The 144,179-nt window shown below is 43.1% G+C and overlaps 1 protein-coding gene and 1 pseudogene across 1 annotated transcript; one reads left to right on the top strand and one right to left on the bottom strand.

The window, feature by feature from the left end:
- The first annotated feature begins 28,711 nt into the window (after positions 1 to 28,711).
- Positions 28,712 to 138,533, top strand: CCDC6 (coiled-coil domain containing 6). The gene is made up of 9 exons (XM_069571710.1): positions 28,712 to 29,119; positions 81,803 to 81,952; positions 96,907 to 97,035; positions 110,096 to 110,199; positions 114,608 to 114,768; positions 120,457 to 120,613; positions 124,040 to 124,140; positions 133,051 to 133,175; positions 134,216 to 138,533. Exons 1-9 carry the CDS (start codon positions 28,811 to 28,813, stop codon positions 134,408 to 134,410), a joined length of 1,431 nt encoding a protein of 476 aa, XP_069427811.1. The 5' UTR covers positions 28,712 to 28,810; the 3' UTR covers positions 134,411 to 138,533.
- LOC138430446 (large ribosomal subunit protein eL39-like) lies at positions 116,288 to 116,518 on the bottom strand (annotated as a pseudogene).
- Positions 138,534 to 144,179: the final 5,646 nt, after the last annotated feature.

Raw genomic sequence — 144,179 nt, 5'->3', positions numbered from 1 at the left:
TCAGAGTACAGTCATTTTTGAGACAGTCTATTGTTTCTGTACTCAGAGAACCAACTTTAGTGTGTGTGAGCTTTGTAGGAGAAAGATCTGTTTTTCAAAAGAATCATAGAACATTAGAGAATTAGATTTGGTGATCTCATGCAGCCTCAAGGCTTTAAACCCTATATATATACTGCTAGCTCCAAATTCTATCTCGAGCCCTGACCTCTCCCTGAACCTCAGATTATTATATCCAACTGTTTACATGACATCCACAGTTTAATAAGCATTTAAAACTTTACAAACTGAAAGTGAACTTTCAATCTTCCCCACATCCCTCATACTTTTCCACCTCAGTTAATAACATTTTCTCCAGTTACACAATCACCTTTAATTCTTCTTTCTCTCTCACTCCACATCCAAATCCAAAGAAATCCTTTCTAATTTCCCTTTATAATATATAAATAACCCACCACTTCTCAATACCTTTCCTGTAACCACTCCAAGCCACCATGAGCACTCTCCTGGGTAAGTATAAGAGGCTTTTAACTGACCCGCTTTGCTTCTACATTTGCCCCCTTCCAACTACTTATAAAACAGCAGCTGAGGGGTTCTTATTTAAGTTTTTACTTATTATGGAAGTTTTCAACAAATACAAAAGAAGGGAGAACACCATAATGAAACCCCACACTTACTCATCATCCAGCTTTGACAGCTTTCAGTGCATGGCCATTCTTGCTTCAGCTTTATCACCACCTATTCTCTGTCTGCCACAATAGAACCCTTGTTCAAACCTTCCAATCACTCAAAATAAAATTCAAGGACTTCCCTCGCGGCCCAGTGGTTAAAGTCTGTGCTCCCAATACAGGGGGCCTGGGTTTGATCCCTGGACAGGGAACTAGTTTCCACATGCTGCAACTAAGAGTTCGCATGCCCCAACTAAGATCAAAGACACTGTGAGCTGCAACTAAGACTCGGCAGAGCCAAAAGAAAAAAAATCATAAAAATATATATTTTTAAAAATTCAGAATCCTCTAGCAGCGCTCAAGTGTTCTCAGTCTCCCTCACCTGTCTACCCTCACCTGTCACATGAGCTCCCAGCTATCTCTCAATCACATCAGGATGTTCCCGTCTTGGAGGCTTTGTATTTGCTTCCTCTGCCTGGAAGGCACACTCCCCTGCTTGCTACCTCCCAAAATATTCCCCTGGCAAGCCTGTTCCCAGCCTCCCTCAGGTCTTTAGTTTCCTACAGCCTGGTTTCGCTGATTGCCTACACATGGCAAGAATCAAATCAGCCTTTTTGAGTTTTCTACAGATTGACTACTCAGCCTTGAGTTTGAAAGTCCACACTATTCTCCCCTCAGCTACTCATCCATCCATAACTATGTAGATGGGAAGGTCCATCCAGTGACCTCTACCCGATGAGACGCAACTATCCTTTGTTCTCTAGCTGATCTTCCCTACCCAGGGATCGAACGGAAGTCTCCTGCATTGCAGGCAGATTCTTTACCAACTGAGCTATCAGGGAAGCCCTTGTAAAAAGGCACTCTCATCCTTTCCCTGGGTGACGGCTCCCCATCACACTTAGACCAACTGGTGATCAATATACATACTGATTTAAAGAACCACTACATCCAATTCTTCCTGAAGGTTAAAGCAACTCACTTGTCAGCCACAATAAGAACTCTGAATTTTATTCTTAGTGCTGCACTACAACATGGTAAGAGTTCAAGAAATGCTCTTTATTATTAAAGCTGACTTTAACAAATAAAAATCGGTGGTCAATATACTTCATGACACTGAACTATACACTTTCAAAGTGATTTGAAAATTAAGTTTCACGTCACGCGTATTGTCTGACAACAAAAACACAAAATCCACATTGGACTCTTCAAGGGACTAGAAGCAGGCACTTAAGCTTCACTAGGCTTGGAGGCTCCCACCGCTCCGCCCCTAACTCCCACCTGCACCTCAGAGATCCAGGTGAGCAGAGCTAGAGGCCTGAGGCCAACTACCTCCCTCTCTACACTGCCTCAGGGGATGAACCCGGGCTTTGAGTGTGGGCCCTGTGTGTTTATTTACTCGTACATGCATTCGTTCATGTATTAACTCACCACTTGTGACTCAGTACCCAGGGGAAAGCCGTCGCAGGTCAGCTATGAAGCAGTCGCGTCTACAGGAGCAAAGCCATCCTTCCCGACATCCTCTGGGTGGGCGTGGTGCCTTCTGGGAGAGGTCTTCCCGCCTGGCACCGCACCTGCGTGGCGCTCTGCCTTGCCTCACTAGTATCCCTGCCCGTGGGCGGGGTCTGGAGGACACCTCCCCTAATCTTGCTCTTGCACGAAGCTGTAATTCCTTTCTTATATTGCCCAGGCCTCCTAATTTAGGTCCCAAGGCACGACGGCCAGCCCCAGCATTCTACAACATACAAGCCCCATTCCTTAATAATGGCCCTTCCCTACGTCATTTTAGTCTCTCATTGGACTCCCTGGCTTTCTTAAAGCATTCTTAACATTTTTTTTAGAGATTTGGATGTAGCAAGCCTGGTGGTAAGTGATTTACATCCATTGTCTGATTAAATTTGTAATAGAATTTTAACTGGTAAGTTAGGAAGCATCTACAGTAATTTCACAGGAAGAGTTGATGGTAATCATTGTTCAGGTTTCTGCAATACTGACAGTAGTCTTAGAAAAATGAGAAATGGAGAGGGAGGGAAGGAAGGAAGAAAAGAAGGAAGGTCATTAGAGCTAAAATTTTTCATAAAATGTGTATGATGAGAGGATTTCAACAAATTCTATGACAAGTATTTGCATAATGTTATTTTGACAAAATGTTGAAATGTGGTGTGGACTGCAGTACAGAGCAAGGAATGTGTAACTTCTTGAACAAGTATATCTGAAGAATACTCAATGAGTAGACAGTGATTGGTTAATACTGAATAGTACCTATGGGCTAGTCACCAGACTAAATGCTTTATCTGCTTTAATCCCATTTAATCCTCCCTGAGACTCTATAGGTTTATTATAATTCCTGTCTCCTTTACAAATTAGGAAGCTGAGGCATTTATTAGTTAAATAACTTATGCAGTCCACAACTAGTAATCAATAGAAATGGAACTTAGACCCTAACAGATTCCTATCAGTGCACTTAATTGCCTGGCCTACTATCTCAACAGTAACTTGACTGGAGCACTCCGTGCTTGTACACTATCAATTATTTATAATTTGGATTAATATATACATGGTGTGCTGATCAAATTTAAGCCTGATCTATAGCAGGGAGGAGAGCTAAAATTTTAGAAAGGTCAGTCTAGGATTCAAAATTATATCAATAGGTTTTTTGTGATGCTAGAACAGATAACAGCTGACATTTGCAATTTATTTATGCAGGATTTCTCACCCTCAAGGCAGTTAACATTTGGGGCTGGATAATCGTTTGCTGTAAGGACCTGTCCTGTGCGCTGCAAGATATTTAGCAGCATTCTTGGCCTGGAACGCCTGAAGTCAAGTGGACCTTAGGAAGCATCACTACAAACAAAGCTAGTGGAGGTGTTGGAATTCCAGCTGAGCTATTTCAAATCCTAAAAGATGATGCTGTGAAAGTGCTGCACTCAATATGCCAGCAAATTTGGAAAATTTGGCAGTGGCCACAGGACTGGAAAAGGTGAGTTTTCATTCCAGTCCCAAAGAAAGGCAATGCCAAAGAATGCTCAAACTACCGCAAAATTGCATTCATCTTCAGTTCAGTTCAGTTCAGTCGCTCAGTCATGTCCGACTCTTTGTGACCCCATGAACAGCAGCACGCCAGGCCTCCCTGTCCATCACCAACTCCCGGAGTTCACTCAAACTCATGTCCATCAAGTCGGTGATGCCATCCAGCCATCTCATCCTCTGTCGTCCCCTTCTCCTCCTGCCCCCAATCCCTCCCAGCATCAGAGTCTTTTCCAATGAGTCAACTCTTTGCATGAGGTGGCCAAAGTACTGGAGTTTCAGCTTTAGCATCATTCCTTCCAAAGAACACCCAGGACTGATCTCCTTTAGAATGGACTGGTTGGATCTCCTTGCAGTCCAAGGGACTCTCAAGAGTCTTCTCCAACACCACAGTTCAAAAGCATCAATTCTTCGGCACTCAGCTTTCTTCACAGTCCAACTCTCACATCCATACATGACCACTGGAAAAACCATAGCTTGACTAGACAGACCTTTGTTGGCAAAGTAATGTCTCTGCCTTTCAATATGCTATCGAAGTTGGTCAAAACTTTCCTTACATGCTAGCAAAGTAATGCTCAAAATTCTCCAAGTTAGGCTTCAACAGTATGTGAACCATGAACTTCCAGATATTCAAGCTGGATTTAGAAAAGGCAGAGGAACCAGAGATCAAATGGCCAACATCTGCTGGATCATCAAAAAAGCAAGAAAGTAGAAAAACATCTACTTTTACCTTATTGACTATGCCAAAGCCTTTGACTGTGTGGATCACAACAAACTGTGGAAAATTCTTAAAGACATGGAAATACCAGACCCCCTGACCTGCCTCCTGAGAAATCTATGTGCAGGTCAAGAAGCAACAGTTAGAACTGGACATGGAACAATGCACTGGTTCCAAATAGGGAAAGGAGTATGTCAAAGCTGTATCTTGTCACCCTGTTTATTTAACTTATATGCAGAATGCAAAATGCATCATGCAAAATGCCAGGCTGGATGAAGCACAAGCTGGAATCAAGAATGCTGGGAGAAATATCAATAACCACAGATATGCAGATGACACCACCCTTATGGCAGAAAGCAAAGAGGAACTAAAGAGCTTCTTGATGAAAGTGAAAGAGGAGAGTGAAAAAGTAGGCTTAAAACTCAACATTCAAAAAACTGAGATCATGGCATCCAGTCCCATCACTTCATGGCAAATAGATGGTGAAACAATGGAAATAGTGACAGACTCTATTTTGGGGGGCTCCAAAATCACTGCAGATGGTGACTGCAGCCATGAAATTAAAAGATGCTTGCTCCTTGGAAGAAAAGCTATGACCAACCTAGACGGCTTATTAAAAACCAGAGACATTACTTTACCAACAAATGTCCATCTAGTCAAAGCTATAGTTTTTCCAATAGTCGTGTTTGGATGTGAGAGTTGGACCATAAAGAAAGCTGAATGCCAAAGAAGTGATACTTTTGAACTTTGGTGTTGGAGAAGACTCTTGGCAGTCCCTTGGACTGTAAGGAGATCCAACCAGTCAATCCTAAAGGAGATCAGTCCTGGGTATTCATTGGAAGGACTGATGCTGAAGCTGAAACTCCCATATTTTGGCCACCTAAGGCCAAGAACTGACTCATTTGAAAAGACCCTGATGCTGGGAAAGATTGAAGGCAGGAGAAGGGGATGACAGAGGATGAGATGGTTGGATGGTGTCACTGACACCAAGGACATGAGTTTGAATCAGCTCTGGGAGTTGGTGATGGACAGGGAAGCCTGGCATTCTGCAGTCCATTGTATCACAAAGAGTTGGACATGACTGAGTGACTGAACTGAACTTGGCCTCTATATGCTAGTAATGGCCTCCAGTAGTGACAACCAAAATTGTCTCCAAACACTGCCAGTGTAACTGAGTAGGACCTAATGAGGGCTTCCCAGAATAGACCCCCACCCATGTCCTCTTATTGCTTTTTGTCTGTAGAAAAACTTCAAAGAATAAATTTAATCAGAGAAGTGAGAAAATGCAGAAAAGAAAACAGGCAAGCAAGACAAAATAATAATACTTTAGCCATTGAACAAAGTCAAAGATCTTTAGTTCTTCCTCAAGAACTATAGATAATATTCTGAGCTGTCCTCTGAATTGCAGATACTGAAACTCCTACTAGGTGAAAGAAGTTAATGGTATGCCACCCAGAAGCATGTAGATCCCAGACCTGTTGGAACCAGAAGGTTAATGACCCTGACTCCCAATTACCTCACCACCAATCAATCAGAGGAAAGTCCACAAGCTGATCATGCCTTGCTATTTGAACACTGTAAAACTCTTCGCTATCATTTCCAGGGGCAGGACACAGTTTTCAGGGGATTAGCCCACTGTGACCCTCTTTGCCTGGCAAAGCAATAAAGCTATTCTTTCCTACTTCACCCCAAAATTCAGTCTTTTAGATTTAATCTGGCACCTTCCAGTGTACAGAGGTCAAATTTCAGCAACACTGAGTGTCACCTGGGAATAAATCACCCCTGGTTAAGAACCACTGATTTAGTCTTTTGCCACATATTGTTTTTATTTAATTCTTGTAATTCAGGTAAGAGGTAGGTAAAGTTGAAATTGAAACCAAAGCTATCTGATTCTGAGTGCCAAGCTCTCATCAAAATGAAACTAAGAGATAAATGTAAATTCCTGCACTTTGAGCCAAACAACAAAAGTGTAAGCCCAAGGTGAGAGAATTAGGAGTTAGCACTGGTGGAAGAAAACGTATTTAGATGAGTAAGGACTAAATAATCCTAGCCAACATTTGTCGAGGCCTTACACCTTTTCAGATGTACTAGGTACTCAAATGCATTTAATCCTCACAAGTAGCTCCACAAGATAGATATTATAACCCCTGTTTTGGAGTGCAATAACATTGATGTTTAAGGACATAGCGTAACAGTGACAGAGGTAAAGTGGTAGTGCCATGTTTTTGAATTCAAGAAGTCTGACTCCAGAGTCAATGCTCTGAGCTACTAAATAATATTTCTCACACACGCGCATAAAGGAACCATCGCAATAATGTGTCTGGGAGAAGAATACTAGAGTATATATGTTACCCAACAAAACTAGGTCAACTCACCTGTGCACAGTAAAGCCAATCTACTGACCTCGGGTTGTGATGAATAAAAGTGGTGATAATGCTCAAAAATCCTCAACTCCTGCATAGGTTTGGGTAAAGAGTTTTTATAGATAAAATCTGGGGTTGGCAGAGTGGGGCACGGTCTGCAGGGTATGTGACATTCCTCTGATTGGTTGATAGGGAAGTTACAGGATGGTGTTCCAGGAATATCAATCATTAGTCTTCTGCTTCCAGCCAGTCTGAAGGCCATGGGTTTATGCACAATCTGAAGTTACCACCCTCTATTTGGGGTGTGGGTGTGTGTGTGTGGGGGGGAGGGTTCACCTAGTTCCTGTAGAATAACTCAGAAATGTATCTGATTGTTATGTATATCTCTTGAGGGGGAACCAGGAAGCTGCTCCATTGCTACACTATTATTTCCTTTCCTTTGTTTCTGAATTCCTTCACTCTGATTAGTAATTATTTGCATCTGTCCTTTGGAATTCAGGGAAGATCTAGGAGGCTGAAAACTTTTTCCTGTAAACAAGATATGGGGGACACAGAAGTGCTTTTGTGCCCTTGTGTCCCACCAGATCCTGCTCAGTTTCATCCCCCTTTCTTTGATACTCCTCAATCTTGAGGGAACAGGGGCTGGACCAGAAAGGGAATAACATTTTGGATAGAGAGATCGATTAATTATTAACTTGGCAAAGGAACTCAGTTTTAGGGGGACCTGGGTTCGATCCCTGGGTTGGGAAGATCCCCTGGAGGAGGGCATGACAACCCACTCCAGTATTCATGCCTGGAGAATTCCATGGATAGTCGAGCCTGGCGGGCTACAGTCCATAGGATTGCAAAGAGTTGGACATGATTGGAGTGACTTAGCATGCACAGTTTCATATTTCATATTTTCATCTCCTGATGGTTAAGATGCACATAATATACGATTGTCAGCTGGAATTGCACGGGTCCTTAAGTACTTGAGCTGATTGGAGTCCACATCTCAAGGAATGTCAAAGGAGAGTTCTGTAGACTCCACAGTCTCCAGGCTCCAGTGTGTACAAGTTGTTTGTATTTTGCATTGTATCAACTCAGATGGTGAACTGAGTTCCTTTCTTAAGTTGGCAAATCATACAATCTGACCCAGAGCTTTCCAGGATACAGTAAACTTCATTGAGATCTGTTATACAGTAAGCATGACGGCAGATTCTATAATCACATATTAGATATTTCTGTACTGAAATCCCTTCAGATAGGAAAACAGGATTTCCTGGGGTAAGCATCTTTCCTCTCTTCATCCTGTCTTTTCTGAACTACAAATAATCCTTCTTTATTATGGAGAGCAACCTGCTCTTCCCAAAGTGCAAGGGCTTTTTGTTTCTCAAATAGAAAATTTTAAATCTTTATTACACTTGAAATTTCTTCTTTGTTCTTCTCCACTGGCTAGACCAGTATTTCTCAACCAAGGCTAATTTGTCCCTAGGAGACATTCGTAGACAATTTTGTTTGCCACAACTGCAGGAGGCAGGTGTTGTATTACCGACATCTAGTTCTTAAAGGCCAGTGATGGGGCTATACTCCCGGCAACACACAGGACAGTCTCCCACAGCAAAGAATTATCTGATCTAAAATGTTAGTAGTTCCAAAATTGAGGAACTCTGGGCCATTGAAGAACAGAAAGATTTTCCGGAAGAAATGCAAAGATGGTAATGAAAGAACTTAAGACTGTACCAAATTAGGAATGGCTAGCGGAACCGTAATGGTTTAACATGGTAAAAGGGACAACATGGGAGAATTTAAAGGTAAAATTTATTTTTGAGTAGGCTCCAGTAGCTTCCCTGGTGGCTCAGCTGGTAAAAAATCCGCCTGCAACGCGGGAGACCTGGGTTCTATCTCTGGGTTGGGAAGATCCCCTGGAGAAGGGAACAGCTACTCACTCCAGTATTCTGGTCTGGAGAATTCCATGGACTATAGTTCACGCAGTCGCAAAGAGTCGGACATGACTGAGCGACTTTCACTTCACAGGCTCCAGTAAGTAGTTATTCTGGGGAATGCTGTATGACTTGAAATTATGAATATATCACAATTTTAAAAAACCTACATAACTGAATCTCCTATGTCCATTTGGTACCTTTTCTTGTACTGTTTCATTTCTTCCCAAATTACAGAAATATGAAGAAAACTTTCTTTATACACTTCTTACTGTAAGGAAATACTGTGCTGATATTGCCAACATTAAATGTTTTATTATTATTTTGCTTGTAGGGGAATCGAGAATTCAAGGCCCTTAAAAATTTTGATTAGTACTTTCCTGCACAGAAGAAATTTATTCCTAAGTGGTGAGCCATTCCAGAGAACCTTAGAAAAAATTCTTTTAAAAATGACAACTGGGAATTCCCTGACAGTCCAGTGGTTACAACACGGATCTTTCAATGCCGAGGACCTGGGTTCAATCCCTGTATGAGGAACTAAGATCCCACAAACCGCCTTGGCATGACCAAAAAATAATAATAATATTAACCTTTTGGGCACATAATCTTTCCAGAGTAGGTGTAAGTTGGGTGACTGATCAGGCTCCCCTTGTTTTTCAATGTATGTTCTTAGTTCTACTTGAAGGGAAGGTGAAGATGCCCTTTGCCATTCTATCAGTTTTGCTGTTTAACACTTGTATTAAAAATGAGAATTTAATCCAGTGCAATTGATTTCTTAGGAAATGATTTGAGCATAATGCAGATTTGGAATTTGTGTGCAATTTTGTCCATGAAAACACTGGGTGAATATAGAAAACTGCATGCAGCTGAACTTACTCTGAAATTACCAGTTTACACCTTGGCTGTGCTTCTCATGGACTATATACCGACAATGATTGAGTGCAGCAGAGAGTAGAGATCTAAAGCAGACCAATTTCTAGGAGATGGGGACTCATCTGACATGTCACCTTGGCTCAAAAATTCCACACTAGCTTTGCTGAAAGTTTCTTAAAGTTGCACCAAGGTCTAAGACTTTTCCTACCTAACCTCTCTTCTCTTCTCTTCTCCACAGGACTTAGACCTTGCACTGCAGTCTGGCAGTTCTAGCCTCCTCTGGCTCTCTTCCACTTTTCCCTCAAGTATTTTCCCCAATAAATCCTTTGTTCATCTTATTCTGCCTTTACATTTCTTTGTCAGAGTACCAAACCTAACACAAGAATCAAAGGGGACATAGGGCGAAAAAAATGGCCACATAATGGTGTCAGTTGTTGAAGGCAGATAATGGGTCTGTCTGACCATTCACTATACTCTCGAATGAATAGAAAGTCCATTATACTTCCGTTTTGAATCTGTGTTAAAACTTCCGTAGTGAAAAATTCAAAATGGAAGGAAGGAGGCAGGGGATGGAAGAAGAGAGGAGGGAAAGAAGAGTGAGTGACAAATCCGAATGAGATGGTCACTCAGGCTTAGAAGACCTTGCTTTGTGACCACTGATTCATCACATGAGAACATGCATTTTATTCTTATCATTTTTACTATTTTTTAGGCTGAATGGCATGCGGGATTTTAGCTCCCTGACCTCAACCGCTGCAGTGGAAGGAAAGAGTCTTAACCACCGGCCTGCCAGGGAATTTCCCCCACATGAGCATTTTAAAAGCAAATGAACTGTGGGGACTCCCCTGGCGGTCCACTGGTAAGACTGCTGGCTTCCACTGCAGAGGTCATGGGTTCAATTCCTGATTGGCAAACTAATATCCCTCAGGCTGAGTGGTATGGCTTAAAAAAAAAAAAAGAACTGTGAAGTCTTGTATATGTGGCCTTGAACAATACCGTTTAGCAGGCATCCCTCATTTCTCCCTTTCCCAGGTCCTTGGAAGTCATTAATCTACTTTCTTCTCTGTAGAGCTCTCTATTCCAGACGCTTCATGGAAATGGAATCGTACAATGCATGCCTTTTATGTCTGGCTTCTTTCATGCATAATGTTTTCAAGGTTCATGCATATTGTCGCCTGTCTCATTCCTTTTAATGGCTGAATGCTATTCATTGTATGGATATACAACTTTGATACATACATGTATCAGTTCATGGACATTTGAGTTGTTGTAATTTTGGGGCCATTATGAATATTGCTGCTATGGACATTTGCATCCAAGTTTCTGTGTGAAGATATGTTTTTAGTTCTTTTCAGTGTATACCTAGGAGTGGAATTGCACAGAGATAAGACAGCCTGCACCTTTCTTGGAAATATATGTCATAATACTTAAAATTCAATAGGTTGATTCTTATTATTCATGGTAATGATGATCTGTACTGTCTCCACAAATAATTAGCTGTTGAGGCTCAGAGCAGGCCACCCCAACATGTGTATGCCTCAATGGGATATTCTCTATTTTGATTAAAGTTAGTTGAGAAACAGTTTCCTAAGTGATCAATGCACAGAGGGAAACAATAGAATGGGAAAGACTAGAGATCTCTTGAAGAAAATTAGAGATACAAAGGGAATATTTCATGCAAAGATGGACACAATGAAGGACAGAAATAGTATGGACTTAACAGAAGCAGAAGAGATTCAGAAGAGGTGACAAGAATACACAGAGAAACTATACAAAAAAGATCTTCATAACCCAGATAACCACAATGGTGTGATCATTCACCTAGAGGCGGACATCCATGTGAAGTCAATGGACCTTAGGAAGAATCACTACTTACAAAGCTAGTGGCGATGATAGGATTTCAGCTGAGCTACTTCAAGTCCTAAAGAATGATGCTGTAAAAGTGCTGCACTCAATATGCCAGCAAATTTGGAAAACTGATTGGCCACAGGACTGGAAAAGGTATTCCAATCCCAAAGAGGGGCAGTGCCAAAGAAGGCTCAAACTACTGCACAATTGCACTTATCTCACACACCAGCAAAGTAGTACTCAAAATTCTCCAAACCAGGCTTCAACAGTACATGAACCGTGGACTTCCAGATGTTCAGTGGATTTAGAAAAGACAGAGGAACCAGAGATCAAATTGCCAACATCCATTGGATGATAGAAAAAGCAAGAGAATTCCAGAATATCTACTTCTGCTTTATTGACTAGCCTTCAATAAAGTCAAAGCCTTTGACTGTGTCAGTTCAGTTCAGTTCAGTTCAGTCGCTGAGTCGTGTCCGACTCTTTGCAACCCCATGAATTGCAGCACACCAGGTCTCCCTATCCATCACCAACTCCCAGAGTTCACTCAAACTCACGTCCACCGAGTCAGTGATGCCATCCAGCCAACTCATCCTCTGTTGTCCCCTTTTCCTCCTGCCCCCAATCCCTCCCAGCATCAGAGTCTTTTCCAATGAGTCAACTCTTCACGTGACGTGGCCAGAGTACTAGAGTTTCAGCTTTAGCATCATTCCTTCCAAAGAACACCCAGGACTGATCTCCTTCAGAATGGACTGGTTGGATCTCCTTGCAGTCGAAGGGATTCTCAAGAGTCTTCTCCAACACCACAGTTCCAAAGCATCAATTCTTCAGTGCTCAGTGGATCACAACAAACTGTGGAAAATTCTTAAAGACATGGAAATACCAGAACACTTGACTGCCTCCTCAGAAATCTGTATGCAGGTCAGGAAGCAATAGTTAGAATCGACATAGAACCAGGACTGGAAAGGAGTATGTCAAGGCTGTATATTGTCACCCTGTTTATTTAACTTATATGAAGAGTACATCATGCAAAATGCCAGGCTGGATGAACCACAAGATTGCACAAGCTGGAATCAAGATTGCTGGGAGAAATATCAATAACCTCAGATATGCAGATGACACCACCTTTATGGCAGAAAGCAAAGAACAAAAGAGCCTCTTGATGAAGGTGAAAGAGGAGAGTGAAAAAGTTGGCTTAAAAGTCAGCATTCAAAAAACTAAAATCATGGCATCCGGTCCTGTCATTTCATGGCAAATAGATGGGGAAACAATGGAAAGAATGACAGACTTTATTTTCTTGGGCTCCAAAATCACTGCAGATGGTGACTGCAGCCATGAAATTAAAAGATGCTTGCTCCTTGGAAGAAAAGCTATGACCAACCTAGACAGCTTATTAAAAACCAGAGACATTACTTTGCTGACAAAAATCCATCTAGTCAAAGCTATGGTTTCTCCAATAGTCATGTTTGGATGTGAGAGTTGGACCATAAAGAAAGCTGAGCACTGAAGAATTGTTGCTTTTGAAATTTGGTTTTGGAGAAGACTCTTGAGAGTCCCTTGGGCTGCAAGGAGATCCAACCAGTCAATCCTAAAGGAAATCAGTCCTGAATATTCATTGGAAGGACTGATGCTGAAGCTAAAGCTCCAATACTTTGGCCACCTGATGCGAAGAACTAACTCATTTGAAAAGACCCAAATGCTGGGAAAGATTGAAGGCAGGAGGAGAAGGGGACGACAGAGGATGGATGGTTGGATGGCATCACTGATTCAATGGACATGAGTTTGAGCAAGCTCTGGGAGCTGGAGATGGATAGGGAAGCCTGGCATGCTGCAATCCATGGGGTCGCAAAGAGTCCGACATGACTGAGCAACTGAATTGAACTGAAGCCAGCCCATTCCTGGAGTCATCTCCCTGTCCTCTCTGTCTTGCTCCTTGAAGTCAAGTGGGCCTTAGGAAGCATCAGTATGAGCAAAGATAATGGAGGTGATGGAATTCCAGTTGGAATTCCAATTTCAAATCCTGGCAGATGATGCTGTGAGAGTGCTGCACTCAATTTGCCAGCAAATTTGGAAAAATCAGCAGTGGCCACAGGACTAGAAAAGGTCAGTTTTTGTTGTAATCCAAAAGAAAGGCAATGCCAAAGAATGCTCAAACTACCGCACAATTGCACTCATCTCACATGCTAGTAAAGTACTGCTCAAAATTCTCCAAGCCAGGCTTCAACAGTACGTGAACTTTGAACTCCCAGATAATCAATCTGGATTTAGAAAAGGCAGAGGAACTAGAGATCAAATTGCCAACATCTGCTGGATCGTGAAAAAAGCAAGAGTTCCAGAAAAACATCTACTTCTGCTTTATTGACTATGCCAAAGCCTTTGACTGTGTGGATCACAACAAACTGTGGAAAATTCTGAAAGAGATGGGAATACCAGACCCCCTGACCTGCCTCTTGAGAATCTGTATGCAGGTGAGGAAGCAATAGTTACAACTGCACATGGAAAATAAATAAAGATACTTAAAAAGAGTATATACCATATAATTAAGCATTTATCCCCCATTTCCAGTAGGAATTGTGTTATCAGGGCAACTAAATCATCTCAGGGCAACCAAATAATCTCAGCTAATGGGAAAAGTCTCATCTTTACAAAAGAATGACCCCTAATACAGATGTCGAAGACCTGACAGAGCTAGACAATAGCCATTTTGGAACCCTTAAAGAAAAGACTACTTGAAACTAGGTCATCCATGAATACTGAAACCATTAGGTCAAATAATGATAGAAAACAGGATGACGACATACCCGTTGCCAAATTACCGCCCCACCAACTGTTTGCTGGAAAAAAGAAAAAGGTAAACGGTAGCACTGCAATAATGGAACCTGGGTGTCACCACTTTAACTCAGTGATTAATCTTACCATTCTTTTTTAGTCAACAATCAGACATGATGTGTTTCCTAATATATTGGAATGTGAAGCACATAAAATTACTTATGAAGTGTTCTTGCTTAAAATATTTAACCTGAATGTAAATAAGCTATTGACCTGAATCTAAACCAGCTTTAGACCGAAATTCTGGTTTGCAGCATTCACAAAAAGTAGAGAAAAATGTTAAAACAGTATCTGAAGAAAAAATGGGCAAATCTAGAAACAGGATATTCTACAATTATCATTAATATTTTAATGACATGAAGAAGTGATGGGAGGGCTTTATTAAGATAAAAGAGACTAAAGAGATAAAAAATGCAAAGCAATGAGTGGTTTTTTAAAATTAAATCCTACTTTAAATAAGCCAGCAGTAAATGGCATGCTGAAGACAACCAGAAAATTTTTGATATCAATAGAATATTCTATGATACTAAGGGAATTGCAGTTAATTTTATTAGGATAATAATTGTATTGTGGTTATGTAGGAAAAGTATTTGTAGTGAAGCATTATGATGTCTCTATTTTATTTTATGATCAACCAATCACTTTCCTCCTTAGAAAGAAAAAAATCAACAGTACTGATTTATTTCCTGCAGGATAAAATTCAACCCCCTTCCTGTGGCACAGAAAAATGCTCAAACTCTGATCTCAGTTTACATCTCTAGTCACTTGCTCTCACATAGCTTATGTTCTGAAGTCACTAAATCTCTCAGTTTTTTTTGTCTATACCACGTCATTTTTTTTTCTGTGCAAGTTGCCCTCTTTGCCTTCTCCATGTAACTGTTAAAACTGAGGTCCATGTATATGTGTACCTTCACACATAAATACATGGTGAACAAAACCAATATTAAATATTTTAATGATGTCACATATTGGCCATTATAAATTTATAAAACACATAAAGCCAGAGGATTCATATATATCATTGGGAAGAGATTGGAAATCAAACTGTGAGTGGTTGTTAAAGAGGACTTAACTGTAAGGTTTCTGTATCTTTTTGAAAAAAAAAAAAAAAAAAGAATATACTAGAAGAAAAATGACCAAATGGTAAAACTTAGATCAATGCAGGGTGCTTAGGATGCGTACTTGCATGTATCAAATTTTCTCTTTTTTAAAAAAATATCTGCAGACTACATGAGTTTGAACCACAGTCCAATTTATCAGTTGATAAATTCAGGCAATTTTCTTGATTTCTTTTTAGCCTGAGTTTCCTCATCTTTAACATGGGGATAATAATAGTATCTACTCCAGTAGGGTTATTGTGAGGATTGAACAAGTTAATATGTGTGAAGCACCAGAGCATTTAGCCAGTGCCTGACACAGAATAAGCACCTAGTAAACATGAGCTATTATGTGTTGAGACACGCATTGTGACCTAGTTCATTGTCAGTTTTGATTAATTGTGAGCTTGAATAGGGTGCTTGTTCTTTTGTTCTAGGTGCAGGTGTATGCACACACACTTGATCAAGTTTGTCAATTTTATTCACGTCTTCCATATTCTTTTCAATTTTTCATTTGCTTAATCTTTCAACAGAGAGATGTGCTGTGATCACACATAACAAATGATTGTGGATTTGTCCATTTATACTTATATTAATAAATCTTAATTATTTATAATTCTCTTAATTTTTAGTACAAATATTTGAGGCTATGTTAGCAGGTGCAAAAACATTGTAATTGTTCAATTTTCCTTACTATTTGTTTCTTTGGTTATTAGGTGTCTGCTTCCTGTTATAGTTTATAACACTTATTGCCTTTTTGGTTTCTTTGAAGGGTTTATTTTAACATGGCTTCTTCAGGTTTTTTTCAGTCAGTTCAGTCGCTCAGTCTTGTCCAAATCTTTGCGATCCCATGGACTGCAGCACGCCAGGCTTCCCTGTTCCAGCTCCCTCAGAATCCTCAAACTCATGTCCTTTGAGTTGGTGATGTCATCCAAACACCTAATCCTCTGTCATCCTCTTCTCCTCCTGCCTTCAGTCTTTCCCAGCATCAGGGTCTTTTCCATTGAGTCGGTTCTCACATCAGGTGGCCAAAGAAAGAAAGTGAAGTCGCTCAGTCATATCCGACTCTTTGCGATCTCAAGCCTGCCAGGCTCCTCCGTCCATGGGATTTTCCAGGCAAGAATACTGGAGTAGAATGCCATTTCCTTCTCCAGGGCACCTTTCTGACTCAGGAATTGAATCCGGGTCTCTCACACTGCAGGCAGACTCTTTACCATCTGAGCCACCAGGGAAACCTCAGGTGGCCGAAGTATTGGAGCTTCAGCCTCAGCATCAGTCCTTCCAATGAATATACAGGACTGATTTCCTTTAGGATTGACTGGTTGGGTCTCCTTGCTCTCCAAGGGACTCTCAAGAGTCTTCTCCAACACCACAGTTCTAAAGCATCAATTCTTCAGTGCTCAGCTCTCCTTATAGCCAAACTTTCACATCCATACATGACTACTAGAAAAACCATAGCTTTGATTAGGCAGACCTTTGTTGGCAAAGTAATGTCTCTGTTGTTTAATATGCTCTCTAGGTTGGTCTTAACTTTTCTTCCAAGGAGCAAGCATCTTTTAATTTCATGGCTGCAGTCACCATCTGCAGTGATTTTGGAGCCCAAGAAAATAAAGTCTGTCACTGTTTCCACTGTTTCCCCATCTATTTTCCATGAAATGATGGGACTAGATGCCATGATCTTAGTTTTCTGAATGTTGAATTTTAAGCCAACTTTTTCACTCTCCTCTTTCACTTTCAACAAGAGATTCTTTTAGTCCTGGCATGTGAGGTGAGTGCAGTTGTGTGGTAGTTTGAACATTCTTTGCATTGCCTTTCTTTGGGATTGGAATGAAAACTGATTTTAACCATTCCTATGGCCACTGCTGAGTTTTCCACATTCCACCATTTCCAAATAGTGGTCACACCACTGTGGTTATCTGGGTCATGAAGATTTTTTTTGTACAGTTCTTCTGTGTATTCTTGCCAGCTCTTCTTAATATCTTCTGCTTCTGTTAGGTCCATAACATTTCTGTCCTTTATTGTGCCCATTTTTGCATGACATGTTCCCTTGTGTCTCAGGGAATTTTCTTGAGGAGATCTCTAGTCTTTCCCATTCTTTTGTTTTCCTCTATTTCTTTGCATTGATCACTGAGGAAGGTCTTCTTATCTCTCCTTGCTGTTCTTTGGAGCTCTGCATTCAGGTGGGTCTATCTTTCCTTTCCTCCTTTGCCTATCACTTATGTTCTTTTCTTAGCCATTTGTAAGGCCTCCTCAGACAACCATTTTGCCTTTTTGCATTTCTTTTCCTTGGGGATGGTCAGTTTTCTTTTAGGTTTTAATATAATATATATTTTTTCATTCTTTCAGTTTTTTTAAGTCTTTAGTTTTAATGTTTTATAGTTTTATTTTTAAGTGGCTGAGTTTTCCTTTCTTTTTTTTCCATGTGATTATCTCTGTCTTTTTATAGGTAGAATCAATTACAGCTATTATACATCTCATATTTTTGCACAAGTTTCTCTAATTTTTGTGTTTATGTGTGTGATTTCTATTCTGACTTTCTCTGTTCTCTTTTCTCCTTTTATTTTAAAAAATCTCCTCATGAATTGATCAAGCTTTTACTGTTCTCTTTTATTTCCCTTGACTGATTTGAAATTTTAAAATTCCATTTCTATTCCTTTAATAGTTTCCTTACAGTTTTAATATGGGTTACTCTAATTAACAGAAACACAAGTGAGTCATTATCTCTGCTCTCCTATTGAACATAGAGTTTTTAGATTGCCTTATTTCTAATTCCTCCTCACTAATTTGTTATTGTTTTCCAGGATTTTAGTTCTCCCTTAAATAGTAACTCTTGTTACATTGGTTTTTACTCCCATTATTCATTATCATTATTATTATACACTTATGCAGGCAGTTATTCACTTAAACTTCCCAGTTCCTTTGCTCATGGTTCATCTTATATCTTGATCATTTCAGTAGAACATCTAGAAGTTCTTCACCTGTACTTTGTTAGTAATCTGTTTTTATTTTAAAATGTCTTTAGTTGAGTCTGGTTTTTTTTTTTTTTTTGGCTGCACCAGCTCTTAGTTGTAGCATGTGGGATCTCGTTCCCTGACCAGGGATCAAAGCCAGACCTCATGTATTGTGAACATGAAGCCTTAACCACTGGACCACCAGGGAAGTCCTGAGTCTTATTCTGCTTTGCTAATTCTCTTCTCAGCTATGTCAACCTGCTCAATATTGATAATTTAATTCCTTGAAGGTTTTAAAATTTAATCACTGAAAACCTGAACAAGGGGCAGTTCAGGTATTCCTAATTGAAAGAAGATAGTGCTAACAGGGTAAAAACAAAGACCAGATAAACCCCTCCATCTAAGTGTTTGGAACAAGACTGAAAGAAGGACCCTCTGCAGCCACAGAAATAACATAGCATCCTTGAATAATATGAGTGACTAGTGCTTCTTTGCCAATGATAATTCCAGTCATGCCTTAATACTCCTGCTTTTCAGAGTAAAATTATCAAGATACTCAATTGCCAAATTTCCTCCACTTCTTGACAACATCTGATTCAGAACCAACCTCTGCTTTCTTAAACCTTACATATTTCACCTAGTTCAAGCATAAATTCTATAGTAAATCCCTCTCATGACTGCTCTGGTGTACCTTCTCCTTTGCCCCAACAAGCTAGATAAAGTGAGTGTTTTTGACTACAGGTGTGTTCCTGGTTAATATGTTTTCCCTTACTATGTTTTTAAGCTCTAAATGTTCTCGTTAATTATTTTGTGATTCTGACTGTTCTGTCTTCAATTTTGATCATGTCTTTTCTGTCTTATGCTTTCTATTCCTTCTCTTATGGGGCTAGTTATTTTAAACTTACTTAATTTCATCCAATTCAACTCTATCCAACACTTGTCTTTTTAAATACTTGTTTATTTATTTGGCAATACCAGGTCTTTGTTGTGGTGCGTGGAGTCTTTGATCTTCATTATGGCACACGAGATCCTTAGTTGCAGCACGTGGGATCTAGTTCCCTAACCAGGGACTGAACCTGGGATGAGTGCATTGGAAGTTTGGAATCTTAGCTGCTGGACCATGAGGGAAGTCCACTATCTAATACTAGTCTTAACTGAAGTTGTAGGGAAAGTAGTATCATCCTGTTGTTTATTATATGCTAATTTTTGTTCAAAATGGATTATTTCTCTATGTGTTTTCTAATTTTCACTGTAACCCCATCTTCATTTTGAAACTGCTTCCAGAGTGAGTTTTAGTTTGCTTCTACCAGGTTGCACTAGGAATATTACCATCTCTATGCCAACTATTGTTTGGCATAAAATAAAAAACATTTTATTTTTTTGGTAGGATTTTACACAGAATACAAATACCTTTTTAAAGTGTGTTTGATAAGATTTGACAAATGTATACATTTGCATAACTATCACCACAGTCAAGATATAGAACCTCTCTATCACCCAGCAAATTTCTATGCCAGCCCAACTTTTAAGATATTTGGGGAATTTCAGGACCACGTAGTAGTATGAGGTATATATGTGAAGTCCATGAGGCTTGGGTCTAGATTACAAATTTTCCAAAGAGATTTTCTTTTGAACTCTGAACTCAGTTTAAGGCAAACAGTCTTCCTTGTTATTGTCCTGTTTGCTGGTAGGAAGACTCCTCCCCACCCCCACCCCACAGCCATCCCTGCAATCCAGCCTTTCAGTGTGGTGTAGCTCTTTGACAGGCTGCCATTTTATAGGTATCTTAGTTACATCTTCCTGCCTTATAAGGCCCAAGACCTCAAAGTCCTATCCTTGATGAACAGTAAACTCAAATATCGTGGTTAGAAAGATTCACAGTGCTACTGCTCCTGTTTCAGCTACTAGGTCACTATGGCTTATAGTACTCTGCCCTTCCCCTTTTTTGATTTATACATTTTAGTGAAGTATAACATACATATAGAAAAGCATACAGATTATAAATACATAGCTCAATATCACAAGTGAATATACCTTACTCCTTCGAAAAAAAGTTATGACCAACCTAGATAGTACATTCAAATAGTATATTTGCTGACTAAGGTCTGTCTAGTCAAGGCTATGGTTTTTCCAGTAGTCATGTATGGATGTGAGAGTTGGGCTGTGAAGAAGGCTGAGCACCGAAGATGATGCTTTTGAACTGTGGTGTTGGAGAAGACTCTTGAGAGTCCCTTGGACTGCAAGGAGATCCAACCAGTCCATTCTAAAGGAGATCAGCCCTGGGATTTCTTTGGAAGGAATGATGCTAAAGCTGAAATTTCAATACTTTGGCCACCTCATGCGAAGAACTGACTCATTGGAAAAGACCCTGATGCTGGGAGGGATTGAGGGGAGGACGAAAAGGGGACAACAGAGGATGAGATGGCTGAATGGCATCACTGACTCAATGGACGTGAGTCTGAGTGAACTCTGGGAGTTGGTGATGGACAGGGAGGCCTGGCGTGCTGTGATTCATGGGGTCACAAAGAGTCAGACACGACTGAGCAACTGAACTGAACTGAACAAGTACTCAGATAAAGAAAAAGAAGGTTACTAGGAGTTTCCTAATATTCTTTCCAACCAATATCTCCTCCCAAGAAGAATCATTATTCTGACTTCTAACATCATAAATTAATTTTGCCTACTTTTGAATGTTATATACATGCAATCATATAGCATATATTCTTTTGTGTCTGGTTTCCATTGCTTATTGTTGTATTTCTGTAGTTCACTCATATTGTTTACGTACTTGTAGTTTATTTTTGTTGCTGTATGTTATTTCATTGCATGAATACAACAGGATTTATATTATAGGTGGACATTTGGTTTGTTTCCAGTTTTCCTCTTTGGTTTTGGAGGCTGGGATTTCCCTTTCTTTCTTTCAAGCTCTGCTGTGTATTTAGTAGGATTTAAAAAGCACTTCCTGCTCAGTAGTCCTGTATGATCTGTGTCAAGACATGTTTTAGGTTTTGTAGATTGCCAAATCTTCAGACATAAGTCATATATTTCATTTTTTATTGTTGAAATCCTTGATTTTCACCTGGTTTACTTAGGCTGATGACTCATTTCTTTACACTGCTGTTGGAAGAAATAGTCTTGATTCTTGTGACAAATAATGAACAGAAATAGTAGGATACAGATGAGATATGTAATTAATTTTTAGGTTTGATATCTTGCTTGGGTGGATTACTACATATGCAAGGCTAGATAAATGTTGCTGCTGCTAAGTCGCTTCAGTTGTGTCCGACTCTGTGCGACCCCATAGACAGCAGCCCACCAGGCTCCCCCATCCCTGGGATTCTCCAGGCAAGAACACTGGAGTGGGTTGCCATTTCCTTCTCCAATGCATGAAAGTGAAAAGTGAAAGTGAAGTTGCTCAGTCGTGTCTGACTCTTTGCGACCCCATGGATTGCAGCCTACCAGGCTCCTCCATCCATGGCATTTTCCAGGCAAGAGTACTGGAGTGGCGTGCCATTGCCTTTTTCGAGATAAATGTTACCAAGTATAAAATATTGAAAAGGCATGTTAAAGAAATGGGTTATTAGTGTGGATGTAGCTATTTGAGTACAGAATCTCTTGGCTAGTTGACACTGGGAATTTGAAATGAGAGGGAACCTCTCTTAGTGGCTGAGTGCTATGTTATAAATATGTTGCCAGAAGAGTCACTCCAAAGTGGGCCTGCTTTTGCCCTCCAAAAGTGATTGTTTCGCAAGATCAGTGTTTCTCAACTGTGGGCATTTTCCCCCCTCAGGGAATATTTTGAAATGTCTGGAGATGCTTGGTGGGCACAGTACTGGTATCTAGTGGGTAGAAGCTGGGAATGCTGCTAAACATCTTACGATTAACTCACAGGACAGCTCTTCTCCCCATGCCCCCAATGAAGAATTTTCCAGTGGACATAGAGATTATCATAATAAGTGAAGTAAGCTAGACAGAGAAAGACAAATAACATATGATATCGCTTATATGGAACCTGAAAAAGAAAAGATACAAATGGAGGGAGGGAGAAATTAGGAGAACAGGATTAACATATATATACTACTATATAATCAAGGACCTATTGTATAGCACAGGGAACTATACTCAATATTTTGTAATAACGGATAAGGGAAAAGAATCTGAGAAACAATACACACACATGTATAGTTATAACACATCTAATTATAACTAAATCTTTGTGTTATACATCTGAAACTAACATGATATTGTAAATCAACTATACTTCAATAAAGCAAACAAACCAAAAGAATTTTTCAGCTCAAAGAGTAAATAGTGCCAAGAGTGAGAAACTCTGTTCCAGACCTAGGAACTAGCTGTTGTTCAGTCACAAAGTCGTATCTGACTCTTTGCAATCCCACGGACTGCAGCATGCCAGGCTTCCCTGTCCTTCACCATCTCTGGGAGTTTACTCAAATCCATGTCCATTAGGTCGGTAATGCCATCCAACAGTCTCATCCTCTGTCGCTGCCTTCTCCTGCCCTCAATCTTCCCAGCATCAGGGTCTTCACAACAGGTAGCCAAAGTATTGGAGCTTCAGTTTCAGCATCAGGCCTGCCAGTGAATATTCAAGGTTGATTTCCTTTAGGATGGACTCATTTGATTTCCTTGCTATCCAAGGGACTCTCAAGAGTCTTCTCTAGCACCACAGTTCAAAAGCATCAGTTCTTCGGTGCTCAGCCTTCTTTATGGTCCAACTTTCACATCCATACATGACTACTGGAAAAACAATAGCTTTGACTCTACGGACATTTATTGGTAAAGTGATCTCTGCTTTTTAATATGCTGTCTAGGTGTATCATAGCTTTTCTTCCAAGGAGCCAGTGTCTTTTAATTCCATGGCTGCAGTCACCATTCTGCAGTGATTTTGGAGCCCAAGAAAATAAAATCTGCCACTGTTCCCATTTTCCCCCTATCTATTTGCCATGAAGTGATGGGACCAGATGCCATGATCTTCATTTTTTGAATGCTGAGCCAGCTTTTTCACTCTCCTCTCTCATCTTCATCAAGAGGCTCTTTTGTTCCTTTTTGCTTTCTGCCATTATGATGGTATCATCTGCATATCTGAGGTTGTTGATATTTCTCCCAGAAATCTTGATTCCAGCTTGTGATTCATCCAGTCCACATTTCAAATGAAGTACTCTGCATATAAGTTAAATAAGGAGGGTAACAATATACAGCCTTAAGGATTCCTTTCCCACTTTGGAACCAGTTCGTTGTTCCATGATGATTCTAACTGTTGCTTCTTGACCTGCATACAGGTTTCTCACGCGGCAGGTAAGGTGATTTGGTATTCTCATCTCTTTAAGAATTTACCACAGTTTGTTGTGGTCCACACAGTCAAAGGCTTTAGTGTAGACAATGAAGCAGAAGTAGGTGTTTTTCTAGAATTCTCTTGCTTTTTCTATGATCTAATGCATGTTGGCAATTTGATCTCTGGTTCCTCTGCCTTTTCTAAATCTGTCTTGAACATCTGGAAGTTCTTGATTCGCATACAGTTGAAGCTTAGCTTGAAGGATTTTGAGCATTATCTTGCTAGCATGTGAAATGAGTGTACCTGTACATTAGTTTGAGCATTCTTTGGCATTGCCTTTCTTTGGGATTGGGATGAAAACTGACCTTTTCCAGTCCTGTGGCCAGCTCTGAGTTTTCCAAATTTGCTGGCATATTGAGTGCAACTGTATCATCTTTTAGGATTTGAAATAGCTCAACTGGAATTCTATCACCTCCACTAGTTTTGTTGGTAGTAATGCTTCCTAAGGCCCACTTGACTTCACACTCCAGGATGTCTGGCTCTAGGTGAGTGACCACACCACTGTAATTATCTGGGTCATTAAGACACTTTTTATACAGTTCTTCTGTTTATTCTTGCCACCTCTCCTTCACCTAAGAAGGCTTTCTTAACTCTCCTTGCTATTCTCTGGAACTCTACATTCAGATGGGTATATCTTTCCCTTTCTCCTTTGCCTTTTGCTTCCCTTTTTTTCTCAGCTATTTGTAAGGCCTCCTCAGACAGCCATTTCGCCTTTTTGCATTTCTTTTTCTTTAAGATGGTCATTTCTTCTTTTCGGTCACTACATTCTATACAATGTTACGAACATCCGTCCATAGTTCTTCAGGCACTCTATCTATCAGATCTAGTCCCTTGAATCTATTTGTCACTTCCACGGTATAATTTTAAGGGATTTGATTTAGATCATACTTGAATGGCCTCATGGTTTTCCCTACTTTCTTCAATTTAAATCTGAATTTTCCAGTAAAATGGAAAATTTTACTGATCTGAGCCACAGTTAGCTCCTGGTCTTGTTTCTGCTTATTGTATAGAGCTTCTCAATGTTTGGCTGCAAAGAATATAATCAATCTGATTTCAGTATTGACCATTTGGTGATGTACATGTTAGAGTTGCTCTCGTGTGTTGTTGGAAGAGGGTCTTTGCTATGAACAGTGTGTCCTCTTGGCAAAACTTTGTTAGCCTTTGCCCTGCTTCATCTTGTACTCCAAGGCCAAACTTGCCTGTTACTCCAGTTATCTCTACTATCAGTTACCTTTCAAGAAATAATAGCACCACAGTGGCCCAGTCTATGATTCTATCCAAATTCAGGCACTCTGTGAAAGCCAGGTCATATGTGGCTCACTCCAATTATTATTATTTTTTGATATGTAAGAGGTAGATTTGAGAGAAACACATTCAACAGACAGATTGTAAGCTATCTCAGAAGGCAGTAGGCCACTCCAGGTCTTTTTAAAACTGTATTGATGTGAAGAATCTAAGCTACTCCATTTTGTTAATAGAAAAACTCCATTTTGTAAGGTTCCAGGAAAAGAGCCTTTGGAAATCCCCTGACCTCACCCCACCACCCACAAGCCAATTGGACCCCAGACCAGAATCTCCTGACAAGGCTCAGGAACTTGTGGTCTACATAGGAAATAGGGACCAATCAAAAACCAACACACAACCCTTTGAAAGAAAGTGACCAATCAGACGTCCCCCTACCTAGAAATTCTTTTTTTCATGAATACTCCCTATATAAGCAATGTAACCCAAAACCTGGGGCTCCTCCATATAGCTGCTACATCAGTAACGGTGGGAGCCCCAGCTCGAGCTTGGTAATAAAAACTCTCTTGCTTTTGCATCGGATGCCGGCTCCCTGGTGGTCATTGGGAGATTTCATGACTTGGGCATAACAGATGGATTCTGGGGACTTCTTTGGTGGTCCAGTGGCTGGGTTCCATGTTTGATACTTGGTAGGGGAACTAGATCTCAAAGGCCGCCCAGACCTGCTGCAGCCAGATAAATTAGAAACAAACAACTGTAATGATAGGTTCTGCAACCACCAAGTCTATTCAGAGCTTCAGTGAAATCACTTGTGTCTAATACTAATGTAATATGTACAGCAATTGATTGTTAACCATTAAAAATTAAAAATCACCAGTGATTAACTTTATTATTATTTTTTAAAATTTAAAAATTTATTTATTTATTTAGGCCGGACTGGGTCTTTGCCGCAGCATGCAGATTCTTCATTGCAGTGCGCAGACTCAGTTGCATATGGGGTATTAATTCCGTGACTAAGGCTGAACCCGCAACCCCTGCACTGGAAGGTGGATTCTTAACCACTAGACCACCAGGGAAGTCCCTTAACTTTATTATTGAACATTCCAAGGCCACAGAGTAAATCAGCTGAATAAATGGCATTAGACAAAGAGACATTGTACCTTGCAATTAGACTATATGTATTCTTTTTCTTTGTTGTTATATTTTTGCAGCTTGCATTTTGGACAAAGGTAAATCTTATTTGTCCAGTGGAACTGATGGTCTGTATTTGTTTCTTCTTCCTTCAGGCAACACATACTACCATTTATTCTTTTGATTCATTTCCTCGGGAAAGCTGAGAAGAAGTTTTATAATGATATTATTGGTTTCGTAACTAGTGTTTTCATTGTAATCCTATTACTGAACCAATGTTGTGATAAATGGTCTGTTTATAAGGGGAACCACTTTTACAAGAAGTAGAAAATTAGACATGCTTCTGCTTTGCAATAACAATAAAAACCACAGTGAAAAAATACTCTCCAGTTTATTCCCATCTGTATCAGCAGGGAAGCTTTAGAAGATGACTTTCTCCCTAAGGCCTTCTAAACAAAGTTACTGCCTGTGAGTATCATGTCAAAATGCAGTGTTCCTCCAAATCCAATTCAAAACCAATCCATTTTAAATTACAGTAACTGTGGGCCCTTTAAGAAAATCAAGCCCTTTAAACCCCACCCCTCTGCTGACCGGTAGCAGTTAAGTCCTCTCTTTGAATGCAGTTGGTGATAAAGCTAAGAGAAAGGCAACTTGTCTCCAGAGTGTTTCTAAGTAAGCCCTAGAGGTGGAAACTAAGATACTATGGGATAGGGAACAATGGAAACTTGTGAAGAATGGAAGCCAGACTGGCTCTTAAAAGATTCTATCACAGTGCTGGATAAAGTGGAAAGAATGTTAAGTCTGGGTTTCCCCCTGTGGTGCTGCTCCCCGCTAGCTTTACTCCTCCATTTCACCCAGCAAGTGAGTTTTCCAGAAGCTGTTTCCAGTTTAACGAGCTGTTTGTCTCCTCTAGCAGATTCCCAAAAGGAAAAGTCAAAGAGAAGAGCAAGTTTCAGTGAAAATTAAACTGGTCACTTCTAACAGTTATTTACATTGGCTGAACATTTCTGAAGAGCAAAGTCGACTCTTTTTTTGTTGTTGTTCCTGCTACACCAACAGTGACTAATTCAGAAGTCCTTAGTATTAGACTAAAAAATAATTAGAAATTTGGGGTTTAATTGCGGTTGGCATTTTGGAGCTGGCTGCCAGAAAGCAGCCATCTTGGTAAAGGATGATGTCATTTGGAACACTTGGAGGTTTCACTTTATTCCTGGGTACCAGTTTTCATTAGCCATTGAATAACTGTAATTATTAGGCTAAATTTAGTTTTAAAGATAATGGAGGAGCTGAAATAAAAATCATTAAAGCCACTTCTTTATCCTTCCTAACACATTATAAACTTTCCCCAAAGTTCAAAGCAATAGAAAAAACTTCACCCTATTTTCCCTCTATGTTTTGTTTCCATATGTTTGTTCTGTTGCCTAAGCTTGGGTAATAAAACTAGTCTGGTCGGTTTCATTTTCTGATTTTCATACAGAAGCGAAAGCTGTTTTGTGTCAACAGTGTAAAGTGTTAAGAATCATCTCACCTGCTGGGCCAATTTCCTGTAAGCCTTTGTTTGGGAGCGGAGAAGGGGAAATGCAAGTTTTGATTCTGAACTATTTATGCTTTAAAACTAGAACCCCGAATTAGACCACCAACGTAATTAATCTGTGTTTAGTTTTGACCTACTTAAGTTTTCTAGAAGTGGGCAAGATGATGGGAAAGAAAATGATGGTTATGTTGCATTCCCACTTGCGTTTATCACTATTCGTATAGCAGAATGCTCTGCCTGCAGTTGCTTTGGAAAACTGGCACTTAAAAGAGATGTTTTAATCCACAAAAATTGTCTTTTTTTTCTTTTTGGATTAGATAAATGTTACTGTCTTAATCCTATTGCCCAACAGGTCCTGGCATTGTCTGCAAAATGCAGAGAGAAAAGAAAAATCTTGCACCTTGTTTAGACAATTGAGCGCAGGGTGGTTTATGGGATTATTAGGAGGAGTAAAGAGGGCGGTGTGTCTCTTCTGCAGATTTTTTCTTAACGAGGTTAACCTGTGGCTCCTGTCTCGTCGCCCTCCTCCGCTCCTTGCAGGGGAACTTTCTGTTCTGTGAGCGCTATCCGAAGCTTCCCAGGCAAGCTCACTGAGAGATCAAACTAAAAGGGCTGCGTGTCTGTTTGAAACAGACAGAGGGAGACAGGAGCACACACGGTCAGCGGAAGATGGGGCCACGGAGTCGGCGGGGGCTGGATGCCCGAGCCGGGCTGACCTTTCCACGTGTCCCCAGCACCTGCGAGGCTAGTGGGGCATTAGGTTTCTTTTTCCCAGGAGCGGGCGCGAGCCCGGAAGAGGCTGGGCGGCCACGGGCTTAGGTCAGGGGGCTGGGAGGCCCTCCCTCCGAACACGTGCGGTTGGCGAGCGGCTGGTGCGGAGGCTGGCCTGGCTTTCCCGCCCCGGTCCGGCCAGCGCGTCCCCAGCCCGCCGGCGGACGCCAGGAGGGCGGCGGCGGGCGAGTCTCGGAGCTTTCCGCCGGCTTAGCCGAGCGGCCTAGCGAGCGCGCCAGGCCCGGCTGGAGCGAGCCCCAGTGCAATACTGCCCGAGCCCGGGCGGGGTCTCTGTTCTCTGGCAGAGGAGGTCCCTTGGCAGCGGGAAGCTCCCTCTCTTTCTCTCGCCGCCGCTCCGAGTCTGCGCCCTGGTGCCAGGCGCCCAGCTCGGCGCTCCCCTGTGCTCGCCCCGGCGCCCACTCATTCGCAGCCCAGCCTTCGCCGCCGCCGCCTCCCTGCTCCTCCTCCTCCGCGTCTCCCCAGCCCGCCGCGGCCATGGCGGACAGCGCCAGCGAGAGCGACACGGACGGGGCGGGGGGCAACAGCGGTAGCTCGGCCGCCATGCAGTCGTCTTGCTCGTCGACCTCGGGCGGCGGCGGCGGCGGTGGCGGCGGGGGAGGCGGCGGCGGTGGGAAGTCGGGGGGCATTGTCATCTCGCCGTTCCGCCTGGAGGAGCTCACCAACCGCCTGGCCTCGCTGCAGCAGGAGAACAAGGTGCTCAAGATCGAGCTGGAGACCTACAAACTCAAGTGCAAGGCGCTGCAGGAGGAGAACCGCGACCTGCGCAAAGCCAGCGTGACCATCGTGAGTGCCCCCCCGGGGTGCGCCGCGGTGCTGACCTCCGCCCGCCCCTGGGAGATGCTGCCTCCCGACCCAGGGCAGCCCCCGGGCTCTTCGAGGCTTCCGATGACCTGCAGCGAGCACACTCGCTGCCAAGACCCGCCGGCCCCAGAGGGTGGAGGGAGTGGGAGGTGTCCTTCGGAGCCGCGCGGGTCTGCCCTCCCCGGGGTCCAGGCCCCTCGCGGGGTGCGGGAGGAGGCTGCTGGGACCCCCCCCCTCCCCCGCCCCACCGACGTTCCCTTGTCGCCCCTTGGGGAGGAGGCTCCTCCGGGAGGAGCTGGAAGGTGGCGGCGTGGCTGGCGGGGGTGGGGGGGCGGGGTGGGACTTTTTCCAGTCCTAGTTTGCTTGAGGGGTGCGTCCAGAATCGGGGAGTCCTAGGCTGAGGGAGAGGCAGGAAGCCGGGGCCTGTTCCGGGGGCTTGGCCGCGGGCTGCGGGGAGTGTGCAGCTGGGCTGGGCACTTGGTTGGCATCAGGACGGCGCTAGCTGGATCGCCCGGGGAGGGGGCGGGAGAGAGTGGCCGGGAATCCGGGAAGTGCAGTTTTTCTGGCCAGGATCGAGAGGGAAGGGCGGGTACCGGAGCTGATGCTCCCACCTCCATTGGAAGTCCTTTCCCTGGGTGGGGGGTGGCGGAGGCCGTGTACTGCTGGGAGAATGCAGCATCTTATCCTGGCTTGGACGGAGCGAAGGGTATGAACCCTGGACCGGCTAACACCAGGGTGAAGGAGATCGACTGACTCCCTCGTCGATCAAGAGGGAGTTGTTTTTTGGCGTGTGTGTGTGTGTTTTGCGTGTGTTTGGTTCCTTGGCGGTGGAGTGTCTGTCTGGGGGATATTTTGGTTCGGCGTCTAGATACTTGATGGGAGTACGGGCTGTCTGTTCTGTTTCCACCTGGTCCCTGGAGGCTCCCCCAAAGAGGATAAGATTAGGTGTGTAGGTCTCCCTTCTCTTGTAGCAGGCCTTTAGAAAGGCCACTATTAGCTGTGATGAGGCGAAACATAACTGGGAAAAGTACAGCGTGTGCTCTCACCTACTATCCCTGCCGGCTAGCCACATCATTAGCATGCAGAATCCCCATACAGGCAACCCTGTTGAGATCAAAACAGTTTCCCAGCCAGGAGGAGAGAGGAAAATGTCAAGAAAGCAAGGAGATGAATTGCCATAGTTACTCCACAATAGCTGATTAGGTTGAACCCTCAGATGGAGAAAAAATCGTGCATTCGGGGATCGATGGAAGATCACAACTCTGCAAAGGAAATGCGGCAAGTTTAGGATGCCCCTGTACCAGAAAAAAAGTCTTCAGTGGAGGATGGACTGTGTGTATCCACCGCCGCTCCCCGCCACCCCCCCAATCCCGCCCTGTGCTGGCTTGCACTTGGGGACTGGATGGCATTCTGAATTTGCTTAGAAAGCAGGTTTTCACCAAAGTTTCATTGGGATGGGCAGCCTAAATTGCTGAAAAGACATTGCTGAAAGACACCCCGCATGCTCCGATCCAGCTCTGGCGAATGGCATCGGAGCAATATTCAGACTGTAAAGTTCTTGAAGTGCCCTTTTGGTAGGATGGGGAGGAATTTGCAGAGGCAGCCACTTCCAAGCCTCTTCTGGAGCCTTATTGGCTGAGAGAGATGTCTTTGGTGAGTGGAGGTTTGAAAAGAGGGGGAAGTTGGTGGAAGCAGTTTATTTAAGATTGGAGTTAGTGAAGGAGAGGGTGAGTCTGGTCTCTTGGAGAATGTGAACCACCGAAAGTTGTAAAACCTGCATAAAATGGAATCTCTGGCTTCTTGCATACTGTGAGCAATTCAGGCTGTTTTTGTTTGGGAAGGAGGATGGCGGGGTGGAGAGACTATGAAAAGGTTAGCTGTTTGACACTTGACCATATTAAAAGTAGGTCTGTAAATTGTACACAGACACATTCATTCCTGGTGTGTAAGATCACAGGCCAGTGAACACTTGGCATGAAGCGTTGTGCGAGGTGGTGGCTTCCTTGGAACTTCCCTCAACTAAAACTGACATCTCACCAAATATGCTTTGTGAAAACTTTTGCGGCCTCACTGAGTCAAATTTTAAAATTGTTTTGGATGACAGCCTATAGGTACCAGAAGCCTCTCCATTCTTTAATCTCTGATGAATATATTCAGGGAGATAAATAAAAAGCGCTTGTGGTTTATTGACTTCCCTAATACTTGGCAGGTATTACTCAGGCAAATGCAGAGGAGAGATTCCTTTGAGGGTTCTGTTGGAGTTGACTGACTTAGGACACAGATTGTGGTGAGTGGGTTTGACCTTTAGGGTTTGTAATTTGGGAGGAAAAATGTGTGTGACTACATGAAGTAAGTCTGTGGATGTCAGGATTCCATTGAACAACACTGTGCCATAGTCTGTGTCAAGGTTAAGCTGCATGAAGTTTGCTGCTAGCAATCTATGAAGTTTGTGAGAAGACTTAAATATTCAGTTAAGTGAAGGCCTTGGTAGATTTCTCACTAATTTTATTTGAAGAGAAGATGGTACCAGAATCCTGTATTTGTCTTCATGTCTCTTACTAGTTCCTCTAATTATGATATTAACTTTCATATTTTTGAGCACAGAAGGTGATTGTGGATGTCTTTTCCTTGAACGTATTTAACAAGGTACCTTGCTGATCAGCTACACCCTGGGAAGAGAGAGGTGTTGCTTTTTTTTGGGGTGGGGTAGTTTTAGGTTAGCAGCAAACTTAAGCAGAAGTTACCAGGATTTCCTAAATACTCCGGCCCTTCTTCCCCTCCTCCATTATCAACATCTCCTACCTGAGTGGTACATTTGATACAACCGATGAACCAACATTGAAGCAACATAATCACCCAAAGTCTACAGGGTTCACTCTTGGTATTGCATATTCTATGGGTTTGGGCAAGTGTACAATGACTTGTAGCACCATGATAGTGTACAGAGCAGGTCCAGTGCCATAAAAATCCCTCGTGCTCAGCCTTTTCGTCCCTCACTAACCCCTGGCCACCAACCAATCTTTTTTCTGTCTTCCATCAGTTCAGTTGCTCAGTCGTATCCGACTCTCTGCAGCCCCATGGACTGCAGCAGGCCAGGCTTCCCTGTCCATCACCAACTCCTGGAGCTTGCTCAAACTCATGTCTGTGGTGTCAGTGATGCCATCCAACCATCTCGTCCTCTGTCATCCCCTTCTCCTCCTGCCTTCAGTCTTTCCCAGCACCAGGGTCTTTTCCAGTAAGTCAGTTCTTCATGTCAGGTGGCCAAAAGCATAGTTTTGCCTTTTCCAGAAAGTCATATAGTTGGATTTATACAGTCTGTAACCTTTTCAGATGGACTTCTTTCACTTAGTAAGGTGCATCTGAGTTTCCTCCCTGTTTTTGCATGGCTTGGTAGCTCATTTCTGTTTTCTTTTTTGGCTGCACTGAGTCTTTGTTGCAGCACGTAGGCTTCCCTAGTTGAGGTGCAGGCGTAGTTGCCCTGCAGCATGTGGGATCTTAGTTCCCTGACCAAGGATTGAATCCACGTCCTGTGCATTGGAAGGTGGGTTTTTAACCACGGGACCACCAGGGAAGTCCCTCCTTTCCTTTTAACATCCAATGATATTTCTTTGTTTGGCTGTACCACAGCTTACTTATCCATTTAACTACTGAAGGACTTGACTTGGTGGCTTCCAAGTTTTGGCAGTTAGGAACAAACCTGCAGTAAACTTCTGTGTGCACATTTTGGGGTAGACAGAAGTTTTCTGCTCATTTGGGTAAGTAGGGAGGAGCTAATTGCTGGTAGTATGGTGAGAGTATTTTCATTTTGTTAAGAAACTGCCAAACTTTTTGGAGTGATTGTACCATTTTGCATGCCCACCAGCAACTGATGAGAGTTCCTGTTGCTCCACATCCTTGCTAGCATTTGGGTGTTACCTGTCTTGGATTTTGTCCATCCTAGTAAGTGTGTAGTGATATCTCATTATTGGGCCCTCATTTTTTAAGCTAAGTCCAAAGGCCAATAGAAGTTCTTAACCAGCAGTCATTTCTGTCTTTTTTGGTATGTAGGTGCTTATTCTAGTCAAGCTACCGGTTTAATAAATGATCGGTTTCGTGGTCTGAATTCTCCACATCTGTATGATAGAGGTAAACATCATCTGTGGGGAAGAATCAACTGTACAGGGCCATTCATCCTTGTCTACAAGTGTCCACTGCCACAGCGTTCCCCTGGTGTGTTTTATTTGGGTTAGTGGTGGAATGGAATGTTTTGAGTGATTATCCAGTTTCTCCCAGTAAATCAGCAGTGGAGCCAGACTGCTGATTATCAATCATAACTTCTTCTTTGGAGTGGAGAAAATAAACAAAAAAAACAAAACAAAACAAAAAATGCTCAGTTACACTGTTGAGTAGCTTTTAGATGTTAGGCTTGATCTTTCTAACTTGTCCTGTGGGTTAAAATGTAATAGGAGATTATCTGAGTCAACATAGTGAGGAATCCAGGGGTCGTGGTCTCTGAGAAGATGAAATGTAATTGTGGGCAATAATTGAATGGCTTCTAATTTCTGGACTAGTTTCTCCAAGTATAAGCAGGGTTTTATTCCTGGGATGCTAGCTCACCAAGGTGTGTTTTCTGGACCAGCTCAGACCTTTGCCATGTGTTTGGTTCGGAAGTAAAGGCCCATGACAAATTACTAGAATTTAAGTATCTTTTCCTATCTATAAAATTAGTCTTTCATTATAGAAGTTGAGGGAAATAGAGGAACACAAAGATCTTTTGAAGTTATAGAAGAAAAATGTGTTGGTATTGCATTTAGATTATAAAACTTGGCTATTTTAAATATCAACAGTGTAACAATTTCATTAACCAATAAAAGCCACCATATAGTTAATGTTGTGGATTTCGGATTATTTACTCTGGAAGCCCAATAGACTATTTTCCATTTCTTAAGACTTTGTTTTGGCAGATTATGAAGCTGTCAGAGCAACATTGCCCTTATAAAAAGGGGTAGTGTGTGACTTTTTTTTTTCCTTGCTTTCCCCCCACCCCCTTTAGATTCTAGTGAAAGCACCCAACTTTAGATGCAACTTTGAGAAAAGTATGACCTCACAGTTAGGTCTGATTATACACAAATCCAGCCTTCTTACACAGGCTCTTCTTAGATTTCTTCCATGTGTTTCATATAATCTCTTTGTATTTGATTTTTTAAAAAGCCCTACAAAAGTGTAGAGGAGGTCAAGACAGTCTTTTCTAGTGCTTTTATTTATTTTGCTGAGGATGGGGAATAGTTCAGAGAATCACCAGTATCTGGTTTGTGGTGACTTTTGTTCAAGACCAGAGACACTGGTCTGGAGCAAAAATCTGAAGGGACTGTTGCTTGCTCAGACTTTCAATGGCTTCCATTGCCCTCTGGCTCCAGGTGAACTTTTTGTGGTTTACCAGGCTCTCTGTGATCTGGCCCCTGCTTGCTTCAGTGACACACCCCTCACATTCTCAAAGCTCTCACTCTGCTGAACTGCCGGCTCCTAAATCTCAGTAGGTTTCTCTGGCTTCTCTAAGACGTACCTCCTTGCCCTTAAATGTCCTTCCCTACCCTTCAACCTGTAAATCCAAACAGACTGTACTTCCTTCTGGCCTCAGTGTGCACTGTAGTGCCTCTCTGCCAGCCACACGCTGGGTTAGTTGCCCATTCGTGAGACCGCTTCCTCTCCAGGCCCGCAGCATGTAGGTCTCCCCTTTGGGAGCAGAATTTGCCTTGTTCACTTCCATTCTTTGGTGCCTGGCATGCAGTAGACACTCAAGGGTATGTTGGGCTGACCTCAGAGGCATGAAGTGGTGAGGATTTGTTTTGTTTTCTCCTGGGTGAGGAAGCCAAGACTGTCTCCAATCCTTGTGCTCCTAGAGCTGCTCTTCTAACTGTGTCAGCAACAACAGCAAACACCATCTTCATCCTTGTATGGATGAATGGATACTCTGTCTACTTTGGGGGACCACCTCAATTAGTGTGTCCCAAACCTTTGCCTTCTGGTTATGGGTGATATTGTAGGCAACCTTGGAGCTCATACCTAGGCATTCATGATATGTTTTCACCTCTAAAAGGGGACATAGTGTCTTTGGGTTCACTTTTCCAAGGGTTGTTTGAGCAAGGCTTAGGGGAGAAAGTGGCTCTGTTGGAGGGGTTCAGATTTGCCACTTCTGTCTTGTTGATGGTGACAGGTCACTCCAGGCATTCCTCATAACCTTATTTGATGTTGAAATGCCCCATGGCTGCTTCTGGAAAACAACCTGTGGGCCATCACGGAGAGGAGGTATCAGTGCAAATAGCAGGCACCTGAAGCTCCAACTGGGGCGGTATCTGCAAACAGGATGGCGAGATTTGTTGAATCCTGGTGGATTTCCACGTGTGGCTTGCAGAGTGGATTTGGGGAAGGAACTAAAAAGCCTCTTGATGAAAGTGAAAGAGGAGAGTGAAAAACTTGGCTTAAAGCTCAACATTCAGAAAACTAAGATCATGGCATCTGGTCCCATCACTTCATGGGAAATAGAGGCGGAAACAGTGGAAACAGTGTCAGACTTTATTTTGGGGGGCTCCAAAATCACTGCAGATGGTGATTGCAGCCATGAAATTAAAAGATGCTTACTCCTTGGAAGGAAAGTTATGACTAACCTAGATAGCATATTCAAAAGCAGAGACATTACTTTGCCAACAAAGGTCCATCTAGTTAAGGCTATGGCTTTTCCAGTAGTCATGTATGGATGTGAGAGTTGGACTGTGAAGAAAGCTGAGCGCCAAAGAATTGCTGTTTTTGAACTGTGGTGTTGGAGATGACTCTTGAGAGTCCCTTGGACTGCAAGGAGATCCAACCAGTCCATTCTGAAGGAGATCATTCCTGGGTGTTCTTTGGAAGGAATGATGCTAAAGCTGAAACTCCAGTACTTTGGCCACCTCATGCAAAGAGCTGACTCATTGGAAAAGACTGATGCTGAGAGGGATTGGGGGCAGGAGGAGAAGGGGACGACAGAGGATGAGATGGCTGCATGGCATCACTGACTCGATGGACATGAGTTTGGGTAAACTCTGGGAGTTGGTGATGGACAGGGAGGCCTGGCGTGCTGCGGTTCATGGGGTCGCAAAGAGTCAGACACGACTGAGCAACTGAACTGAATTGATAGTGTCACACAATGTATACTTGCATTCTTGTTTTCTTCTTCCTCAAATCATGCATTGCAGCATTTACTCCTAGAAATGCTAATCTAAGCCTTTAGATTCATACAGCCAGGTTGAGGAAGGAGTAAGGTCACCTCCTTTGTTTCCTCATGTACTTTGTCCCTCAGTGGTTAGGTGTTGCTTTTTGTTTTCAATCATAGGCAGTTAGTTGCTTTTATTAATAGATGGATTGAATGATCGTCCGAGCTGGTGATCACAGGTTCAGGGTGTTCCTGCTCAGTGGTGGTTGAAATTTCCCTGACAGGGAAATGAATGCTCTGGAAAGTATTTCTAATAGTCAGGATCTTGGAGAAGCATTAACTTGCAGACTCTTCCTACCTCCCCAAGGCTATCAAATTTTCTTACCTTTTATGCTTGTCAAGCCCACAGCTATGGATTTTATCCCAGTGCTCCAACTCATAAATTGCAAATGTCACTTTGTGTAGGTGTTCTCTTTTAGGGAGAGCTAACAAAGGATTAATAGTTTGATGGCTGTTTAGAATGAATTCACCCCCTTATTATTATTCATCCCTAGATCTGAGGCGTGGGGTGCAGATTAGTGCTTAAAATTCATTTTCATACTCACTTGTTTAACGCTGGGAAATTTTCACCTCTTCAGTAAGGCACAGAACGGTGTGTCATAAATATAGCCTACAACAGGCAGGATACAAGTACTTGGGAACTGCCTACTGGGTGTCAGATACTCCAAAATACCCAGAAGGAATGTAAGGGCTTCTCCAGCAGGATTGCACTTGACTGGTGTTCAGCTTGGCCCTGGCTGGTTGTGGCAGGGAATTCAGAGCAGAGAGAACTGGCCTTCCCTCTCCAGCGCTTCGCAGCCCAGAGAGTTGTGAGGTGCGGAAATAACCAACATACAAGTGGAAGCCAGAAAGGCAGTCCAGGCTGACTGGTGCCAAGGTTCCAGGGAGGGCTGGCTTAGCTTCCATCTTCCAAAATGAAGTTCATCTCTTTTGGTGAATATCTTGAAGGGAAACAATGTGTCATATTCACTAACAGTTTAATTAGCCTAGAGTTTATTTTGTAAGGCGCGATGGAGAGAACTGTTGCTCAATTTGTCTGTGTCCAGGTGGCACTGAAAGGCTTTTTGTTTGTTTTTAATTTTCTTTTAATGTGGTGATGATTGAAAAGAAATGTCAGTGATGTTTTTAATTTCATAATTTACATCTGCCCATAGACAGAAATTATCTAGGTGGTTTTTTCATCTATTCCTATTATACTCTGGGGCCTATCCACTTTCCTTACACAGACATTATTGGATAGACCAAATTTCTTAAATCTTTAATGGAAACTGTGAAAACAAAGACTTCTTAAGGCTAAAATGGATTAGATATACTAGTTTATGGGCAGTTGCAAACTCCAGTTTTGTTAAAAAAAAAAAAAAAGCAGTGTTGATGGATGGGCTAATCTTGCACGCATCTGCTCCAGATCAGACCAGCCTCCATGGGTGCCAGGTGTGTGTCCCGAGTGAGCGGGTTAACACCCTCCGGGGCATCTCGGGCCACTTGGGATCAGATGAGGCCATTCGGTACTGAGGAGCAGAGCTGGGATATTCAGCCAGACAGACATAGCTCATAATTCAAAAAAGTTTTCCATAGAAGGAAAGAGGAAAGTGAAAGAATGAAAACAGCATGGACTAAGGGTGAGCTAAGGAAAGTTCTTAGAAATCTACTACCTGCATGAAACCCTTCATGTGTTTATTTCACTAGTGAACAGAGTCTTGGGCAGTCAAGGATTTTGAGATTGAATTAGAAAAGCTAAAATAGTCCTGAGAGAAAAATTATTTGGTGTTTTAATTATAGAAAGAGCTTCTCAATTTATGAAGTTATTTGCATAGAAACAATGTTTTTTTTTTTTCTTCCAGTTATCTTAGTACGCTAACTCAAGTAATAACTTATTCTATTGAGATTTTTTTTGTTTGGGTTTTTTTTTTTTTTTTGGGGTTCTTCACTAGGCAGGCCTTAATTTATCTAAACAAAGACATTTGCTAAGAGTCAAAACATTGTGTCTCTGCTTCGTTTAGTAACCTCTGATTATAGAAACAGAAAAATTTGAGAGGAAAAAAAATCGGCTAGATGATTTTAACGTCTTTGTTAACCAAAGAGTACAATTTTAAGTGTATATGCTATAAAGTAGCAGTGTGGAGTTCTTTCAGTCCAGGTAACTACCTGGTAAGATGCCATGTCTTTTGAAAAACGTTATTAACTGTTTCACATCATTTTAAACCTTGAGTGCATACAGCTTATTATTTTGAAGTACTGAGGATACAATGACATTTTTTTGGTTGTAATATGTACACAATATAAGTGTTGCCCCTTGGACCATTTTTAAGTGTGCGATTTGGTGACATTAGTTACATTTACATTGCTGTGCCACCATCACCACTATGCATTTCCAGAGCTTTTTCAACATCCCAAGCAGAAACTGTTTACATTAAACAGTAGCTCTTCATTTCCCTCCTACCTCCAGCCCATGGTAACCTCTATTTCTAGTTTTAAACTTTTTTTTTTTAATTAAGAAAAAATAGAGTCTGGTGTGCAAAAGCAGCTAGCTGCTTTTTCTTAGTGTTGAAGTTGTGAATTAGGACCTAAAGCTTTAATTAAAATGCTGTTGATATCTTGCTCCAACCTCAGTTTTTGTTGCCTCCTGGCTAATCCATATCTGGTTCTTTTTGGTCATTCAGCAAACATATGATACCCTAGCTCTAGGCTCCGCACCATAGGTCTGAATCTGCTCTCAGAGTGGGCAGATTGTGGAGAACTGGGGAGGGACTAATACACAGGGAAAGGTTGTCTTCTGGGAAAGAAAAAGGATTTAGCCCTAGCACCTTGTAGATGATGTTTGCCATTAAAAAAAAAAAATCTTATGTTTAATTTCCTTGATAGCATTGCAGATAAGCCATACTTTAAGAACGTCTGAAAAAGAAAAAAAAATGCTTGAAATTCTTCCTTATCAGCATTGAACTACTTGCAAGTTTTATGTTGCTATGACAACCGCTCCTGTTTACCCAATGCTTACTATGGCTTGGGTACTGTTGGGAGGGGTTTACTTATATCCTGATTTAATCTGCACCACTGATGTGCAGCCTTACAGATTTGCAAATTTACACCCAGAGACGTTCTACAACTTGGCTGAGGACCTGTGGCTAGCATGGGAACTCTGACCTCAGAGTTTAAGCACAAGGCTCCACATTTATGAACAGTTGTGTCTTGATCCTGTTGGGGCGTTTTCCTCTTCGTTGAGTTCCCACACTGTCGTGTTCCTTCATTTAGAGTAGTCAGGGCTGCCCCGTTACCACCGCACATTCCCAGGATGCCAGCCCAGGCCTCAGGGAGTGTTTCCAGGGTTGCAAACTCTCCGCTTTGGAAAGGAAACAACGATAAAGAGGGCGCCTTCAGTGCGTGGGGTGTTCAGACTTTCCGACTGGCCTCCAGTGTTGGGCCTGGGTCCGTTGCCCCCCTTACCCTGTCTCGTGTTACCGCAGAGTGTGCCACCTCTGCTGATAGCTCTGCCAGCGGGGCCCCCCTCCTCCGCTCTCCCGCCTCATCCCAGGCTGGAACCAGTCTCTTTATACTTAAGTTATAACCTCTACTTAAAAATAGTCTGACGAGCACAAGAGGAGTGGATTTTTTTCAGCCACTGTATTGATCACCCGCTGTATGCCAGGCAGTGCGCCACGGATAGCAGCTGCAAGGAGAGCTGGTGGAGGGCCCCTGACTCAGGCCGGGAGAGGGGCCACAGTCACGGAGGGCTCTCTCTCAGGAGCCGTTGTAGAAGTGAGAACCTGAAAGATGCAGTTCATCTAGGCATGGGTGGGAGTGGTGGAAGGAGGAGGCCTTTCGTCAATGTGGGGAAAGAAAGGAAGGCGGAGGCTGGTGAGCAGGGCCTGGCTGCCTCCGCTCTTGGGTCCTTTCTGGGGGCTGATGACAGGAACGGGCAGGGAAGGGGAAACAGTTGGAATGTTTCTGGATGTTCAAAATCTGCTCTGGCTGCTTAGTGGAGACATTTGTGTTTTCCTTGTAAACTGTGTTATTTGTCATCTATAAGATGATCCGTCTTATCCCATTGGTAATAACAGCTAGGTATATTGGTCTCGCTCTGTGCCTGGCGCAGTTCTAAAACACCTTACGTTCAGGGCCTCACTTGATTCTCACTGCAACCCCTTTGCTTCCTCTGTGTCCTGGATGAAGAAACAAGGTGGAACAGCCTTGGTGTCCTGGCGAAGGGTGCAGTGAGCAGCGGGACAGTGATTTGAGCCAGGTAGTCTGTGATGGTAGCTTGACCAGCATATAAAACCCTGCCATTCGAAGCGTCATTTGCCTTTTTCCCCAGTCTTAGCACAGCTACTGCTCAGTAAAGTTCATGGCATTTATTTGGGGGATGTCCAGGTTGACTTTGGTTAAACTCGCTAATGGAGTATAACATACAGTAAAGCAGGGGTCCCCAACTTCTCAGCTGTGGGCCAGTACAGCAGCAGCATTAGGTTAGAAATACAGTGCACAGTAAATGCAATGCACTCGAACCATCCCCAGACCAACCCGCGCCCCCAACCCCCACCCCAGCCCTGTAGAAAAATTGTCTTCCACGAAACCAGTCCCTGGTGCCAAAAAGGCTGGGGACCACTGCAATAAGGTCTCCAAGCTTTGAATGCACTAACTGATGCAAAAGTGCTCAGTGAATTTACCTGTAAATTCACCAGTGTAAATCACTGCTCCATTTAAGATGCACGCTAGTATCAGCACCCCTGACAACCCCCAAAGTTCCCTTGTACTCTGTTCCACTCACACCACACCCCCAAAGTGACTTGTTCTTACTTCTAACTCTGTGGATTAATTTTTTGCTTCTTTTTGAACTTTATATTGTAAGTAGCTTTATACAGAATGTATTTTGTATGCGTGCAGATTCTCTGATTTCACATCCTAGTTCCTACATTGACTAACATTAGACAGCATCCGTGTTACCTGTGGCAGTGATCCTTTGCTGCAGCCTTTGAGCCTCCATGAACTTACCTGGTAAAACCATAGTCTCTAGGGTTAATACCAGTCTTGCTTCCACCCACTGTCATTACGAGGATCAGATGAAACAGTGCACGTCAAAGTGTTTTGATAATTTCTTAATTATTCTTGTAGAAAATGATATTAAAGATGATTTGTAAACACCCACCCCACACATGTACATACATACTTTTCTCTTGTTCTCCAAAATGTGCTTCAGAATCAAAGGTGTTCTTGATAACCCTGTTTATATGTAATATGATGGTGCGAAAAAATGTCTGAATTGCTGAGAGGGGGCGATCTCTCTGAGACCTCAGGCTGGGGAGCTCTGCAGTCTGACTTCTCAGGGCCTGTGTTTTTCTGATGCTTGGGGATGCCTGGGAGCTAGGCTGATTTCCTAGGGTTTGGTAAGTCCGGATAAAACTGACCTGTGTGGCCGTGCATAAGTAATGAGAGGCAATCAAGTTTCCTAAAAGATCCATTTTTTCTTACAGGCCAGTTGTCGGGCTCTTTCCATTATTTCATGATAAAATACCCAATGTGTACCTTTGCCCAGTTTCTGCCTTTAGCGCCGTGGGCAGCAGGCAGACAGCCTGCTTGTCTGTCGTGTGACTTTTGACCCTTTTCCATAGGAGTGTGGGTTCCAGAGGGTGGACTTTGATGGCGAGACACACGTTCCGCTGCTGCTTAGCGGCTGCTCTGAAGCACAGAAAGCGCAACAGGACTCTTTGAAGCTGCCCGCCTTTGCAGGCTTGCAGTGCCCTGTGCTGGAGGGACTGCCTGGCCGGGGAGTCCAGGGCGGGTTTGTGGAGGTCTGCGGTGGGACTGGTTTTCTGTCTGTCACCCCTGGCTATCTCTGTAGCAGTAGCAATGGCAACCTAGGGGTTTTGTGAAGGTTGAAGGAACGTGCTTTTCACCAGGGCACTGTTGGGGTTTTAGTGCCCTGGTGTGAAGGGTTTTGGTTGTGATGAGAGGGGCCAAGAAGACAGTTGGTGTATTTCAGGAAGTGATAAACAAGTTGAAGTAAGCCTCCTGGGAGCCAGGAGTGCCCTTCCCTCCTTCTCAGCCGTCTGCTTCAGCCAAGGCTGCTGGGGTCTCTTGGTTTCTCCCTGCCTCCTTCCCAGACCACTTGGGGGGCCTGCCTGTCAGATTCTTTCAGGTTGAAGGAGATCAGCATTGATGACTTTGAATCCCTGATTTGTGTGGTTCTTTCTTGGCCCCGTGCCTTGCAGCTTTGGGTCCTTAGAACCCTGTGGGGGATGTGAAGAGGCACCCGGAGTCCACCTGCCAACCCACACGTGAAAGGCAGTAGGCCGCGCTGCTTCTCATAAGTCCAGTGCACTCTTCTTCTCAGATTCCCATGGGTTCCACTGCCCCCCGCTTTGTTCTTTAGCTTTAAGTTGATGCAGATTCGCATCCTCCATAAGGCTGTCTGTGTGAATCATCCCTTTTTTCCTTTTATTCATTAACTCTTTTCTGTTTTTCCACACCGGGCTTCTTGGAGACAGCTTGGTATAATGAAGATGCAGAAACCAGATAGGGTTGCCACATTCAGCAAAAATACAAGATGAGGAGCCATGTTTAAATTTCAGGTAAATGATGAGTAGTTTCTTAGGGTATATGTGTTCCCACTGTGGAACATATATGTACTAAGTGGAATATATATGTGCTAAAAAAAATTATTTGTAGTATTTATCTGAAATGCAAACCTAACTGGGTGTCTTTTGTTTTGTGTTGCCTTGCCTTCTGGCATGGGAGATGTTAGTTTCCCAACCAGGGATAGAACCTGACCCTCCTGCATTGGAAGTATACAATGTTAACCACTGGACTGCCAGGGAAGTCCCTGGGCATCTTGTATTTCACCTAGAAATCTTGAAACCCTAAGATTTAGAAAAAAAATCGCAGTTCTGCTCCTGCCTCCGTCTGTGATCACATGGCATCTCATGTGACCCCTAAGCCACTGTATCTTCTCTCAGAAGGGCTCATGGTCTCTTAGCACTCAGGTTTGAGGGATAACTGATGAGGCTCGTGAAAGCCCTCAGGACATGTTCAGTATCTCCTTTTTCTGCCTTTATGCAGTGACAGTGGGTTTGCTTCTTGCCTGTCTTCCTTTTCCTCCTCTCCTCCCCTCCCCTGTGAAGTCAGCCCACTGTCCTCTCCTTTAGTGCGGCTGGCTTTTTTTTTTCTTTTTGGCTGCCACTGGTATGCAGGATCCTAGTTCTCTGAGCAGGGATGAAACCTTGCCCCCCTGCAGCGGAAGCGCAGGGTCTGAACCACTGGACTACCTAGTGTAGCTTTTTGGGTCTTCTCAGGGTATCACCTCCTCTCCTTCCTCAAGCTGCTCTGAATTCGCTTTCACTTTTTCTGCCCTTCCTCGACCAGCTTCCTTTTTTCTTTTTCCCTGGAAGCCGTCTTTGACTGTATGTCTCAAGTAGCTCCCTTTATTTGGCCGCACGTTACCAACCCTCTTCTTCAGTTTCTCCTTTCCTTCTGAGCCTATACTGACTCAGGGAGGATGGGACCCTTTGGCCTCACTGGGGGGCCAGGCAGCACACACATATCCTTTCGGGGCCTTGGTTTTCACCTCGGTTTGCTGAGAAGGCTTGTTGAGAATTCAGGGGTTGCAGGCTGGCAGGCTGCCTTTGGCCCACAGGTGAGTAGTTTGGCTTCAGGTTTTGGAAAGCCCTTGGAAAGAGCGGTGTTAGGGAAGGAAAGTCACAGATGCTCTCGCCTGCCTTGGGCAAACCTCCCTGTCAGCTTCCCAGGCTGATTCATTTTGTGCCCTGATGGCGCTTAGGTTTGAGACTGCTGAGCTCTGCTGCAGATAATGACTGATGCAGCCAGCGTGCCGTCCTTCGTTGAGCTCTTGAAACAAAGCCACAGGGCACAGTTGGTGCAAGTTTATGGACTGGGAGAGCAGGGGTAGAGAGAAGCTACCTTGCCAGTCACTGGATTGGCAGCGCTTGTTCTGAACCACTGTGTTGTATTTCTGTGACCAGGTGCAGCTGTGAGGGTCTGTGAAATCCCTTGCAGGAGTTCACAGTAGACTAGAGCACAGTTTGCTTGTCGATTCATAATCTCCAGTCCTTACCCTAGATTCTCTATTCTTGGGTAGTGAATCCTTAGATTGTGTTTCCTCTCAAGGATCATTCTATTTTTTCATTTCCTGAAAACTGGGTTCACATCGTAGTGGGTGTTGAGCCACAAGACAAAGCCAAGTCAGTGATCCACAGAAGGAAGGATTTATTTGCAGCAAGTAAGGAGAACACCTGGGATCCTCCCCAAAGCAGCGAGTCCCCAGTAGCAAAATTGGGGAAGTTTTAAGCTAAGGGTACATGCATATTCAGGGCTTCCCAGGCGGCTCAGAAGGTAAAGAATCTTATCTGCCTGCCAATGCAGGAGACCCAGGTTCGATCCCTGGGTCAGGAAGATCCCCTGAAAGAGGAAATGGCAACCCACTCCAGTATTCTTGCCTGAAAAATCCTATAGACAGTGCAGCCTGGCGGGCTATGGTCCATGGGGCTGCAAAGAACCAGACACAACTTAGCGACTAAACAACAGCAACGTTTATACTTGTGAAGGGGCTGGGGCAGAGGATTCAGTGTAGAATTGGGGCAAGGTTTAACAAGAGTCTAAGCTTTAGTTGATTGAATTTGTGAGGGTCAGGAAAGGTCAACTTCATCATTCCATCTTCCACTGGGTTGAGGCCTTTGTTCTTGCAGAACTCAAAGATCAGTATCAGATTGTAATATATACCCCTCGAGGAGGAACTGGGATTCTGTATATCGCTGGATTGTTGTTTCTTGACTGCTTTTCCTTTGTTCCTGCTTCCCTCACTTCCCTTAAGATCTTTAATTACTGAGAGCTGTTCAAGTAAGGTCATATGTATGGCCAGGCTTAGATCACAGAGTGGCTTAAACCAAAAATGGCTTTTCATGTCAAGAGAGCCGTGGCTGGTTCTGTTTCTCCAGGAACCCTCTATTCTTATCTGCATACACTGTAAAGATGTTTCCAAGAGTTTTCTCTTCCTGTGCATGGCATCTTTATAAATGATTAGGTATCCTTGGCATTCATTTAAGTAAGTTTAGTTTGGGGGCACCTACTAAGTGCCAGCTATATGCTTGAGGTGTCCTTTGAGGAGCAAAGCAGGGTATAAGTAGTGAGTGAGTGCCCTGCCCTGAGTGGAGGACATCCAAAGCCCAAGAAGACTTTGTGAAGGAGCTCAGAGGCTGCTAGGAAACTGGAGAGAAAGTGAGGACCATAGCATGGTTGAAGAAAGATGGAACCCCTTTAGGGTTCACACAGGAAAATAGACCCTGTAGAGTAGGAGGGAGAGAATTCAATCTGAGGAGTTGGTTATCCTACGGGTAGAGTCGCTGAGAATAGAACTCACCAGGAGGTGCAGTGAGACAGCCCAGGGGATTGGAACAGCAGGACACCACTCCTCTGGAGGACAAAGTGTGGAGGTGGTGTTATCAGAGCCCAGGGCCGGGGTCACTCAGAAAGAGAGCTGGAACCACGAGGGCCTTGAGACCAGAATGCTGCCCAAGGTGGGGAGAAGAAGGGAGAAATTCCCCCACCCTCCCTTTTCTAGCCTCTTGCCTGTGCTTTTCATTGGTTGAATTTGGCTGGAAGCCTGGAAGTCTCTGACTTGAGGGAGCGGGGAGATGAAGCCTGCAGAGGTTTCCCCACCTCCCTTGCAGAGCAGGACAAGGGCAGTGCGGGACTCTTGGGCCAGACCAATGCAGAACTGGCTCAGCAGAAATGAAAGTGCAATGGTGACGGTCGATCGGGGTGGTTGCTGAACGCTTCACAGATGACAGGATGTTGGAAGACTCGGAGGTTTTCATTCCCTCTGGAGGAGGTGAGGGAGCTAAGGGCATTCCAGGGAGAAGGACCTGCATGGACCAAGGCCCGGCAGCCGGAATCGCAGGCAGCTCTGAGTGGCTGCAGGGGTGCCAGTGGTCTTGTTCCTGTCCCTCTTTCTTCTGCCTCAGAAGCCGCTTCCCCAGAGTGCTTTCTCCCGTCCATGTTCTCATTTAAGACTGACGTGATTTTGACACAGGGAATGCCTAGGTGGGCAGCTCTGCTCCCCGAATATCCTCAAGACCCGGTGCCTCCTTCACAGGACACACATGCTTTCACAGTGCTCACGCCTGGGGTGCTTCACAAGTCCCAGACAGCAGCAGTTCAGGGCCGATGTGAGTTACCTCTGGTGCCTGGGACCTGTCACACCCCCAGGGCTCTGATGAAGATGCAGATGCTTGGGAGGAAGAGCTGTTCGTGTTAGTGACTTTCAGTGACTTGTCTCCGAGCCCTGAATGACTGGCACTCAGTCATGCTGTTAGAATACGTTTCTCACATCGCCTTGCTGTGAAATTCGTTTTTTTATGAGGATAGAAGATATTGTTGAAACTTTCTTTATTATGGAAAATTTCCAGCATGCAAAAAAGTAGAGTGAAAGTACAAACCATCCAGCTTCACCGGTGACCATCACAGTCAGTCTTCAAGTGATCTCACCCGGAAAGTTTCATTCATATCTCTGATAAGGGTTTTATAACGACCACACCATTGTCTCATTTATTAAAAAAAAAAAGTAGTATTTCCGCTAGTACATTTATGTTTGAAAAGTCAACAGCAGAGAATTTTCTGGAATCAGATGTGTTATCCTTGCTTCCTCTCTGCTTTGAAGCTTTACCCGTGTGACCTGAGGCCGTTGGCCCCAGATGGAAATCTCTTTCTCCTTAGTGCTGCCGGCAGGCTCTGGGACCTTTTACCTGCTGCCCTGTTTTTCTCGGTACAAGCATCTCAGTCATGCCGCCGCTGCCTCTCCTCAGGAAGGTATGTGGACTGGCTTCCCACATAGGGGTGTGAGTTTCAGGTCACCCACCATCCTTGTGTATGTAGGGTGAGAATCTTGGCATGCATTCGCAGCTCTGCTGCAGGAAAATCTCGCAGTCTTCCCCTAGAAGCTTGAGCTGGGAAGCGTCTGCTGAGCATCCTGGGAGGAATCATGCTGTACATAGCAAGGTGGGCCGGCATCAAGGACTTCTAGAAAGTCTGGCGCAGTGTCGGGTGTGAGGCCACTCAGGGTTCGAGAGCCCCAGACAGGAAGCCGTGGGCAGCATCATCTGCAGGCAGATGGCTTCTGGACAGGTAGAAAACGAGCATCCTGGTGCAGAATCTCCAGCTAGAAATCTGCAGCTCGTGCAGCATCCACAGAATGGATGCTGTACTCACTCATTTCTCACTTATTTCTTAATAATTATTCTTATTTCAACTCAGTTATTTCTCTGCACTCTCACAGCAAAGTCTCTTCAGTGGGAGTCTCACCTGAAAAATAAAGGACCTGGGGCTCAGGGGAAACTGAAATTCCTGGCCAGGAAGGGGTGCTGATAAGGGGAGCAGTGGGATTGCAAGGTAGCGGCCTGACTCCCAGGCAGAGGTGCTTTCCATTTGGTCAGCTCTTCATCAGAAAAGGGAAAAAGGGGGATATGTTCGTTCAGCACTTAGAAACAAGGGGAACTGAATGGAGCTTTGACAGTAATTTGTGAAGGAGAGTGAGGTGACCAGTAGTGAGTGTTCTTTTACCAAAAATTACCCAAATACTTGCCAGACCTCTTGCCAGCTAGGACCAGTCCACGTGGGTAATGAAGCCTCAGTGGGGGTTGGGGCAGGACGGCCAGGCCCTTCAGTTATGTGAGTCTAGGAAAAGAAAGGGTGGGCGGTCCCAGCTGTTGACATCCAAGGGATGATCCGCATTATTTGACTCTGCTCTTGCGTCAGCTAGTGCTTAACGTGGGCCACTGACTTGGGGGACTTGGGCCTCTGGTGACTTTCAGAGCCGTTGCCCTTTGTGGGAATCATTTGACCTCTGCAGGCAATAGCCTTTCACTTTTCAGTGTGTGATTCCCAGACTTTGCTCTCCAGGTAAGTCACCTGGAGAACTTAACACATCCCGACACCTGGTGTCACATCCTTCAAAGTCTGGGGATCAGAGCCAGGTGTTACTTTTGTTGTTGTTGTTTAAGGTTCCTAGTTCAAAGTTGCTTTGGACCCAGCAATAAAATCTAAAAGTATACATTTGTGAGAATATTAATCTCATCTGAGGCTTGAGGGAAAAAAAATGTGTGTCTGTGGTCCTTTTGTCCAACTCTTCTTGGCCCTATGGACTGGCCTGCCAGGCTCCTCTGTCCATGGAATTCTCCAGGCAAGAATACTGGAGTGGGTTGCCATTTCCTACTTCGGGGGTCTTCCTGACCCAGGGATCGAACCTGCAGCTCTTGTGTCTCTGGCATTGGCAGGCAGATTCTTTACCACTAGCACCTGGGAAGCCCTGAGAAAAAATACTGCCCCTTTAGGCAGTTCTTCTGTGTTTTTTTCCCTATTGGTTATTTTTTCTCAGCTTTATTGAAGATGGAGTTGACATAAAACATTGTGTAGGTTGAAGGTGTTGATTTGAGAGACTTTTATATTGCAAAATGATTAACTGCTATAGCATCAGTTAACTACCTGCATGGCATCAGTCAGGTAATTACCTAAAATGTTCTTTGATTTTTTAAATTGTGTTTTTTGAATAGCAGAGGCAGGTCATTATATGCTTTCTCCTTTTTTACACAAAAGGTGGTTAATTGAGTCTTTGTTCAGTGCCTCTCCCACTTAATTATATTTTGGAGATTTTTCGTAACGATCCACTGACTGCTTCCTCGTTCTTTTTTACAGTTGCATAGTAATCCATTGTATGACTGGCTCTTACTTTTGGGCGTCTCACTTGTTTTCAGTCTTTGGTCTCAGAAACAATGTTATGATGACCTTGAACTTGGATCATTTTCTATACGCGTAAGTATATTTCTAAGGGGATACATTGCATTTGTTAATGCTTACCTGCCACGTATTACACACTGGCCACTCTCTTAGACCATTTTCTTGTATTGGGTCAGTCCTCACATTCGTCTGTGAGGTAACCAGTATTATTACCTCTATTTTACAGGTGAAGAAACTGAGTCTTAGAGTAGGTTGGGTGATTGCAGCGGAGTTCCTTCGCTCTGAGATACTGCCTTTCTGGGTAAATTCCCAAATGTGACATTGTGGGGTCAGATGCACTACGCATGTGTAATTTGAATAGATGTTGCCAAATTGCCTTATACTAATTTATTTACACTTCCACGTGCAGGGTATGAGAGAGGGTGTGTGTGGCCTGTACTTCATTTTTATCAGACTTGAATTTTTGCCAATCTGGTAGATCAAAAATGTGATGTTGACATAGTCTCTGCATTTCTCTCAAGGGAAAATGGGTCAGCGTCTTTTCATATGTGTGGAAGAGTATTTGGACTTCCTTTCCTGTAAATGCCTACTTATAGTCTTTCTCATCTATCTTCAGGGACGTTGGTCTTCCTCTTACCTATTTTTCTCAATACTTTGTTCATTACAGAGAATTGCCCTTTTTTTTTTTTTTCTAATTTCCAGTTGCAAGAAAATTTCCCACTTGTCATTTATCTTTTGACTTGGCTTTGGTGGGTTTTTTTTAAGCCACAGTGAAATATGTTTATGCTTTCTTAATGCCATTTTTAATCTACAGGAATTACTGTTATGATATTATGGTAAAACTACTGTATATTTATGCTTTGGGGAAAAAAAGTAGGACAGATGATTGCAATTTTGTTTCAATAGTAAACAGTACATTTAAAAGGGATTCAGAAGACATCATAGAAGAAAACATGCTAGATACTCGAGTTCCATTAAACTTGAATTCACAGCTGAATAATAGAGGCACATCTGCTGGTGTGCCTCATCCTTTTTAATAAACGTTTTTATTGGAGTGTTGTTGATTTAACAATGTTCTCCACGTCTTCCTCTACAGTAGCATCGTATATTTCATGTAAGATCTTGAATTAGGAGAAATCCTCTTCTGTAAGGGACTTGTCCATTCCTGAATTATGTGCATTTTGGATATTATTACTGTAGCCATTTCCTCTCTCCAGAACCTTCTTAAATGACTTGCCATCTAATTGGCATTATTTCTCTCCCCTGGTCAGTTTCAGACTGTTCATCTGGTGGTTTTATTTACTCTGCTGTATTTTCCATTTCCCCTGCTTTAAACAGAGCTTAGAAGCTCTGCACCTTAAATTTAATCATCTTCCATATTGACTGATTAGCAAGTCATCTTTGTTCATCTCACAAATATTTTTGAGGCTAGGCCTTGTGCCGGCTACTATACTGGGCTCTAGGAGACAATCCTTGAGTCTTGGAGGTCATATTCTAGGGGGAATAGACATCAGACATCTAACTTTAAGTTATAGAATTAAAATTGTGATAGATGCTTTAAAAGATACGCCTGTGGTTCTCAGAGGATATGATAGGGGAACTGAACAAGTGTGGGGCAGCCCGGCAGAGTTCCCCAGAGACGACGTGTAGGCTGCCGTCCTCTGAAAGATGAGTAAAAGTTAGCTACACAGAGGACTGGTAAAACATGTTCTGGGCCAAGATAACAGGCCATGCAAAAATCCTGAGAGCAACAGCAGCAGGGTGAGTTTGAGGAACTGAAAGATGTGTGATCAGAGCACGATCTGGATGTGGGCTGAGGAAGGATCTGGAAGTAGGTGGGGCCCACGTTGACGAGGTTGACAGTCTGCCTCCTACGCTACTGAGTTTTCCTTTAAATAAACCTTGACCACTTACCGAAATCTGTAAGATGTCCATTTGAAGAGAAGACACCTACTCGTTAGCTTTGTCTTCACATTTCTGAGCTGGAGGATACCTTCAATGGTGCTTATTGCTAATCTAACGCTCACTTTTACAGATGAGAGACCAGGGAAAGCCAGTGACTGGTAGCCAGTGTCAGAACTTGAACTTTGGGCTCCTGGTTTGTAGACGGTGTTCTTTGTACTCGGCACTTCCTCTTCCCTTAGAGAACATGTGTTCTGTCTAAAAATGGAAATGTGTTTTGATGTGCAGTTTTTTTCTGATTCTCATGAGAACACTTATGAAGGTATGAAAAGTAAATCCTTTAAGAAGTTCGTTGACTGACATTTATTAAAAAAAACACCATGCCAAAGGGGAGACTGCCTTCTAGATGGAGGGGTCTACTGAGACTATGTATGTGCCTCTTATCTTACAGCTTCTGTATATGCTTTATTATCTAGAACATCTAATTCAAGTAGCAGTGCTGGGATATGTATCTTTTAAATCAGGAATAGGTGTTTATTCTAGGGTCTGTGCCAATCTAGAACATTCTTTGGATGAATGAATTTGGCCTGCAAAAATGGCATTTTAATCCAGCCTTTTTTAGTTTTTCTTTAGGACATGTTTTTGCCAATCATCTTCATTTTCCAAAGGCCATATGTGGCGAAAAGATTTACTGCTAGCTAAGCAAACCTCCACTTCACTGGAGGACTGAAGAAGGAATAAAGATGGGAGGACTGTCAGTATGTAGCAGATGTGTCCAAAAATGGGCTTCGTCCTTCTTCCCCCTGGTTCACACTTTATTATGTCCCCCTTTGAAGTTAAAGGATGGGTAAGCCTGCTCTGTGCTTTTTCTGTACAAGGGAAGGAAAAAGGGGAGATGGTCAAGGGTATGTTCTTCCTACATCTATAAGAGTCTTAAGTCCTTAGGTGGTGGAGGGCTCGTCCCTGTCCTCAGTGGGATTCCTTGACATCTTATTAATGTGTTGAGTCCTATAACCGGCACCTTGATTGAATCAAAGCCTCAAGACCTTCCCTTCTTGAACCCTGTACATTTATCCACCTGTAATGCAGGGGTCACAGAGACATAGGTTTGATCCCAGGGTTGGGAAGATCCCCTGGAGGAGGAAATGGCAACCCATTCCAGTATTCTTGCCTGGAGAATCCCATGGACAGAGGAGCCTGGCAGGCTATAGTCCATGGGATCGCAAAGAGTCAGACACAACTTAGTGACTTAGCACACACGTTTTTGTGCTGTGTTTACCTCTGAAGTGTCTCATGTACATGTTTCAGATCTTGGCTGCTTATGTGGGGAATGGAAAGGAAGTCCGGAAGAAAAGGTGGATTCAGTGGTGTTAGCAGTGAGGTAGGCCAGAGGCTGGCACCAGAGGGGAGGTTAAGGTGAGTGGGGAGGAGCAATTAATTTTAGGGTCTTAGATAGGCAGGGGTCAGACATTGGAAAGTTCCTTCCTGTTGGGATCAGCTGCCTGGGGAAGTGAGTGGAAAAGAGTCAGGTTATTTAGGAAGTGGTCTGGTCAGCAGAGGGCACAAGGAGCCTGGACAGGACTTGCTTATCAAGGTGGGAAGGTAGAAAGCTGGTTTTTGTATTTCTGCCCAAGACTGTCAAATCTTGCTTCAGTCTATAGATGAAGACAACCAGCAATGTCCTACTGGCATTTTTCCATTTTGTAATCTTTCTTTTCTCCCTTCCATCATTCAATATTATTATTTTAAATATTATTGTCCGTTTTGGCTGTGCTGGGTCTTAGTTGCAACTAAGACTATGCTCCCAACGCAGGAGCCCCAGGTTCCATCCCTGGTCAGAAAACTGGATCCTTCACGCCTCAGAGACGATTGAGGGTCCCAATTGCCGCCTCTAGGACTTGTCACTTGGGATCCTTGATCTTCACTGTGGCATGCAGGATCATCAGCTGTGGCATGTGGAATCTAGTGCCCTGACCAGGGATCAAACCTGGGCCCCCTGCTTTGAGAGTGCAGAGTCTTAGCCCCTGGACCATCGGGAAAAGTCCTACGTCATTAACTCTTACTAGCTGTTCATGCGTTGTCCCCGAGGCTGAGCGCTCTACTGCTGTTCGCTTTGTGGAGGTCATCTGAGGCCCCTCTTTCACTGATAGAAAATGCACAGGCTCCATGTTCACACTGAAAAAACATACATGGTTTTATTATTTTTTAAAGAAAGATGGGTTTAAAAAGTTACATAGTTGGTGCTTTTAGAAATCAAGCCACATAAAAATCAAAGATAGGTCCCCCCCGTTGTGGACCCTGGTTTGTCCTCACAGACATAAATGCTGTCACTAGTTTCTTAGGCAGTTTCTTAAGGGTTTTTTTCTGGATATGTTTTATACAGATGCACTTGTGGGCCTCGGTGGTCCCCGTTAAACCATACACAGAAGTGGGAGCACACTGTAATGCTGTTCTGTCTCTGGGAGCAGAGACACAACAGAGACAGCTTTTTTCACTCAGCAGCATGTCTCATGAGTTCACCCCTGTTGGCCATAGAGGTGCCTCCTTCTTATAAAGGGTTCCAGTCCGTGGGGTCGCAGAGTCGAACACGACTGAATGACCGACCACACACTCGTTCCTAAGGGTTCCATGAAATGGGAGCTCTGTATTTCTGCAACTCTTCCTCTTTTGATTGTTTCCAGTCGTTTGCTTTTTTTTTTTTTACAAACAAAACCACAGTAAACGTTCTTTTCTTTGCTTTTTTTTTTTTTTTGGCACCTGTAATATTTATTTAGCGACACTGCATAGCTTATGGGGCTTCCCAGGTGGCACTAGTGGTAAGGAACCTGCCTGCCAGCGCAGGAGACATAAGAGACCTGGGTTCAATCCCTGGGTGGGGACGATCCCCTGGAGGAGGGCGTGGCACCCCACTCCAGTAGTCTTGCCTGGAGAAGCCCACGGACAGAGGAGCCTGCGGGGCTACAGTCCATGGGGCTGCAAAGAATCGAACATGACTGAGGCAGCTTTAGCACGCTCAGCTTATGGGATCTTAGTTCCTCTACCAGGGATTGAGCCTGGATCCATAGCAGTGAAAGCCTGAGTTTTACCCACTGGACTGCCAGGAAATTCCCTACAGTAAACATTCTTTTTAAAATATATTTGCATAAATCATAGCAATAGTTGGTGAGTATTTATGGAATAAATATCTAGGGGTTGGGACTGTAGATTCAAGGAGTATGGCTGCTGCTTCTTTTTTTTTTTTTTTTGAGTAGGTTTGATTTTTTTTTATTTATTTAAAAATGTTTATTTGGCTGTGTTGGGTCTTAGTTTCGGCACGTGGGATCTTTAGCTGCAGCATGGGGAACCTTCTGTTGTGGCTCACGCACTCTCTAGTTGTGGCCAGGGCTCAGTAGTTGCAGCACACAAGCTGTCTAGTTGTGTGGCACATGGGCTGCAGAGCATGCAGGCTCAGTAGTTGTGGCACGCAGGCTTAGTTGCTCAGTGGCCTGTGGAATCTTAGTTCCTCGACCAGGGATTGAACCCGCTTCCCCTGCACATCAAGGCAAATTCTTAACCGCTAGACCACCAAGGGAGTCCGAAAGCGTATGTGTTCTTTATATATATATACATACATACACATGTAATTTCATATATTAATTTTTGGCTGTGCTGGGTCTCATTGCTGCGCACACTTTTATCTCGTTGCAGTGAGCAGAAGCTACTATAGTTGCCATGTGTGGGCCTCTCATTTTGGTGTTTTCTCCTGTTAGGGAGCACAGGCTCAGTAGCTGTGGTGCATGGACGCAGTGGCTTCACAGTATGTGGGATCTTCCTGGATCAGGGATCAAACCTGTGTCTTCTGAGTTGGCAGGCAAATCCTTTACCAGTGAAGCACCAGGGAGCCCGAGTTCGAGTATGTGTTCATAAATGCTCTTGTGTATTCACTTGGACAGTTTTAAGTCACGTTTTGCTGATTGTCATCTCTCTGCACTTGTTATCCTTTCTTCTTTTCATGCTCTTGTGTGTTTTGGCCTTTTCTTTATCTCTTTCCTTTATTCTTTATCAAGTTTTGAAGGGATTGGTTTTCCTTCAGAATAACTGTCATGTTACTTACCTACCTCACCCCGAAACTTAGCACTGAAAACTCTTCTTTTGTCTCAACAGCGTAGAAGTCAGTGAGAGAACAGAGATAAATTGAACACATGACTTTTATGACCAAACTCTCCTTTTACTAAGAATCTGTGAATTGCTAGATATTGAAAGTTCAAAACTGTTTTTGGAATACCACTCCAAACTTCTCACTAGTGTGACCTCCTGCTTCAAGTGACAGAAAGAGGTGATGGTCTTTGTAAAGTGCTAGGAAACATTAGGAAATTTGTTCAGAGTTTGAGGCTCTCTTCAGAAGTTTGAAGGTTTTGAACTCTGACATTGACACATTCAACTTTTATCTGGTGTGTAGTGTGTACAAAGCCAGTGGTTCAGTTTCATTTTTTAAATTTGTATTGGCGTATAATCGATTTACAGTATAGGTTCCGTTTCACAAAATGAGCTGTACTCTGATCTCCATCAATTCAGTGTCATGATAGGAATTTTAGGTCCATGTTCTCAAATATATTTTAGGGCGTTTTAAAGTGGATTTCCTCATTACATACATAATCAATTGAATTCACTACAAATTATATAAATCGAACCAGTAAAAGGGACAGTCTTAATATTACGGTTTGGTCAGACAGGACTTATAATTTGAGCAACGTCTCAATACAACTTTCTAATTAGTTAATAATAGTTTCCTATCATTCACTTGTGCTTACATGTGTTCAGTTGACAGAAAAGGAACATGCAGGGAGAAGGAAGCCTGGATTTGTAAAAACAGAGCCATGTGAGGTGGCAGCTCCCGTAAAAGTACTAGCTGTGCTTCTAGTATCGCTCGAGACAAGTTGGGTCATCAGCTACGTCCGAGTGTGTCTGTTTTTGACCCTTTGCAAGGTGTCAGTGCTACCCGCTCCCTTGGCGATCATAAAACGGTGCATTTATCTCCCATCCCAGTCCCCCAGCTTCATTTACATTCATGGCTAGACTTCAGTCTTTTGCAGAACTGATGTGTTGTATGTTGCGAAGACTCACAGTGTCTGAACTCAAAGCCTAGGATCCTGAGGGCATTGCTGGAACAGAGAAATGGAGAGAGCGCGCCGTGCGTAGTGAAGCCCGCCAGTTGCTAACTTGACATGACCCTTTAGAATCCCTGTTATTCACTGTACTCTGGGGGTAACAATATATCCCTTTTTTTCTTTTTCCTACTGAGTTACATTTTTTTAAAAAATTAAAATGTAGGCAGATCAGGGAATTCCCTGGCTGTCTAGTGGTTAAGACTCTGTGCTTTCACGGCTGTGGGCCTGGGTTCGATCCCTGGTTGGTCCCACAAGCTGTACGTCCAAACAAAAAATGTAGATCAGGGCAATGAACACCTTTATACTGCTCACCTGAGCTCACCAATTTTTAACGTATTAGGATTCTATCACACAAGCCTCTCCATTCCTCCCTTCCTTTCTCTGTCTGTTTCCTTTTGCCCAGCCATCTGAAAGGTTTCAAATATCAGGCCACTTCATTCCTAAGTGTTCAGTATTGCATCTCCCAGGAGCAAGGACATGAGAGCAAGGATATTTTTGAGGCTGCCATCCACCCAGTCACACTGTGTCCCCTTTCTGGGGACTCAAAGATGACACTGTTTTCTTAGGTCTTAATACCAAGTAAAGCTCTTCAGCTTTCAGGCCATACCAACTGCTAGGCTGCTAGGACAGTCAGAACTAGATTTTCAAAATGCATAGGACTTGTCGATTAGCATCTGTACAACTTTTAACTTTATTTGACTCTTAAGACTCTTCCCCTGCCCATGACCATTCATATCTCTTTTCCTTTTAAAAATTTACATATTTATGCAGAGAACCCCTGTGAAGCTGAGAATGAATTGGTGAATAAAAATTAACTTGGGACTTCCCTGGCAATCCAGTGGTTAGGACTCAGCACTTTCTCTGTTGAGGACCCAGGTTCAATCCCTGGCCAGAAAACTTTAGATCCTGTGAGCTGCGCAGCGTGGGCCTCCAACCCCTACCCCACCCCTGCAAACTTAACTCGGAGTGAATCTGAAATGGCAGTGTGCCCTCAGCCGGTCCCTCCCAGAGGAACAGGCCCTCATTATCCAGCCTCCTCATGCTGCTTCTGGGTCCTCAGGGCAAAGAGGGTGGAATTTCCCCCACCTAAAGTCCCACTACTTTCTTTTTTTCTTTTGAATATACTGCCTCGATGCTCATCTTAAAGGCATTCTCATCTTAAGTGTCACAGAACGTGTCACACTGCAATGCACCCACGCCCACCTCCCAGAGAAATCCCCAGGCCTCACGGTCTATTTGAGAGAGCTCTGCCCACTGGGGCCTGGAGTGAGCATCCTTTGAGGGTTGCATCTGAGAGAAGTGAAGATGGTAGGAAGGGTCTTGACTGTATGGTACAGACAGCGCTGTGCGGTTTTGAGAATGGGGATGGGTATTACCAGAATGAGTAGAGATGGTCAGAAGGTACAAGCAGCTAGAGGAGCTGGCTGAGACCTGCTGAGCAGGACAAGAGACCCAGGTCAGGGGAAGGGGAGATAAAGGGATTGCAGATGGGGATGGTCAGATCACGGGGTTGATCTGCTCAGATCATGCCAGAAGTGACCACCCTCCCTGAGTGTAGGGAGGGGACCCTGGGCAGTGACTGGATGGCAGGACATCTAGTTGGAATCCACCGTGTTCTGTGCACCAGGCTGTGTGCAAGCGTCAGCTCATGTAGTAGCCCCCACTGGAACCCTATAAAGTATAAGGAGCTTTCCTCATTTACGGATGGAAAAGTTTACGCTTAGAGAGGCTCAGAAACTGGCCGTAGAACGTGGACCTCTGCTGCCTCCAGAGTCTTAGTTAAGTGGAGGCTGCTCTGTGACATGCTGCTTCATCTTTCCCTTTAAAAAAAAAAACAAAAACAACAACACTTACTTTGAAGTATAACTTAAATAATTTACGCGTATGCCAAATGTACAGCTTGATGACTTTTCACAGACTGAAGGTTGTTGTATAACTTTTTTTGACTGCACTGGGTCTTTGTTGTCACGCGCAGTCTTTCTCTAGTTGTGGTGTGTACGCTGCAGAGCACACTGGCTCAGTTGTGGCTGGGGGGCTTTAGATGGCTCCACTTGCTTGTGGGATCTCAGTTCCTTGACCAGGGATTGAACCCACCATTTCGAGGGAGAGCAGAGTCGAGTCAGCTGAAAGCTGTAATTGGAAAAGCAGCAGCAGTCATTGACTTCAGCCGAGAGAGGGGATGTTAGGTATTCTGTGGGTTTCACGGTGATTGTCTCATCTCATTCTGTCGTGGTCTCAGAGTGACCTTGTTTGATGTGGATGTTCTATGAAATTGTTCACGTCCTACGGGAGAACATTATGCCCTGGCTGTGTCACATAGGTTTGTAATGTTGAGCTTTGGCTGTGAGCCTCAGATCAGCTCATGGAGACTGGGGCTGCTGTTTTGTTTTGTTTCTCGAGGAAAACTTCTAGGCTTTTGTTTGCCGTAAATCTACACTTTACAGTATGGGTGTTCTTAACATAGGATTGACCTTTGGTAGATACTGATGCCTTAAGATGCTGGATAAGAATTCTGAACAGAAAGTATATTTAGAACATTGCCCTTTGGATTCTTGTTTCCAAGCTTCTTAAGTGACTGGGTTGCCCTGTGTGGACTGGTTTTTAGTGGTTTTAGGTAATCCACGTGAAGTCACATGAGCCTTTGGCAGTTGCTCTTTCACACCAGACCCTTCTCTCCTTACCTGTTGAGTGAGGGCAGTTATAACACTGACCCAAATTTCTTAATGGCCCTCTGTGATGTCGTGTTCTAGGCTCATGAGTGTATCTTGTTATCTTGTCAGTCGCTCAGTCGTGCCTGACTCTTTGCGACCCCATGGACTGCAGCTCACCAGGCTTCTCTGTCCATGAGATTTTCCAGGCAATGATACTGGAATGGGTTGCCATTTCCTTCTCCAGGGCATCTTCCCAACCCAGGGATTGAACCTAGGTCTTCTGCACTGCAGGCAGATTCTTTACCAATTGAGTTACATACCTGCTACTTTATACCGTAAGTAAAGTCTCTCAGTCGTGTCCGACTCTTTGCGACCCCATGGACTATAGCCTACCAGGCTCCTCTATCCATGGGATTTTCCAGGCAAGAGTACTGGAGTGGGCCATTTCCTTCTCCAGGGGATCTTCCTGGCCCCAGGATCGAACCCCGGTTTCCAACATTGCAGATAGACGCTTTACCATCTGAGCCACCAGGGAATTTATACTGTACTTGCTTCCAAAAAGAATTCGAGGTGGCCAAAGTGATATTCCTTCCCTCTGAGCATTCCAACCACGTCTTTTCCCCCTTTTTTCTTTCCTTTACCTTATGGCCTTGCCTAAATAAACAGTCATGATTGTGAGACAGATCTTTGCCTGCAAAGAAAAAAAATTTTCGGAAGTTGGGGTGGTTCTTCATCTAAGAAAACTACATCTAAGTATATCCCATGGAAGTACTGAAAAAATTCATTGTCTTTGCTTTAAAATGTTTTTAAAATTTTTTCATAATTTTTTGACTTAAAAAATTGAAGTGCAGTTGATGTACAATATCATGTTTCAGGGGTACAGTATAGAGGTTTACAACTTTTAAAGGTTATACTCCATTTTTAGCTATTATGAAGTATTGGCTGTGTTCTCTGTGCTGTATAGTGTATCCTTGTAGCTTATTTATTTTTATACATAGTAGTTTGTGTCTCTTACTCTGCTACCCCTAACTTGGCCTTACCTTTCCTTCTTCCCACTGGCAGCCACTAGTTCTCCATATGTGTTCTGATTGCTTGCTTTCTTTCCTTTTTTTTTAATACTTATTTTTATTTGACTGTACCGGGTCTTAGTTGCAGCTCGAAAGATTTCTTGGTTGTGGCATGTGGGACCTTAGTTCTCTGACCAGGGATCAAACCCAGGCCCTTGCATTGGGAGCATGGAGTCTTAGCCATTGGACCGCCAGGGAAGTCCCTGATGGCTTTTCAAGTCGGGAGTGAGCAGAAGTATCTTAGTTGAATGAACCCTGTATTCTGGTTGTTCAGGAAGCATTAGGGGCTTGTATGTCACGTGGGATCCTCTTAGACTCCTGCCCTTTCACAGGGGCAAGGGACTGGGCTTGATGAGCACGTGCTTTCCAATTTTCTTATCAGAGCATTTTACTTGATCCCTGGCCCCTCCTTTGCTGCTTCAGTGCTTATAAATGTAGCCTTATCTGTGAGCTGCAGTGGTGTGTGACTTCTCATCTGGTTTCGTGGACCAGCATGGGAAACCAGCTAGTGCGAGTGGGGAGTTTTACCTCGCATCATCCAGCATGACCATATTCAAGAAAAGGGAGGGAAAAGAGAGGAGGACTTGGAGCAATTGAATAAGAGCCTCAAACCAATGCAAGGAGGTGAAAGAACCAAGAGGGGAGCTAGAAAGTAGATATTTTGGGAGTTGGGTGGCACTTTGTGTGCATGTTTTGATTTATGTCTTAATTTTATTTTTGTCTAAATATATGGCTGTTTATCCCATTGAAATGCCTTGAAATGGCATCTAAATTCATAAATACCCAGATTTAGTTATGTGTACTTTTCTGATATTTCAATCTCTGTATTCCTGTATTAATAGCTACTGATTATTATCCTTTTATAGTAGGTTTTACTGTGCCCGATGGCAAGTCCTGACACATCATTTTCAGTACTGTCATGGCTATTATGACTTTCCCCCTCCGTGTCACAGCCCTTAAATCCTGTGGGAGTTGTAGTTTGAGGAGGATTAACATCTTAAAAAATCTCCCGTTTGTCCATTGATTAAGGTTCATATTTCTTTAATCTGCTAGTGAGGTTTTTGAAACTCTTTTCCTTCATTTAGGTTTTGCAGACTTTCCATCATTTTCCTTTTCGGGAAGGTCCTCTGGAGGAGGAAATGGCAACCCCCACTCCAGCATTCTTGCTTGGGAAATCCCATGGAGAGAGGAGCCTGGAGGGCTGCAATCCATGGGGTTGCAAAGAGTTGGACAAAGCTTGCACGCACACGCACGCACGCACACACACCCTCCAGTGAGGCTTTCAGAAGTGTTTTCCTTCACGTAGATTTTTCAAATTCATCATCTTTTTCTTAGGTACCTTGTTCTGGCCATTATGAATAGAAATTATTCTGTTTTACTTTGTCATAGGAAGGATTTTTGTATATGTATGTTTTTAGTGTGTTTCTCAACGATTATTGATTGGTTCTCTTGGTTTCTAGGTGGATGACATCTGAAAATGACAGACTCCTTTCTAGCAACTTCTAATCTTTTACTGTAGAATCAGGCCATATGTTTAACTGAACATGTCAGCTATTTGGGGCTCCCCAGGCGGCGCTAGTGGTAAAGAGCCCGCCTGCCAGTGCAGGAGACAGAAGAGACATGGGTTCGATCCCTGGCTCAGGAAGATCCCCTGGAGGAGGGCATGGCAGCCCACTCCAGTATTCTTGCCTGGGAAATCCCATGGACAGAGGAGCCTGGCAGGCTACGGTCTAGAGCGTCGCAGAGTTGGACACGAATGAAACGACTTAGCACGTTCAGCTATTTACACCTAGTGAACAGAAGAGAGTATAGATTTCAACAATACTGGCTCCTCTTTCTTACTCCATGGACATTTCTAGGCCTTCCCCTTGGCTGGTTACTGATATTTCCTTGTACCTTTCCACAGGTGCATGTGTTTTTTTGTTTGTTTGAAACAAACATATCCCAACCATATCATAATCAAAGGAAAACTGACTTTGTCGTTTCCCACTCACAAGCCTACTTTGGAAGCTAACTGAAGTGTAAGAGACCCTCCCCCTCACCGTATCTCCGGTTTAATTGTGTTAAGATGTTCCGTACAGAGTTGAATACTGATGAGGGCAGCTGTCCTTCTTGTTCCCACCTTCAGTGCTTCAGTTGGGAGTGCTTCCAGTGCTTTATTGATGAATACATTGTCTGACGAGAGCATTTGGGTAGAAGCCTGGACGTAGGACTTTGCTTTGTTTGGTATCTCGTGTGAGCTGAATTTTTTGCATCTGTTAATATCTTAAAAATCTTAATGAAATACAGTAATATAACACCTCACGTTGAACTATCCACTTGTTCTTGGGATAAACTTTACTAGGTGATATTTTTCATTTTAATTACATTGCTGTGTTCACATTCATTCTGCTAATATTTTAGTTAAGATTTCCTTACATATATTATACAGAAATGGCCTTTGGCTTCTTTGTTGTACAGTTTTGGAAGCAGGATCATTTTGGGTAGCTTTCCTTGATTTTTTTTTTTTTTTAGTTTGTATAACATGACAGTTATCTTTATTGTAAATATTTGGTGGAACTTTCTGTAAAACAAAAAATCTGGCATGGTATCTTTTCTAGATAGGAGAGACTTTGAGAAACATCAGACGATTTCATGGTGGGAAAATAGTTGTGGCAAGTAACCTATTAGGGATGCAGGTGGGCCTCTCACACATCAGTGATGATGCTTTTTAAAAAAAGACAGGTGTGTCCACACATTTTTGTCTGTAGTGAGACAAGAAGGTATGTGTGTTTCTCACACACGGTTCGGGTCATGAAAATGCTCCTCAAGGCTTTTTAGTAACCACTGTTTTTTGAGGATTGCAGAATTTACCTTAGTATTTTGGTCTGAGTAAATAGTACCAGATTATGTCCATGTATCAGTGTTCTTTGCATAATTATCATCAGACATATTCAGAATACCATTTGACAGACTTGGGCTGGTCAGAGCTTTCAGCTTGGTTGGTTTCAGCCAGTTCAGTGCCTGTGCAGGCCTCAAAACATCCAATTGAGTACAGGATTTCTGTTCTAACATAGCAACATGATCTATTGTGTTCCTTAAAAATATTGGATTCTGCAAAATCGCACACCAAAGGTATCAGGGCTTACGGGGACAATAGTGTTGAGGCAGGCCAGTCGCTATGTCATGTAACTGGAGAACTAACCAGACAGTTTTGGTAACTTGGGAGATGTAACTTGGACTTGTGGAGTAGTTTTCAATAGATCAACAACTTTCAAGTGAACTGCCAATGCTAGGAGTGCCCGCTGTGTGCCCAGGACTCAGCCTTTGGAGATAGAAAGATAAAAAAGGTCTTTGTCCTTGAAGTTCACCTGGACAAGAGTCTTTGAACTTCTGTGGTCTTCTGACCTCTTAGTCCCTCCGCCTGTTCTTCGTCACCCCTTAGAATTTGTCTGTCTCAGGCCTTCCCTGGTTCAGGCGTGAAGGGGCCTGTTACAGTCACCCTAGATGAGCAGACCTCTGCCTATTTTCACTCTTTTCAGTATTATTTTTTCTGGAAGATAAACAACTACTTGTTGTAGAAACTTTGAAAAACAGATTCATTGTATAAAGACTGTGTCATCAGTGCCATCCCCCAGAACCCCCTTTATTGCTCTGGGTTATGTGCTTCTGTCATTTCTAGTGCCTCCAAGGATTGATGTGGATCTTTTCAGCAAGCAAAATGGGGATCGTGTTGTTCATCCCACCCTGTTCTTCTGCTATTGAGTGCCTGTGACAGTCATTGCTTGTTCTTAATTATGGTAGTGTAATTATTCCTTTGTTAGAATAAACTAATATTTGTTGGTGCCTATATTTCCTGCTTCTGCAGTAACAGATTACACACATACATGTAGTTGTTTGGTGGTGGTTTAGTTCTAAAGTTGTGTCCAACTCTTTGTAACCCCGTGAACTGTAGCCCACCATGTTTGTGGTTTTGGACAACATAAATGCATTTTCTTATAGTTCCGTAGAAGTACAGCACAGGTCTCCCTGAGCTAAAACCACGGTGTGGCAGGGCTTCTTCACCTTCATTTCTGGAGGTTCAAGAGAATCCATTTCTGCTTGGTCCCACTTGTAGAGGCTGCCTCTGTTCTTTGGCTGATGGTTCCTCCTCTGTGTTCCAAGCCAGCAATGGCAAGATAAGTCCCTCTCACTTAGCCTCACTCTAACCTCTTCTCTGCCTCTATTTACCATTTTAAAGGACCCTTGTTATTACACTGATCTCACTCAGATATCCTAGGATAACCTCCTTATTTTAAGGTCAGATGATTAGCAACCTGGATTCCATCTCTCCCCTTAATTCCCCCTTTGTCGTGTAAGTTACGTATTCACAGGCTCTGGGATTTAGGATGTCTGTATCTTTGGGGCAGGGCGGGAGGCATTTCTGCCCTTGCTTGTCCCCTGTGGCTGATGAATTGGTTGTTTGTGTTAGTGTGGATGACAGCTCAGTGAACACTTTCATATGTCCATCTCTGTGTATCTCTGGTTAATCCATGGACCACCTTCCTGTAAATGGAATATTTCAAAGTGATTATTCTCATACAGTTGACCAAAAAAAAATCAAAATATTAAAACTCCAGTCTTGATTGGGTAGGAGAACAGGAGACAAGTTTAGTGCTAAAGAGAAATTTTCAGAGCTGGGAGGAGATCATTTCGTCCCTCTGTTGCATCCCACTTAGAGTGTGCGGTTCTGTTTCTCATTGTAGCTTTTTTGTATTCCCTGTGGCTTCTGACGTATGTTACACACGTTTATTTGGTCTCTATTTGCTAAATAAACAAGTAAGGAGGTTACACACATGTGCACGCACACACACACACTTCACCATTAAATACCTGGTTTTCACTCTGTTCTTTTCTAATATTAAATCTTATTAGATTTACCATAGTTAATTCTTCAGTGTTTCGGACACTGCCAGGTGTTTTGTGTTTAAATGTGGTACTGTCTCAACGTCATGGAAGTGGGGGACGTTGGTTTTCATACCAAGCATGTACTTGGATGATTTTAACTGTTCTGTTTTGCAGGGTTTTTTTTTTTTTTTTTTGCCACCCTGTGAAGAATCCAGAATTTTAGTTCCCTGACCAGGGATCAGATCTGTGCCCCTTGTAGTGGAAGCACTGAGTCCTAACCACTGGACTGACAGGCAGTTCCCCTGTTTGCTCATTTTAAAGGCTAAGCATGTGTCCTGTGTTCTCATTTCCGCCTTCTTTCTTTCTTCTTTTTTTTAATACAAAAAGTTTATTACAAGAACTCCACAAATTTATTTAAATATCAGTTGTCAGAAAGAACGAATGACACCAAGCGTTACTTTGATATAGTCAGAATAAAACAATGCTTGGAATGACCTTTGCACAGCCCTTTTTCCTTGGGACCAGATGTCTTTGAGAATTAAGGCTTTGGGGTGGGAGGAATGAATGTGTCTTCATCTCCCAGGGCTGCCATAACAAAGTACCACAAACTTGGTGGCCTAAAACTGCAGAAATTTGGGACTTCTCTGGTGGTCCAGTGGTTAAGTGTCTACCTTCCAATGCAGAGGACACAGGTTCAAACCCTGGTCAGGGAACTGCTGCAGGGTACAAGCCTGCATGCAGTGAAGACCCAGTGCAGCCAAAATGAAAACACACACACACACACACACACACACACACACACAAAATGACAGAAATGTATTCTCTCACTGTTCTGGAGGCTGACAGTCTGAAATCAAAGCACTGGCAGGGCTGTGCTCCCCCGGAAGCCTTGAGGGAGGATGCTTCCTGCCTCTGTCAGCTCCTGGAAGTTCCAGGCGTTCCCGAGCTTGCAGCTGCAGCATTGCAGTCTCTGCCTCCGCAGTCACATGGCGTTGTCCCTGTGCGTCTGCGTTTCCCTTTCTTGTAAGGACACCAGTCATGTTGGATGAGGGCCCATCCTAATGACCTCATCTTAATTTCATTACATCTGCGAAGCCCCTATTTCCAAATAAGGCCATACTCACAGGTACCATGGGGTTAGGCCTTCAGTGTATCTTTTTGTGGTGGGGGCAGGAGGGGCACACTTTTCAACCCATAACTGGGTGGGCTGTGGAAAGGTCACACTGAGCCTCTGCCACATACAGCATAACACCTCCATTGGGTCGGAACAGTGGTCCATCAAACACACAAGCAGGTGTGGGCAGCCCACTCAAGGGCTCATAATAAAGCTGCAGGCAGCCTCATGTGCCCAAAGGGTCAGGCTTCGCCACCAGATGAACGCAGGTCAGGCTGGTTGGCTTCCTGCCCAATGGGTGCAGCTTTCGGTTTTCAGAATCTCTTGGATTTGGATTGACAACCCAATTGATCCTTGATTGCTAACAGTGGGTTCGAGAGCTTTCTGGGCACTTCTGTCAGGGAGAGTTACTACACATGGACTAATTTTTTTTTTCCCCTCTCCCTATCTGGAAAGTGACTCAACCCGAGGTATCAAGAAGCTAACTTAGGTTGACCACCACGTCTTCATGTCCAACCAGAATAGAAACGTTATTCTGAAAATTAATCCCTTGCTCGATGTTAAACCTTCTGTCTCCCTCACAGCAAAGCAGATACTCTCCAGACACCAACAACCCCCAAGTCACAAAGCCAGGCTTCTGTTGAACCAAAGCATTGTGCCTTTCCCCTCTCCAGAGAGGTTGGTGTCCACAGAATGTCAGCACAGAAGCCAAACCCCAAGCTACCTTAGAAGAAGCAAGCAGAGTGGGAGTGGGAAGTCAACTGGCTACCCCCTCCCCGCCAGCAACAGCAGAGGAAACAGACACAGCTTTCTAGCTGCGAAAGTAGGAAGCAGTTTGCTTACATCCCCACGTTGTAACTGCTTACCGAAAGCTGCTAGAAGGAACATCCATCCAGAACAGTATTAGACATTGTTGAAGCATGTTCATTGTAACAGTCCTTAGGGCAGAAGTGTTGAAAACATCTGGAATGTCAGGGAGATGCCTATCAGTGAGATGGGACATTTGTGATATCAGCAATCTTCAGAGGAACATTTAGTCCCAAAGAATACTTACAATATAGTAAGTGTGGTGAGGGGACACAGTATACCTATGTGGTGAAGTAAAAGTCGCTCAGTCCTGCCCGACTCTTTGGACCCCATGGACTATACAGTCTGTGGAATTCTCCAGGCCAGAATACTGGAGTGGGTAGCCTTTCCCTTCTCCAGGGGCTCTTCCTGACTCAGGAATCGAACCAGGGTCTTCTGCATTGCAGGCGGATTCTTTACCAACTAAGCTATTAGGAAGCCCTATAACATGAACCAGTTTTTATCAAATGTATAAGCATAAGGTCTAACAGGGATGGATAACAATGCTTTTTGTAATAGACTGCTTATTTACTTCAGAGTCTTCTGCTTCTCTGTAATAAATCTGTTCTTTCTCTTTTCTTTCCCCTCCTCCCAACTAAGTTCCTTGGTCCAGGGGCCTGCTATCTTTGCAGGGAAAATTGTATTCTCTTACATTCAATCACAGCACTATCCTCATTGCAGCCAGGTATCAGCTGAGTTTGGGGGATGTCATAGGAATTACTGTTCCAAGCAGGATGCCCGGTACCCCCAGGGCAGGATGGTGATGGAGGAAGAGAACCTGATGGGGAAGAGAGATATTTGGCTCTGGTTCTTGCTTCCCTACTGAACAGCCCGATTGCATGGCCTCAGTTCCTCCCATGATAACAGGTTTTCCCTAGAGTCCCTCTTAAGTAAGTGATTTTTCTCAGCCGCTGTGTCATAAAGGATCATCTCCAATTTTACAGAGGAGTAGTGTCGGCTTACGGGAGAAGGAAGCTTGCTGAGGTTCGTTGGACGTTAACAGCAGAGCCAGGACCAGTTCTGAGGTCTTCCAAGGGCTGCTGCGGTGTCCATTCTTCTGCTTCTGGTTTGCCGACTGGACTGCTGGCCAGAACCTCTGGCCCTCCTTCTCAGAGGTGGCCTAGAGTGCTGCGGAAGGGGCTGGGCATCAGTAGTTTTGACTACCACCACCTCCCCCACCCCTTTTTAAAAAAATGATTATTTGGTGATGTTAATGCGATCTTGGGCTTCCCTGATGACTGAGATGGTAAAGAATCCACCTGCATTGTGGGAGACCTGGGTTCGATTCCTGGGTTAGGAAGATCCCCTGGAGGAGGGCATGGCAACCCACTCCAGTATTCTTGCCTGAAGAATCCCCATGGACAGAGGAGCCTGGCAGGGTATAGTCCACGGGGTTGCAAAGAGTTGGACACGACTGAGCGACTAAGCACAATGCAGTCTTGGTACTGGATTTCGTGAATCCTTTGCCTGCAAGGCAGTCCATACCAGGGGTGTGTGTGTGTACATACACACATACAAATGCAAGGTGAATATTTATTTTTATAGTACTTGAGTGCTTAGTACGTACAAGGCAATGCTCTCAGACTAGTGGATGTTGTATGACGAATTAGTCACCTAACAACTCTGAAGGCACTTTTAACATTTCTGGGGTGCACTTTTATTAATTTTTAAAATATTTACAGTGATTTGGATGTGTGATATTTATATAATACACTTTTATAATTTATACTTTTTATTAAATGAGTGCATTTTACATATCCTTGTTAAAAGCCTTTGTTCATGGGATCATAGTGCTTATGCTGTAGCTTTCTTTTGAATTGCGGGGAGATTTTCTAAACTTAGACCTGCCTCTCCTCTCATCCTGACGAGTCTTCATTTCAGAAATTGGGTTAGTTACAGTAGATGCTAAACCGCTGAAAGGGAGACCCTGCCCCCACCCCCTCCCCGCCAATTCAGTGGCTCCGAGTGTCTTTTGCTCCCACTTAACAGCCCAGGGCTCCATGAGGTTGTTCACTTGCCAGTGGGCATCGTGAGGGATGGTAAACCTGGCCTCTGGGGTGGGAGCTGGCTCCTGTCTGCCAGGTCTGGCTCCAGCCTGTGGGAAGCAGACGTGAGCCTGGATGAAACCTCTTCCCTTTTTAAAGATGTGCCTCCAGTTATTGCCTGCCGCTTCCATTTGCCTCCCGTTGGCCAGAAACGAGTCTGGTGGCAGCACCTAGCTGGCGGAGAGGCTGGGGGGTGTAGTCCAGCTGGGTGGACACGTGTTCAGCTCTTCTGTGGGAGGCACTGTTAGCACGAGGAGGAAGGAGAGAGTGCATGTGGGTGGTCCGCCACGTACCGTCGGGTGCAGCGTGAGCATGGTCAGCACTGATGATGGGGGAGCAGGATGGAAGTCCCAGCTGCTAAGCGCAGGCTACAGTTTGGCAGTGACAGCGTCTGTGAGAGCCGACGTCGGGTCATGAAAGGCTGGGAAGGGTCTGGAGAAACTGGACTGTGAGCTCCTCCAAGAGCAGAGATAGTACCTCCATCATTTGTTCTGTCCGGAGAACTTTTCCTAATGCTTTGACCGTGAGCTAGCCAACCGAGGAGGGGAGGGAGAAAAGGCCCATAGAGGAAGAGGAGGTTTTTCCTGCCTGTGAGTGTGTGTGCGCCTGTTGATCCAGCGTCTGAGCGGTTGCCCTCTGCCAGGTGCTGTTCTAGGCTCTGAGCCCACGTCAGGCCCCAGCAGACCCAGCCCTGCCTATAAGCCCATACTCTAGTGAGGAGTGATAGGTGGCAAACAAAAAAGGGAAGAGAGAAAGAAATTCCAGTGGATCCTCTGATGAAAAGAAAGCAAGGTCATGGGGTGGCAGACGACTTAGGGCTGGCTCTAAGTTTGGTATAGAGCCAGCCTCTTTGGGAGATGGGAAATGACCGGTGGCCAACCTGCCGTGGGTCAGAGGGTCTAGCGTCCAACTCCCACCGCAGGAATCGTGACTATGGCCTGGGTGGGAATAGGCTTGCTGGCGTGGCCCATGTACTGTGAGCTTGGGCAAAAGAGGCAGGCAGAGGCCTCATCGCAGGTGGGAGGACTGGTGGGTTATGGGAGGAAATCGCTGTTTCTGAGGATGGTGAGAAGTCTGTGGAGAGCTTGAAGCAGGGCAGTGAAGTGATCAGTTTTCTGCCTCTGATACCACTATGGATGCCGGCTGGAGTGTAGATTGTATGAGAACAAGAGTCGAAGGGTCAGCAGGGCCAGCAAGGTGGCTGTACATGAAGAGAACTAGCGGTAGCGGCTGCCCCTTAGGTAGTGAGAAGAAGAGAAAGGAACATTCTGGATCTGTTTCAGTTAGAAATGGGGCACATAGCAGGGCAGAAAAGGAAAACCAAGGTCCACTCAAGAGATGTGTTTGGTTCGTTTGAGGTGCCTTAATGAGCTCCAGAGTCTGGAGATAGGGGGAGATTTTTCTGGCTAAGTGGTCTCAGGTCCATCTTACGTTGCACTTAAATTCAGGTCTTTGGGTTATAGCTTATACCATTGCACTGAGATCATTAGGGCACAGTAGGTGTGAGGTGTGCTCTGTTCTATGGCTCCCTGTGGCCTTAGAAAGATGAAAGGGCATTCTTTTTATTTTTATATTAAAATTTTTTTAAATAATTTTTATTGGCGTATAGTGTTGTTAGTTTCTACCATATAGCAAAATGAATCAGCTGCATGTGTACATATAAGCCCTCTTTTTTGGATTTGCTTCCCATTTAGGTCACTACAGAGCAGGGGATTTTTTTAGACATAGGGTTATCAAGGGTCCCCAACACCACCCTCTGGTTTGATGGGAGAACTCACAGGACTCAGAATCTAGTCATACTTGTGGCTAAGATTTAGTACAGTGAAAGGCCTTAAAGCAAAATCAGCAGAGGAGAAAGTACATGGAGTGACGTCCAGGGGAAACCAGGCACGAGCTTCTAGGAGTTTTCTCCTGGGAGAGCTAATCAGGACGTACTTGATGCCCTGGCAGCAAGTTGTGACAGCACCTGTGAAATGCTGTCTACCAGGGAAGCTCACTCAGAGACACAGCAGTGATGTTTTTTACTGGGGACTGGTCCTGTAGGCACCCTCTGCTTAACATGCACCAACATTTTAGACTCCTTCAGGAAAGCAGTTGTTCATCACAAGCCGATTCTTTTTAGTTTGTTTTTATTAATTTATTTGTGGCCACACTGAGTCTTCGTTGCTGTGCGTGGGCTTTCTCGAGTCGCAGCATGCAGAGGCTGCTCTCGAGTTGCAGTACATGGGTTTCTCATTGTCACGGCTTCTCCTGTTGTGGGGCACAGGCTGTAGAGCGTGTGGTCTCAGCAGTTGTGACGCACGGGCTTAGTTGCTCCCCTGTGCGTGGAATCTTTCTGGACCAGGGATGGCATCTGTGTCCCGTGCATTAGCAGGCAGATTCTTAACCACTGGACCACCAGGAAAGCCCCACAGACCATTTTGTTTGAAAAGTTTTGACACAGTAGAGCCACTTTCATCAACTTGATGGGAACCCACCCCCAAACCCAAGTTCTCAGTCACCAGCCCAGAGCTGCCTTTGCAAACAGTCTTCCAGAAGATAGAAGTTCAGCCTGCTACATTAACTCTTTTCTACACAGCATGTGACTCGTCTTATCCTGCAGTTCTTCCCTGTGAACTTGAATCCATGTCCTCGTTGACCTGCTTAAGGCAGACCTGTCCCCCTACTCTCCTTGACATTGTCTTTCTGTAGCCCTAAAAACTACCCTTTTATTCACTCTCTGAAGAAGGAGGGGAGAAGAGTTTCCTGTCAACACCCAGAAGCGACACATACACGTACACATATGACGCGTGTACCACCAGGATATATGTGGTCTCCTTCTTGGAGCAGCAATGGCGGCAGTAGCAAAAAGTGGCTCTTTTGCAGTTCTTACAGATCACCTGTCACGCACCTAACATTTTGTTACCTTGTTCAGGCAAGGAAATTACAGGGTATCTCCTCCTGAAGGTGCTTTGTGATGCTCAGGCGCTGTGTGACAGTGCAGATGATGTTGGTTTTAGTAGTTAGTGGGTTTCGCTTCTGGAGCTTGGTTAGTTCTGCATCTCTTGAACCAGCGAAAGACATTGTTCTTGGATAGTGGGGTCCATAGAAGGACTAGGCGCTTTGGAGCTAGTCCAGGATTGAGGATTGAATTGTAACCCTGATATTTAGTAGTTTGGATCATTGGGCAAGTTGCTAGACCATTCTCAGCTCCTCTCTCCCCCTGTATGATGTAGGGCTGAAATGGTGGAGCCAAAGTGTGTATGAATGAGAGACTGTATGAAAGAGCCTGCTGCAGTCCCAGAAATACAATCAATGCTTCACCATTGAGTGCTGTTGTCCTTTATTATTGAAAGAGAGTCCACAGAGTTAAGCATTCATTTATAAATATATATACAAACACACTTATATATGTATATAATATAAAATTTGTATCCTCATATATGATTATGCTCCTCATTATTCAACAGGTGTATGGGTGCTCATGTACCAGGCCATTTCTTCTGTTACCATAGTGGATAAAATACTTAGCTTTTTCTTCTGTGCATCTCAGTTCAGTTCAGTCGCTCAGTCGTATCTGACTATTTGCGACCCCATGAACCACAGCACGCCAGGCCTCCCTGTCCATCACCAGTTCCTGGAGTCCACCCAAACCCATGTCCATTGAGTCAGTGATGCCATCCAACCATCTCATCCTCTGTCGTCCCCTTCTCCTCCTGCCCTCAATCTTTCCCAGCATCAGGGTCTTCTCCAATGACTCAGCTCTTCACATGAGGTGGCCAAAGTATTGGAGTTTCAGCTTCAACATCAGTCCTTCCAATGAACACCCAGGACTGATCTCCTTTAGGATGGACTGGGTGGATCTCCTTGCAGTCCAAGGGACTCTCAAGAGCCTTCTCCAACACCACAGTTCAAAAGCATCAATTCTTTGGTGCTCAGCTTTCTTTGTAGTCCAACTCTCACATCCATACATGACCACTGGAAAAACCATAACCTTGACTAGATGGACCTTTGTTGGCAAAGTAATGTCTCTGCTTCTTAATATGCTGTCTAGGTTGGTCATAACTTTCCACCCAAGGAGTAAGCGTCTTTTACTTTCACGGCTGCAGGCACCTTCTGCAGTGATTTTGGAGCCCAGAAAAATAGTCTGTCACTGTTTCCACTGTTTGCCCATCTATTTGCCATGAAGTGATGGGACTGGATGCCATGATCTTAGTTTTCTGAATGTTGATCTTTAAGCCAACTTTTTCACTCTACTCTTTCACTTTCTGCCATAGGGTGGTGTCATCTGCATATCTGAGGTTATTGATATTTCTCCCAGCAATCTTGATTCCAGCTTGTGCTTCTTCCAGCCCAGCATTTCTCAGGATGTACTCTGCATATCAGTTAAATAAGCAGGGTGACATATACAGCCTTGACGTACTCCTTTCCCAATTTGGAACCAGTCTGTTGTTCCATGTCCAGTTCTAATTCTTGCTTCCTGACCTGCATATAGGTTTCTCAAGAGGCAGGTCAGGTGGTCTGGTATTCCCATCTCCTTCAGAATTTTCCACAGTTTCTGTGCATCTCAATCTCATTTTAAATCCCTTGGTTCTTTGCAGGCTATTTTATATGGCCAGGATTATTCTGAGGCCAGTTGCTAAATGTATGGGTTAATTATGTTGTGTGTGTGTATTAGTCACTGGTGTGTTCAACTCTTTGTGACCCCATGGACTGTAGCACACCAGGCTCCTCTGTCTGTTAAATTCTCCAGGCAAGAATACCGGAGTCATTCCCTTCTCCAGGGGGACTTGCCAACCCAGGGATTGAACCCAGGTCTCATGTATTGTTCACCAACTCTTTACCATCTGAACCACTCAATCTCATTTTAAATCCCTTGGTTCTTCAGGCTATTTTATAGAGCTAAGAGTATTCCAAAGGCAACTGCTGAATGTATGGATTAACTATGTTACTTTTCTTTAATTGCTGGAAGGATTATATATCCCTTCAGGGAAGGGGCAATGTCTGGTATTCACTGCCTGTCCACATAGAGCTTACCGTGTAGGAGATGCTGTGTAATGAGTGTTGAATTACGTTTTAAGAATCTAGTGACTGTAGTTTGCCAACCAGAACCGCTGACAAGCAAAAGCAGTTTATTATTGGGGGAAGAGGAGCTTCTAGAAGTAGCGTTGAGGCTGACCACTGCTGGTGTCACAACAGTGGGGCGTGGTTCGAAACTTGGGGTTCCTGTATACTACAAGATCTGGGAAATGTCGCAGGAGGAGATAAAAAATTTTGAGAGGAAAAAAATGAGAAAATAGTACCAAAGAAACTTTCGGAAAACTTATCTTGAACAGCAGTCTTTTGCCAAAGAAGGGGCAAGGATGTGAGTATGGTGCTGTACCCCCAAACCTGAACTTTAAGAGAAAGCCACTTGGAAACCAGATAGGGTGGCCAGATTCGGCCAAAACAAACACAGGATGAGGAGCTGTGTTTATTTTTTTTATTTTTGGTCACACCCCTTGGCTTGCAGGATCTTAGTTCCCATATCAGGGATTGAACCCAGGTCCCTGGAGTGCAAGTGCCGAGTCCTAACCATTGAACAGTCAGGGAGTTCCCTCACGTCTTTCATTGAATTAGTTATGGGATATTCTCAGATTGTATAGAAGCCCTCATCTTTTTAGATAGTCTCACTCTCTTTTTCTCTTTCCTGTTTTTCTTCCTAGAAAAATCTTTCCATTTTCCTTCCTATATCTATTGATATCTTCCATATTTTTGGTCTTCTTGTTTGTACATGTTTTAGGTAAAATTATTTTATGGTTTATGAGAATTTGGAGGTCTGAAGCCATTGCTTATCATGAGAGTAGGGCAGTTAGTGACTGTGGAATTGTCTACAGTTTCTGTTAACTGACTTACAGTATTTTGTGTCCTTGGTATGTGGTTTTTGTTTGGGAGCTCAATGTAGGGCCCTTCCACCTTTACTTTCTCTGTTTCACTTAACCATTTTTTGCTAGACATCTTTTTGAAAACTTTTATTTCTTTATTGGGCTGCACTGAGTCTTAGTTACAGCCCTCAGGATCTTTAGTTGTGGTATGTGGGATCTGGTTCCCTGACCAGGGATCAAATCCAGGCCCCCTGCATCAGGAGCACGGAGTCTTAACTGGTGGACCACCAGGGAAGTCCCTAGACATCTTTTTATGACAGTCCATACAAACCATGTTTTTTGTGTTTTTTTTTTTTTTAATTCTTCCGCTGTATATATATTTTTTCTGTGCCACGACTGTGTCCATTTCTCCTTTTTTCTTTTTAAAAATTTGATTGGAGTATAGTTGCTTTATAATATTTTGCCAATTTCTGCTGTACACCAAAGTGAATCAGCTGTATGTATACATGCAGTCCCTCTTTTGAATTGCCTTCCCATTTAGGTCCTCCCAGAGCGCTGAGTTGAGTTCTCTGTGCTCTACATTAGGTTCTCGTTAGTTATCTGTTTATAGTGTGTGCATGTCGATCCCAATCCCCCAATTCATCCTACTCCTTCATTCCCCCTTGGTGTCCGTGTGTTTGTTCTCCACATCTGTGTCTTTCTTTGTGCTTTTGCAAATAGGTTCATTGCCCCTTTTAGCTAAAGGAAGTGAGATTCCCTAAGACTTCACTGTTTTCTCATGAATCATCCTGTACATACCCCCTCTTCAAGCTCTTCTGCTAAATGTCTCGCGAGTGCTTACTCATGCAAGGTATGAGCATGATAAGCTCTTGATGTGAATTTATCTTTATAACCAACCTGGAGGGAGGCGCCATTATTTTCGCTTTCTAGAGGAGAATGTAATGGCCCAGAGAGGTCCCGTGACTCAGCGGGGGTTACACAGCTGGAGGTGGGCATAGGCCCCTTAGAAACCAGGCAGCCTGACTCCAGTCTGATGGCATGCATGCACGGTCCCCTCTTCCAGCCCCAGTCATGCTGTTCAAAGTTTGGCCTGTGAACTTGTTCTGTTTGTCATTGGCCCAAGGGGAGATAAATTCCTAACCCATAATCCACTGTAAACATTTAGTAACTTCCCTAGCAATTTCTCATTGCTCTGTATCCAAGCAAGTGACCAGGGCACTTATCTTCCTGAACTGGGCATGGACCAGTTTGGGTGTTGTTGAATTCATGGGGCGAAGCATATCTGTAGAGCTGTTTCTGCTCGTGTGCAGTAGGACACAAACGGAGGGATGCGTTGTCCCCTGCGGACTGGTGGTGAGGGCTGGTCTTTCGCTAAGCTGGTTTGAGAGGCCTTGCAGCTTGATGAAACTGGTTAACCATTAAGGTCCTTTTTAACATCAAGACTCTCTGCATTCTTATCCTGAAAAGTCCCCCTTTGTCGCTGTTTCCACCTTTGCCCTGCAGTCCTGGAACAATGGCCTGAGCACAGTGTCTGGGGCAGCTTAGCACACTTGTGAGGGCTAATTACGACTCCTTTCTGGCCCTTGTGTACTTAGTGATCTGCTGACAATACTGGGGAGAAATAAATAATATAAATGCCTTCATCTATCAGTTATTAATTGCTTTTACTGTGGGCTGGTACACAGTGTGTGGAGGAAGCACGAGATAACCTGGTGCTTCCATGGCCTAAGTAGAGGATTGTAATTCTCAGGCATGTAAATGACATCACTTCCTTAGCTCTTCTAATAGAAAAACCGCAGGTGTGGGCCTTGGGCTTGTCGCATGTCCTCCCTGTCACCCACCACTGCAGTGTGTGTGTGTGAGTCGCTCAGTCTTGTCTGATTCTTTGTGACCCATGGACTGTAGCCTGCCAGGCCCTCTGTCCGTGAATTCTCCAGGCAAGAATACTGGAATGGGTTGCCATTCCCTTCTCCAGGGGATCTACTGGCGCTTAAAACGTTAGCCCATGCAGGACCACGGCAGGATAGTAGTTTGTTCTGATAAACCCATGGGTATGCCCGTGTCCAGGTTAATCTTGTAAGAGGCGCCAGCCCTCTATCATGAGCCCCACCAAATGCAAGCATCTCCCAGAACAATTGATACAGGCAGTGGTGTACCTCATAAACGAGAGCAGTGTTACTCAGTTTCCTGGCTTGGTGTTGGTTTCTGCCATCCTGACAATTTGGTTTCAGATGCTTTATCAAACTGAGGTGTTAAGATCATTAAAATTTGAGTTGTAAGTTACTAAGCAACAGAATAATAAATTTAAATTATTAGAATAATGTATGTAAATAGGTTCCTAAATGTAAGGAATTTAAGTAATTAAAATAATAAATACCAGCCTGCCTGAATTTTAAAAATTAGAGCTTCAAGGAGTTTTTTAAAATCAGAGGATAACTGCTTTACTGCAGCACAACAACATGAATCAGCCATGAGTATGTGTGTGTGTATATACCCCTCCCTCTTGAGCCTCCCTCGCCTCCCCCCCCCAACCCCCAAGGTATCTTAGTATTATGATTTTTTGTTATTAAAGCAAACAGTATTCAAATTAAAGGTAATTTTGTAAAACAGTTGCAAAATCTTGGTAGGCACTTGAGCTTTCTCTTCATTAAATCCTTTACCTGTGCCTGCTGTCAGAGAGATAAATGCCTGTTTTTTGTTTTTTTTTTTGCTTTGGAAACCATCCTTTTCTTACTCTTGGCAGATGATGAGTTGCATCGTTTTACATAATTTTGGTCTTGGTACTTGGATTTTCTTGCCAGCAGTGAGTGCTCTTGTTGAGAGTTTTCACATTCTCCTTTCTGTGCCAATCCTTGATCTGCAGAAATATCCCTGATAGAGAACAGAAGCACTAAACAATCACAGGGGAATCTCCTATCAAATCTGTGCCCTGCTCGTAATAGCAGCGGGTCAGAATGATTTCCTTATCAGCAGAAAATTGTGCTCATTTGAGTATGGTTGCCTAAATAAATATGTGGTGACTCAGGAGGAAGTAATTGTTTTCTAAGAATTTTTTGATGAATCTTTATTTTTCCCTGTTTGTTGTTTACTCACTACGTCATGTCTGACTCTTTGCAACCCTATGGACTGTAGCTCACCAGGCTCCTCTGTCCATGGGATTCTCCAGGCAAGAATACTGGAATGGGTTGCCATTTTTCCCAAAGACCTTGGTAGATTGCTCCTGTGTCTCCCCTACCCGTCCCTTTCTTTTTTTCATTTTCTTTCTTTTTTTAAAAATCACTTTTGTGGAATGAGTAAACAGTGATGGAGACTGAGACATGCTTTATACTCTTTGCGCTCGTCACATCAGCAGAAGTCAAGTGAACCCTGCTGGGTTCACCCTGGGGGCAAAGTAGCAGACACCAATAAATGAATAAGGTAATGCTAGCATTCACTCAGCTTCTGAACACAGCAGTTGGAACCTTATCGAACACGAAAATATAATCACATTTTGAAAATAGAAGTATAGTTGCTGCACAATATTATGTAAATTACAAAGTGTACAATATTGTGATTAACAATTTTTAAAAGTTTAGTTATTATAAAGTATTGGCTATATTCTCCATGTTGTATAATATTTCCTTGTAGCTTATTTTACGCCTGATTGTTTGTACCTCTTCCTTCCTTCCTTCTGTAGTTGCTCTCCCCATTAGTAACCACTAGTTTGTTCTTTATATCTGTAATCACAGATTTTTTGATTTCCCCCAGATTTTTGCAGTCTTCAACTCTACAAACATATGCAAAACAAAGAGTTTGTAATTATTTGGCTCATAGTTTCTTTTGAGAGTTTAGGGAGTTATAAGCTAACCTTAATTGATTTTTTTGTTGTTTTGAGAAGAGAGTTTGATTTTTGAATTTGGATGTGTTTAGGTATGCTGAGATTTCATGTCAGCCCGTTTTTCCTGTTCTGTCCACCTGTCCAACCCCAAGATCCTTGCAAATAGCACCTGGCCTGTTTTGCTCCTAGTCTGCAGTCTACCTAGCTCTTGGCTTCTTTGGGGGAGATAAATTGGAAAAGTGATTGCTTTTACAGCCTAAACAAAAAGGGCTGTTTTGGAATGTGTGTGTGTGTGCATACATGCTAAGTCACTTCAGGCATGTTCAGCTCTTTGCAACCCTGTGGTCTGGAACCTGCCAGGCTCCTCTGTCCATGGGATTCTCCAGGCAGGAATACTGGAGGCGGTTGCGATTCCCTACTCCAGGGGATCTTCTCCACCCAGAGATCGAACCTCTGTCTCTCTCTTGCATCTCCTACATTGGCAAGCAGTTACTTTACCACTAACACCACCTGGGAAGCCTGTTTTGGATTTAAGGAGAAGAAAAAGACAGGATTTGAGATGAAGATCGAGAAGATAATGCCTAAAGAGCAGAGGGAAACCTTCAGGGAAAATCCAAATGGATGCTTCTTGCTTGTCTGTGATGCATGGCACCCACTGTGATGATCGTGTTTACCCACGGTCGTCAGTACACTAGAGCTGAGTTTTGAAACAGTTTTCTCTGGAGCCATATTGGATATAACACGCTGTCTTTTTCCCTCGTGAGTTAATTCTTAAAAATGCTCTGTGACCAGTTGGGGAAAGGGTAAACTAGTTTTATGTTTGGGGACCTGGAGTCTTATCTCCCAGATAGATGTTTTTTCTCTGTGTGTTTAGATGCTATGGGAAGCAGAGTAACAATCCCCAGTGCAAAAACTTAGTGAAAGGAGGTCTGTGTCAGGCCTGGTTAATCCCTTGTTAAATTAGATAGACTTTAACCAGCCTCTATAGAACAGTTCCTTGTGTTGTTGGTGGGTCCTTGGAGAGCTTTTTCTATTTCTATTGCCTAGAAATAAGTGGCTGTTCTAAAATGGTGACAAGGTTTGTTGGCTAAAGCCTGGGTCTCTCACAACCATCACTTGCTTTGGAAGGCACTTACAGAAAAGACCTAGCTTGCCCCCAATCCTTTTTATTTTTCAACTTTTAGGGCCTGGCCTGTTATTTTCGGCTGCTCACTTCTAGGTCCCTGTGCAGAGGGAGTGGTAATCTGCTGGGCCTTGGGGCCTGGTTCTCTGTTACTGGACTGTGGGTAAATTTACCAGTCATCTAAATAGGGAATGCCAGGTAACACACAAGAAGTTGAGTCTGATCTGATAATGAAGTGAGTTTATGGTAAACATCCTTTTGAAATTTAAGTGCAGAGTCAACTGCAAAGGCATTACAGTTCCCTTCTCTACCTTTTTGTCCTGTTCCTTTTAGAATAATCAAAATTCAAATCATATAGAACTTTGTCAGTCAAAACCAGAAAAACAGGTAACTTGAACAGATTGCGGGCTTGGATGTGTGTGTCATATATGCCCGAAAGAAATGCTTTGGATTCTTGCCCAGTGCACTAGTATGAGGTCTTGAAGTCTTAGAGTTTTGAAGCCGAGTTGGGGGTCAGTTTAAAGGGGAGAAGAAGTGCCAGTCCTGGGTTGTGCTTCCTTGACCTTTGGGTAAAGAGCACGACCTTGAGAAGCGCTGATGAATTACAGAGTGGGTAAGGGAACCCGGGGAACCTCCGGCCTGCTCCCTGGGTGCGCTTGGCTGGTCATAAAACCTGGTTAGCTCAGTGATGTGTTCTTTGCTGCTTACTTCTGGCCTATGCCAGATGACGTCTTAAAGAACTGGAGAGCCAGACCTCTTCCCTAAGCTTCCATTTTCTATGTAGCTCTTTTTTCAGTCTTAGTACTACATACACATGACTTTCTTTGGTAGATTTGCTTGGCAGGCAGTTCCAGGCACTGGCGTCCTTCCTGCCTATGATGGGGAGCAGGGAGGATGAACTCCCCAGAAACCAGGGCTCTCCAGGTGGGGGAGGCAATCCCAGCCAGCCCAGCCAGGAGAGTTGGGAGCGGCTGTCGGACCTTTTACAATAAAAGGTGGCGATCCTTTCAGGTAGGTGCCCTTTCTCCTCTTGCCCTCTTTGTCTTGTATAAGTGACAGGTGTTAGAGGCTTGGAATTGCTGCAGTTCTTTCCTTCTTGGACTTGGCAGATGAAATAGGACTGCGTTACTGGGGACTCATGCATCAAAATGTTGCAGCTTAAAAGATACTTTGAAGAGAGTTGAGTCCATTTAGAACAAGCCCCCATTTTCTAAAAAAAATTGGTTTCCTGCAAGGATGACTAGGTTTTTCTGTTTCTTCTGTTAAAACACAAGTGGAGGGAGAAATCCATGGGAGAATATTTTCATCTCCATTGAATGATGCCCGACTCCCTTTTCTTCTGTTTTTAACATTTAGTAATGCCTGTCCTTGCCCTCACCTCCAAAAAATTCCCAGGAGGGAAATAAGTGAAAAATGACGCTCCTCTCATCCATCCTTGTCTTTCATCCCCTAGACTCTTTGCAACAGCTACCTTTTAGCTGTTTGCTATATTTCCTTCCAATACGTATTTAATGAACATGTAAATTCATCTATGTCTATCTGTATTGCTTTTCAAATTTCATATCCAAACCCTTTCAGTAACATCTTGAAGAGGTGACATGATTTTACTTTGATAAACGGTACTTCTTTGCTTCAGTAAAAGATGTTACCTAGGTGTTTTAACTCTGAACCCTTCGAATGAGGAGACTTGTGGAGAGTTGTCATGAATTGATACGCATACCGCAGCATTGGACCCGTCTGCCATAGGAGAAGGAGCTTTCTGTATTCTGGTGATTGATTTGGGATAGCTTCTACAAACTGCAGACCATCTTTGTTAAGTTCTTTGAAATATCTCTTTAATAGGGCTTGCCTGGTGGCTCAGACAGTAAAGAATCTACCTGCAATGCAGGAGACCTGGGTTCGACCCATGGGTTGGGAAGATCCCCTGGAAAAGGGAATGGCTACCCACTCCAGTATTTTTGCCTGGAGTATCCCATGGACAGAGGAGCCTAGCAGGCTACAGTCCAAGGGGTCGCAAAGAGTCAGACACAACTGAGCGCCTGACACACTATCCATTTAAGATGATAGTACAGAAAGTCCCTTTGGGGTAACAGATTTACTTTTATGGTTGCTACTCAATTCCTGTGTTTTGTCGTCTTGGGGTATATTGGTTCACAGTTAAAAATAGAGCTGTAATTAAAATGGGAGCCCTTTCTGAAAATAAGAACTATATTTTAATTAGTAAATTCCTATTTGCTTAACATATTTTTGTTTTGTTTTTCTCTTTTTTTGAAAATTTTAACAGCAAGCCCGGGCTGAGCAGGAAGAAGAATTCATAAGTAACACTTTATTCAAGAAAATTCAAGCTTTGCAGAAAGAGAAAGAAACCCTTGCTGTAAATTACGAGAAGGAAGAAGAGTTCCTCACTAATGAGCTCTCCAGAAAATTGATGCAGGTAAATTACCTTTTCTCCCCTCTTATCTTCCCTGCCTGTTTTCTTCTCTAGGGGGGAAAAAATGACTTTGATCTAGCACTTTGCTTGAAACATTTGCTGATGAGGTTGTAGCTAAAATTCTTTAGAGATTAAAATACCTAAGTGAAGATGGCACCAGTGTAATACTCAAGACTGTGGTTCCCAGCTCATCTGCTTAGGTGAGGTACGATATTTTATACCCTGACCATTTTAAGAAATTGCTGATGATCCTGAGGCCTTAGCACAGGAGTCAGTGTATTTTGGGATTATGAGAGTTAACGCCAAATGTGAGATTTCTTTCTCTTTTTATGTTGAATCTGTAATGAATATATGGACGTTTTTGGCAACCAGAAGTAGGTCTTTTGTACTAATATATGAAGATACAAAGGGAAATGCCACTTTGAGGGGAGGAAAATATGTGTATCTGTGATAGTTAAAATTATGCACAATCAGTTGTGTTTAGATGGGTGAGTAATATGTTACTGAACAAATAACAAATGTTGAAACTTAACATCAATCACTAATAGTGTATAGAAGACAACGCACAAAACATACAGAAATTTTAATTTTTCTAGTTAGATTTTTCTACCTTCCCCTCCTGTTTGTTTTGCTTTCCTCTCCTTGATGCTTATTAGTAAATTACAAAAGTAAGATTTGTTTAGGGCAAATATCATGCAGGTTATTTAGTATGAACTTGAGAACAGTGGGTCATTGAGTTTTCATTATTTAACACAACATGTCCAAAATAGTGAATAGGTATAAAATTATCCAAAGAGAACTATTATTGGTATTTTTTTCAGATGGCTGTAAAAGGTAGAAATCTTTCCTTGTATTTTCTGTTCACTGGCATTACTAACAATTTCACTCATTAATTTGATCAAAATATGTATTCTAATGAGATTATAGCAAAAGGATATTTGGAGCCTAAAAAAACCTTCCTAAATTCTTCTCTTACCTTCTAACATATCAAATGTTGGAAGAAGAGACCAGAAAGTTTAGTGTTAAGACCATGCAATGGTCCAGGCACCTTTTACCCATCTTTTTATTCTTATTTTCCTACCTAATTATTGAATAAAGATACCACTATAATCTTGTACAAAATTTGGTTTATATGGCAGCTGTTGGGATGTGAAGGATAGAGATCCTCGGTCAGTATTATCTAGCGGAGATTTATGGTGGAGTTTCTGTGTTGAAATGTTTTCTTTATTCCTGCACATTCTGATTTAGAGGAAATAGGAGGTAGAAGATTAGTTCGACTTTTGACTCTTATCACACCCTGGCAGCATTAGACCAGTTATTCTAAATGTTGCTTTAAGGCTTCCTTTTCTGAGTTTTGTGTGTAATCAGATGCCCTGATTTTTAACACTTCGAGAAACATTTTTTTGTTTTCAACTTGCATAGTCATTGGTATTTGGAATCTTTGATTAAAGGACATTATAAAGCAGTCAGTATCCTAGCCCGATCATGCTTTCTTTTTCTCAAGAAAGGCTCATTTTCATCGTGAGTTGTTCTGTAACGTGTAGTTTAAATAGCCTCTCGTTAGCTTATTATCATGACCCACCTTTTTTCCAAGGACATTGATGTCCCTTAAAGCAAGCTACTGGATAGAGTGAACGCCTAAGAGCCATGTGCAACAGAAAGACATTAATTATAGTAATATATTTGGCATAAGAAGGTTTGAACTTAAAATTTAAGCTCTGAACATCTTATAAATAAAGCTATAACTTGGAGAAATGTAGTTTGTTTTTTTTTCCAGAATTATTTTTTCAGATTATTATTTTTTCCAGATTGTTTTTTCAGAATTCTTACATTAAAAGAAATAGTTTTACTTGGTTAGGAGAAAAATTTTCATATATTAAAAACTTTAATTTTTTGAGGGGCATGGATCTTTCTAAAGAGACTGGGTAATACATTAATACAAACTGGACAATGCAAAAAAATGTTACCCAAAGTAATTTGTAATGTGGAGCCCTGGTCTTCACATGTCTGGGTTATGTTCACCCTCAGTCAAAACAAAGTGTTCAGTACGAGGATGTAAATCTGTTGTTTGGGGAGTTCTAGGTGGATCTGTAGCTCATTAGTAATCCCACTTGTAGAACCTGGGCAAATGGATGGTCAACATGTCTCTGAGACATGAATCCCCACTTGGTTCCTAGATTTTATTTTCATGTATTATATATATATATATTCATGTCTCAGAGACATATAGATATATATGATTCCCTGGTGGCTCAGATGGTAAAGCATCTGCCCGCAGTGTGGGATCCTGGTTTGATCCCTGGGACGGGAAGATCCCCTGGAGAAGGAAATGGCAACCCACTCCAGTACTCTTGCCTAGAAAATTCCATGGATGGAGGAGCCTGGTGGGCTACAGTCCATGGAGTCGCAGAGTCGGACATGACTGAGCGACTTCACTTTACTTTACTTTCTATATATATATATATAGAGAGAGAGAGAGAGAGAGAGAGAGAGAGAGCGCGTGCACGTGCGCTTCGTCTCTGTCATGTCTGACTCTTTGTGACCCTTTAAACTGTAGCCCACCAGGCTCCTCTGTCCATGGGAGCTTTCAGGCAAGAATGCTGGAGTGGGTTGCCATTTCCTCCTCCAGTGGATCTTCCCAACCCAGGGATTGAACCCATGTCTCCTGTGTCTCCTGCATTGCAGGCAGATTCTTTACCCACAGTCATCAGGGAAGCCCTATATAAGGGAATTCCATATGTGTATATAGTAATAAATGCAGGAGCCTCTGGTTTGAGTTCTGGATCGGGAAGATCCACTGGAGAAGGGATAGGCTATCCACTCTGGTACCCTTGGGCTTCCCTCGTAGCTTAGCTGGTAGAGAATCCACCTGTAATGTGGGAGACCTGGGTTCGATCCCTGGGTTGGGAAGATCCCCTGGAGAAGGGAATGGCTCCCCACTCCAGTATTCTAGCCTGGAGAATTCTGTGGACTATACAGTCCATGGGGTCGCAAAGAGTGGGACACGACTGAGCAACTTTCACAAAAGTATCGATAACATAGACGTAAACCTTGCCATTGCAGCCAGTTTTGAGAGTGTAATTCAGTGGCATTAAGTACACTCACATTGTTGTACAACCATTCCCACCACCCATCCCCAAGAACTTTTTCAAACTGAAACTGAATCCATAAGAAATAACCCCTTATTCCATGCTCCTGGTTCTTTCTAAGACTTTTGAAAAGACACTGACGGTAGGTAGTGTGAGGTTGAAGTCTCTGGCAAGCTCCAGAGCTGTGCCTACTGTGACATGAACAGTCATCCCTCACTTTAGACACCAGGGATCAACTGCACACCGTTTTGTGGTGAATCCCTGTACCTTTGGCCAGCTGGAAGGCTCTTGCATAACTGCTGGAAAGAAGGGCTGTAGGCCTACTGTACCCATCCCCCGGGCTTTCCTGAAGGATTTCAGCCGGTCCTTTGTTGCAGCCTCACATTTTCTGCCACCCAGTGTGGTAGAACTAATCTCCATCTGGAAGATTTTTAGAGTAATTGGTACCAATAGACTTTCCCCACTGTGTAATTACTTTAATATGACTCTAGGATGCTTGCTTCTGGATAAGAACTTGTTATGATAGCCTACTAAGAGAAACCGTGCTGCCGGTGACACTGATGGACAGAGGAGTAAATTGACGTGTTCGCCAGGGAAGTGTTTAACATTTTTCACCCAGAGGCCGCGTAGAGAGGCTACTTACGGAGCAATTTTGGTTTTGTTGCTTGTGCTACGGCGGTTGTCTTTGATAGTGAGTGTTGCTTTTATGTGCATTTCAAAGGAATTCTTTGGTCTTGAGAACAAAATGAGATTATTACCATAAAGGAGATACCTCCTTTTCCATCTGCTGTGATACAGATGGTATCTAATACCTATAAAAACTGAATCAAATGTATTTAAGTAGATGAATAGAAATCTCTTTGCCCTGTTAAAAGATCATGTTTGGAAGATAGGTTCAACACCTCCAAATAGGTTAATCCTGTCTAAAGCAAAGAAAGACCCAGGCACAAACCAGCATGCAGTTTTTCTCCTTTATTTTTGTATACATCTGCTAGATAGATACCTTGGTTTTTTTTGTTTTTGTTTTGATACCTTGGTTTTGCAAAGACTCTTGTCTGAAAAATCTGCTTCCTTCTGAGCCTGGACCATGGGATCGATGACTTGACAGTAAGAACTGTCCTAAAAAGGAGTCTTCTAGTCTAATGCCAAGCCTATGTTAGAACTAAATTCAGCTCTGGAATGCCTTGAAGAGATGTTTGTTGCTTAATCATAATTTGTAATTAAAGTGTATAAGGAATGTTTTGTGATCAAATTCTTCATCAGAATTTGATTCTTAATATCTATGCTAGGAAAAAAAAAGTCTGAAAGACTATTCTCTGAAATGTTGGCTGTAATTATACTCGGGTGCTGAGCTTAGGGATGTTAATTTTCTCGTGCTCCTTTCCTTCTCAGTTTGTGGAGGTAACATGCATTACTTTTGTAATTAGAAAATATCTTACTTCCTAAGAAGAAAATTTAAAAAATACCTATTTTGTCCTTATGGTTTGAAACCTCCAGCTGTATCACTGAACTTGAGAGCTCATAGTCTTGCAATTGTTACCAAACCAGACTGGGGTCTGCTTACCTGATGTGCACCAAAGCTGGTCCACTGACGGGGCTGTGGTGAAAGAAAGTACAATGTTTACTGCAGGGCATCAAACAAGGAGAATGGGCAGCTTGTGCTCAAAAGACATGAGCTCCTCGAATGCTTTTCAGGAAGGGTTTTGAAAGACATTGAGGGGAGAGAGACACAGGGTGCATGATCAGCTCATGCCCAATTCTCTGATGGGTTGATGGTGAGGAAGTAGTGATGTTTCAGGAATCTCAGCCATCAGTCTTTCGGTTCCAACCAGTCTGGGATTTACGTGTACTGGTGGTCAGCATGCAGCTAACTTCTTCCACCTAGTGGGGGTTTTAGTATCTGCAAAACAACTCAAGGACATGGCTCAGGATATTATTTATAGCCCTGAGGAGGAAATAAAATAAAGGTCTTTGTCTTTGTTGTACGGCTTAACTATTATTATTTTGTCTTGCTTGACTGTTTTCTCACTTCTCTAATTAAATCTGCTATGTAACCAAAGAGCAAATTTAAAGCTTTTCTACAAACAAGAGGCAGGGGCCAAGGCAGGGGTGGGGGTAAGATGGAGGTCTATCCCTGGGGTGGTCCTGCAGGGTCTTACTCGGTTTCACTATCATAATTGCATCTGTTTATCATGGACCGCATAGACTGCAGTGCACTGGAGCCCCTTGCAGTGTCAGGAAGATTCTGGACTACCCAGATTGTTCATTTAGAGCTAGCATAAACAAAATGCTTTTATGATTGGCTTAACTGTCTTGTCAGCTGTGATACGATTCATTCCACTGGCCGCTCTTTAAAAAAAAACAAAATCCTAATTCCTCTGGCTAACAGTTAAGCACCAGTCACCAATACCAACTGGAAGACCTATTATTGCTGAGATGGATAGAGATTTTAGCCCCTGTGGATTTTCTCACTTGCTTTTATGTAAGCCCAAGGCATCAGGTTCACTTCCTGCTCTTGGGAAGCCCTGTTCAATTGTTGCCTACACTTTTCTCCACCAATTCTGCTGCCAAAAGTTAATGAATTTTTTTTTTCCTTTATTTAAAAGCCTGGAACAGGACTGAGATAGGAGTACCGAATATTATATAATCTATCTGAATGTTTTCACTCTAATCCAATTTTCAAACTTTAGACCTTAAAATAACAAGTTTGTGGTCTTGTACTGTAGAATCACATTTGAAATTGGATCTGGTCCTCAGAAAACAATGCCACTGTAGCTATTAATATAATAAAAATGATTGTACTCATTCTCTTACTGAGGAGACACATTTTTCTTACTGATGGCGGAAAGCACTTAAGAACAAAAGTTTTCTGGATCTCTTGTTACACGACTTGTTGTTACTATTATTGACTTGGTCCCTGAGGTGAGAACGCCTCCGGGAATTGCAGCAGTTGCAGATTCCTAGCATCTGTGGAAAGATGATATACGGAGGGAAGGAAGGAAGTTGTGGGCAAAAACCACTGCTAAAGCCGCCATTGCCAAGTGATACAGAGCTGAGACGTTCAGAAGGCTGCTCTGTAATAGCGTTATTCTTCCATCTGTGTTTGCACAGGAATGAAACAGAGTAAGACTTGCGAGAAGTCCCTGAATCTGCCCGTTGACCTAGACAAAGGCTTACATTCCTGGACCTCCTCTCTCCCCTCCCCTCTACCTGGAGTAATAGTTTCTCCTTCCATTCGCATCTTTAGTCCCTTCAAGGCTGTGTCTGTGGAGGGCAGGCTTGTCCGCAGGCACTAGAAGTGAGCGTAGATGTCCAGTTCCCTTCTGAAGCCTGTACGCCAGAATCTGAGGCTGCCTTCTTTTCCTCCAAGTTCTCCAAGTCACTAAGATGGCAGTGTAGTGATCTTGTTTGTTCAGGCTGCAGAATCACATGTCAGGGTGATAAATATGTATGAAACCCTGTTTAGTTCATTTTAAAGGCACCGAGGCGAACGCTGCTGTCACATCCATTCAGGTGGAGACTTGTTCTCCCGTGGCAGGGGAGAAGAGACCTTGAAATATGTTCTTCATTAAGCTGGCTCGACCAGTGGCCCTGTTGGCGTTTAGTTTTTCAGGGCTATTAATGCTGAGCAGAAAAATTGGCCATCACCTAATAGCTAACAGAACATTTGGGGCAAAGTTGAGTTGTGGGTTTTTTGTTTTTTTTGTTTTTGTCATTCTCATTGTTCTTTTTCATTCCACATTATCTGACTCTCAGCTGCGTGGGTTCTTTGTTTCTTTTCATGGAACAGGGGGCTTATACATTGTGTTCACGATACATCTGCAGAGGGCTTCTGGGATGTGTTTATTGCATTTTAAATGCCACAACCACCAGAGGCCAAATTATAAGGCAGAATTTTCCTGTTAGCAGCATGCCAGAAATCTCAGTCCAACGTAATCTGCATTATGATTAGAAAATACAATAAACTTGAGGCAGTTCTTTTAGTCTTCACAAATCACTGCGTTTTGGTTTTTTTTCAAAATGTGCAAAATATGTGTAGTATGTTACCATTATGGCTGGAGTTAATGTGCCAGTCTGGATTCCCCAAAATACAAGAGCAAGGTTTAGGGCTTAGCAGCTTTTCAGGTTGACTTCTTTGACAAAATATGGAGAAATGCAGGTAGAAAGTAAAAGTAGGAGAAGGAAACGAAAAATAATGAGATGAAGCTGGAGTGAGAAGTTGCTTTATTCACTAGGGTAGGGGTAAGTAAGCATTGTTATTTCTAGTTGAAAAGGTGAATCTTGGAGATTGAAAGATACTTGGCTGCACTGTAGATGGACTTGAACTATCAGTGGAAGTGCTGTGCAAATGATTTTAAACCTTGTAGTTATAAATGTTGCAGTGTTCTGCATTTCTTGGGGTTTTTTTTTTTTTTAATTTTAAAAAGTCTACAGTCAGCCCAGTTAGTAATTACCTTAAAATACAGAGATATATCCTACTACTAATTATCTTTACTTTCCTTTTTTTTTTTTCCTTTTAATTTATGATAAGTTCTCAGCTTAAAATGAATTCTTTCTTTGGGTGAAATATTCTCTACTTCTCAAAGAAGAAAGGGTTAATTTTTACAAAATGGATTTTTTTTTTTGGCAGGTTGAGTCCAGAGCCTCAAGAATTCCTTTATCTTATTCATTGAGCATCTTTTTTAAAATCTTGTTCCTAACTAGATCCTTTCCAAGGTGTTAACACTTTAAGCAGCATGATGCTATTAGGAATCAAATCTAGGAAGGTCAGACTTAGCCCCTGAGGTATTCTAAGTGGACAGGAAGCCTCATGTACTGGAGCCCTGCGCTCAGGTGAGAGCTTGTCCTCAGTGTTGAGGAGACTGACGAGAAAATAACATCCAAAAAAATAATTTATTTTCTGGAAGGGCCTACCAATTTTTTTTCCTTGCAAAAGTTAAGTATACTTTTGCCCTTTTTGAAAATCACAATTAGACAATTCAGGCAAGCTTCACTGAAGATAAGTGGAAGAATGAACAAGATAATGAAGAACTACTGGGAGGAGATCTGGGGAAGGTGGAAATTGAGAGGAGACCCAGCACCCAAGGCTCCCTTTTTCCTGAGCACATGTGCTATTTATTTCTTACAGAACAGCTAAGAAGCTGAATTGGGCTTTAGGCAGTTGTGTAGAGCTGGGGTTTCAGAAGTCAGAGCTCAGGGCTGGCCAAAGGTGGGGACAAAGATAAATTACCTCCGCTTTAATATGGAATCATGAAGAGCTATACCATCGGAAAAAAGTGAACTTTTTTTTTTTTTTTTGCTTCATTTGGATGAATCAGAGAACACAAAACTTTGGTTTTGGATTAAGGCAGACTGTGCTCATCTCAGCCTGAAGGAGGGGGAGTGTACATGGTGCTGAGCGTGTGTGGGAAGCGCTGTGGGAGGCGTCTTTGGAGCCGTCCCAAAGTTGCAGAAATTTGGAAGAAACGGCTTCAGGTACTCTAGGCAGAGGATACAGAGTGATCAGGACTGGGCTTGGGGTGCGGCGGCTCCTGTTAGTGTGGTGAGCAACAGGACTTGGGGTCTAGAAGCCCCTGCACCAGAGTGGTCTCCAGACACGTTTGCCCAGGATGACGGGTTTCTTTTTTTCTTTTTTTGATGTGGGCGATTTTTTAAAAGTCCTTGTTGAATTTGTTAAGATATTGCTTCTGGTTTATATTTTGGTTTTTTTGTCATGAGGCTGGTCTTTGGCTCCCTGACTAGCGACCAAACCTACACCCCCTGCGTTGGAAGGTGCAGCCTTAACCGCTGGACTGCCAGGGCAGTCCCTTCAGTTTTTAAAATGTGGGTGTTTTTTTTTTTTTTTTTTCCTCCAGGAAAAGAGTCTTTAGAAAAAGACATGAGATGGGCCTTTAATCATAGTTACCACCACTCTCTATGCTGAGATTCATCATTCTTTGTCAGGTGCCTGGACCCTGAAGACATTTGTGTGTGCAAACCTTAGACTGTCACTTGGGCTGAGTGTGAAAGTATGGGGAACTTGCATGGGGACTGGATTGAAGGTGGACTTGAACATTGTACCGATGAGTTTGGGCTTACTCTGCAGGAATGAGGGAGCCATTATAAGGTTTCGAGCAGGGTGTTGAATGAATAGAAAACCCTACTAGTTTAGTTTAGCATGAGCTACACTGGACCCGGGGTATCGATTAGGAGCTTTGGCAGTGGCCCAGTGAAGAGGAGTAAACGATTTGAACCAGAGCACAGAAAGCACAGGGTGTGTTGGACAGCTGTTCTGGGGGCTGACTCAATGCCATTTGGTAACTGATGAGATGTGAGGTATTGACTGAGAATAACAGGACCAGTGACAGAAGGGGGAAGGAGGTGGGCTTAAGTGTGGGCCCAGGAGGCGTCTAGTGGTGATGCACTGAATTGAAGGTGGGAGGTTGACTTTCTGCTCAGCAGAGCTGTTCAGATTGGTTTAGAGACTCAGTATTGTGAGAGACAGTTATTTTTTTTCAAAGCCCATGTTAACTGCTTGGAACAGTAAGTCCCCTGCACGTGAACCTTTAAGCTGTAAACTTTAAAGGATGCGAATGTTTGTTCACTTGTTCGTTCACGTAAGTTAGTTCTCATGGCTAGCATACACTGTCACACGCGTGCTTCCTCCACAAGTGGTTGTGCTTTTGTGTGCTTGCTGTACAGTTCTGTATAGAGTACAGTATCTTTATTTCCAGCCAGCGATGTCTGGAAGCAAGGATAAAAGCAGCACTATAGAGCTGATTGTGTTAGTCAGGTACCTGGGCTTACTTTGTCAAATTGGACTTAAGAACACGCTCTTGGAACAAAACTTGTTCACATGTAGGGGGCTTACTGTGTTAACTACATGACAATTATTTTTGGCAATCCAGTGATTTAATGTAGTCCCTGTTCTATGGTGGCCTTTATTTGGTTCAGTGCAGATGGCTCTAGTTCTTGGTAGTTGTCAATAAATGAGGGATGTTGGTTGCAAAACTGCAGGTTGTACAGAGAATGGTTAGCATTGACTAGTGCAAACAGAACTGGGGGCATCTTGGGTTTATCCTCGAGTTGAATCGAAAAAGCTGAGTCTGGGGCTGGTGGCAAGAAGGCGCGCCTCCCTTGGCTCTGGGTGGACTAACAACAGGCCCAGACGTGCAAACACGCTTCGCCAGGCCTGGGATTTGGCAAACCTGCTGCATGCTGGGTGGGTGGGCTGGCCTAGCCGCCAACCTTCACGTGCACCTGCGCCTGCTGGAGAAGGTTTTGCCCAGAATAAAAGCCATTCAGTGAAGAGCTTTTGAATCTCTGATATAAGAAGCCTGGTTCACTGAAGTGGCTCCAGAAAACTTTGGAAATTATGAGAAAGACAACAATTATCGGTAATTCAATGATGCTTAAGGCTAGCCTGTGTTAGATCAACTTAATGCTGTACTCATGTCTTTTAATGGGCTGGAAATTGGCTTTGGGACTTCATATGTGACTGGATACAATGAGAAAATGCTCCCATTTGAGTGCTTAGAATTTTCCAGGTTTGTAGTTGTGTTTTTGCTTATGGCTTTTTCACTTATGTTAATATATTTTTCGTGCTGAATCCCAAGGAGTAAATCTTTATTTATATAACCCTAATTCCATTGTAAATGTGCTGCTGGTGGATCGTCAGTTATGTAATTTCCATTCTACAAGATTTCTTGTTGTTAACGGTACAATATATTGCACGGTTAACAGTTCTAAAGCTCTCCTGTAATCTGTGAGATTGACTTTGTAAGAAGTATATTTACAGAAAATGCTGATTCTGACAACAAATTTTAATCTACCTAAGCATTTTGCTTTAGATATATTAAAGGCAAGCAAATGAGTTTTTTTTTTTTTTTCCAAGCACATTAATAGAATTTACTTGCCTCTTTACTTCTCAGTTTGAATGATTTTTGTTCCAGTTTAGGATCTCTGACCTGATTAGTAAGATTAAGAATTGCTTATGACATTTAGACCTCTGATTAAAAATTTTAAATCATGTCTTAAATTTTATGCCCATGTTGAAGACGCTACTCAGAAATGAAACTGGAGTTTAGTTTTTCTGATAGGTCCTGAAAAGTAACAGTGAAAGTGTTAGTCATTCAGTCGTGTCTGACTCTTTGTGACCCCATGGACCGTAGCCCGCCAGGCTCCTCTGTCCGTGGGATTCTTCAGGCAAGAATACTAGAGTGGGTAGCCATTCCCTTCTCCAGGGAATCTTCCCAACCATAGGATCCAACCTGGGTCTCCTCCACTGAAGGCAGATTCTTTACCACTGAGCCACCAGGAAATCATCTCTGATATGTCCTGGGTCACCTAAACCAGTCTTCCTTTTATGGTTTTTGTTTATGATGTCATGGACTACAGCTTTAAAACAAGCAGGTGGAGGGAATTCCCTGGCAGTCCAGTAGTTAGGGCTTCATGCTTCCACTGCATGGGGCATGAGTTCTATCCTTGGTTGGGGAACTAAAATCCTGTATGCCATGAGGTGCAGCCAAATAAAAAAATAAATGAATAAAATAGATGAATTCAGGGTGTTGGTTCAAGTCCTGTTGGGGCCAGATAGCTTGAATTTACATGTATCTGTTTGAAACAAACAATTTCTGAAATTTTCTCAGGTGCATTGTCATGAGGAAAACTCTGTGGCCTCTCTTCTTGCCCATCTTAATTCTCTTCTCATGATTGTTCTGGGGGGTTGTTTTTGTATTTCTTGCTGTATTTCTCTTTTTTTGGTGGTTTCTTGGTTCCAAGGAAGAACCAGATTTTCTGTTTCTAGTGTTCTGTTTGGAACACTAACTCTGTGCCCTACCCCTAAATTGCCTGTCACCCGAGAGATGGCAGAACAAAACAGGCAGCAAAGCTGTTTGTTCCAGGTCTGTCTCTGGGGGATGTTAAAAACTGTGAGTGTTTGGCTGAGTTATATCTCAGGATGGCTTGATATTTTCCAAATGGTTCATACAACCCAGGGACCTCGCTTGAGTTCTGGTAACGACAGCTTCACCATCACATTTTCCTTTGGGTATAGCTCTTGAAAGGAAAAAGCCTTTTAAAATTGAGAGCTTTTGTAGATTTCATTACTAGCTGAATCAGTATTCTTAAAGGAAACACCTTAGCAGTTATGGACGGTGTTAGACCATCTGTCTGTATGTGAGTCTTTTCCTCTAGGTCAATGAGAATCTTACCTTTGCTCAGATTAATATTCTGTGACAAATTGCTGCCTGGGTCAGGGGAGAGATTTTCTTGACATTAGATTGCATCCTTTATTGTTTGGGGCTTCCCTGGCAGCTCAGATGGTAAAGAATCCATCTGCAATGCAGGAGACTCAGGTTTGATCCCTGGGTTGGGAAGATCCCCTGGAGAAGGAAATGGCTACCCACTCCATCCAGTATTCTGGCCTGGAGAATTCCATGGACAGAGGAGACTGGCGGGCTATGGTCCATGGGGTTGCAAAGAGATGGACACAACTGAGCAATGAACACTTTCTCTTTATTATTTTAATTTACTTAAGAACACAAGTATAACACTAAAAAAAAGGGAAGAAGGAGGCTCTTTGAAATAAAAGTGGCAGCAGTTGAAAACATATTGGGGAGACTTCCCTGGTAGTCCAGTGGTTAAAAATCCACCCTGCAATGCAGGGGACGCAGGTTCGATCCGTGGTCGGGGAACTAAGATCCCACATGCTATGGAGCAGCTAAGCCCGTGCACCACAACTAGAGAATCCCCGTACAGTGGAAAATCACGCATGATGCAGCAAAGATCCTGCGTGCCACAACTGAGAATGGCGCAGCCAGTATTTTAAAAACCGTATTGGAGGAAAACACATCTAATATTTAAAGAAAATTATGCAAAAGGTTTAAAAGTTTTAAGACAAAAAGTTCATTTTTCTAAAACCAGTAGATATCATTTAAGCTTAGCATTCATAAACTATTTTAGGGCAAAGATAATGTCTTAACTATAGATTTCACTCCCTTCTGGCTCTACTGTGCAGGTGGAAGGAAGACACACCACACAGGTAATTTTTAGAGAATGCAAGAGTGAGATGAAGAGGTCCTTGTTCTGCCTTTTTTCCCTCATAACTGATGCCTGTCCCATTGGGGGCCTTTGTGTCTGAAATGCTGAGAACTGTTCTCACTTTCTGACCATTCCTCTTAGTTCCTTTAATTACTGCTTGATCTTCCAGAACCTGAATTTTAATGAGCTGGTTAAAAATAGACTTGTCACTGTAAGCACCTCTTCATATCTGCTTGCTTTCTGAGTCCCTGCAAGGTTGACCAGCTTTTTTGGAGTTGCATGTAAAAAACAGTTGGAGGGAAACCAGCATCTGTTTAGTCAACATTTCCCATGTTGAAAGACAGTGTCAGATTTTGAACATTTTTGTTTTCTTTTTAAACACCAAGCATGGTACTTTCAGAGCAATGGAAATTGTTTCAGTTGAGGAGATGATTAAGTATAATCTTTTGAGGTTTTTAGGCCCACCGAGCTCTCTCTCTTGTCCAGTGTACCCTCTACGGGTTCACAAAGAGACATAGCTTTCCTTGGGCAAGCATCCGTGTCTGTATTTAGCCATTCAACATTCGGAACGCCAGGGGTGCACTAGGCACTTGTGGATGGAAGCGTGTTTTGCCAGCCCCTCAGGTTTGCTGAGGATCTGGTAGGAGGACTCTGGTTTAGAGTTTAGAGCATGGTTTGGGGCCCCAGGCTCTGCCACGTTCCAGCTGAATTACCTTGGTCTGGTAACCTGTTTTATCACATTAGATATGGGGGTTGTCATGCCTGCCTAATACAAGCATGGTATGCAGTGCCTGCCTGAAGAAATGGTTTTGGAGGTAGAATTAGGGAGCATTGGTCATCTTAGACCTCAAAATCAAACTGTGTGCTTCATTGTTTTTAATAGCTTTTGCTTAATTTGCCTATAGTTCTGAAAATATCAGGCCCTGTGGCTCATTCCTATTAACCCCTACTATGAATCAATAGCCCCACCCAACTGAGAACATTGGAAATAAGGCACCGTGATTCATGAGAACCCCAGTTGTGTGTCATGGAATTTCTTTTATTCTCTTTTGGTTTTGAAGTTTGGAGTACATTTTTTTAAGATTTCTTTTGCAATGACCCCATAACCTTATTTTTTAATTGCATAAATAAGAGGCTTTCCCTCTTGGTTTTCAGAAAAAGATGTAGAAGGTGTGAAGTTGGTCTCATTACAAGAAGTTAATTATTTGTACTGATTTTTGCCAAGTATGCTTACTAGGACACTCGTAAATAGCATTCAGAATACTTGACCAGGTATTTTCTGTGATTGTAATTTCTCTTCCCTCTCTACATACATTGTATAAATGCCAAGTAAATTGCATGAATGCAAGTAAACTGTAATTCATTTAATAAAAACTGACAGTTGCAAATTTTCTATTTTTTAAATAACTTTTCTGGCCAAGGTATAAAAATTTTCAAGTCTGCAAGGGTTATATATGTGCTGAAAAATATGTTTCCTTCCTTTCCTCATCCCCAGTTCTTCCCTACAGAGACAACCACTTACATGTTCTTCAAAATTGAAATTGGTGTTTAATCATGGTTTGATGCTGTATACATATATATATACACACACACATACATGTGTATATATACACACACATATATATTTATACATACAGACAGACAAGTGCCTCTGATTATGCACTATAATTTTTGGTTATAAGAGGAATCAGGAGCGGGTTATTAGGTGTACATTTGGATATACGAGCAGAAATGAGTAAGGTAACTTTTATGATGACCTCCTATACTTGGTTTAACCAGCTTTTAGAGCCAGCATTATCATGGCTTTTGAGTGTCTTGATTTCCATATCGTTTTTTTTTTTTTTCCAGTTGCAGCATGAGAAAGCTGAACTAGAACAGCATCTTGAGCAGGAGCAGGAATTCCAGGTCAACAAACTGATGAAGAAAATTAAAAAACTGGAGAATGATACCATTTCTAAACAGCTTACCTTAGAACAGGTAAAAATGTATGGTTCTCTCTCTGTATCCTTAATTAGGATAGTTCTTTTTTTTTTTTTTTTTCCCCTCATATCATCAACTGTTCTTTCAAACTTTAGAAGGTCCTGTGGAATATCAGTGAAAAACATTTTTCAACTTTTTCTTCACACAGTGGGGACTTCCTATCTGAAGTATGCATTGACAGTTCTGCATAGCACCTCCTTACTTTCTCATGCTCTTTTGTTCTTTTCAACCACAACTAATAAGGTCTCAAGAGATATATTGTGATGTACTGATTTATAGGCAGGAAATGTTAGGTTCCTTTTGCAAAAGAGGGAAGAATATGTTTTGAACCACAGGATCCCTTCTGTGAAAGTTCTTGAGACAGTGGGACTGTGGAGCAAAAACTTCTCTTTCAAGGGTTCTTCAGAACAATTAGCCCTTTTGTCTTTGAATTATTAGCAACCTTGTATGAACCTAGTCTTTTCCCACCTAGATTTGTTGATACAGGTATGGAGTCCTAGACTCAGTCACTCATCCTGGTTCAGCCACTGGTTAGTTTTGTGACCTTGCATTAACTTCATTAACTTTGCGGGGGTCCAAGTTTGCCATTTGTAAACAAGAGAAGCACAAGCTCCAATCAGGAGTGGCAAGCTTAGAAAGGTGCAAAAGGTGGAAAGCACCAGTGCACAGTCCGTCAGTGCGTCGCCCTTGGTAGACGTTAGTGTTTGCCTTAGGAGGCCAGGCTGGTCCTTTTCTGCCAGCCCAGAATCGTGGCCCGCCATCATCGGTCCTGCCAGGTTGGCGTGCCAGACAGAAGTTCCTGTTGTCTCTGGCCTAAGTGCCCCTAATGCTGTTGCCACGCTAATTTATTTTCCTGAAGTTGGAAGAGACCAAGCATAGTGTAGTGCTACCTGGTTTCCATGTAAAATTCAGTATATTGACATTTTCTAGTTCTTCATGATTTGGATCCCAATTATCATTTTGATGATTTGGCCAAGGCTTCTGTGCAAAGTTGTCTGATTTATCGCAACTTTAGCGTCTTTCATATGTGGAGCTTAGTCCATGCTAACTGGTTTTTGAATCACCCTCAGGACCGTTCTCATTTCATCACTGTACTTGAGACTGAATCGTTGTGGGATTATCAGGTGTAAGAGGAAGTGAGCGTTTATTTTAAACTAATTAAACTGACTTTTATTTTTTATTTTTTTGCATTCTTCCTCTATCTACCTATATCAAAGGATGGGTTACAGTGATTTCCAAGACTTTGAATAATGGCCTTGAAATTTTTTTTCCATTCCTTCTAGGTTAAAGAACAAAAAAGTTCCATTTCCACGGGCTGGCTATTTTGCAAAAATCCAGAGTAATCTAGTCCTACTATTCCTCTTTGGAATTCAGATGCAGTTTCCAAATTTAGAAGACTCCTCCACCTCTCACAGCTTAAAAACATCTTGTTCCGAAGTTCTCCTGTTTAATTTCCAGGATAGACGGTAGCCAGTTCCATTCACGTTAGTTTTAAAAATGTTTGTGTAAGCCCCTGACGTCCCACAAACTTGTTACTGGTAATTGTTAATCAAGATGTGACCAAGTGGAATTCTCACCCTGGTTGGAACTGTGAGAACTTTGCTTGGTCATCACCTTCCCTGTGATGGCTGTCAGTGACGGGAGCGGCTTCTACCTTGTGTTTGCTCATAGATTCCAGAGGAGACTTTGGAACCCTGACCCCCAAAGTTTAGCTGTGGCCACAAGGTGGAGGTAGAGTCAGAAAGAGAAGGGAGAGAGGATGGATGGCTTCCCCGTGTTAAGGCTCATTGGAAACCTCAGTAACTAAATGCTTTGAAAACTAGGCACAAGTTATACCTTCTCCCCAGTTAATGATTTAGTGCCCTGTAAGACTCATATCAGACCTCAACACTAAAGAAATGGATTTCCACAATGGAACGTGTACACTGTAAAGTCCTTAACTGGAAACTTAACTTCAGATGTGGGATGAAGTGAAAAAAAGTGAAAGTGTTTGTGGAATATCAAGTCTGTATTTTATTTTCTTAATTAAAAAACTTTTTTTTATTGGAGTATAGTTGATTTACAATGTTATGTTTCAGGTATACAGCACAGTAAATCAGTTATACATACACATATATCCACTCTTTTTTAGATTGTTTTCCCATAGAGGTCATCACATCAAGTCCTTGTTTTAATTAAGATGGAGAAATGTAACATTATCATAAAACATTGCCCCCTTTCTTTTGATTAAATGTTGGGGATTTCACTCTATTTTGTTTAGCTACAAGTAATTTTAGTCTGTGTTTGGAGAGAATATTTATGTTCTACAGTAGAAACGAATCTCTTCTGTGTTTCCGTGGGTATGCTCTGACCCTCTCTTATGGCCATCTTTTGGGATTGTCATCTGTATTATATTTACTATATATGTCATAGTCTGTATAATATACCCTATATTAAAGTTACTATAAGAAGAGCCAAGACAGGTGTTATATTACTCATTATGAGGATATATATGTGGTCATGCCTTTGCTCTTGTCTCTGACAACACATTTTTAGAACTAAAAGCTATTGGAAGGCATTTATCCTTTGGGTCCAGTGCCTTAGCATTGCTTTGTTGAAAGAGTTTAAATAAAGTGTGGATTTGGACAGGTTATTGGAGAGCTGTCATTTGTACTTCAGAGGGCAGTGTAGGGTCAGGTTGGTTTAGGGCATGGGTAATGGACTTGGATAGACCCAAGGCCAGCCTTGCTGCAAGAGCAAGAAAGTGTGAGGAGACGGAAATGGGAAAGCTATGCAGTAAACAGTGGATCGAGGTTCTGCATGGCTTAGAGGTGCTGAGAACACAGAAGAGATGGTGAAGACATAAAGTTGAATCCCTCTTCTTTGTTACTGGGCAGGGGAAGAGACGGGCCTTCGGCAGTCTGCACGTGTGGTGTCTTTGAGGGCATACCCTTGTCTTGCAGAGGCAGCCACGTAGCCATACTACGACTCTTGCAGGCCTCAGTGTTGGAAGGTGCCCAGCGGTTACCTTCAGCCACTAGCCAACGTCAGGTGACTGCAGAGGTTTGAGAAGACCCCAGCTTCCAGGGGCAACACCCACTTCTCCCAGTGTCCATCACCATATATAACTTTATCCTAGAAGCAAGGCTTTAGAATGAATTTCAATCCTCAGCAAGTAATTTTTTGTTGTTGTTCTCTTTATGTATCTGTTTATGGCTGCACTGGGCCTCCTTGCTGCGTGGGCTCTCTCTAGTCGAGGGGAGCAGGGGCTGCTCAGGCACAGTGTGCAGGCTTCTCATTGGGTCAGTAGTTGTGGTGCATGGGATTGGTTGCTCCACGTCATGTAGAATCTTCCCGAACCATGGGCTGAACCTGTGTCTCCTGTGTTGGCAGGTGGATTCTTAACTACTGGACTATCAGGGAAGTCCAGTTTTTTGTTGTTGTTGTTCACTTTTTAAAAAGGTAATAAGGAAACATTTTGTGTATTTTAAGTTCCACAAAGAAGAAAGGCACATTGTCACTTTCTAGCTCTTAGTACAATGGTTCTGAGTTAAGAATATAAGACGGCCTTTCTGCCTTACTTGTCTAGCAGGTAGTACAAGCCAACTGACGTCACAAGCAGTCCACATACAATTCTGATGCTGCTTATTTTTAGTGGCTGCAATGACTAATTCTAGTGTGTTACACAGATCATCTGTTGTCCTGGTGACTTAGCAGCTAATTGAGTGGCTAGTGGCTTGTGTTCAGGTCTGCATCTTTGATTGGTTGATTTTTTTTTAAGTTGGAATAAGATATTTCCTAGGTTCATGGGTAATGTGGGCATACTGGGTTTAGTTAGAATTCGATTCATGCTGGCGGCTGCCCTGGCAAGCTCTGTTGCAGGAGCTCTTCAGAGAACAACCGTGTTCCATGAGCCTTCATTTGCATTAAGGAGAGGAAACTTGGGGCTTCTGGGTAAAGAACCTGCCTACCAGTACAGGAGACGCAGGTTCGATCCCTGGGTGGGGAAGATCCCTTGGAGAAGGGAATGGCAAACCACTCTAGTATTCTTGCCTGGAGAGCCCCATGGACACAGAAACCTGTTGGGCTACAGTCCCTAGGGTCGCAGAGTCATACACGACTGAAGTGACTTAGCACACACACGTGCACAGAGGAAACATAGTGACCCCTGTGCATCTTTTGAAGTTTGATTTCACAGACTCATCTCAAATGATGAGAAGTCTTAAACTTTTTTAATTATAAGACTAATCCATTGTGCTTTCAAGAAAATGTGGAAAACCTAAACATGGAAGTACAACCATGAAGAAACATCACCTAGACTACAGTCCCCGCCTCCAACAACTGCTATTCATGTTTTTCATCGTCTTCCTTCCCTTTGTCTTTTTCCTCCAACAATAGAGTAGTGAAAAATGCACACTGTTGTCTAACACTAGTAATAACACTAATAATAATGTGTCTAACAATAGTAGAGAAAATTAGAGATACCAAGGGATAATGTTGTTAACAATATATAGTGTTGTCTAACACAGGTAATAACACTAATAAGTGTCATCTAACAATAGTAAAGAAAATTAGAGATACCAAGGGAACATTTCATGCAAAGATGGGCACAATAAAGGACAGAAATGGTATGGACTTAAGAGAAGCAGAACATATCAAGAAGAGGTGGCAAGAATACACAGAAGAACTGCACAAAAAGGATCTTTATGATGCAAATAACCATGATGATGTGATCACTCACCTAGAGCCAGACATCTGGGAATGTGAGGTCAAGTGGGCCTTAGGAAGCATCACTAGAAACAAAGCTAGTGGAGGTGATGGAATTCCAGCTGAGCTCTTTCAAATCCTAAAAGATGATGCTGTTAAAGTGCTACATTCAACATGCCAGCAAATTTGGAAAACTCAGCAGTGGCCACAGGACTGGAAAAGGTCAGTTTTCATTCCAATCCCAAAGAAAGGCAATGCAAAAGAATGCTCAAACTACCGCACAATTGCACTCATCTCACATGCTAGTAAAGTAATGCTCAAAATTCTCGAAGCCAGGCTTCGACAGTGCGTGAACTGTGAACTTCCAGATGTTCAAGCTGGTTTTAGAAAAGGCAGAGAAACCGGAGATCAAATGGTTAACATCCGTTGGATCATCAAGACAGCAAGACATTTCCAGAAAAACATCTGCTTCTGCCTTATTGACGACACCAAAGGCTTTAACTGTGTGGATCATAGCAAACTAGAAAGTTCTTAAAGAGATGGGAATACCAGACCACCTGATCTGCCTCCTGAGAAATCTGTATGCAGGTCAAGAAGCAACAGTTAGAACCGGACATGGAAAAACAGACTGGTTCCAAATTGGGAAGGGAATATGTCAAGGCTGTATATTGTCACCCTGCTTATTTAACTTCTGTGCAGAGTACATCATGCGAAATGCTGGACTGGATGAAGCACAAGCGGGAATCAAGATTGCCGGGAGAAATATCAACAACTTCAGATACTCAGATGACTCCACCCTTAGGCAGGAAGTGAAGAGGAACTGAAGAGCCTCTTGATGAACATGAACGAGGAGAATGAAAAAGTTGGCTTAAAAGTCAACATTCAAAAAACTAAGATCATGGCATCCGGTCCCATCACTTCATGGCAAATAAATGGGGTAACAATGGAAACAGTGAGAGACTTTATTTATGGGGCTCCAAAATTACTGCAGATAGTGACTGCAGCTATGAAATTAAAAGATGCTTGCTCCTTGGAAGAAAAGCTCTGACTATCCTAGACAGCATATTAAAAAGCAGATACGTTACTTTGCCAACAAAGGTCCATCTAGTCAAAGCTGTGGTTTTTCCAGTAGCCTCGTAGGGATGTGAGAGTTGAACTATAAAGAAAGCGGGGCATCGAAGAATTGATGCTTTTGAACTGTGATGTTGCAGAAGGTCCTTGAGAGTCCCTTGGACTGGAAGGAGATCAATCTAGTGAATCATAAAGGAAGTCAGTCCTGAATAGTTATTGAAAGGACTGATGCTGATGCTGAAACTCCAATACTTTGGCCACCTGATGGGAAGAACTGACTGATTGGAAAAGACCCTGATGCTGGGAACGATTGAAGGCAGGAGGAGAAGAGAACTACAGAGGATGAGATGGTTGGATGGCATCACCAACTCGATGGACATGAATTTGAGCAAGCTCTGGGAGTTGATGGACAGGGAGGCCTGGCGTGCTGTAGTCCATGGGGTCGCAAAGAGTCCGACATGACTGAGCAACTAAACTGAATAATAATGTATTGTAATTTACTGCCCTGCTTTTAATTTCGTAAAGTATTACAACCTTTGTGTTCACATTTTAGACAAGGTACACAGCCAGACATAATCATGGTAAACCCGAAAGTCAGCTTGATGGGGATTTGTAGCAAATCCTTGAAGATGGGTGGGTCACCTGAAGGTCAAATACAGACATTGTGCGCTGTGTTTTGCTTAGTCATTCAGTCATCTCCGACTCTTGTGAGCCTGTGGACTGTAGCCTGCCAGGCTGTTCTGTCCATGGGATTCTCCAGGTAAATATACTAGAATGGATTGCCATGCCCTCCTCCAGGGGATCTTCCCAACCCAGGGATCAAACCCAGGTCTCCCACATTGCAGGTGGACTCTTTACTTTCTGAGCCACCAGGGAAGCCTTACCTACTGCTTATCAGGGAGAGGTGGAGAAAAGCCTCAGAGCATACTGGAATATAAGTGAGAGTTTGTGCCTTGGTAGTAAACAAACCAGGGGCAGTAGTAGGTGGTACTGAAGGAACTTCAGCAGGCTCTCTTTTCAGGTGATATGTAATTGAGGAGCTGTCAGAGTGTGATGAATCCAGCTGAGGGGCCTCCCCTCCACACCTGTGAGAGCAGACATTGAGCTCTGTCTGGGACACAGATTAAGTCCCTCCACAGGATATGAAATGAAAGAAGTCCTTCCTTAGGCCTTGTTTCAATTAAGTACCAAGACTCTGTTCCATCTTGTCAGGTATTATTTTGAAGCACCCAGGTAACATTTGCCTTGTGCATCAGTTTGAACAGTTGGATGGCAGGGACAAAATTAAAAATGAGTTTTCTTTACAAAGAAGGAGGTACCTCACCATGATCCAACCATGTATGTTCCTGGTCATGCACTGGTGGTAAAGACTTTGCCTGTGAAATTGTAGGGCATGGGTGTGCTACGTATAGTAAAGGCGATAGCATCCAGAGATACTGTACTGAGACTTTCTAGTTGCTTGTAATTAGAATGTATGAGGTCAGTTCTTTATAACTTTAAACTTTTTATTTTAATTGGGGTATAGCCGATTAATAATGTTGTGGTACTTTCAGGTGAACAGTGAAGGGATTCAACTATATATATACATATGTCCATTCTCCCCCAAACCTTCCTCCCATCCAGGATGGCACATGACATTGAGCAGAGTTCCATGTGCTGTACAATGGGTGTTTGTTGGTTATCCATCTTAAATAGAGCAGTGTGTGCATGACCTTCCCAAAGTCCCTAACTATTCCTTCCCTCCAGCAACCAAAAGTTCATTTCACGAAGTCCATTAAAAAAAAAAAAAAAAGAAAAGAAAACAGAACAAGAATTTGGTGGGTAACTTAGAAAAGGTACTCTCCTTAGCTAAACGTATGTGGCAAATGGCTAAATCCTGCATCTATATATTACCCACCAATTCCTAATTTATCCCTCCCCCAACCTTCCCTCTTTAGTAATGATAAGTTTACTATGTCTGTGAGTCTGTTTTTGTAAATAAGTTGATTTGTATCCTTTTTGAATTCTGCATGATACATGATATTTGTCTCTCAGAGAGGCTCATTTTAGATGATGAGCTGAAGGTAGCCCCTGATGTGACGGTGTATTTGCAGCGTGCGCTGTGGTATGTGTTCTTTCCCGAGGATTTCTCCACTGTGTTCTTGATGTAGCAAAAAAATCCTGTATACCCAAGACTTTGAAACCTGCTTGCTTTCCACTGATGGTAATTATTTGGTAAAAGAGTCCCCTAGAATTATGAACCCATTATGCAAATTTGTATAATATTGCACTGATGTCAAAGTGATGGAAACTTAAGCCTGGAAACCATATAAATATGACTAATTATATGTGTATCTGTTTCATAAAAGACCTACATTTTTCAATATCACTGAACAAAAGCAAAATTCATTGAGCTGATAAACTATGAAAGTGTCACTTTTCATATATTAAATGTTAATAAGGTATTACTATTGTCCCGAAGTTGTACCCATTTCAAAGAACAAATCTGATTTTTATACAGATGCACAAGCAGTGGTAAAGAAGGTTAATAACAACTCAAGGCTCTCTGGAAGATTCTCAGTCTTCCAGATAACCAGCTGAGCCTTCAGTATAATTTCTCCTCTTAGAGTATATGAATTCATTCTGTGTTTTAAATATGTGAATTAATATGCTAAATTAGGAAACTGTTCATTTGTAAGTTGACTGTCTTCCCATTTTTTTGTTACAAGCATAGCAAATGTTCATTAAAAGATTGTGTGGGGCGGACTTCCCTGGTGGGCCAGGGGTTAAGAATCTACCTGCCAATACAGGGGATGCGGGTTCGATCCCTGGGTGGGGAACTAAGGCAGTTCCTTAGTTCCCCACGAAGGAATGTGCCATAAGGCAGCCAAGCCTGTGAGCTGCAACTAGGAAGCCCAAAACAGCCAAAATACATAAATATTTTTAAAAATTGTGTGGGAGCAGGAAAAGATATAAAGATAAATTACCACCAATATTATTAATACTTTCACCCAAGGGACAACCCTATTTATCTTGCTATTCTTTGTGATTTTTTTTGTGTCTTTTTATCAGTATATATATTTTTTCTGTTCTTTTACTTTGGCCACACCACACAGCATGTAGGATCATAGTTCCCTGACCAGGGACCATACCTGGGCCCTCAGCAACACAGTGGAGTCCTAGCCACCGGACCTCGAGGGAATTCCCTTCTCTGTATATTTCTGGTGCACATAGATTGGGCAGTTGTCATGGGCTGCCTTCCAAAACTGGATTTTTAAGTCAAATGGTTGGCGTTCAAAATATATTTTCACATAGGAATGATGGTAATTTGGTGGTCAGACTAAACCTTTTCAAAGTAGATTGAAATGATCCACTAAAACCTTTCAAAATTCTGTAGTTGAGCACATGGTCCTGCTAAGGTTCTCATCAGGCTTTTTTGCCATGTATCCCTTCCCTGACCTCTGCGAGCATCTGGGTTCTCTGTAAGTGGGAAAATGCTCCACTGAGAGAGAGGTGTGGTAATGTTGGAGCTGTCTCTTGGCTGCCCCCTGCTTTCTCTGCTTTTTGGGTGGTGAGTGTCAGCCCACTGAGAAGGGCTGTGAATTCAAATGAACCAGCTCTACTTTTATACACTTAAGTTTATCCATTAAAGAAGTTATTTATTTGGGAAACATAGTAAGAACTCTTGGTGCAATGTTAATTAACTTGCAATGGGAGGAAGAGCTACTGCAGACGAGTAAGGAGTTTGGCTGACAGTCCATTGACCTGACTTAATTACAAAGCCACCCTTCAAATGAATATTCTACAAATCGGCTGTATCCACTGGTGCTGCATGCTCATAGACAGTGTAGTCAGCAGGGGCTTGGGCTTGCTTGAGAATTTGATGTTTAGTAATGGAAGAGTAGGTACCTGTGGCGTGAACACTGAATTTAAAAGGAGATGGGGAAGACTGTTACAGATGGGAATCAGCATTGTAGAAGCAATGAGAGCAGCCCTGAGCTGGTGTTTCCATTCCAGCAAGAATTTCCGGCTCAGTACCCTGTCAGTTTAACGCACGCTGTCAGATCTGAGGGTTGTTTGATATCACGGCAATGCAAGCACTGCAAATCTACTTAGGTCGGAAACAGCAGTCCTGGTTTATACTCTTTGGCTGTAAATAAATAGGCTGTGGGATTAGATGGACAGGAGGTGGAAGGGCAGCACTGATAAAGAACTTCGGGAGGTTCTGAAGTTCTTCACGTGGCAACCAGCTATCAATTTTCTGCCCACTTCAGTGAACCAAGGCCTCCAGAGGGTGAAACTCGGGTTTCTACTAACAGGCTTCCCAGGTGGCACTAGTGGTAAGGAACCTGCCTGCCAGTGCAGGAGATATAAGAGACATGGATTCAGTCTCTGGGTCGGGAAGATCCCCTGGAGGAGGACATAGCAACCCACTCCATTACTCTTGCCTGGAGAATCCCATGGACAGAGGAGCCTGGCAGGCTACAGTCCATAGGGTCACAAAGAGACACAACTGAAGTGACCTAACAGACACACACACACACTCTCACACATAGCTCTACTAACTGGTACCAAAAAGAAGCTGAGATTCATGTTCAACTTCTGTTTTTCCTGCTTTCTTATCTGCTCCTGCATACTCTTGGGCTCACTAAGGTACCCCCTGCTCCACTACTTCCAAGAATTACTGGATAATTTACCCCAAATCCTATGTGCCCCTCCAGATGCTCAGAACTTGCTGGTTAGATGGGATCCAGCTGCTTTGGTCACCACGGTGACTGATCCCCATTCCTATGCTGGCAGCATCACTTTCCCTGGATCAGTGGTTCCTCAGCTCTCAAATGAAAGAGTGGATTTAGATGATTTCTTTTGCTGCTTCTGTTTCTAAAAATCTCAACAGAACTAGGGCGGACTGAGACAGGTGCCGTCTTGAGATTGACAGAGAATGACAGAATGGGTGGTCCTGGAAGGGACCTCAGATGTCATCGAGGCCAGCCTTCTCATCTCATAGATGAGGGCAGGTTGCGTGCATGCATCCTAAGTTGCTTCAGTCATGTCCAACTCTCTGATCTTATAGACCATAGCCCTCCAGGCTCCTCTGTCCATGGGATGCTCCAGACAAGAATACTTGGAGTGGGTTGCCATGCTCTCCTCCAGGGGATCTTCCCCACCCAGGGATCCAACCTGCGTCTCTTACGTCTCCTGCATAGGCAGGTGGGTTCTTTACCATTAGCGCCACCTGGGAAGCCCGAGGGCAGGTTAGTACCTCCTCAAAACCACATGCCGAGTCAGTCATATGTGGATAAAGACAGCTTTGTCTTGATTTTGTTTTTTGGAATTGTAGATTTGCATGGTGCACAGTTACTCTAAAAATAAGCTGTTGGGCATTAGTTTCTCTACTAGGCATCTATACTACAAAATGATGCCTTGCTTGAATTTTTTCTCACCTACTAAGTACCCCTTGACATGTTTTAGTTAAACATGGCAATAGGGTCCTTAAAGGGTAATGACTTAGCATTTTGTTTCTTTAAATAAACGACTGTGAATTGTATCAGTACTTCAAACCTTGGCCCAAAATGTGGTCAGAGGGTCACAAAGATACATAGGAGTTCTGTGAGGTGTCCCTGGGTTTTTCCTCCTTGCAGGGAAAAGAAGCTGTTTAATATCTTGAGGAGCTTTTGTGCACTAGCCAGCTCCCAGCTTCACTGCATAGGATGCTTCCGGCTTAGTCTGATTCCTCTCGCTTTGCCCATGCAAAGAAAGTACAATGAAGCTATGTTTTCCATTGACTGTGCAATCTTGGCTCATTGACTGGTGGAGTAAGGTATGTCTGCTTTGGTTGCTGTAAAAGGCTGCATTTTGTCCATGGAATTGGTCTCACTTTATGTCTACATAGGGGTCTTTGCTCAGTGAGGAGCTTGCCTCTCACCTGCTAAAGAAGTGTGAACTCTGCTATTAATACCTGGACAGCTGTGTAGCTGTGCAATCAGAAATAATCTGTTAAGTCAGTGGTTGAAAAGATAAATTACAGTTGGTTGAAGAGACAGCATGGGGGCAGTGATATAACATTGCCCCCTTTTTAAAAAATGATTTCTGTTAAAATTACTTAATGTCCCAAGCAGATAGACAAGTATACAAAAAGTGATACTATATATTTCCTTCTTCCTGGTGCTGTGAACTCTGTTGATCATGGCACTTTCTGTCCCCATCACCAGCCCTCTTTTTCTTCATATCTTTCTCACTCTCTACTAAAATATATAAATGGTTTCTTTTAATGTCTTTACCACTACTAGAATGTATTGCGCTGGCCATTAAGTTCATTTGCATTTCCCACAAGCTGTAATGGAAAAACCTGAATGAACGTTTTGGCCAACCAAAAAAGTCCCCAGAGGGCAGACCTTTCTGATTCCTCAGTTCTCTGCTACATCCCTATTACCCTGTGTCTGCTGTTGGTCTCAGTTACTGCTTGTTGTTCTGTGTTGGCTCAGACAGTAAAGAATCTGCTTGCAATGAGGGAGACCTGGCTTCGATCCCTGGGTTGGAAAGATCCCCTGGAGAAGGGCATGGCAACCCACTCCAATATTCTTGTCTGGAGAGTCCCATGGACAGAGGAGCCTGGAGGGCTACAGTCCATGGGGTCGCAAACAGTCAGGACTGAGTGACTTAACGCTTTCACTTTCTATGTTAATAGATTAAATTAATTGCTTCCCCAAATTGCTTCCTTTTATGAAGTAGCATGCAGTGTGGGGTTCCCTCTGCAACCGTTTGCCTTCCCCTAAATCACATTTTCCTTCTTCCCCTCCTCCCCAGAAGTAACCAGTATTGTGAATGTGGTGTTTATCCTTTTCGCACATGTTTTTGTATCTTAGGACACATTTCTATGTACCCATTAACCACTTGGTAGAATTGTCTTCAGTGCTGGAGTTATTTCTGTAAATGGAAGTACAACCTTTCTGGTTTAATGTTGAAATGCATGCAGGACTAGGGAGACAAATCCATTTATGTCCTGGGACAACTGGCAAGCAAAGCTCCTCAAACTCTCTTTAAGGAAGACTTTCCATGTGCCTTGAGTAACTGCTGAAGCAACCACTGTGATCCACATACCAGAGAGCAATTAAGTGTTAACATCAAAGAAGGAACGTATCTCAGTTTTCTCAATTAAAGTTTAAGAACTAAATGCACTTAATGTGTCTGTGCCAGAAAATTGACCGTTTCTTTGCAGTTTTCTCCATGGAAAGGGATCCTAGTGTTCCAATCAAAAAATCTAACTAACAAAGTTTAAGTGGCCTGCAATTCTCAGTAAAACTTCTTTCTTTTTCTCCAGTTGAGACGGGAGAAGATTGACCTTGAAAATACTTTGGAACAAGAACAAGAAGCACTAGTGAACCGTCTCTGGAAGAGGATGGATAAACTTGAAGCTGAAAAGCGGTTTGTTTAGTCTTGCTGTTCTGTGTAGTGTGTGTAAATGTGTGTGTGTTGGAGGTGGGGTCAGGGGACCGTGCTGAATGTGACCAAGGAGTAACAGTGGGACATTTTAATGCCTTGGTGGATGCACGCTGTTTTAATTTGACAAATGGGGAAAATGTTGATAGCCTATCCTCCTGAAAGCAGGGGAAACCACTAGACCATTCAGGTATGACCTAAATAAAATCCCTTACGATTATATAGTAGAAGTGACAAATAGATTCAGGGGATTAGATCTGACAGACAGAGTGCCTGAAGAACTATAGATGGAGGTTTATGACATTGTACAGGAGGCAGTGATCAAGACTGTCCCCAAGAAAAAGGAATGCAAAAAGGCAAAATGGTTGTCTGAGGAGGCCTTACAAATAGCTGAGACAAGAAGAGAAGTGAAAGGCAAAGGAGAAAAGGAAAGATAAACACATCTGAATACAGATTTCCAAAAAATAGCGAGGAGAGATAAGAAAGCCTTCCTCAGTGATCAGTGCAAAGAATAGAGGGAAACAACAGATTGGGAAAGACTAGAGATCTCTTCAAGAAAATTAGAGATACCAAGGGAACATTTCATGCAAAGATGGGCTCGGTAAAGGACAGAAATGGTATGGACCTATCAGAAGCAGAAGATATTAAGAGGTGACAAGAATATACAGAAGAACTAAACAAAAAAGATCTTCACGACCTAGATAACCACGATGGTGTGATCACTCATCTTGAGCCAGACATCCTGGAATGTGAAGTCAAGTGGGCCTTAGGAAGCATCACTAGAAACAAAGCTAGTGGAGGTGATGGAATTCCAGCTGAGCTCTTTCAAATCCTAAAAGATGATACTGTTAAAGTGCTGTAATCAATATGCCAGCAAATTTGGAAAACTCAGCAGTGGCCACAGGACTGGAAAAGGTCAGTTTTCATTCCAATCCCAAAGAAAGGCAATGGCAAAGAATGTTCAAACTACTGCACAGTTGCATTCATCTCACACGCTAGCAAAGTAATGCTCAAAATTCTCCAAATGAAGCTTCAACAGTACGTGAACCATGAACTTCCAGATGTTCAAGCTGGATTTGGAAAAGGCAGAGGAACCAGAGATCAAATTAGAAAGCAAGAGAGTTCCAGAAAAACATCTACTTCCGCTTTATTGACTATGCCAAAGCTTTTGACTGTGTGGATCACAGCAAATTATGGAAAATTCTTAAAGAGATGGGAATACCAGACCACCTGATCTGCCTCCAAGAAATCTGTATGCAGGTCAAGAAGTAGCAGTTAGAACTGGACATGGGACAACAGACTGGTTCCAAATTGGGAAAGGAATGTGTCAAGGCTGTATATTGTTACCCTGCTTATTTAACTTATATGCAGAGTCCATCGTGCGAAATGCTAGGCTGGATGAAGCACAAGCTGAAATCAAGATTGCTGGGAGAAATATCAATAAACTTAGATATGCAGATGACACTACACTTATGGCAGAAAGTGAAGAACTAAAGAGCCTCTTGTTGAAAGAGGACAGGGGAAAAGTTGGCTTAAAGCTCAAATTCAGAAAACTAAGATCATGGCATCTGGTCCCATCACTCCATGGCAAATAGATGGGGAAACAATGGAAACAGTGAGAGGCTTTATTTTGGGGGGCTCCAAAGTCACTTCAGATGGTGATTATAGCCATGAAATTAAAAGACGCTTACTCCTTGGAATCGGAAGAAAAGCTATGACCAACCTAGACAGCATATTAAAAAGCAGAGGCATTACTTTGCCAACAAAGGTCCGTCTAGTCAAAGCTATGGTTTTTCCAGTAGTCACATATGGATGTGAGAGTTGGAGTATAAAGAAAGCTGAGTGCCAAAGAATTGATGCTTTTGAACTGTGGTGTTGGAGAAGATCCTTGAGAGTCCCTTGGACTGCAAGGAGATCAAACCAGTCAATTGTAAAGGAAGTCAGTCCTGAATATTCATTGAAAGGACTGATGCTGAAGCTGAGAACTGACTAATTGGAAAAGACCCTGATGCTGGGAAAGATTGAAGGTGGGAGGAGAAAGGGATGACAGAGGATGAGATGGTTGGATGGCATCACCGACTCAATGGACATGAGTTCGAGCAAGCTCTGGGAGTTGGTGATGGACAGGGAAGCCTGGTGTGCCGCAGTCCATGGGGTCGCAAAGAGTCGGACACGACTGAGCAGCTAAACTGAACTATCCTTCTGTTGGTCCATCTTTATACTGTCCTGGTAGAATTTCTTTTAATTTGATGTTGGAGGCTATGAAGAAATTAGTGAAGACGCTATTGTCCACTCCTGAGTTGTTCTGAAGGATAACTTCAATTGCAACTTTTACCATATTGAACTCGCTTCCCCAGTTATTTTCTGAGCTGCTTAGGATGTGTGCTGTGTACCATGACTGATCACATATCTCTAGAGTGTACTTCATGAGGAAGGCTGAGGTTTTAATAGCAAAATGATCATCTTTGTGTTTTAAGACTTACTATAAGTCTACAAAACTTTATTTTTTATAGACTTACTTGTACATATTTAAGGTAAGTGTTTTTACTGTTAAATATATGTACATGGATATGAAAAACTCAGCAACGCATGTAATCTAGAATCCCTTGGTGCAAGAACTGGGGTGGGAGTGCCTCCCCGGTGGTCCAAGGGTTAAGACTCTGAGCTCTCAGTGCAGGGGGCGTGGGTTCAGTCCCTGTTTGGGGAACCAAGATCCTACGTGTTGTGCCACACAGTCCCCCACCAAAAAAAGATCTGGTGGGACCCTTACATTTAAGCACTGTGTGCTTTGGGGCGAGTCGAACAGGGCCGATGGCAGGGAAGTTCTGTAGATGGGATGTGTGTTTGGGTGTAGAAAGGAAACTTCTTGAAAATATTCATTCACCTACTTCACTAGGAACTTTAGTTTATTGACCAGAAATACTTGCCATAAATATTTGATTTGGATGAATAACCATAGATTGAGTTCATCTCGAGATCTGCAAAACAGATTCACGTGTGGGTTGTTGTGTTAGTCCCTCAGTTGTGTCTCTTTGTGGCCCATGGACTCTAGCCCACCAGGCTCCTTTGTTCATCCAGTTCTCTAGCCCAGAATACTGGAGTGAGCTGCCATGCCCTTCTCCAGGGAATCTTCCACAGGCTTTTAAAAAAAGTGAAGACCCAGGGTGTACCTATATGGAATTGTTCCAGCAGTAGTTGAATCACTTATGTTTTGCCTTATTATAGTAGTACTAATAAGTTGAATCATGAAAAGTTATTTCATCTAATAGATGGAGAGACCATTACAGTATTTAACCAACTAGTTTTCTCAGCAAGGGATAAACTCAAAGGTAAAAACCAAACTAAACCAAAAACTTAACCAGCAGTTTATAAAAAGGAGGCAGATAGGTCTGTTGTCAGTCAATCTTTCTTGGAAGAAAGCAGTGGAAGGTTTTATATATATATAAATACCAGATTATTGCATGGAACTTTATGAAATTGTCATTTCGTCAAATATTAGAGCTTTATGTACTTCAGACTAAAAATAATTGATAGAGAAGGTGGCACCACCACTTATTAACCCAGTACTTTTTTTTTTTTTTTGGTTTTGTCTTTAACTCTTTACTTTTGCTGCGGCCAGAAGCAAAGGGGCTTCCATCCAGTTAGCCTTGCCCTTGTTTTTTCTTTTTGAAAATGTTTATTTTTTAATTTATTTGACTGTGCCAAGTCTTAGTTGCAGCAAGCAGGATCTTTAGTTGAATGTGGGATCTAGTTCCCCGACCAGGGTTCGAACCTGGGCCCCTTGCATTGGGAGTACAGAGTCTTAGCCACTGGATCAGGGAAATCTTAGGATTGGTTTTTCAGGAGGGAAGTTGAGAAGTGTATCTGTCTACTTGACACAACCCTCCAAAAAAATTCATGATCTATAGTTCTAAAGTTTCAACTAAAAGTACTGAGAGGAAATTCCTCCAGGGTCTCCATTCCCTCGAGCCCAACATGTGGACCATTTAGTCAGCAAATCATCCTGACTGCCCAGGGTATGCCCGGCATGATAATCAGAAGCCAGTGTTAGAGTTTTTTATGTAAGGCTTAATTACCAGTGGCCATTTAACAGGAAGAAAGGGAAGGTGGATTCTTCAGCTCTGTCCTTTGACTTGACTGTCAGGTAAGGGTGATTGAAAGTACTGGAAGATGGGCAGAGGAGTCAAACAATTTAGTGAATTTTGGTGATTAATATGAGCATGCTGTTAAAACAAACCTCCCAGCTAGAATGTGTGGTTTTGTCTCTATTGATTTTTCAATTACAAAGAATTTATTTATGTATTTTTAAAATAGGTGATGGTGAGCATCACATCAGTGTGTTATCTTTTAAAGACAACTGTCTTTCATTGTTGGACTTTTCTTTTCACTAAAGAATCCTGCAGGAGAAATTAGACCAGCCGGTGTCCGCTCCGCCATCGCCTAGAGACATCTCCATGGAGATCGACTCTCCAGAAAACATGATGAGACACATCCGGTTTCTAAAGAATGAAGTGGAGAGGCTGAAGAAGCAGCTGAGAGCGGCCCAGCTGCAGCGTACGTAGCTGGCTGCCACTGGCCGTCTGCCCACAGAAGCAACCCACGTACCAAGGGGAGAGTCTGATTAAACACATGGATTTCCCCTTGAATCTGCATAAATTGCATTCACACTGTGTTTCACTGGCAGTACATAATTCTATGTCTGTCATCCTGGAATAGTTTATTTAAAAAAAAAATTATAATAGGGCAGGGCAGATAGTTAAGAATACTAGAAAATCACATAATTTCAGGAGGGTCCAGGATCAGAGACACTATTTCTTTTCTTTTGATTAATTTTGCTTGGAAGACAGTTGATTGACAGTGTGTATCAGTTTCTATTATGCAGCGAGCGGAGTGAATCAGTTATCCGTTTACATACACCCACTCTTTTTGAGGATTCTTTTCCCATATTGGACATTACAGAATATTGAATAGAGAGCTTCCTGTGCTAGACAGTAGGTCCCCATTAGTTATCTATTTTATATCAGAGGTAGTACTCCTCCTCACCAGCTCCCTGGTATTCATCTCTTAGATGGTGCTAACAGAAGCGATGCTGGAGGCCTCAGTGTACTTTGGGAGCATTAATGCAGAGAAGAGTATTTATCTTCTTTACTACCAAAATTGGGCCTCAGCTAACAGTTGTTCATGGTACTTGACGAATCAATGCTTTTGAAGTATATTCTTTTTATTTTTGGAAAGCAAAGGAACTAATTTCTGGATACATGATTGGTCACTGTGTATTTGCTTGCATTTCTCCTATTTCAGCTTTTAGACTGTTCAAATTTATTGGAATAGATAATACAGTACAAAGTATGCAGGGAAAAAATAAGTCTCTTTCACCCCTGACCCCCAGCCCCCCAAATTTTCACAATTAACACATTTTTAATTTAGTCCTCAGATGTGTGTGTGTGTGTGTGTAGACTTCTTTTATATAAATAGTAGCACAATGAACATTTTTTTTTTTTGCATTTTTCTCTTTTCACTATCTCTTGCAATTTTCCCCCTGCCAATACATACAGAACTGCCTTACTCCTCCTTTAAAGGCTGTGCAGTATTTGATAGTATGGATATGCTGTAGCTTATTTAATTCATCTCTTATCAACAGACCCCTTTGAGCTGCCAAGTGCAACCACAGAGAACATCTCTGTACCCATATTTTGATACCTGTGTATGAATACCTTCAGGGTAAACTCCAGGGCATGGACTTGCTGAGTCAGATGAAATGCACATTTAAATTTTCAGTGATTCTTATCTTGATGTTTTCTTCTCTGAAGTGTTGCAAGCTTTAGTCCAGTACTGTGTCTGGGATGGGACATCAAGGTCATCTTGGGAACCTTTAAGAAATACTGTGTGTTACGTGTCCTATTGCTTGCTGTTAACAAATGAGCACAAACTTAGTCATTTATTTTATTTCCAACAAAAGATCTCACATATTTATTAGTAAGATAGAGTACTAGCTGAGAAACACAACAGGAGAGCCAGCCATTCCATCTCTTCTGTAGAACTCATGCGGGCTGTTCAGAGAGCGGTTGTGTGGTTAAGATGCAAGTGATATGGTAGGATGGAAGTGACCTTGACACAGCATAAATGTGTGCCATTCATGTGTGAAGCTCCTGAGACCCAGCTTGGTTCTTCTCCCATGTCTTCTCTTGGAACTGGACCTGATTTTATTACCAGTTTTCATTCAAATCCTTTGGGGACTGGGACAATTCTGCTCTTGTTTCTTGGCCAGGAATCGCTTGACCCCGAAAGTCTCATGAGAAGCAAGACATGGGAAGGAGAAAATTCAACCACACTTAGGATGGTGAGGAAGAAAAAAGAGGCAGACTCACTGATTGAAAACAACACCAATTTATTATGTTGCAGTTTTTGGAGGTCTGGGTTCAAAACGGGTCCACTGGGCTAAAAGCAAGGTGTCAGCAGGGCTCATTTCCTTATAAGAAGCTCGAAAGGAGAAACTGCTTGCTTGCTTGCTTCAGCTTCTGAAGGCATCTGCACTCTTCGGCTCATGACTCCTCTTTTGCATGGGTACCACTCGCACCTCTACCATCCTTGTCACATCTTTTCACTTTGATCCTCCCGCCTTCCCCTTAAAGACCCTGGGGCTGCATCGGACCCACCCAGATAATCCAGGATGAGTTCCCATTTCAGGGTCCTTAACCTCACCATGTCGACAGGTCTCTTTTGCCACGTCAGGCAGCATGGCCGCAGGCTTCAGAGAGTAGGATGTGGACATCTGTAGGAGGCCACCATCCTGTCTAACCCTATACAGGCTTCTGGGCTTACTCTAGGGGTGGAGCCTTGTCATCTGTATTTTTTTTTTAATAAAGGCAATTCTGATCATGTACCCCCAGTTTGAGAATCACCATGGATGTGTATTCCGTGAAAACAAGTCAAAGAGTTCTCAAGTGTTAGTTATTTTAGGTTTGGGTGTTTTTTTGAGTTTTTGCTGTGTTGGGGAGGCAAAGGTCTTTTAGCCCCTTTCTGAAATCTTTCGAGTGTATTTTTCTTTCCTGTGTATACTTGCCTTGTTGTTCCCCAGACAACATTTTTGGAATAAATTTGGGAAGGATATCTTATTTCCTCTACTTCTTGCTACTGCAATGTTTGGTCCCTGGAGAGACTGGATATCAGCAGAGGCATCTATAAATGCTGTTTGGATTTTGTGAGGACAGGGAAAGCTGACCTGAAGCAGCTGTGTGTGGCTCCTAGCTGCTCACATTTGGTTTAGGTTGGGTTTAGAGGATAAGTTCATGAGACTTTCCTCATCCACCTGCATCTGCCTCCTTGGGTCGTATAATCTAGTTCCGTTTGAAAGCTCCTAGGGCACTTGGGCCTTTTTCTAAGTCAAGCTGAGTCTGAGCTTGAACCTCTCTCCAAATGGCTCTCAACTCTGGATGAATGTTAGAAGCCTCAGGGGAGTTTTTGTAGACCAGTGGAGAGGCTTCATCCTCGTGGATTTTAATTCCATTGGTTTGGATGGAATCTGGGCAGGAGTATTTTCTTACCATAAACTTGAAAGGGAATGCAGAAGGTACAGGCTTTGGGACTTCCCTGGTGGTCCAGTGTTTAGGTTGCTGCCAGTGCTGGGGACATGGGCTCAGCCCCTCGTCCAGGAAGTAAGATCCCACGTACCAGCCAAGAAAAAAAAAAGCCAGGTACAGGCCACCTTAGGATCATATAGGAACCATCTTTTGGGAGACTAGAAATCACCTTCAGTTGACACTAATTTTGACTGAATTTGTGAGGTGGCTGAAGATGGCAGAAGTATAAGCTGTGACTTCAAAGCTTTAGGGAGCTCAGTGTGGGAGAAAGAGGATGACTCCTGAGAGTAAATGAAGTGTTAGTTGCTCAGTCATGTCCGACTCTGCAACTCCATGGACTGTAGTCCGCCAGGCTCCTCTGTCCATGGGATTTCCCAGGCAAGGATACTGGAGTGGGTTGCCATTTCCTTCTCCAAGCGGTCTTCCTGACCCAGGGACTGAACCCAGGTCTCCTACATTGCAGGCAGATTCTTTACCATCTGAGCCACCAGGGAAGACCCAAGAGTAAACCCAGCCCCGTGAAATCGGGTGTAGCGACCTGCCGGTAGAGGGCAGCCAAGGAATGCCACGGTCTCAGCCATCTGTGCCTAGGTCTGTCACACCCAGAGGCTGTGGGCCTGGTGCCTTCTCTGTGCCTCTGGCTTCTGGGTTAATTGCCAAACTGCCAGGCAGTCTTTTCAGCCATCGCTCCTGGTGACTGATGTTCTTGTCTATAGCTTATTGTTTAAGGATCCCCCCTGCTGGTTTCCCCAGATGCTAAAGGATTGCCATTTTTCTTTGAAAGACAGGGTTTCCTCTTAAATAATTATTCTCAAAGCCTTACAAATCCTCAGTTTCTTCTCTTTATGGAAAAGAAAGGCAACTTGCTCTGACAGCTGCCCCTCTCGTTCTAGAAACAATAAATATTCCAAGAGGCTGATAGAGCAAGTGAAAAATTCTGCCCCTGAACATATTTTGGATGAAATACCTTTAATCATTTATATTAAAAGTACTTTGTAAATATTTTCCCAGCATGCCTTCAATTAAGGAGATTTTTGCATCTGGATTAGACAGCAGGGTTTCTGGTTAGATTGAAAACAGCCAAGAAATTTAGCATTTAGTGCACATAATAGTGTTTGATAATTTGGGTGTTTTCATTTGAATTTCTAAAATAAGGATTTTCGAAAACTTGGATGCATTCTGTCACGATGGTCTCTTGGAAATAATTGAGTACTTATCAAAAGTCATTATTTGCTAAAAATGCCAGACCTCCATTGAGTTATGTAAAACTGGAACTAATTTGGTAGACTTGGGAGTCAAAATAGGTTCAGTTTATGGGAGAGAAATTGTCAGGGTAGCAGTCACTGCCTTCCTTCCTTAAATTTGAACCAGACTGATAATATGCGGTAGTATCCTGTAGGACTATCTGTTAGACGTGGTCACGGCCACTCTAAACTTGTAAGTACTTTTCGGAAAAGAGAAGTAGGTGGAGACTGTACTTTTCCCAAGTTCCTTGGCTGAGACGAGGTGAGGGGGGGGGGGGCTATGGGTGGGGGGCGGGGAATGAAGGAGCCAAGAAGATGAGTAAACACTGAGTTTTGTATGAAGGTTATTTTCGTTACTTAGTAGCAACACATTCTGTCTGGGGTAAACCAGGAAAGAGGGGAGGTCTGCCTAGGGTAAACCGGGAAAGGGCAGAGGGTCATGTTTTACCTTTGGTGGCAAGGATGCCGCAGAATCCTGCAGAGTCACTCCGGAGGGCAGACAGCTCAGCAGAAGGGGATTCCAAAGCCCCAGGAAGATGTTGGTTGCACATTTCAGATTCCTCCGAGAGATAATCTGGTGGGTTCAGCCTGAGTCTATAGCGTCTAACCCTGGGGCCGATTAGTTCTGACTGCACCACATATGGAACTGCTCCTGCGGAAGGGGTACTTGTCATAAGCAAGAACCATCCCCAGAACCTGGCTGCACGCAGGTCTTGAGTTGCTGTCTGCCTCCGAAACACTGCACCAGTGAGGAGACAGTAACACATACACCCAAAATTAGACTGATCGGAAAGGTTGATCACATAGTGCTTACTACGTCAGTTTCTGGTTTTATAAAAAGATTTATAACTGTTACCTAGCTCATTGAGTACACAGGCTCTGCATGTGCAGCCCCCTCCCCGCCACCCCCACCCCTACCACTTGCACTGGGGGTGTGCTAACAAGTGTGATGATCTCTGGGTGTGCACCCATAGATGACCTGCCCCAGCGTGTCTGGTGTTGACAGGCAGCAGAATTGTTGCCCTGAGGGGAGCCCATGGGCTGAGTTTATTTCCCTATCTAGTCCCCTTCCCCTCTCCTCTCCAGCAAGGTAGTGAAAGCTCTGGTAACCACTCAGGCCAGACGTAGCTCCAGCATGTCTTCCTCGACATAGAGCACTTTAGAAGGCGAGGAAGTGGGATTAATGCCGCCTAACCCTTTAGCACTGCTTTTCACAGTTTTTTTTTCCCTAAGTGCAGATCATTGATCAACCTTGGTACTTGGAATTAACTTGAAATCCAGATGTCACCTGTGTGTGGGCAGTGAGAACGGCTGTCTTGTTCTTGGTCTGTGGCACAGAGGCTGGACCAGCCCTGTCTTTTTAAGAGTGAACTGTGACTGCACGGACCTTGGTTTAATCGAGAACTCTGGCTTTTCAGATTCCGAGAAAATGGCGCAGTATTTGGAGGAGGAACGTCACATGAGAGAGGAGAACCTGAGGCTGCAGAGGAAGCTGCAGAGAGAGATGGAGAGAAGAGAGGCCCTCTGTCGGCAGCTCTCCGAGAGCGAGTCCAGCTTAGAGATGGATGACGAAAGGTGCGTGCACGTCCCGCAAGTCTCGGGGGAACGACGGCAACAAAAACCAGCCTCCAGCCCCGCTTCACCTCCTGTGAGGTGTGGCAGGAGACGGCTGGAACGTCTATTTATTGTCATGGTGAATACTGTCACCTCAAAGTGATTGCCGAGAATGGGATGAATGAAGACGATTGACCATCCTCCCTAAACACAGAAAGATGAAGAAGATGGCCTTTCCCAAATTACTGATAGGAGAGGCATGGGGCAGGTCACGTGTAGAGAGGCAGCATCGACGTGTGTTGTTGAATTCATCTGATCCTGTCATGTCTCTTCAGGGCATGGGTGATTGTTATTTAGTTGCTAAGTCACGTCCGACTCTTTAGTGACCCCATGGACTGTAGCCTGCCAGGATTCTCTGTTCATGGGATTTCCCAGGCAAGGATACTGGAGTGGGTTGCCATTTCCTTCTCCAGGGAACCTTCCTGACCCAGGGATTGAACCTGCGTCTCCTTTTGCTGCTACTGAGCCACCGGGGAAGCCCTTAAGAGTATGGGTGGGAGCATGTTAGTTCTCAGAAAAAACAAGCAGGCCATGCATGGTACAGCCTGAGAAAGCAAATGTGTCCAGGGGCTGAAAGAGTCTGCCAGAGATGGGCGAAAGTTGTTGAAAGCCAGAGGTTTTGCTTTAACACACTTGGTGACTTTTCAGCCTTTTCGCAGCTACTTTTCAAAAACGAAACAAATACATTTATCTGCCCAGGCCTCAATATCAAGACCCTTCATTATCCCATAGAGAAATGGGTTGGAATAAGAGAGTCATCCTTTGGTTAGCTAGACAGATTTTCCTTCCCTTTCCTACCCACCCTCCTGCCCTGTACTTTGAAGAGAGGTGACTGTTAAGACAGCCGCCATCCGACAGGACTGGGCAGCCGGTCTCTGACCAGGGTCTGCCAATGGCTGTGATGACTCATACTTGCTGTTGACACCAGAGCACGTTGTTTGAGCACACGTGGACAGTTTTAGCAGATCAGCACTCCATTTCTCTTACTGAACAGTTCCAGAGGGCTAATAGGCATTCTGATTAATTCACTGTGGGCAGTGACAGTATTATCATTTCATGAAAAATGTATGATTTCTTTATAATGAAGATCTACTTTTATCATTTAAAATATTTTAATAAAAACAGACTTAAATCTGTTTTTAAAACTATCTTCCTTGTTTGAAGTGAATAAAAGTGAGTCTTTTTTTCTCAGAAGTTTATATTCTAAAACTGTCATCCTTAACTCTGCATTTCACTGTTTCTGACAGTGTCTCATTCTTCCTGAAATGCTTATCCTCTGAAAACCATTTTGACTAAAAACAACAGCTAGAATATTAGTTAACTTACTACTTTAGCAACTACCTGAAGACATGGAGCAGAGGGTGTATTAATATACACAGCACCCTGTGCTTGATTTTTTTTTTTTAATTTGGGATATAGTTGCTTTATACTGTTGTTCATTTCTACTGTACAGCTAAGTGAACCAGCTGTTTGTATACGTATATCCCCTGTTTTTGAATTTTGACTACAGTGACAACACTAAGGCTACTTCAGGCTTCTGGACAAAAATCGATTTTTCCCCAAAATTGGTATTTACTGCAGAAGCTTTGCCTTTCTTTCTTTCTTTCTTTTTTTTTTTTTTTTTGACTTGTCCAGTGTGCATGGTAGCATCAGAAACAAGGTTTGACTCCCAGCCCCACTCTCCCACTCTTTTTTTTTTTTACTTTATTTTACTTTACAATACTGTATTGGTTTTGCCATATATCAGAGTATAGTTGATTCACAACGTTGTGTTTGTTTCAGGTATACAGCAAGGTGATTAAGTTATACGAATCCAGATATCTGGGCTTCCTTGGTGACTCAGATGGTAAAGAATCTGCCTGCAGTGCAGGAGACCTGGGTTCAGTCCCTGGATTAGGAAGATTTCCCTGGAGAAGGGAATGGCTACCCACTCCAGTATTCTTGCCTGGAGAATTTCATGGACAGCAGAGCCTGTTGGGCTCCAGTCCATGGGATTGCAGAGAGTCAGACATGACTGAGCAGCTAACACATATTCATCTATCTATCCTTGTCCATATTCGTTTCCCGTATAGGTTAATATAGAAGATTGAATGCAGCTCCCTGTGCTCTGCAGTGGGTCCTTGTTGCCTTTCTTAGGTTGGACTATCAGGAGTCACGTACAGCTGCCCATAAAGACATCTGCTGTCCCTACTGGGGACAATATCACATTTGGGAGAAAGAAAATAGACGCTTGAGACTTACATGTGTTTAAGACCAAGAAGTGGTCTTAGTAGCCTTGCTGGCTGCAGAATTACAAGGCGTCTGGTCTAGCAGCACCATGGTGGGCTACACTAAAGAGAGCAGGGAGCATTTGATAGGTGCATGCCAAACTTGGGAGCCTTGTTTTCTTCACGTTGACTAAACCGGCCTAGAAATAACTGTGTTCAGGTTCCTCATGTGAGCTGATTAAACATCTGGGCTAAGATTGCCTCTAGGGTAGACGTGTCTGCACGTGTTCCTTCCTTTGGCTGGAAAGCCTGGGAAGGATTGCTTATTAGAGTCTCTCAAGCAGAAATTTGCCCTCGTCAGCTCTCTGTGCTTGTTCACCGAGTGAGGTCTAATGTGATTTCTGAATCCAGGAAGAAGTCTGACGCGCACAGTGTGACCTGCTGAGGTACTCACCCGAGTGTCTTTTATTGCATCCCCCATTCAAACATGTGACTGTTTGTTAAGCAAGGCCTGCCTTGTAAACAGTTGACATCCACTTCAGGGAACCACGTACCTTTAATTTGATGACATACATCTCAGAGGGCTTGTGTGGGTTGGCCTTTCAAGGAACAATTTAATGTAGCCATTATAGCATTTACATGTAGCCACTGAGCCCCATTGGTAGCTCAGACCATGAAGAATCTGCCTACAATGTGGGAGACCTGAATTTGATCCCTGGGTCGGGACGGTCCCCCTGGAGAAGGAAATGGCAACTCACTCTAGTATTCTTGCCTGGAGAATCCCATGGACAGAGGAGCCTGGCAGAAGTCACAAAGAGTCCAACACGACTGAGCCAGTAACACACACACACACACACACACACACACCACATACACTTACAACATGGTTGTGTCTCATTCTTGGGACAGGGGCAGGGAATTCCTACATAACTGTTCTGTGCCTCCATCCTGAGTAAAGACACCCTGGGTTCCCTCACCCACGCCCCTGCAGAGAGCGCTGTGCCAGGCAGCACCGCAGCCTGGCTCTGGCGCCTGTAGTATACACGTGTCCTCGCTACAGCGGCACCTTCTGCACATTCAGTGCTAGCTCATGATGCGAGCGTCTGACATTTTCTCAGGGGAGCGTTCTGAGGAACTGCTGGGAGGCAGGCGGCGCTAACCATGTCATCCTGCCTCTTAGGTATTTTAACGAGATGTCTGCACAAGGATTAAGACCTCGCACTGTGTCCAGCCCGATCCCTTACACACCTTCTCCCAGTTCAAGCCGGCCAATATCACCTGGTGAGTATGTGTTCTCGGCTGCCTCTGCGACTCATTTCTGCTGTATTTATTAGGTACCCCTGAATACGTTCCCTCCCAGCATATAAAAGCTGTAAACAGAGAGGGGTCATGTGTTGTCCAGAAACACAAAAAAAAGATCAATACCATCACAACAGTCTTTGCTTCAAATTTTTAAGCACAAATATTGTAATGCCAGCTGGTGGTTTTCTTCAGTTTCTCTGGAACCAAAAAATGTAATTAAACTCTAAAAAACCTTTGTGAAAAGACTATCTTTGACTATGATTTTAGGTGCCAATGAATTGACAAGAACCCTGGGTAGATTTTTCTGAGATGCATCAAAGCTTATTATGGGTTCTCTCGTTATATGCTGTATTCACCATCTCCTTTTTATCCTCAGAATAATTAATGCAGATGTTGTATTAAAATTGAGGGAGCAGTGATGCGGAGGTTCCATAGCTACTGGTCAGATGGCCAGGAAGTGGCGAGGCAGGGCATGTCTTATTTCCAAGGCCTGTGTCCTTCCGAGCACAGGCTGCCTCCTGCTATTTGCAGTGATGGTAAGGGGGCCTCAGCCCTGGGACACAGACCGGGCAAGAAGGAACTGGCTTTGCTTCTGTCTCTGGCTTTGCTCCTCAGAAGCCTTCCCCTCAAAGGCGGGCTTGTCTTCATCTGACCCCAAAAAACTCTCTCCCCGGGGTCCCTGGCTCCATACCCGCACAGCATGGGATTCTCGGGCCAGGAGGGCAAATTAATGATCCAGCAGGGAAGAAAGAGGAAGGCAGGGAGGGAGGGCAGTGAGTGGAGGGAGGAAGGAAAAGGTAGCCGGCCAAGGGCTTGTGTCTTGTGACTGAAGCGTCCAGGCTGCCCTTCTTGTGCTCGCTCGTAAACAGGTTTTCAGCAGAGTTGGGGGAAAAGTGGGGGGGGGGGGGAGCGGGAAGGGAGCTGGAGGGACAGTCTCACAGTAGAATAAAGTGAGGTGACGGCTTAAAAGGGTGGCAGCAATAAAGGTTCTGTGGTCTGGGACAGTGAAACAGCTTCACGTTGGGGTGTCATCTCATTTTGTCCGTTGTGATCGTGGGACACCAAGGATGGATGCCCTTCAGGTTGACAGAGGGGAAGTGCCGCAGCCAGGCAGGTGGCTGAGGATAGCAGGAGGCAGAAATGGCTTGGTTTTGTGAGTCTGGGATCCAGCCCAGCGCTGTGCTACTATGACTCTTTATAAGAGGGGTCACACCTTTTGGCTCTTGTTGGTCTGTCTGTTTTTGCCCAAGCCCTGTGGCATGCAGCATCTTAGTTCCCTGACTAGGGATCGAACTCATGCCACCTCCAGTGGGAGTGCAGAGTCTTAACCACTGGCCCACCAAGGACATCTCTAGAAGGGTCATTTTTTAAAAGCCTAGCACAAAGTGTGGCCGCTTTTGTCCACTTGGGGCCGGCATGCTCTCAGGCATCTGACATAGTGAAGAGGGGCTGTTTGCAAATCAAAAGGACTTTCTGTTGCAGATCTTCAGCACAATCATCACTTGTTCTTGCCCCAAAGGATGTTCCTGAGTCTGTTTCTCCTGCTCTGCAGTGGCCTTGAGATCTCTCCAGAAGCTTCTCTCCTAAGCTGCCTCTCAGGTTTCCCCAAAGAGCATGTGGGTTTCACTACCAGGAGGATAAAGGTCTTCTTTGCTTTCTGACTTGTCGATGGGGAAGACAGTCTTGAGTTAGGAAGAAGCAAGAAAGAGGAAGGCTTTTATAGCTCATACTGATGCTGATTCATGTTAGGTATAGTTTAGTGTTCTCTTTGATTTATTTAAACCTAAATGCATGTGATTTCTAATTCATTCAATGTAGTGTTGTGGTCACTGAAGAAACCAAAAACAAAAGTGAGACCTTGGTTGGGAATATTAACTTCTATGGTAACAAATACTCTGCAGGCAGATTTATTCCATGCACAGAATTAAGGCTTTTGCTGTCCCTGTTGCTATAACGTGGGGCTTCCTTGTACAGACAAGCTAGTTGGTTGTCCATTAATACTACATCATAGTAAGTAACAACTAGATTTTTTCTTTTTAAATTTCACTCAGCTTTTGTGAGAACAGTTGTACGATCTTTGAAATTCTAGAATATCATCAAAGTAGATTATAAACTCTTGGCAGTGGAATTACTCCTATTCTCTCTAGTCCGTTGCATGCATAATATATGAGCAACATCTGAATTTTCAAGTTTTCTTTTCACTTTATTTTTTATTGAAAGAATTTGTGGTTCTCAATATTATGAATATCTAATCACTTTTTGAGTGGAACTATGCTGTTTGTATAGTTTTCATTTCCATTTTAAGTATTTTGGCTCTTCTTCCCTTACCATTTCTGGTTAACATTGGCAGTCTTGTATTTTCATTAACTTGGTGGAATGTTTTGAGGGCTATCTCACAACCTGATAGAACTTACGAAAGAGTCTTGTTTACCTGTGGACTTGTACATGTGGATTATATAGAGGATTATTTTTTCCAGCAATTTTTTTGAAGTTGTTCACTATTTTATATAGCCTAAGAAAAAGCCATTCCCAATTAGCATGTTTTCCTGTGCCTATATCAGGCATGGGGAATAATGAAGTTTTTAAAAGGATCTATACTGCATAGCAACAAACATAGCTGCTGCCCCTATCTTGGTTTCTAATTCCATTCTCGAGTTAAAAGAACTGAGGCTCTTTGGAGAAATGTATGTTTCTGGGGCCTGGGGCAGGGAATATATGAGATGAATGTGGACATTCTGGTAATGCCAACATAGTAAGGAGAAGCGCAAAAAACACAAAGATAAGGATAGTTCCTAGAGACACAGGAGTAGCTGAAAGGGCTCCCAAAGGCCAAAGCTGGACGTTTGAACGATAAATGGTGTAATAGTAGATTGTAGCCCAAACAGAAAACAAACATCCATCAGTTCACACTGATCTAAATAAATGACTAAGTAACTAAACAGGGAGAAGAGATAAATCTCTCATTGCAGAGGAATTCCAAATAATTGATGCAGATAGTCTGTCCTCATGGAAGTGGAACTAGCTCCCTGATCTCTAAACGTGGACTGCAGATGAGGACTTGCGGAGAATACGGTGTGAGAAGGAAGGGGAAAGAGTACCTTTCTAGTGGAGGAACTTCACAGGTGCTGCCTCAGCCAGGAGATCAAGGTCAACATCGACAGTGGTCAGTCATGTTGGTAGTATGTCCCCTTGATATGAGGGCTTCCCATCTGGCACTAGTGGTAAAGAACCCGCCTGCCAATGCAGGAGACATAAGAGACATTGGTTCGATCCCTGGGTCAAGAAGATCCCCTAGAGGAGGGCATGGCAACCCACTCCAGTATTCTTGCCTGGAGAATCCCATGGACAAAGGAGCCTGGTGAGCTATAGGGTCTCTGCCCGCAGGGTCGCAGAGAATCAGACATGACTGAAGCGACTTAATACACACACACACCCTTGATACAATGTGATGAGAAGAGCCCTTTACCTCTGTGGTCTTCCTCCCCAAAGCCCATCACCCCACGTGGAAAGTGTCAGACAGTAGAGGGACACTCTGTCTGTAAAATACCTGATCAGTACACCTTAAAACTGACGCGGTCATAAACAAACAAGGAAGTTTGAGGAACTATCTCAGCCAAGAGGTGCCTAATGAGACATGACAACTATGCGTAGAACATGCTATCCTAAACGGATTCCTGAAACAGAAGAGGACAGTAGGGAAAACCTCAGGAAATCCAGATAATGTATGAACCTGAGTTGGTAGTAATGTATCAACGTTGGTTTATTAGTTGTGACAAAAGTACCACAGCAGCATAAAAAGTTAATAATAGGGAATCTGTTGGAATTCTCCAGCAATCCAGTGGTTATAGGACTGTCCGCTTTCAATTCCAAGGTCATGAGTTCAGTCCCTGGTTGAGGAACTGCTGCTGCTGCTAAGTCGCTTCAGGCGTGTCTGACTCTGTGCGACCCCATAGACGGCAGCCCACCAGGCTCCCCTGTCCCTGGGATTCTCCAGGCAAGAACACTGGAGTGGGTTGCCATTTCCTTCTCCAATGCATGAAAGTGAAAAGTGAAAGTGAAGTCGCTTAGTCCAACTCTTAGCGACCCCATGGACTGCAGCCTACCAGGCTCCTCTTTCCATGGGATTTTCCAGGCAAGAGTACTGGAGTGGGGAGCTAAGATCCTACAAAGCATGTGGTGTGATCAAATAATGATAATACGGAATCTGAGTGTGTGAAGTGTGGGAACTCTCTATACTTATTTTCGCCACTTTTCTGTAAACCAAAAGCTATTCTAAAATAAAAACTATTTTAAAGCTACTAAAATAGATAAGATCAGCTAGTCATGGAAGGTACAGGGAAAAGAGAAAAACCCTTCCGTCTGATCCAGAAGTGACTGTAATATTTAGAGGTCATGTACAGGAGGAAACCTGGCAAAGGAGATTGGGAAGTTGCTCCCAGGGAAGGGGAAGGAAAAGCAGTATCTGATATCACTGAGGCGAAGACAAAGCCTTTCAGCAAGAAGGGAGGAGGGTCAGCTCTGTCCCTCATTGCCCCAGGGTCAGCTGCAATAAAGAGCGGGGAGTGGCAACGCAGCTGGCAGCACAGAAACGCTGCCTACCTTGGCAAGAGCGGCCTTGATGGACTGATGAGGGCAGAGCCAGATCAGGGAGAGCTAAAGAAGAAATCCTGTCTCTAGTGCATGAATGTTCACAGAGACAGTGTTTTCATGAATGGCTTGTAGAACTAAAATAATCTCCAAAGGAACAGAATCTTCAAACTTCTGCCTTTGGTTTGGTTGTATGGTGGCTGGTTTTGGGTTTTTTTTCCCTCTCAGTTCAGTTCAGTTCAGTCACTCAGTCGTGTCCGACTCTGTGCAACCCCGTGAGTTGCAGCACGCCAGGCCTCCCTGTCCATCACCAACTCCTGGAGTTCACTCAGACTCATGTGCATCGAGTTGGTGATGCCATCCAGCCATATCATCCTCTGTTGTCCCCTTCTCCTCCTGCTCCCAATCCCTCCCAGGATCAGGGTCTTTTGCAATGAGTCAGCTCTTCGCATGAGGTGGCCGAAGGATTGGAGTTTCAGCCTCAGCATCAGTCCTTCCAAAGAACACCCAGGACTGGTCTCCTTTAGGATGGACTGGTTGGATCTCCTTGCAGTCCAAGGGACTCTCAAGAGTCTTCTCTAACACCACAGTTCAAAAGCATGAATTCTTCAGCTCTCAGCTTTCTTCACAGTCCAACTCTCATATCCATCACATCTTTTTTCCTTTAGCAGAGATGTATTAGAGGGAATTTGAGGGCAGTCAGAAGAAGCAGAAATATTCATAAAACCATCCAGAATCCTTGTATCCAAAGTGTTAATATTTTAGTGTTTTCAAGTGTCTTCTCTCCCCATGTCTCCCCTCCCCCATGTCTTGCAACTTCCCTTTTGGTAGTTGATTTTCTATTGGTTATATACATTGGTATCTTCATTTTGCTTAGTGGTATTTTGTCATGAATTGCTTTTAATGAATCTTTTTTTTTTTTTAATTCACAATCTTGAGCTAGTGGACAATGAAATAAATCTTAAAATTTTTACTCTAGGCAATGCATTTCTGTAGTAGAGCAAGAGCAATTTATTCCAACAATAACTTCATAAAGCCACAGTATTCTGTTTAGGAGGCATTTTCTATGTAGGTTTTTTGGGGGATGTTTATCCTTTATTATATTCCTGGTCCTGAGTGTCAGATGTATGATGATTATAACTTAGGAGAAAAAGAGAATTTGTAAGACATGGTCTCTGGCCTCTAATGCTTATGATCAACAACAGGGCCTAAGGAAACATAAGAAATAAGATACTATTAATGCAAAGCCAAATATAATGAGTTTTATGTATTTTTATATCCCCTAAAATGTTAAGTTGTGGTGCATCCATACTCAATGACATACTACCCAGCACTAAAAAGGAATTAACTTGATATACACAGTAACTTGGAAGGATCACAGGGGCATTGTGATGAATGAAAAACTAATCTCAAAGGATTGTATACTGTATAGTTTCATATCTATTAATATAGCATGCTCAAAGTGAGAAAATTACAGTGATAGAAAACAGATCAGTCCTTGCCAGGGGTTAAGGTTAGAAAGAAGGTATAACAATTAAAGGGACAACACATAGAAGTTTGCTTGTGGTTTTGTAATGATTCTGTATGCTGACTGTGGTGATAATTACTTGGATCAGCACAAGTGATAAAATTACACCTGTACGTGTATACACACACACACACACACACACACACACACGAGTTTGTATCTTAGTCACTTGTTTTGGGCCAATGTCGATTTTCTGTTTTTGACAATGTGCTGCGGTTATGTAAGACATCACTGGGGGAAGCTGGGTGAAGGGTAGACAGACATCCTGTAGTATTTTTGCAACTTCTTATGAATCATAAACTATTTATAAATAAAAATTGATGATTAGAAGGTATAGTTTTAAAAAAACTAATTTCAAGAGAATTTCAAAGGAGAGAGAGCTACCAGCTTAGTGAGCTTTTGAGATGAGCCTTGAAGGAGAAGTGGTTGTTATTCAGTTGCTAAGTTGTGTCTAACTCTTTGTGACCCTGTAGACTGCAGCCCAGGCTTCCCTATCCTTCACTATGTCCCAGAGTTTGCTCAAATTTATGTCCATTGAGTCGGTGATGCCCTCTAACCATCTTGTTCTCTGTCATCCCCTTCTCCTGCCTTCAATATTTTCCAGCATCAGGGCTTTTCCAATGAGTCGGCTCTTTACAGCAGGTGGCCAAAGTATTGGAGCTTCAGCTTTAGCATCTGTCCTTCCAATGAATATTCAGGGTTGATTTCCTTTAGGATTGACTAGTTTGAACTCCTTGCTGTCCCAGGGATTCTCAAGAGCCTTCTCCAGCACCACAATTTGAAAACATCAGTTTGGGAAGTGGTTAAATATCTGTTTCTTTGGGGAGGAACATTGGGATATATAGAGCTTTTTGTTTTCTTCGTTTAATATCCTGAAGTTGCCAAGTTTTCAGTGGTGGCTTTTTGTTTGCCTTTGTGGCTACAACAAACACGGTGGTTTTGTCTTGTTACTATTGGTGTGTCTTTTGACGCCTTCCCTTTTCTCACATCTGGTCTTTACCCCTTCGCTTTATTGTTTCCCCTTTACTCATTTCTTTTGCCTTCCACTTTTGTAAAGTCTCAGCTGTGCTCCTCTCGAGCCTTGACTTTTTTTATTTTTAGTGGAGATAACACTTAACATGAGATCTACCCTCTTAACACCTTTTTAACTGTTCTGTACGGTATTGTTAAATAGGTACAATGTTGTGCAGCATATCTCTGTAACTTATTCTTCTTATAAAATTGAAACATTATACCCATCAAATAATAGTTCCCCCAGTTCCTCCACCCCCACCCCCTGTCAAGCACCATCCTGCTCTCTGCTTCTGTGAGTCTGACCTAGATCCTTTGTGTATATGTTGCGTGCAGTGTCCATCCTACTGTGACTGGCTTATATTAGTTAACATAACGTCCTCCAGGTTCATCACGTTCTTTAAAACAAAAACAACAGAGTTTTCTTCTTTTTAAAGGCTGAATAATATTCCGTTGCATGTTTATATCATGTTTTCTCTGTCCACTCGTCTGTTGATGAACTTCTGGGTTGTTTCTGTGTCTTGGCTACTGTGAATAGTGTTGCTATGAACCTGTGGGTGCAAATTTCTTTTCAAGATCCTGTTTTCAATTCTTTTGGATAAACACCCTGAAGTGGGATTGCTGGATCACTTATGGTAGTTCTGTTTTTAATTTTTGAAGAAGCTCCGTAATGCTTTCTGTAGCGTTCGTACCAATTTACATTCTCATCAGCAGTGCCCTGGGTTCCCTTTTCTCCACCTCCTTGCCGACCTTTAGAAATGTTTATTTTTATTTTTTTTAATAGCTGTGCTAACAGGTGTCAGATCATATCCTGTTGTGGTTTTGATTTGCTTTTCACTGACGATTAATGATGTTGACCCTCTTTTCATGTATCTTATTGGCCATCTGTTTGCCTTCTTTGGAAAAGTGTCTGCTGAGGTTCTCTGCCCATTTTTTTATCAGGTTATTTGTTTATTTGCTTTTGCATTGGATGAGTTCCTTACATATTTTGGATATTATTCCATATTATTCCCTTATCTGATACATGATTTATAAATATTTTCTCCCATTCCATAGGTTACCTTTGTGTCGATATTTCCTTCGCTGAGCAGAAGCTTTTTAGTATACTGTAGTCCCATTTGGCTATCTTTGCTTTTGTGGCTGTGTTTTTGGTGTCATATCTAAGAAATCATTGCCAAGACCAAGTTATAAAGCTTTCCCCTATGTTTCCTTATAGGAGTTTTATAGTTTCAGGTTTTATGTGTAAGTCTTTAATTTATTTTGAGTTGATTTTTGTGTGTGGTATAAGTTAGGGCTCCAGTTTCATTCTTTCTGCCTGTGAATGTCAAGTTTTCCCAGCACCATTTGTTGAAGAGATCACCCTTTTACCATTGCATATTCCTGGCACCTTCATTGAAATCATCTGACCATTTATGCGTGGACTTATATCTGGACTGTGTAGTCTGTTCTAGGGCTTAACTTTTACATCGTTTGTTATCCATCCATCAGGCCGTTTGGTGAGCCCATCACTCCTCTTATCCGTTTGCATTTTTGTGGATGAATAAGAACTTCCACTTTTTTTTTTTTTTTTGGTCTCAAGGCATGTGGGATCTTAGTTCCCTAACCAGGGATCGACCTGTGCCCCCTGCATTGGCAGCATGGAATCTTGACCACTAGACCACCAGGGAAGTTCCAGAACTTCCCTATTTTTAAGCCTCCTAGATGCTTAAGACACCAGAGAGTTGAGTCCAAAGTAATACTCACAAGTTGTTGTTATATTTCAGGTCTCTCATATGCAAGCCACACAGTTGGTTTCACACCACCAACTTCACTGACTAGAGCCGGAATGTCTTATTACAATTCCCCAGGTCTTCATGTGCAGCATATGGGAGCATCCCACGGTATCACAGTGAGTATCCGTGCCGGAAGCAGCGCTTTATGCCTGATGGCAGTAGCGACTGGTATAGCGACATGGGAGCTGGTATTGACGCCCTTGGAACTTTACCTTTCTTATTCCTTCAGTTCATCTTAAACTTCTAGAGATCTCCCAACAATTCGATGCCGCATTGTGGTGTTGAAACTAAAATCCTTCTCAGGAGGCAAAAACTTGACCTTCACTTTCTTTGAAAAATTGCCCTTCATGAAATGTAGTCTGAACTCTGGCCAATGCCATGATTGAACTCTAGCCAGCTCCTTGCCATAGCGAATTATTGTTGGCTGCCATCACATCTAAAAGTACTTATTGTCTGCATCTTCACAGTTCGCTGACCCTCAATATTCTTCCTGAAATTAGATTCATTTCTAGTTTCATCCAGAATTTTCTTTCCTGAAATTAGAAGGAACCTTATGTGTATCTGGTTCAGACTCTACTTAACGGAGTATTTTCTTTAGAGCTGGCTATGTAGTTGAATAAGAGGCTTGTTGGAAATGTCAGAATGGAGGGTGTTCCCAGTGAGGGAATCTTGAAAAGAAGAACCCTATTCTACAAAAAAAAAAAAAGGGTGTGTAAGATATTTCTGAAGCTGTTTTGCTGGTTTGATGAGCTTTACATAAAAGCAGGCATTTTTGGTTGAACCATAGCTTTCAGGATATCGAAAACTTGTTTGAGGGATGGAAGGAACTGGAGGCACACAACAGAGAGAAAACATTTCAGGGGAGGACGTGGCAGCTGTTTTTTCATTTTCGAACAGTCTCATTGAGGGCCCCAAGTCCCGTCATTTGGTCAGTGCACATTTCATAGTGATTTTGTGTAGCCTTTTCCTAGGCGTCAATGCACACTCTAGCTTCTTGTTTTCATGATGAGTTTGAAAACCACTGGGGAAGGACAAGGACGTAGCCGGTGTTTTGTCTCCGTGGGTCCGCTTCTGGGCAGCCTTAGGCCCGAGTCAGGCTGGGTTAGGGGTGAACCTGTATGCCTGGTCTGACCTGCTGTTCCTGTCCTCTCTACAGAGGCCTTCACCGCGGAGAAGCAACAGTCCTGACAAATTCAAACGGCCCACGCCGCCTCCGTCTCCCAACACACAGACCCCCGTCCAGCCACCGCCACCTCCACCTCCGCCACCCATGCAGCCCGCGGTCCCCTCGGCAGCCACCTCGCAGCCTGCCCCCTCGCAACATTCGGTGCACCCTTCCTCCCAGCCTTAACGCATGTGCTTAGTCCAGACCCCACGTGGGGACTCGTTGATACAGTGGAGCCGTCGACTCGACGCCAAAGGCTTCCTTCCCTGGCATATTCGGATCTGACTTATTTGCACTGAGGTTATCTAGGCTTCACTATTCATTGTGTTGTAAATGTGTGTCGGAAACGCAGCCAGTGTTGTGGGTCTACAACACTAAACAGACGACTCTTTTCCATCGGTGTTCTACTTGAATCTACACGTGCGTCCATTCCCTGGCTGGGACCTCGGCTTTTCAACTCTTTGGTAGTTAAGCAGCAGTGTGCAATTTTTCGCTTGGCCCCCAGAGCTTCATTTTCCTGGCTTTTAGGTTTGTAAAATAAAAAGGGATCTCTTTTTTATATTTTTTTCCATGAATTTGCAGAAAATTACTGAGCTGTTATGACTACCCCTCACCCCTCATTATAATGGTGTTTACCAAGCATACCAATAATTCAGCACTACAGTTCAGACCTTTGAAAATCTAGCTCTCAGTATAGACCAGGAAGTTAGCTGGATCAGTGCCCAAGATCATGTTTAATAGAGCTTTCTAACAGATACACTTTGTATGGGGTATGTTCAGTATATCTCAGCACCCACATCTCTTGTAAAAGAGGTCACCTGAAGTATTGGCTCACATGGCTGTATCTTTTCCATATACATGGGATGGATAATTATTGCATATCTAGGTGTGATTCTGTCTTTACCCTTGATGTTAACCTACCCACACTAGCCCCCTCTCCTGTGAGTTGCTAACTACCCACCGGTGGTTGCGATGGCTGATAAGAACGTGCCGTGTGATTTCTGCTGCCAAAGGCAGTGTGATTGTAATAAAAACAGCTATTTTCCCTCTCCATTCTTTACTTGTGTTCCCCTAAAATAGAGTTCGAACAGATGTTTTAAAGGTGCAAAAGTACTATTAGAAAATACTGTTGGAAATGAACATTATAGGAATACTTTGGCATAGTGGGCACAAAATACTTTATCTCTTCGCAGGAAAGAGCTACAGAGGCAAGTAGCACATTAGCCTTGAGGACTGCTTATTTTGCCCAGTAAAAACACGTGCAGTGTTCAAAGAAGTACATCCTGAAAGCGTTATTTTCGTTCATTCAGCACAAGTTGTTTGGTTCCACTTTAAAGTGGAACACTGGGAGTCACTCTTTGGAACACCTTTGTTTTGGCTCTTCAGCAGTTACTGTTTTGTACTTTGGTAGTAAAGTGATTTTTACCACCTGTGTTTGCATATTTATATATGCTGTGGACGGAAATAACTTACTAGAGAATGTATATTTTATGATGAGAATGTGTATCTGTTGGATATAATCAGAGAACTGAAAATTAATTTATCCGTAATTTCTAAGAGTCCATGTTTTGTGACTACCACCTCTCATAGCTAGCTCTTTACTGAACATACTCCTAAGTATAAAGAACCATACCATTGTAGATACTTAATATTGTACAGTAGAGAAACCTCCATTTTTGCCTTCAAATGCATATTTAAGAGTTACAGAATGAGAAAAACTCTTGTTGGCTAATAGTGTTTGACTAGCATCTTAAGAACTTGAGAGTAAAAGCAACAATAGGATTTTTTTTTTTCCAGCTCTTTCAGTTTCCACCCCCAAACTGAGAGCATCGCTCGTAAGTCTATATGAATTTTATTTATAATGTGTAATATACATAATCATAGTACAGTTCTCAAATATAGGGAAGAAGTTTGGCATTTGATTATTGAGGCTTGAGGTTTTTAATTCAATCAGATGGGGTCCTGTCTAACCTGGGTATTTCACCAATGGCTCACTGTCCCTCCTGGCACCTGACCATTTTGAGGAATTCTGAGAGCAGGCAAATAGGTGTTGCCTGCATGGTACAGTTCTCAGTTTTTCTTAGAGGAGAAATATGGTCTATGTTTACAAGAATTTTCTACAAGACTGTAGGTTTCAGTGCTGTTGGATAGAGGGTCTTGTGCTCAAACAAGAGAGTCTAAAATGTAATGATTTTCCCTCTGCTTGCTAGCAAGTTAGTGATCTCCGGAAAGCACAAAAGTTAAAACATTGTCCTATGGTGACTGAGGAGCAAACAGTTCTGATAAATGTCTTCTAGAGACAGGTCCTTAACATTCAGATTTCTACAGGAAGGTGACGCCAGTTTCCCTAGGCTAGTCATTTCATCACAAAATAATACACAGCTCCTTCAAATAGCACTTTTTGACTATAAATCTGTTGCCTCTCCCAGTGGACATTCTGGATTGATAGAACAAACACTACTCTTTTGAGCTGATGCCATTTCGGGTCCTGTTTGAGTGTTTTGTAACCCTGTGGGGAGCCTGTCACGCGTAGGCAGTACCTGCTAGGGCGGCTCCTTGCCAGTTGTTCAGTCCCCAAGGACCCCAAAGATTTCCACCTCAAGCGCACAGAGGCAAAAGCCCCCTCGTCCACAGGAAGCTGACATACCTGGAACATGTCTTTTGGGGGCTGGATGCAGTTTCTGCTCTTCCTGTTGCCCACCCGCAACCCTGGACTGACTCCCAGAGGCCTTGGAAGGCAGGTGGGAGGCACAGCAGGTTCAATAGCTTCGTTTTCCTGTCTCACTGACAGAGACCCTTGGCTATCACTGTGCTGCTAATAGAATAAGTACTTGTCGCCAGATGACCATGCCTTTTATACAAAACCAAATTACTTTCCCGAACACCTGATGCCTCTCTGGGCTCTGAACTGCTCTCGGTCATTCAGCATGCTGGCATTCTAGACAGACCTCTAGTGATGTGGCAGATGGTGGAAGTATTTAAGATTTGATTTAACTCACTCCTTTGTTCATTGAAAGGAGTTTGACATTTTGAGCTCCTGAGAGCCTGACCACAACCATGGAATGAATGTGTGACCAGAATGTGGCTTTGACACCAAGTGCTGCTGCTGCCCCTTTGTAATTGGCTTCTCACTGATTTGACCAGAAATAATGGATAATGTGAATTTTTGTTAACTGTTCAATTGTAGAAAGATAGAATATGTTATCGCCCTTTGTTAGGTAGACATGAACTTTTCCTGCACGAAGCCTTGCTTGTAGAGGATGCCCTTACAATAAGGCAAGAAAAAGCATAGTAACTTGTGCTTGGAGAGCTCACTATTTTTATCTTATCGATACAGAAGAAATAATTTCTGCATAACTTGATTCTTCTATCTAGTACTTGTATTATAGGTAACCAACACTGATAACTTTGTAGCGATGACTACCAAAGAAACGCATAGTAAAACAACCTTTTATTTCCAAATTACTAAAGAGCCAGCCATTGACGCTGCTACGTGAGTTCCATGCTCAAGAGCCATTGTAAGAGATTAAGGGGTTTTTAGGTTTTGGGGTTTTGTTTTGGTTTTGCTTTTTTGTTGTTGTTAGGGTTTTTTTTTTTAAGTTTCTTTCCTTTTTCTTTCTCTCTCTTTTTTTCTTTTTCAGATAAAACACACACAGCTGTTAGTATAAAATTATAGGGAGCATGTTCCAGAGTGCTCAGCAGTTGTGGTTAACTGCCAAGCCCTGGTTGCCTCTCGCTAGGCAATGGAAGGAATCTTCTGTTCATGGTAGTGTGGGTGATGTGTGTGTGCAAGCGTGTGTGTGTGCATTCATGCCTTAACCGGGGTTACTGCTCAACTTTAGTTCTTGACCTAGTCTGCACTGTCATCTAGGTTGTATTGTACATCTCGATCTGAACTTCATCCTGGCAAAAACAAAGTTGCAGGCACAACAGCTTGAGAATGCATTCCTCCAGCAGAGTGTTGGAGCAGGTTGGCCCTGAGCCTTCTTTGGACTTTATTTGGAGCTAGGCATGGAAAGCAAAAGTGGACTGTCCCAAGGAAAGACGTCAACAAGGAAGAGGAGAGAGCCAAGCGCTAGCATGACTTTGGCCTCTGCGTATCTGTGCACACTGTATGTTGTTCATAATAGCTTGTCTACAACTTGACTAGGTTGGAGTTCTGCTAATAGTGGCAATCTTGACATTTCTTGGTCAGAATTTAGAGAGATGTAAGACTTCCAATTAATGTCTTATTTACTTCTTTATGTTGATTAGCCTTTGATACATGTGCTGAATCAGAACCTAAATAAAGATAATTTTTTAAAATGAACCTCCTGAGCCTTATACCCTATTTCTTTCTGGTCTTTGAGTCAGAAAATGAATATTGTTTCCCTGTGGCTCCTGATAGACATTCATCCTGGATTCTGAATGCTGAAGGCTGCCTTAGAAAGTGAGCTTAAGAAGAGGAAACAGAAGAGACTGGTACTGCTCTGTTCCTTAATCAGGATGCTGGTTATCTGGATGTACTGAGGTTTTGAAACTACACTGAACTGTGAGTTTATGATCTGTACCATATATATATGTGTTGTATTTCACTTGAAAACCATAAACCTGGGAGATTATGAAAAGGAAAGAAAAACCACACTCATTCTCAAAATGTTACCTATAAACAATAGATACACGTATATACACACACGTGCTAAGTAGCTTCAGTTGTGTCCGACTCTTTTTGACCCTATGGACTATAGCCTACAAAGGTGATCAGTATACTTGAGAGCAAGGATTTGAGTGTGTGTGGCTCCATAGTGCCTTTCTCTTCCTCAGAAAGATAAGATTTCTGGTCTCAGCAAGAGTGAGGAATGAGGAGCCTGCATTGTTGGGCCCTCTGTATTGTAAGTGGAGGGATGGGTGTCCTGAGTCCAAGCAGTCTCCTCTGTTAGGGAACCTTTGCAGCACTATGAGCACACAGCCTGGTTATGTAATTTCATTACAAACACACACACACACACACACACAAAATTTATGTACTCAATCGCTTCAGTCGTGTCTGACTCTCTATAACCCCATGGACTATAGCCCTCCAGGCCCCTCTGTCCATAGTATTTTCCTGGCAAGAATACTGGAGTGGGTTGCCATGCCCTTCTCCAGGGGATTTTCCCAATCCAGGGACTGAACCTGTGTCTCTTACATCTCCTGCATGTAAGGTTGGCTGCTAAGTTGTTTCAGTCATGTCCGACTCTGTGCGACCCCATAGATGGCAGCCCACCAGGCTCCACCATCCCTGGGATTCTCCAGGCAAGAACACTGGGTTGCCATTTCCTTCTCCAATGCATGCAAGTGAAAAGTGAAAGTGAAGTCACTGAGTCCTGTCCAACACTCAGCGACCCCATGGACTGCAGCCCACCAGGCTCCTCCATCCATGGGATTTTCCAGGCAAGAGTACTGGAGTGGGGTGCCTTCGCCTTCTCTGGTAAGGTTGGCAGGCGGGTTCTTTACCACTAGCACCACCTGGGAATCCCATATACATTTACGTGCACATACATAGGCAGGCTTGGGAAAATACATTTGGTATATATTCTTAAATCCGTCTGTAGGGTTTTCTCTTCCTAGTTGTAGGAAGCATAGTGTTAGGATCAGTTCTAGGTTTGAGTACCAGTTCCTTCACTGCTCAGATGATAAAGAATCTGCCTGCAATACAGGAGACCCAAGTTCAATCCCTGGGTTGGATAGATCCCCTAAAGAAGGAAATGGCTACCCACTCCAGTATTCTTGCCTGGGGAATCCCATTGGCAGAGGAGCCTGGGGGCCTACAGTCCATGGGGTTGCAAAGAGTCAGACACGACTGAGTGACTAAGCAAAAGTGATAAGAGTTTTCAATTTGATTGGCCGTTTGATGAGTTGACCAAAATCTCGTGGCAGCGAAGTTGTAGTTGTAACTTGAAAATATTGACCAAGAAATTACCCAGGACCTCTGAGTTCAGGACTTGGCTTCATTTGCCAGCTTCAGTTTTCTAATCTGCATGTTGGAAATAGCCATTCTTATTTCAGGTAGAATTTGAAGAAAATGGGATTTCAAGCAGAGTACTTTAACATGTAAGTTATAAAACTTAAGCTATATGTGCACTTCTTTTTTTCACATGGTGCTTCTAAAATCGAAATGGTTTAGAAACTTTTTTGGTGTTTATATAAAACTCTATAGGTAAATCTGGGCCCTTGCTTTAATGTATAAGCTATTTGAATTTAAAAAATACTTGGGGAAATACAGTTGTTTTCAGTGACTAATGTATTGATACAATTCAGACCCAAACTTTTAAACATTTTCCTAGAAATAGAAGAAGAAGTCAGTGCTTGGTAAATATTTATTGTTCAGTGGCTAAGTCATGTCCAACACTTCATGAACCCATGGGCTGCAGCATACCATGCTTCCCTGTCCTTCACTCTCTCCCGGAATTTGCTCAAACCCATGTCCATTGAATCGGTGATGCCATCCAACCATCTCATCCTCTGCCACTCCCTTCTCCTCCTGCCCTCAGTGTTTCCCAGCATCAGGGTCTTTTCCAATGAGTCAGCTCTTCACATCAGGTGGCCAAAGTATTGGAGCATCAGCTCCAGCATCAGTCCTTCCATTGAATATTCAGGACTGATTTCCTTTATGATTGGCTAGTTTGCTGTCCAAGGGACTCTGAAGGTATGGTTTGTGTCAGATGTGTATGTCAACATAGACACTGAGTTTCTGTCCTTTAGAACTTTTTTGTCTTTCATATCTCCTCTAATTTCATGTTACATTGAATTCTTTTGGACTAAATGTATTAGCCCTTTTTCTAAAGATTGTGTTTTCTGATACCCTACTAATGATTGAGTGCAACTTGAGAGTCCCTTGGACTGCAAGGAGATCCAACCAGTCCATTCTGAAGGAGATCAGCCCTGGGATTTCTTTGGAAGGAATGATGCTAAAGCTGAAACTCCAGTACTTTGGCCACCTCATGCGAAGAGTTGACTCATTGGAAAAGACTCTGATGCTGGGAGGGATTGGGGGCAGGAGGAGAAGGGGACAACCGAGGATGAGATGGCTGGATGGCATCACGGATTCGATAGACGTGAATCTGAGTGAACTCCGGGAGTTGGTGATGGACAGGGAGGCCTGGGGTGCTGCAATTCATGGGGTCGCAAAGAGTTGGACACGACTGAGCGACTGAACTGAATTATCCTAAGGGATTCCCTGGTAGCTCAGCTGGTAAAGAATCTGCCTGCAATGCATGAGACCCCGGTTCGATTCCTGGGTCTGAAAGATCCACTGGAGAAGGGATAGGCTACCCACTCCAGTGTTCTTGGGCTTCCCTAGTGGCTCAGCTGGTAAAGAATCTGGCTACAATGCGGGAGACCTGGGTTCAATCCCTGGGTTGGGAAGATCCCCTGGAGAAGGAAATGGCTATCCACTGCAGTATTCTGGCCTGGAGAATGCCATGGACTATATATATAGTCCATGGGGTTACAAAGAGTCAAACATGACTGAGTGACTTTCACTTTCAATTATTCCAAAAAGAGATCTGAGTCATTAATCTGAAGATTTTTCATATTAAAAATCAAGAAAGAAAAAACCAGACTCAGAAGTGAAACAGATGATAGAATTAGTAGACAAGGATGTGAAAACAGCCATTATAAAACATTCTTCCCGGGTTCTGGAAGGCAGACTACATGAGCATGATGAAGAAAATGAAACATATAAAAAAGATTCCAATTGAACTTCTAGAGAAAAAAAAATACAGTATCTGAAATATGTAAAGCAACAAAAACTTGTCTTAACTCTTTTGTGGGTTGTATTTATGCTCTTTAAATGTTCCTTTGAAAGGCAACTGCTGAAATTCAAGTTAAGTCCAGTTAGCCTACTTTTCTTCCACCCCTCTCCCCTGAGATGGCTTTGTCTGGGTGCTGGTTAAATGTTTTTGGGAAATTAGTAACCTTGGGAACTGCCTGGCTGCTGCTGTTCATCACTTTAAAGCTGGGCATGGAGCCTGAGATTTACCGTAGCTAGGTGAAGTGAAAAGTGTCCCGCGAGTTCAGGTCTGGTCTAAATTCAGTTTTCTGGGTTTTGGCTTCTTCACCTGTAAAATAAGAATGAGAATGTATTACCAAGTCCAAGCTCGTACTTCTTACCGAACGACAGGCCAGTGAATCAAGAGACAAGGTGTTGGGGCAAGGAACAACAACTTTATCTGAAAAGCCAGCGAACTGAGAAGATGGGGGACTCATGTCCCAGACAACCATGTTACCTGAGATGGAAGGGGATGGATGTGGGGAGAGGGGATTTGGTTGGTTGTTGCAAACTATTTGGTGTCCAGAATCCTTTGTTCTTGCAGCTGTCCATGTAGGTCAGGTCACTCTGTTCCTGTAAACCTCCAACAACACAAATATTCTCTATTCTGCAACTTTTCATCTCTCTGTGAGAAAAGTGTTAAACCTTTAAAGGTCAAAGCCTTGAGAATGGGCTTTCCTGTATATTTCAGGCTGCAGATGACATTATTTTTATAGAAGATGAAGAACCAGCATGAGTAAGCATAGGCAACAGCCCAAGGGTTTAAGCTAAAGGAATAGACTGGTGTGGAGTCAGATTTGTTCTCTGTTACAAATGGAATTGTTGGGATCCAGTGAACATTGTTAAAACTTGGGAGAATATGTCTTCATGTTGTCACTTCTTAACTGTTTCTAGTATTTCGTTCATTCTTGTTGTTGTTCGGTCGCTCAGTCGTGTCTGACTCTTTGCGACCCCAGGGGCTGTAGCATGCCAGGCTTCCCTGTCCTCTGGTTGCCCAGTGGTTAGGGTTCTGCACTTCCACTGCAGAGGGGCCTGGGTTTCAATCCCTGGTCTGGAAACTAAGATCCTGCATGCCGCATGGTACAGTCAAAGGGGGGGAAAAAGTTAAACCATAATTTAATCCATTTAAGGCCCTTTGAAGATAAAACTAGGGTTCAGCTGACAGGGTACTTTCAGTCTTCCATAGAGTCTTATGTTTCCAGCTCCTCACTGATGTTCTAAGGAACATAGGAATGAAGTTTGTGCCATGTGCTGAAGCCTCGGCAGATGACCCTATTTCTCAAAACAACAGAACTGTAATCTATGTTGAAATAACCTTCCTAGAATGTCCTTTGTCCCTTTTCACACCATCTCCCAAGACCCAGCAGCAGTTTTCTCTTTAATCAGTAGATAATCTTCACGATCGACCTGGAAGTTTGCTTCTTCCCTAGTCACCTCCCTCACCGCCACTGGGCAGCTCCTGATCTGTTTTGTGTCCCTATGAGGCCACCCCCTGTTTGATGAGGGGTGCTGGTAGGTGTGTGAGGGATCTCAGTAACACGAGGTGAGCCAGGGAGTGTGATGCATTGCATCCGGTCTGCTACAGGTGGCCTGGGGGCTAAATAACCTCTAACCACCTGGTCCCACCACTTCATGGCAAATGGATGGGGGAAAAGTGAAAACAGTGACCAATTTTACTTTCCTGGGCTCCAAAATCACTGGGGGCAGTGACTGTAACCACAAAATTAGAAGATGCTTACTCCTTGGAAGGAAAGCTATGACAAACCTAGACAGAGTATTAAAAAGCAGAGACGTCGCTTTGCCGACAAAGGTCCAGATAGTCAAAGCTATGGTTTTTCCAGTAGTCATGCATTAATGTGAGAGTTGGACCATAAAGAAGGCTGAGCACTGGAGAATTGATGCTTTTGAATTGTGCTAGAGAAGACTCTTTAGAATCCCTTGGACAGCAAGGAGATCAAACCGAATCAATTGTAAAAGAAATCAATCCTGAATATTCATTGAAAGGACTGATGCTGAAGCTGAAGCTCGAATACTTTGGCCACCTGGTGCAAAAAGCAGACTCATTGGAAAAGACCCTGATGCTGGGAAAGATCGAAAGCAAGAAAAGGGGATGACAGAGGATGATATGGTTGGATGGCATCACCGACTCAGTGTACCTAAGTT

The sequence above is a fragment of the Ovis canadensis genome, chromosome 25 (genome assembly GCF_042477335.2).
Source record: "Ovis canadensis isolate MfBH-ARS-UI-01 breed Bighorn chromosome 25, ARS-UI_OviCan_v2, whole genome shotgun sequence".
Classification (NCBI taxonomy): domain Eukaryota; kingdom Metazoa; phylum Chordata; class Mammalia; order Artiodactyla; family Bovidae; genus Ovis; species Ovis canadensis.
The sequence above is the reverse complement of the archived record's forward strand: the minus strand, read 5'-3'. Positions and strand labels throughout refer to the sequence as shown.

Excerpts from the sequence above, each read along its gene's own strand:
- CCDC6 (XM_069571710.1), top strand. The coding sequence starts at position 28,811 with ATGGCGGACAGCGCCAGCGAGAGCGACACGGACGGGGCGGGGGGCAAC. Across the intron at positions 124,141-133,050 it reads AAGCCGGCCAATATCACCTG|GTCTCTCATATGCAAGCCAC; the intron begins GTGAGTATGTGT and ends GTTATATTTCAG. Across the intron at positions 133,176-134,215 it reads GAGCATCCCACGGTATCACA|AGGCCTTCACCGCGGAGAAG; the intron begins GTGAGTATCCGT and ends TCCTCTCTACAG.